Here is a 144,179-nt window from a genome sequence, read left to right on the forward strand (position 1 = left end):
GAATTACATGTAGACGAAATCCAACAGTTACATTCCTACAACATTAGAGCAGTAACTGAGAAAGGTTATGCCCAATGTTCCAGAACTAGCTCACTCAAATGGCGTGAAATTGTCAACGAAAGAACAATCAAGCCGCAATTAAAAGACTTGTGTCACGGGACAATTACACATAAAACATATTGATAATACATAAATAGGTTTTATGATTCTATGATAGTCGAGACTAAAAGGAATAGAATCTCTTTTCAGATTTAAAAGCCTGAAAGTGTCATTATATATATTGGAAAATCACGAAACTTTTATCACGGAATCCATCATAATGGTTATGGTAATTAGTATACGGGTAAGATCAGTATAATAATTTAAAAACCATGAAATTGAATCCAGTATCAATTTCTGTATAAACCATAGTGAACTGTGAAGAAATAATAAGTAACTTGCTGTTGGTATATTCTAAATTTTCAGCATATTTTCGGGATGTTCTTGGATAATTAAAATTTTTATAATATTGGCTCAAGCATAAATCTACCATAGAAACTTCTTAGTTTTGAGGATTTCTGCCGATGATGGATACCTACTGATATGTTGATCAGAGATCTCCAGAACTGTACGGATTTTGAGTTCTGTTTTGTCAGCGATGATTCGGAATATTTCACCTCTCAGATCTCAGTAACGTCACAAGTATTTGCTATTAGTGTTCTTATTCTAACTTGTATTATCGGAAACTGTTTATTGTTTTATGCAATCTTCAAATGTTCCAAAAGATCAAGTGCTTTAGCCATCTTGCTCCTGAATTTAGCGATTGTGGATATTTTGGTTGGTGTTGTTGTTTTACCAATGTGGATTGTGTCGACTGTGAATTTGGGATGGCCTTTCCCACATAACATGTGTGAATTTGTGGGCTTCCTGACGGTTGTTTTGATGTTGTGCTCAATATTATCATTGTGTACCATAGCTGTCGACAGATATTGTTGTATCGCCTTCCCATTCCGTTACCCGGTTTTAGTGACTGTGCCTAGACTAAACATATTAGTAGTTTGCTTATGGGTTTACTGTATCTTGGTGGCTGTTTTTCCATTGTTTGGATGGGGTGATTATCGTTTCCAGCCGCAAACAGTTCCCATATGTAACCCAGTTTGGGTGACAGAAATAGCATTTGCGATATTTTTAGTTCTTTCTGGGATAGTACTTCCGGTTATTTTGATGTTGTTTTCGTACGCGAAAATAGTGGTGATTGCCAGAGATCATATACGACGAATTGACATCGTGCAGAGACATATAGAAATGCCTTCCACTGTAAACAATACATCAAACCAAGACCAAAATCACAACACAAAAGACGAGATTCGAATGCAGCCTTCTAGATTTTCTAAAAGTTTAAAAATGGTTCAGAAGGTGTTTATTGCTGTGGGTAGGTCATCAAACTTTTAGTCACTTTATATAATCACCTCAAGGGCCAGTCTACCATATAAAATACATGGCTTCATGACAAAACCATCATTAAACATTTGTATTTAAGGAGTCTATTGGCTTTGGTGCTTTGCTGGTGGCAATTGCCGTGATGCGATTGTTGTCAAAGTTAGGTGGTCAAACTCTTACTATAGAAGAGTTTCGTCTCAATGCTATCAGAGTTAACGCGAATCGCAGAGATCGCAGAATGTTAAACAAAACCTACTTTATATAACCACACATTCTCGTCATTTTTAACAGTTCCATTCGTAAATCAACCGCACGAAGAATTTTTGAAATGTTCAAAGACAATAACTTCAAAGTAAAATTTTTCAAATTTATATGCTTTATAATCAAAAAAAAACATTTTTATAATTTCTTTGACTTTGAATAACTTAAACATTGTATTGAAGTATCAATTGATTTACTTGGAACAATATAACTTTCAATACTGTCTACATTATTGTGCTTAATAATTCATTAAGATAGTGGAGATCAAAACAAAGTTAAAATTGAGAAGTAGAAATTAATTTAGCTACTTGACAGCACTAATATAATATCTGACAAAACAGTCGATGAACGATCATAATATCATAGCCATTCTCTTTCAGTTAATCAATAATTAGAACAAAACTATAGTAGAATACCTTCACTGCATATAAACTCCAGTATTATATTATATTCTGTAGTATGTCTAAAAGCTTTAATTGTCTAAAGTGAAATGAAATATTGAAACGATCCGCCTGGTTAATAAGGGACTAGATCCCAGCCAGATAAGTCCAATCCAAAGTGCGAGTCATTTTCTGCGAAATCAGTATTTCGGTAAAACCGAAGACATTCTTAGACAAATGACATGCAGTTGAAAAATTTTATTTGAATTTTTGTTAACGAAAGAAAAACTTTCAATTCTGAGCTCACTGTGGTACGCCGTTACCATCATCTTCACAATGTCAATTCTAATACCATGACCGCAATATCCATCTTTCTTATATCACAGAAATTTGTAAATACAACAATTTGATTGGATTGTACGTGAGCGAATACAGTCAATCATAGCCCTCGACAGACAGACTGTAAACTGTCTGATTGACTGTATCCTCTACTGTACAATCAAATCGCTGCATCCCGTGCATCAAGAAAGATGGCTTTTGCGGTATCAGACGAAGTTCGTACTCGCTTGACATTGTGAAGATGTGTTATCTTTGGCATAACTAAATCTACATGTCATTCATGTAACATAAGAATTTCATGTCACGAGTGCATCTTCGATTATTTCTCATGTTATTTTAATCGGTAACCGCATATCTTTGTGTATTTTAATATATAGATTTATTGATAAAAGTCTGTAATCGAATGAGTAACCCAATTATCAAATCTATATCTTCATCTCTCATCAACGTCACACAACAACAAGTTGCACTGGTTTGATGGAGTTGCCAATAGTTACTTATCATAAATCAAATAAAATAAAAAGTTTCAAGGTATTAGTATTGATCCAATCAATAAATCGTAATTGATCACATGATCAACTGACGGTAAATCGTCGGAAGTACGATAAAGGTAAGAAAGGAACTTGAATAAACAAAAAGTTCATAACCGATTTGTCGAAACTTTCTCTGGATTGTTCTCTAGATTGGTAAAAAATTCAGCTCTGTTTAGAGCAGTTCCTTGGGGTGTGTCCACTTGTTTGAAACGTACAAAACCCTTTTTTAAAAAAATAAACTCCAGTAATAAGGTAGCTAATTAGATGTCTTTTCTAAAAATATTTTTATTAATGTCAAAAAACAAAGTAATGATTATAACATGTGAAAAACTGCCTTTTTACAGATGAGGTTTTTTTTTGCATTTTGATTGACAAACACCAAGAATGATTTTAACAAAACATTTGCGTACAAAAGGAAGCGAAATTTAAAATATATTTTATTTAATCGGTGCTGGCGTACACCCCCCTTTAAATAACGACTGAGTTTATATTTAATATTGATAACATGTGTCACAAAAAGATAAAAAAGAAATATGAAAAAAATAATTAAAAGTGGTGAAATCATTGCCAAAATGCTTGGAAAAATCATTGACCAAATGCTTGGAAAATTCATTGCCCAAATGCTTGGAAAAACGATTGCCCAAATGCTTGGAAATAGAATAGCTTGTTTATTAAGCGTTCGTGTAGATATATATTTCTCCACATTTTGGGTTTCAATGAGAGAATTTGTATTGCGACTCTAATGTTCGATTGGTAATACATAATGAGAAAATGATATGCGAATGTTATATATTGTCTGTAATCAAACATTGATTAAACATAAAATTATTACAGTTATTCTGAGATTCCATTAGAAACTGGATAATAATATTCCATTAAAACTGTGAATAATGGCACATTAGGGTGGAAATAGCGTAAATCGAAAACTTAAGGTGTGATGTCAACAATGTTAATGACTAAATAATAAATACATTTATCAAAATAACAGTTTTTCTTGGTCATGGTCTCGGCTTTCAGAATCTGAACAAAGAACTTCGAGTAGCCTTGTCTTCAAACAAAATGATCTAATTTTTGTTCATTAGTTGATGACGTTAAAAGGTTAATGATTTTAATGATGAGAAAATTCTTTATTAAGGATAGTTCTTTAAGTAATTTTAGAAAACGAAGATATCCTTGATTAAAGGGATTGTAAAGAGGTTTTCTTAACCTTTTATATGTATCGTGGACGTTGTTAGCGTTTATTTGCCCCGTTCCAATTTAAGTCAGAGGACTATTGTTCTTGCAATTCCCTTACAAAAAGCATTTTTAGGACGTCGTGCATAAAGTTTCGATAACCGCCTCAAAATCCCTCTAAGATATCCTACATCCGCTTTAAGATTTATAATGGGATTATCGCCAAGAATAAATGAGTTCGCGGTTCAGCTTACATCGAGTCGACAAGCAATGAACAGACCGTTGTACCGACAAACGGACGTAGCCTAGATGAAAGATGGCACATGTTGTCGTATATTAACGGATACGGAAATGATATCAAATCTTATCTGTAATTTATTCATTTTCTTTCATTTCAGGTGTTTTCTTTCTGTGTTGGGGTCCATATGTCATTCTGAACTTTTGGTCTGTCAACAACGAACATAAAGCAGTTCCTTATGTCGCCGATTTACTTGTAACCTTACTCGCCTTTGCAAATAGTTCCATAAATCCGGTTATTTTTATTCTACTCAATAAAGAGTACAGAAAAACTATTCATGACCTAAGAAATGTGCTAATCGGGTTGTGTCAAACTAACAGAGTTATTCCCCTTACACATTCTTCCGGATATGATATCAGTGGTTACAGAGACTATGACTTAGAAAAACGTTCAACGGCGGGAAACGGTGTAGCCCGACGACCAGTTATACAGGAAGTGCCTTTTACCTCAGGTTATGATTCGGACATTGATAACGAAACTCAAAAAGTGTCATGATTCATAAACCGATGAGGGTCATCTATATTATTCAATAGTTATTTATGACAAGATCTTTGAAATGATCTTTCGGAAATGAATGGTAGATTTGGTTGGGTCTCCTTGGGCCAAACTCTGTAATTCCGGCATTTCACTATTATTTGTCAAGTGATGGTAGTGTTGCGACCTGAATGGCCTTAAAATCTTTAGTGGATGATTCTGAAACGTATTTGTATTTAATGTTATATTATGATTATCGGTTCACCAATGATAGCCTACATTTTATTATCATTTTAAATTCATACGTCACTAAGTTTTTTTTTCACTTTGTTTACAAATGCTTGTAGTCCTGAACGACCAGCCTCTAAAATTTGAACTACCAGAATCACGTGATTACAGGTACATGTACTTGACAATCTGGACACAGTTCCGTTAAATAATAGCTGCTGTTCATTATGATATGTTGCAGAGCGCTGACAGAGCTTTCACGGTAGACCGTTTGTACTCGTGCGATAACTTCCCGGTATAGACTCAACATTTTAGTACTTATTCGTACGACATTTTCATAGAAAACATCAATATTGTTCAATATGATAATTGGATGGAAATAGATTAATATGAAGAACCAATTTATGAAGCAAATTTATTATATTTTTAATTGGCTGCGTTAGAAAAAGTTGTCACTAATGCCATTGTTAGAAATGCCAAACTTATTAAACTAAACTAAATAGGCTAATTATATACACGTCTTGGAAAATGTATTGTTGGCACTTATGTCCGTCAATTGCATAGGAAGCGCCAGCCTGCCGAGACTGGGGGTACAAATAGGGGGCAGACTGACTCAATGGGAGAAGGGGGGTTAATTGTCGAGGTGGAATTCAAATAGCGGCGACTTTGTGGTTCTTCCAAGAAAATTGTCGAAAAATTGAATTGATTTGGTGCATTCTGACACATATTTTGGCACAAAAGGCGATATTAAATTTGAATTAAGTTGACAATAATGGAAATAACTTTTTTAGTTATTTTTAGTTAAAAAGGAACGGAGTACATGGCATGCTACAATCATTTTAAGCTTCTTTAGTTTTAAACCGCAATGCAGGTAAATGAGAACTGAGAAATAAAATCTTGACTGGACAACGATAAATAAAAACACTGGTATTTATAATTTTGTGATCAAGTGTGTATCTTTATTTACCTATCAAATATCATTAATGATATATAAGTACAAAATACACAAAGCAATTCATTCCGAACCATATTCTTATTATCTGCATTCGATAACTATTTCAATTTTCTTAACCAGATCATTCAATATACATTAGTTTCTCTATATTTCAACGAGTTTCTCCCGCGAGCAATCTAAGATATACCATCAATATATCACAGAAGTATACGAATGTGTTGTGTAAACCAGGAAAGCTAAGATCTGAATATTTTGTGAAAAATTGTAAATGAGAATCCGAAGAAAAATAACAACAACGACTTCGGAGTGGGTGTACAAATATGCATAGAATCCGGATTACACATGACCTAAATTCTGCCGGCTGAATATAGGTCATCTGGAAACATAATTCGTTATCATGTGTGCTAAGTAAATTCAAATGCCTTTTTCTAAGATTACTACTAAAAGAAACTCGCTATAAAGCAAACTATTCAATGCCATGCCAATGTGTTATATTTCACTCGTGTGAAAATAACACAATTAGGGTGGTGGGGGGGGGGGGATTTATAGCTTGGGTGGTTTTAAAAGGTTTGTTAAATGTATTAAGGAGCCAAGATTATGAAAAGGGGGAGGAGGGGACGTACTATCGTATTATTGAAGTTCCACATACCACAAATCTCGAAACAACGAGAATATTTTGAATCTATTTCCAGTTCGTAGGAAACGTACTTCGTCACCGGTGTAAATTTTAATAATTTGGATTGCTAACATTAACTGCGCACGTAGAACTACAATAATACTCTATGAGATGAATCAAGATAAAGAATATACTCTTAAAACCTCTTTTAAGAGAATGTCTGCACCAAAACGTTTAAATTATAATTTCAAGTAAGGAAGGGCTAGAGCGTGATCCCCGCGTCTGAGCAGGAAATTATGTGCTGAAAATTTAGAGTTTCTTGAAGAAAGTGACAAATAGTCTGTTGTACTGACCAGTGAGAAAGGTATTCGGTAAAGAGAAGGTTTAAAAGAAGTCAATCACAGTAGATGATCAACATATGAAAGGCAGAAGGAAAGGGAATTTTTCTGAAGGATGACGTAGAGGGTCAGAAGTAAGTTATAGCACTAAATATCATGAAAATAATCATTCATGAATAGAAGGTGATATCCATTATATACGTAGGTATACATGATTCATTAGTCATTGAGATGCATCTATGAACACTTGAAGAACATTAAAAAATGAGAACATTTGAAAATAGTTCAAATTTTCGTGAAATTATAGAATGTAATTTAGTGGACATGATTAAGGTTTTAAAATATAGTCTCACATTGTCAGACTCTCCATGGTATAGTCTGGCAGTGTCAGAGCATGATAAACATGTCAATCAAAGGGTGTAGTTTAACATCCGATCATGTGAGTTTAACAGAATGCTCACGAGAAATAAAACGCGTCACCAAAAGGCGCATTACAAGATATCAGCACGCGATAATATATGAAAAGATTTTTTTTGTTATGAAAATGTAAAATGATTTGGACAGTTTCAAAAATGAAAGACTATTTTGGTCGGTTCTTGGTTGTAAATTATTATGATCGTGGTACAAATTTAATTTGAACCGGTCTATCTGGTGTCATGACAGTATTTAAAGTTGGTTCAACAGGTTCGTGATGATATTCCAATTTAAAATTCTGGATAATCTGAAATAAAATAGACACATTTTATTAGTCCATTTCGTTACTGGATAAGGTACTTATTAGACTTTGATTTTCCGGGCGGGTTATGAACAGAAAATTGTCACAGATTGGTAAGCGATGATGACAGCTTGGAAATGTCAGCGGGGCTCTACGTGCTGTATAATCGAAACGTAATTTGAGTAACAAAGAGACATCAATGCGTTAAAATCTGCTTAATAAGTGTGAAGAATTTTCTTTGGTTGATCGAACAATAGTTTAGAAAGAAAAAAGAAAGAAAGAAAGTATCTAACATAGTGGAATTACCTTAGTTAACATGATGTGCATTTCTTGTTCAGCAAATCGACGACCAATACACATTCTAGCACCATGGCCCCATATTAAATTAGATAAGGATTTAGTTTGACTGTCCATTTTACTTTCACGTAACCATCTTTCTGGTTTAAATTTCTCGGGTTCGGGGAAGATTTTGGCATCACTGTACATACCATACAGATTGGCTTGGACATGAGTCTAAAATTAGGAATTGAATTGGCATGGATATATATGATGTTGATAAAATAAAAGAAATATTTCCTCTGTTAAGATAGTGTTCAATACATCAATATAAATACTCCAAATTCGCGGATACAAACGCAACAAAGAAGTCTGCAAGATCAATTCCAAGCGGTTCGGTCAAGGACCGGCTGGTAAAAAGGTCCCCCGTCAACCCAAGTTGTTATCCTTGTAAAAAATAGTTGTTCCTTTCCTGCTAGAAAATCTTACAAACGCTTCATTTTCATGCCAGATCAACCACTTGCATCATTGTCAGAGAAAATCGCTGTAAATTTTTGAAAGCCCAAAGCATAAAATGGTTATGTCGTTCTATTTGGATCTGGGGGTTTAAATTTGCTTATAATTTGTAAACAAAGAGACATATAATTGCTCGAGTCCCCGATTGAACCTATTTTCTAGATATTATTTGATGATAAGCTTTCCGGCAATAAGTAAATTGAAAAAGGTTTAAAACTCACCCCAGCTGGAATATTGTAGCCACCGACTTCTAAATTTTCAGGTAAAAATCGACTAGTAGCATAGGTGATAGGGTATTTTCTACAAGAGAGGGAACATAATGTTAGGAATAAATATTTGTTTTAATCATTAAGGTATGAATGATCAGACCAATATGAATTCATGAAATGATCTAGCATTCAACAACAAAATAATGATGTATGCACCAAAATCAGGAGCTTAAAAAATGATTAACTTTCCATTCAAAATACATTGAAAAGATGACTTTCAGTTTTATACAATAAAATTTCATAGTGTCTGAAGAATTTTCTTAAACGGAAGAACTATTGTAGTTATGGCATAAATCGCCTTCCAGATCTACCCCATCACTCTAACTCACCTAAATGTTTCTTTTAACACAGCTTTAACATAAGGTAATTTTGACAGAGCTTGAGGTGTGACATCTTCTTTATTTGGTAAAACAGTGTTAATTTCGTTAAACATTGTTTGCTGTGCTTCTGGGTTGGTGGCTAGATTATATAAACACCACAAACTGGCATTGGAAGTCTGCAAGTTGTAAAAATGTAAAGAAAACATAATAATAAAATGTTACACATGTATAATGATTATCCAATTTGACGTTTATTTCATGGGGCCATTCAAATAACGTTAAATTACGTAAAGTATAAAGGTAGTTTTTGACAATCCTTGATGGTGCATTTAATAGCTTTTCCGGAATGCTATAAAATAAGTAAGCCATCAAATGGATGAGTAATCGTTCTGAAATTTGACAGGTTAAGACATTTTTTAGGAAAGGGATGGTGAAAGCTCTAAGTTTCCTTGAGTTTGAGGACCAAAAACTCAAAACGATGCATTTGCAGCATTTTGAGGTACTTAAATTAACATACAATAAATTAAATACATTCTTACCGTTTCAACAGCAGCACTCAATAGATCGACAGCATTAGATGTGACGTCAGAGGTTGACAATGATTTCTGGGATATGAGATGAGTGAGGAAAGCTCCTTTTTCTTGGGATGTGGAGGGATCGGCGTTTTGTAATTTTTCAATTTTCTGAAAAGAAAGAAAATTATATTTTATGTTTTAGATTGATGTAAGGTTATAATAAATGCTGTGATGTTGCAGGTGGCTTCTCCACAAATGAAGTTTGGAGATCGAGAAAATAACATAAGTATCTTAAAAGGGCATACTGAATGTCTGATTACAGAATTATGTATCTAGTATACTATTTGTTTTATTCAAACATATTTTGAAAAACTGTAAACAATAAGAAAATATTTACCACTGTCGGCCTATTTCAGTAGTGCTCAATACATCAATTGTAGAGCGATAAAGAAGTATAAGACAGAACCTGAAACATTTTTCATGAAAATCTGACATGTTTCGGGTTCTGTTAATATTTCATCCGGAGAATAAATAATTTGCAGGATATTCAATAAGGACTACACAGTAATATTGTTAAAATACTCTAATGTGCAAGTCAAACTTTCTTCTACAGAAGTTATAAATAAAAAATACCTTATCTACGAATTCTCTGCCTACTTCCATGATTCTGTCTGATAATTTTTCAAATTCCTGCCATTTCTTGGTTCGGAAAACTTTGTACATTGGTAAATTATACATTAGTTGTTGCATCAAACGGAAGTATTTTTGTAAAGTATCAATAAATTCCTGAGCAAGTTCTGTGGGTTTTTCGTTTAAACAACCGATTCGTTCTTCAAAAAGGAATGTACCAATGGCTGAAAATACCGATGACATATTTATAAGATCTACTCTAAACCTTTTCTTTGATAATATCGATCAATACCATTATATTATCCCCGTTCAGTGCATTTATTCTTGCTAAGCTTAAAGGCTGCTGAACATTAACCAAAGTAAATACTTCACAACGGCAATTGTTTCAGAAATAACAACATGTGACAAGTTAATTTAATTTCTTTCACAGGAAATTCAAAGAGAATCTTCGTGACCATTTTATAACTTTCATAACTGAAAAAATGGTCGTGGTCTATGAGAAAAACCATTTAGTAGAAACCCCTTTCAGTGTTTTTTTAACCCTTCAACGGTAAAAAACAATATGTAACAAATAACAGCACGCCACACTCCCAACAATTACATTTGAAAACTTACATTCCATGGCCCATTTAAAGATTTGTTTATCAAGTTGCTGAATTTCTCCTGAAGCATCTCGACTACTAGACAGATGTGTAATAAAATCATTGGCTACAACATTCATTGGCTGAGAAAAGTCTTGAACTTCATTTAACATTAACATTTTCTTAATGACGGCAGATCTTTGACGGTGCCATTCTTCTCCTTGTCTAAAATATATTAATTTAAAAAACAACTTATAACTTGAAATATTCCTATATTTGGACACGAGTGTATGTACGTACATGACCAATTTGTTCGTGTAAATGCCTTACAATTCCAGTTGCATTCTCTTATAAACGTTTGACTTGGATGGTAGTTGTCCCATATGAATGATGAAGGTTATCATATACTTACGAATTAACAAGACCAAGTCCGATTCCTTTCTGTTCTCTGTAAAAGGCCATGGGCTCCATCTCTTTTCTGTTGGGAAATTTACCGTCGGCTCGGATAACTTTGGCATATTCAGCAGGATCACTGATAACTACTGTGTCAATGGGTCCTATACTTTCTTTATAAACTGGACCGAATTCAATAGATCGAACTTTAAAGGCCTGCACAAATTAAAACAAAACCAATATAAATACCTGTACATCCATCTTTATCGAAACTAACAAAATAGAGACATCGCTTATCTGGTAATAACAACTCTGCTTATTTGGTTGTGTTTTGTCCCACTGCTCGTCGCTATTAATTTTTTACACCCGAGAAGTCCTTAAATTCGCGTTTAACTTTGTGTACTTTTGTGAACCAAGATTCTAAGGCCATTGTCAATTGAAGTTTTCTTTTCAGTTCCAGCAAAAAATCCAACTTTAACTTTTAGCAGAAATCAAAAGTATACGGAACAAAACAGAGATTTGATTGGTTGTGTTATTGTTGAAAAGTGGTCTTTAGACTGATTCAAATGCAAATTAACCACCATGTAAATATGTTTAATAGCAAAGAAAGCGACAATATATATGTATAAGAGAAATTTGATTTAGAGACTCTGCCACCAGGGCTCGCGATTATAATAAAGCTAAACATAATAAACTCACTTCAAACATTTTATCAAATCTGAGACCATCTTTTTTGAAATAATCTAATAAACTTCCTAATATTGGTAAACCTTTAGGTCCTGGGACGTGTTCAAATGATTTGATGCCTGTTTCTTTGGTTAATTCTTGTGGCTCAACTTTTGGCTCGATTGGATTCACTATACTTTCTACTTTTTCAAAGGTACTTCGGAAGGGGCACTGAAAAGGAATAATACTAATGATCAATTCAGTGGAGTAATTGATATGGATTCTAGGAAATTTTTTTTAGCCAATTGATAACTTCACGAAACGAAGAACCTCTTATTTCCGAGCTCTTTCGTATTTTTTCTTTTTATGAAATCGCCGCGAATTACCATTAATTCTCAACTCGTGCTCATATAATTTGAAACTGTTGTATTTTTTTTAATCAGAACCCTACCATTCTAAGAAACTAGCCCCACTTGATCTCATTAGAAATTTATGATTTTAATTTAATTAGGATGTGACCGTCAACATTTACCATTTCTTTCAATATTTTTATTGTAACTGTAATAATTATTAATTTAAAAATAAATAGTAATTTTATTCGGTTCACCCGATAAGTCATGTTTGTTAAATAGTTTTCGACTTCCTGAAAGTTCTCAACAGCAACTTGTATAGTTTGATGTCTTTTGTTCTTTCATCAGAACCCCGCCATTCTCCGAAACCAGTCTTACTTGCTACGGGATTATATAATAATGCTTTGAATTCATTTTTCTAATTCCAATTTCTATTATTAAATTTAAAAACGACGTTACTTACGGTTCCAAGTGTTAACGGATCCACCTCGATGACTCTAGCACTTTGTTTATGGGCGACAGACGTGGATACAACTCGTTTGGTAGCTATTTCTGGTAAAGCAGTCACAGCTATTTTGGCGAAGGTTTTTGGTATCAAACTTGACATTTTTATTCTGAAAAGTTTTGAATAAAATTTAAATGAAGTTACTTTATGGAGAATGATTGGTTAAACTTAGCAAAATGCCCTTTTAACATTACCCAGCTATGTCCGTTTTCATACTCAATTTCATACTGAAATTTCGTTCTTCACAAGGATAAGTTGACGTGAACTCAACAAGGAAACAAATATAGATTCCACACATCATTAAATGTATATATATATAGTAAAGAAACGATAGAACAGCTAAATATGAGCTAACATACTGGATGATTAAAATAATTAAAACTTGTTATAAACGACACCGAGACAATGAGACTCAATGGTCGCAAAAAAATGCGAAAGCAATAAAATCCACTTCCGCACTAAAAAAAATCAAAACTAGATACAATTAAAAATTTAAAAAATTAACTATATGATCTAAGTAAACTACTATATCCCCAGTAGCTTTAGCTCTCTGAAAATGTCGTCTCGATGACAAATCCAATTGCATAGTAGCATCAGTTGGTGAGTGGATGCGGATTTTGTGGCTAACGGGGCATATAAAAACAACATTGTCAAAGACAAATATCAAATATTTTCTTACCTTTTTGTTCTTCTTAAGTTTCTTCAAAAGTTCCGTTTTAATTAAATTTTGTTGTTTAAAACCCTTGGCAGTTGTAATAAATGGCCGAATAAATTAATTTAATAAAATCAAAAAATTCTGCCAAGGGTATAAAGAGTATCCAAGCAAGTCTTCAGCCCGAGTGAGCATCGAATTTTGGATGTAGCTGGTATTTATAGTCCCAGACGACACGCAATATGCGCGTGACAGTACCAGAATAGCCACAAGGTGCGATACAATTCCACTGGCCAGCTGATACCAAACGAAGAATCCATATGGAACCTGTTAAAATTATCAATTATCCGCCTACGACTTGTGCCAAGATCCGTCTCACGTCGTGATAATTCCAAATTAATGAATAAATCGGTCCATGGACATCCCGAGAGGTATCAACAGACCATATGCTACTTGAAATCTTATATAATTCTATGGTAAACTAGTTTATAAAACTAATAAAAACTCGGTTTTAAATACTATTTTCAAAGCTAAATTGGCTATGTTTAGAAATTGCACATTATATAAAAATATTTTTTTTAAGATGCTATTTTAGTTTATTCTAAGCTGCAAAACAAATAAATCGATTTTTACTTACAATTTTAACTCGTACACGTACACGGACATTTTAAAAAGAGAAATACAACAACGTTTAGTCACCTGGCTATACCCTTGAATAGATGTATTGATTCATCTTTGCGGGGTTTATATGAAGAAATGTGTCTCTTTATTTTGAGAGTATAGGAGAAGAGTTGTTGCTTATATTTTCCTAGTCTGAATCAGGGTTCAATTCAAGCGGTATCGCTTCATAATTTGTCATTCAAAGTAACTCTTTTCGCTATCCAATATTTTTTATGATGCAAATTAAAATTTTGCACGACGACCTACGAATCAAATTAAATTGTTTATTTTTCATGATAATTTTTGTCGAATCTAGATACACTTGGTGGTCTCTATAAACCTTAAAAAAAATATGGATTGTTTAGTTTAGAAATAAGTAGATCCATTGTATCTTTTAAAAAATTTTGGACTTCGATCTGGAGTTTACAATCGGAACATTTTGAATTGATACCGAACTTTCATGAAAAGTGAATCAAAATTATTGATTTACATAACAACGTTTTATAAGCGTTTCATTTCAAGGGAGGAAACCTACTGCAATTCTCTTTGACCACTGCGGCTACTTATGAAAATATTTCAAATTTAACTTTGTGCGCATTATGGTTAAGCAGGGAATCTTTCAAATTCTTTGACGGAGGTGGCCCATGAAAGGTTATTGAAGTTCTGTGATTGGAAGCCATGCACTGAGGCACAAACGTATCATACAAGGATAGAGAATATCTTACACAGACCCTCTGACTATAGTCAACCTCCCCGTCGCTCAGTATTCCTTCTTCCATTTTTCTATGACTCCACTTCCCTTTGACCCTCGATGTACTTCTCTATACACTCCTCACTAATTACGCAGTCCCTTCCCCCTAACTGTCCTTTTGCTTTTCTGATGAGATTTAGACGCTTGCCAAATCTACTAATATTACGCAACGCTCGATGTCTCTATAAACTTTGACCTTTAGTCAATAGATCTATTTTATTTGATTAAATATGAGAAATTATATTGAAAATACTCTCAAATCAAACTCTAATTTTTTTTTTGGGTCAACATTCCACTTTGACGCTGAATGAAAAAATGGTACTATATTCTATTATTGTCCACACTTTTTGCAATGCAGTTACCACAATGAATACGATTGAAATAATGCTTCTGATGAATGTTACTACATTTCACAATTATGACAACAAAAATAAAACAAAAACGAAAGAAAAACCACAGGTACACGTAGGCTTAATTTCATATTTTGAAATCAGATGTCGCACCAGGGTCTATGGCGTAAGTGACACCTATTAGTTCCTAATTAGTGCGTGACAAGCGAGAAAGGTGAGATTATGCCATAAGAGTTCTACATAGTATAAGCTAGCAGCATTTATATATTAAAATGTCATTGATAATTGGGTAGATATAGATAATCTAATTAGTATGTCGAAATATAAAGGTTACATTTAAAGGGACATAACTGCGTAACGATTTTCTGAAATGAACATAACTGCGCCGCGATTTTCTTCATACTACTGTTAAATCCTTTTCGATTTTCAAATGATGTTATAAAGATCAATTTTGGAATTTTTAAACTGAACGCTAGTGACTACTAAAAAAAGAGCATCTAAGTTATTTATTCCATTAACTCTCTGTGGAAATATTCGTAAGCATTGTAAAATTTCAATCTTTTCTGAATGGATATTAATTGAATTAATAGTGTACATGTTGCCTATATCTTTAACATCCAGTTCAATTTTATTTTAAAAAAGACATATGTAAAGGTTCCATAATAAAAACAATAGATCAAATCCAAGTGATTTGAATTATTTGTTCAAAACACCGTGTCGATGGAGCCAAATGTAGCAGTGATAAGGAAAGATAGTCAATTATCTACCAATTCTTTGTAAGATGTTTTTGTACACAAACATAAGGCAGTGTTGAAGGTCAATTCAACGAAAACCCTGTGGCAAACAATGTGTAAAGGAAAGATCTGGCGTTTTGTTAACTGTATAAAACAACCCCCATAATGATGTAAATATGAGTATATTATAATGTACTATTCCGTTGGCAATATCCGACCTTATTAACCTTGTTGTGGTCTATAAATATTATCCCTGGTAGCATACAGTACAAAATTAAAAAATAAAAGACTGGGAATTATTTTGTATAGGGGCCGCATAGAAACATTTAAGATGAAAAGTCTTTCATTTATTTTACAAATAGCTTGGTTAAGTGATTTGTAATGGTTGGAAACATGAACCTGGTCAAATATCCAATACTCTTTTGGTTGTATATATTTTGGTCCGTATATTGTTCCTTCATTAGGTAAAGGCATTTCGACTTATATCAATAAGGATTCAGAGAAAATTGCGTACGGGCAGTATGATAAGTGTGTTTCATCATGTTTACAGTTGGGAGTAACATTTGGATGGTGCTGACCAATAATTGTTGTCATCTCTTCCTCAAGTAATGTAAGACAGCGATAATGTGATGTAGTGATCTACTTTCTATTATTGTCGGGTGTTGTGCACAGAGATTCATTCTGGGACTAATACATGGATCATTGAAATAAAATTGTAACGGGTCCAATCGAAGGAATGGCTGATGGACTCATGGCCCAAAACATTACAGCCTAAATACACCACTGCGCATGTACCTCTAGTACACTCTCATCGTATCACGAATACTGGTTTTGAATGGGGGGTTGATATGGACACGATCGAACACTCTAATCTTGAAAAATGGTAGCAGAAGTTTGTTAATTCGAAAACTCTTTACTAGGATTAACGCCTTGAAAAGGTATCTTCATAATGCCCAGATTCAATAGTTCTAAAATAAAACTCTTAAAATTTCAATGGTATACTAAATAATCAAATATAATACAGAAACATCTTATTCATTCATTTAAGAAATTACTATAGCTGAGTTTATGCAGTCGCCAAATTTGTGCCACCATACTGTTTAAAATACCTGAAATTTAAAAAGAAATATAATCAAGGACTTTATGCCACATATCTTAAGTTAAGAGTCCAGTGTTCGTGCAAGTTGACATACATAACATATAGCTCTGGTTTTAGATAATTTGCTTTCATATTGGATTTCTAGTGGTAACAAGGCAAAGGTGGTGCCTCTCCATGTCCGTGATCAACGGTCAATTTTTCACTGGCTTTCTGCTTTCTTTCTGAGTGATACTGTTTTTACGAGTAATGGGGAGTAATGGGGAAGTATGAAATACAAGATTTGACCAAATTCTTATTTTTGTACACATTCTTTTCCTAATGCTAAATTATAGTAAGATATGTTCGTCAATGGTGTACATTATGCAAATATAATAGGCCTATACATCGTACAAGTCTGTTTAAAACAAATTAACTTACCTTTGCGACTCGAATATATCAAATGGTATTTTATGAACTTGGTTGGTAAGTTTCTCCAATTTATAAGTTAGAAATTTAACATGGTGGAGAAGATCATAACAAAGGTCTTTTGGTGGCGGTGGTGGTGGAGGTGGTCTCATTGGGGGTGGTGGTCCAAAACAGCTTGTGCGTCTGAAATAAATCATCTATAAGCACATGGATATACTCGTAAACTTGGCAGTTAGTTTCTCCTACATGTGAGACAATTGCATTTTAACCAATCGGCGATCGTAGCAAAATAGCCAAAGCCAGAACTGTGAAATGTTAAATACTGTAAATGACCATTAGTCAAACTATAAAATGACCACCTTAGAACAATATTTTATTTGGATGAATCTAATTTCTAATCTAATCTAAATTAACTAGCACTCTTAATTATCGACTGACTGAATATACGAGGGTCAAGGCGCGAATAGAATACTGTATGTGACAATCGATATAGTAAAAACATGGAAATGTATATCCGTCTATATTACCACTCAAGACACCATCTATGGGGGTATAAGATCGTATATATATATCAATTCAGAAAATGGTACATTTCATATAAGTCATGAAAATTATATCACAAGACTACTCACATACTACTACTATGACTAAAACCAACAAACTTCTTGAGATTTTTGAAAGTGATTAAAATACAAGACCATTCAGACCGATTGCTTAACTATAAGGCACGGAAGTTTCCAGTGGTAATATTAAGAGATAAGCGAAAATATAATATATTCATTAATCTAAAAATAATAAAATGTTCTAAATCAATCATTAAATTAGATAGATCATTTCATTTTATTTAAATAATAACTGGAAAAAAAAAACGGATATCTGGATATATAGAAGAGACTTTTGTGGTCAGTAACGGCTTAATTTAAAATATATTGACACATAACTAACTTCTGATATGCTATTCCGAAACATATGCATCTATTCCGGTCTCTGGTGGATATTTTGACAGTTATCGGCTGGAGTAGGGTCAGAAAAACTAGGCCCTGTTTTATGGGGATTTTCCACAAGATGCGTTTATTCTAACATGATATTAAATTATCTTTACGATAAAAGTCTCCACAAAATAGGGCATATTTTTTCTATCTCTACACCAGCCGAATACTTTAAAATATCTATCAGAGACTAGAATAGAAGCAGATGTTTCGGTTACTGATATATTTGACAATATGCTATGCTGTCTGTTAGTGGAAACATGACCCTAAACTATGGGGTGTTCATGTCCTTAGACTGTTTCGAACACATTTATTCATCCTTGAACATCTTAGAATCATTTAACTTACCTCTATTGGATTTCAAAAACGACAAGCATCTAATGCTTTAAAAAAAATCTTATATAGGTGCTCAATGGTACGATAAAATAATGTTATCATTCTATGTGATCATTGTGGATTATCATCAAAGCCATATCCCCGAGCATGCTCTAAAATACATCTTTTAATTAACATACGTGATAGTTGTATGTAGGTCATCGCGCAAAATGAGGAATGGTTATTAGCATGTGTTTTTTTGGGCTTTTCCTCGGCCTCCTCACATTATTTTTTTTTGTAGGAACGCCACTGATAAGGTGGTACTAAGGATAGTAAACTTTAACTAAATAAATAAACAAATGCAATTTTAAAATTATTTATTCAAAGATTAGAAACATGCATGAAACATTGCAACACGATCATCAACCGCTCCCGTTCTATCTTTCAGATTCAGCAAACGGACCAACTGGCCAATTAGGGCCACGATTATATCTGAAGAATTAGAGATCTATCTATGTTTTACATTAGAAAATGATATGCGATAAAAAAAAAATGTGAAGTAAGGGGACATATTTCTCAGTGCGAAATTCCAATTTGTCGCGAGCAACCAAATTTTTAGACGTTGTGACGTACCAGAAAATCTGAATTATATGTTAAACAAAATTCTGGTGGTTGCAGAAAATACAAAAAAAAAATTCTTAAAATGCAGAATAAATAAAGTGCTAACGATCGGAACCGCAATACGAAACCCGAAATCCAAACAACATATTGGCGAAACATTAGTAACAGCTAATGAACTTTTTACATGAGGAAGTATATTAATCATATTAAGTGAGTAACGTAAGTAGGTCTATTTAAACCCTTTAATTTCCAATTCCCGTCTGACCCCTTAGAATGGATTTGAAAAATATGATGTGGAGCCGCTACTGTAAAATATATATCCAGAATATGTTAACCATTAGCGCAAATAGATGATTTAAATCGATAAATATTTTAAACTTGGTGATTATTCAGAAAATAGGTTTGAAATTAGGGTCGCCTGTTTGTACGAGGTAAGTTCATCCTGTTGAATAGATTACACACCATCTTCTAACGACAATTGTATCAACTGTATGTAAAGCTCTTTTCCTGAGCGATTAGTTCTCTATTAATTTGATTAGTTGTCTATCAGTTCGATTAGTTCTATAAGTTCGATTCGTCGTCTATTAGTTCATTTAGTTGTCTATTAGTTCGATATGTTGTCTTTAAGTTCGATCTTTACGTCCACTCTGAACAAGTATGCTTTATTGCCAAAAAACTATAAAGAAACGACCAGATATAGTTATCAATTGGCGCAAATCTGGAAATCACCTTCTCTTTAATATTTATCAAACTGCGATTTACGAGACGAATGGGTATATTTCAATGGCTTTTGGCAGGGTTTACGCATAGCCCATATCTTTTCAGTATTATACATCAAGGAAATGGTACATGTTTACAATTAGTGTTACGGATCAAATGGAAAATAATAAACGTGTTAAAATAAGGATTTGATTGTTTGGGCTACTGTTTAATATTGTTCTGTAAACAAAACAATTATGTAGTGACATTTGGTCTGTTAACAGACAGTTAATGGATTTGATCGGAAATTCAGCTGATGGTAGTAACCGATGACAATTGACCCGGAACTCATCCGAAATATACACATGCGTGCGACGTATAGTCTGATCAAAACAGTTAACTGTATGGTGTTCTAAACAAGTGGACGGATGTCGACGTCGATATTATAATGTTTGGCGTGTAGGCTACATTTAAATAACATTTTCTATTAAAGATTTGAAGCTATAAGGGTGACTTTTGGTGAACAAATACTAGTTTACGTGACCATATCTTTCTAATACTTGTTATAGGGTGGTTTCCATTACTAAGGATAGTAAACTTTAGCTTTTTGCTTTTAAGTAACGTTTTTTGACTTGGACTTAGTTTGAATGGTTACAGACGTAGCTTATAGTCCGTTTCTGGGTTCCAAGACAAAATTCTCCAAAGTTCGCCTCACCAAATAATTAAACAAATATAAATTTGAAATTATTTATTCACAGATTAGAAATGCTCATACATGAAACATTGTTTAAGCTGCAACACGATCAACAACAGCTCCCGTTCTGTCTTTACAGAGGTCCAGGAGGTCTAGGAGGTCCAGGAGGTCCAGGAGGTCCTCTACGGCCATAATATCTGAAAATTGTATGCGATACCATTATGAAGATAAGGGTCAGATTTCAACGTCCCAAGGTGAAAGAAGAAAGAGGAGGGATGGGAGGTGGTCGGAGGGGGTTGGGGGTTTGTAAGTGGGCAGAATATACAAAAAATGTATGCATTATTTCATTTAAAAATGTAATATTTATAGAAGAATGCTCTTTCAAATTGCATAAAATGCAGGATAAATAAACAAAGTACTAACGCGAAATCCAAACAACATATTGGCAAAAGCAGCTAATGAACTTTTCACATGAGGAAGTATATCAATCATAAGTGTGTAAGGTAAATACTTTTGTATGTACGGATAGCGAAACATTCAGAAACGTTGTGACTTCTTATACTGAACGATTAGTGTCACATCATTAGTCATTGAGGGCAGGACAAAAAGTCTTGGCAATTCTTTCAAAGAGCGAACAATCTTGTCCTGGAGAGGAAAATTGAATTTTGTGATCATACGATCAGTTATATATGTTTCAGGGGATTATAAATATAAATACTTACTTTCTTGCCTCAATTATATCAAATGGTATTTTATGAACTTGGTTGGTAAGTTTCTCCAATTTATAAGTTAAGAATTTAATATGGCTGAGAATTTCAACACATGGTCCCCTCTGCCTTCTAGAAGTCAATTCAATATCTGCTTGAACAGGGACAAAGTCTGCATTATTTGCATCACCTTCTTGAGCCATTCCAGTATTGATATCTACAATATCATAATCAATAACAGAATAACATGTTGCGGACTTTACCGTAATGGCTCAAACTTTGACAGCAATATATTGTTTCTCTCGTGACAAATCCCCCCCCCCCCCCTCCTCCTCACTGGAAACTGCATGACATTGCGAACAACCTCTATTTCATTTCACTTGAAGGGATATTGAGATGACATGATAGCTGATGAATTTAAAAACAAACTCACACAAAACAGCAACAAGTAGCCAAACGGATATCCAGACTGTCTTCATTTTGAACTGTTAACTATTGAAACAGAAAATGATAATTAATATACCGAAACAACCACAAAAGAAACGTCGAATTGTAAAAGTGTATTTTTTTCACACAAGATAAAATGGATTTATTCATATTTTTAGGCACTTTGATATCAAGAGGTTCCTTGAGGTTTGCCGAGAACCAGTCATAAACTAGATTAAATTATCGTATCTATATTTTATCGTAACGCATGATACGACTTTATACCACCGTAACCTGTAACAACACTGTGAAATTAGTTAATGATCGAATCTACTATATTGTTGTTAACTCCCTTGAAAAAGACAACAGAAAATTCAATGAAAAATCCCAGACTATATCCTCGTAGACAGGAATAGTTTGTGTATCAGAGACTAAATACAAAATGCCTCTTACCTTATAAGCTTACAGCAGAAAGTAAACAGCAAGATTCAGATAGTTGTGAACTGCTATCAGTTATGCTGTTGCTTTTATTTCAAACGACGACATTCGAAAAAAAATTGTTCACGAAGATTAAAATCAAATTAAATCAAGCCTTGCAGTATATTTCACAAAAATTCACCATACATGATTTAATTTTGAATGCCCTTGGACATTTTTGTTTTGTGACAATATGATTAAAATTCAGATCTAGATGTTTGGTGTTGGTATTTTTTCTGTTACTCTCCGTGATCTGACAAAATTGTTGAGCAATACATGTTCGAGTCATTTGAATATTCAACCAATCATATTAAGTATTCTCTGTGCATATTTTGATATCGTTTGTTATTTCAAAAAGCCTTTTTTGCTATTCAAGAAGAATGAGTTATTACGTTTGAACGTTTAGTTAACAACATGATTTCCATGATATAAACGAACATGGCCATGTTAGAAGAGAATTGGTAACGTGATCAAAAATGAACATAGTTTTGATATCCATGGTAGCTCCCGTCCCTAACCTTTCTCCATACAAAAACGTTCATATATCTTCAGCAAAGTTGATTTGAAATTGAAATACCAATTAATCTAACAGTGAGACAAATCTTTTAATCTTATTTTTTTTTATCAGAATTAGCAAATCTTGGGTCATATATTAAGTTTGTTATGAGATTAATATTGATGATAACAGTCTTGAAGTTAATATTGTTTCATGTCCTGGCTAAAGGGCAGGTTTATATTGACATCTGAGACAAAATGTTTTTAAATTAGTGGGTCGTGAAAAGATTATTCCCCCAAGAAATGCAAGAAAAGAGTAAGTAGGCCCTTATCTTTGAACTGAAAGTTACTTTATGATAATGAGAATTTGTTTTGCGGCAGTCGGTCATTAAAGAACTATAGTTGTGTGATTATTAACTTTATCAACTGATATAGATCAATTTCAGTATTAAAATCCAACGTTCAATACCCCTACAATTCAATAAGTTAAGACTGATATTACTTATTCACATATAGGCTAGCTATTATTACTGATAAATGTTCAAAATGGAATCCATCGTTCGTTGTTTACATGACGTCATTTGCTTAGTTACGTCAAGCAAATGGTGGTTGTGGGTTCTAATCTCGATCGGTGTGTGAAAGGCCAATGATCTTAAATAATTCATCTTCACGTATAACTCCAGTCGACCCAGCTGTAAATGAGTACGGATAATCCGGGAAAGATAAATGCCAAGAGGTTTGGCCAAGACCACCTGGTAGAAAGGATCCTTTGTGAATCTAAATTGATATCAGATAGTTGTTTCTTTCCTATCTTTCTTTCATTGCACTACGAATAAATTGGCATCCAAAAGGAGAAAGTCCTATTGAAGTCCTACTAATGGAGAGTAACTTTGATTGAAGTTCATAGTTCACCATTTAAGGAGATTGATTTGGGTTTTGAATATGTGAAAAAGTTTTCAGAGGTACTGCTGTATGAAAAATGGATAATTCTTTCAAAAATATTTCAAACTAGGAATTTATTTTCTTTCACTAATTTATTAAGTGCTTGGAAGTTAGGATACGCCTTGTTGATAAGGTCTATGAAAGTAAAATATCGTGTAGGGATACTTGTTCAATATCTAATCCTTATCGGTTCTACAAAATGGCTCAGTTTAGAAATAGACGATACTGCCATTCGAAGCATCACACAGAGATACAATGAGCATCTCTCCATTTAAGAGAATACCTCTATGCCTATAATGTCAGATCCCATCATGATTCCTCCTAGTTGAACCAAGTCGTCTGACTATCCTCTTCTCTTTCTATCATTGTGTTCTTCTCTCTTTCTCACCTTTATACCTTTATATCTGTTTCTCAATTTTCTTCCTTTCTTTCTCTTCCTCTTCCTAAAATATATTCTTCTATATACTCCATATGTCTATCTCTTCTTGTATGGCATAGTTATACCATACTACCCCGGTTTCATCCCTCCTCTCTTCATACTGCCTTTTCTCTACTTCCCTTTCTCTCCCATTACCATGTCCACTAAATCACCCTCTCCGCTTCTGATTTCCGAAACTCTCGTTCTTATACTTTCCTCTGACTCTGTACTTTTATGGTTACATCTTCTCTACTGCCAATTTTTCCCCTTTCTTCCTCAGTTGCTTTTCTCCTTCTCTTCTTTCCCCGCACACCCTTGTCTCTACTTGTTAATCTCTCTATTACTACTCAACCCTAGCCTCTTCTTTCCTCTTGTCTCTACTTCATTACCCCTACTTCAGAGTTCAATTTATGCGGAGTTTGCGAATCCATTTCGACCCAATTAGCCTAAATGATGCACCGTTTAGTCTTTAGTTTAGATCCATTGTATCTTATTTTACCATTAGGTTATTTTTATTATGATGATTATATTATTTTAGACGTCATTATAGTAGTATAGATCTGGATTTTCCAGTCTTTTTTGGTCCTGAATATTGACGTTTTCGGAAAGGAAACAATAACTGCTCCCGTGATCGGACTCGGACCCTTTTAAAACCTCTGGTTTCCAATTGTTAATAGTCAAAACGCAATGTGGGGAACAAAGGCAATAAATTGTAAACAGTTCAGTCAGTGTAAAGAAGTTGGCTTTACTCACCTTTGTCTTAAATTTGGTCAGTAAATATGACTGCTTTATTGCTTTTTATGGAAATTAAAGGTATATTTCAGGTCGTGCTAGGGGATATTACTTTGATGATAATATCTGGGATGATCAAATCGGTTGATCAAATCGGTTGATAACATATTTTATTTAAAAAAAATACATATAAATACAAAGGGGGATCCAGGTACTTACAGCCGATGTGAGACCACCGTTTTGAAGTCTTTTTTTCTTAAAGAGGTTAGTGAAACTGATTTCTCTTTTTAAAGTGATACTACGTCTTAGACTGAACATAAAGTTCTCAAGAATGGTCAATATGAGTATATATTCATCAGTGAACTTACATGGTGGTATAAAGATACCACAGAATCCCTGGAATATCTGGAAACTTATTTAAGGTATATCTACTGATAAATGTATATGCTCTTATTGGCCAAGTTTAAAATTCTTAAATTTTATGTTCATTCTAAGACGTAGTATTCCTAAGTGCGCAGATTACTTAAAAGGTTTTTCTTTCTTTTCAGTAAAATGGCGTTACCAAGGACACTCGTGGTTTGGGTCTTGTTCGTGGCATTTTGTAAGTATAATATCAGTTTAACATGTATTGTAAAGACCATTATAACCATACAGAACAACAACAAAAATTGTAGCTTATTGACCATTACAAAAACAGAAAAAATATTATGTATTTAAACTTTTAATCTTAAAATTTATTTAGGCGCACATGTTGCTTTTGCTCAGGACCCCACAGATGTTGATGTTAGAGATCTAGATGGTGGTGTAGACGATAGACGAATACAACAAACTAATCCTAATTGGAATCAAAAACCTAAAAACCCTTGTGATGATCTTCTCCGCCATATTAAATTTCTAACTTATAAATTGGAGAAACTTACCAACCAAGTTCATAAAATACCATTTGATATATTCGAGTCGAAAAGGTAATTTTATTTTTTTATAAACCTCTGAAACATAACGTACGAACTGAACGTACGATCGCAAAATTCATCATCTTGCCTTGCGTTAAGTTGTTTTGTCCTGTCCTCGATTTCTAATGATATGACACTATTTTCTACCGTGAAACTTTCTACTTCTCATTTAACTTAGAGGTTATGAATACAATATTAATCCTTCCAATCTTCAATTATTCAGGTATTTTGGACCTCCGAGAGGTGGTGGTAGAGGAGGTGGTAGAGGAGGTGGTAGAGGAGGTGATGGTGGTAAAGGAGGTGATGGTGGTAAAGGAGGTGGTAAAGGAGGTGATGGCGGTAAAGGAGGTGGTGGTCCGCCACAGAAAGGAAGATAGTAATGCAAATGAAACAATGTTCCATGTATGAGCACTGCTAATATTTGAATAAATAATTTTTTAAGTTATATGTGTTTATTAATTTGGCGAGGCGAACTTTTAAAAATTGTGTTTTTGAACCTAGAAACAGACTAAAGATTTTTAGACGATACTCTTCGGACATCTTCACGTCAGGCCTGTAGATAACCAAGTACTTCTTGGGGTGGGTAGGGGGACTTCCAATCGAGGGGGGTATGAGTCTGCTTCACGCTCTCGCAAAGAATCGAAATTTGATCTTCTCATCACCCAACCCATTATTCATTGATACTTTCACGAATAAATAAATGACGAATGTCAAATAGCACTGAATTCACAGCTATCATCTCAGAATAACAGAAATGACAGTTATATGTAGGAAATGGCATTTTTGTAAGTTTTTGTAACTTTTGCCAAATCCTTTTACTAAAGTTGTAATAAAATATTTTTTAATAAAAAAAGAATCGAATACAACCTCCTCACCAACAATGATGTGTATTATGTACTACATTGGCGTGTAACTAGCAGATTATGTATTTATCCATCAATCAATGAGCGTGGTTTGCAGATGGATTTTCCATCCTCCGGAATCCCCCGTATAGATGCAGAGAATTTATAGATCATATGATAAAACATTCGGTCCTCCTTCTCAAAGCAATTACACTGTTTTGTACTATACCAAAAATAATATACAGAAGTTAAACGAGTGCTTGCTTATATCATATGAAATTTATGACATGAGTTGCCTGCAAAACTGTCATTTGGCCTCCATAGAAAAATGGATTCTTACAAATTTAGAAATATTATTTTTATACGTTTTTGATCCAAAATTTGTGTCAGAATGAACCTATATCAATTTGATTTTTCAAAATGGTCTAGCATAAGATTAAGTCTATAAACTATGGTCATTACTTTACCAGTTTGAAATTAATTTCGACTTGATATCTCCACCCTGCTGATTAAATAACATATCATTAGCGACAATTGTATCAACGAAATGTTCAGTTAGCAGAGCCTTCCAAACCTTAAAATGTTTAGCGCAAAAATGTGAGTGAATAAAACTTACACATTATGTCAGTTACGCTTGTTGTAGAGGATTATACAAAAATACACTTACTTTTGCGACTCGAATATATCAAATGGTATTTTATGAACTTGGTTGGTATGTTTGTCCAATTTATAAGTTAGAAATTTAATATGGCGGAGAAGATCATAACAAGGGTTTTTAGGTTTTTGATTCCAATTAGGATTAGTTTGTTGTATTCGTCTATCGTCTACACCACCATCTAGATCTCTAACATCAACATCTGTGGGGTCCTGAGCAAAAGCAACATGTGCGCCTATAATAAATTTTAAGATTAAAAGCACAAGTTAAAGTATATAATATATTTTGTTTTTGTAATTGTCAATAAAAATATGCTGTGTATGATTATAATGGTCTTTACAATACATGTTAATTTGATATTATACTTACAAAATGCCACGAACAAGAACCAAACCATGAGTGTCCTGGGTAACGCCATTTTGCTGAAAAGAAAGAGGATCTCTTTAACAGTAAACGTCCGTCCACAATTGCTTGTAAACAACACTCAAGAATGCATATTTTTTGAAAGATTTGACTTAACCTGCTGAAACTTTTCATTATCACCCAATGTTCACCAAATGTGAATTAAAAATAACACTATTTCAAAAAAAGAAATGTATGCCAGTGCAGTATAATAAGATCTAAAAATTGTATATTTACAGTCCCAGTGTATGTCGGATTATACTGTATATGTATATGTATAATTATGTATATGTATATATATATGTATATGTATATGTAAATGTATATATTGAACTGTGGTAGGGGTTCCCCAAGACACCAGTAGCTTAAACAGATTCTTATTTATATTTGTCGAAGTCAACATATATAAAAAAAATTAGAAATATTAAAACAGAACTTGAATCATGAGTTTCATGCTATACGATCTGTTGTTGAAACTCTGAGTAACATCATGATTCAAGTTCTGTTGAAATATTTCTATATCGCTCTACAATGGATGTATTGAGCACTATTTTAACAGTGAGAATATTATATTATTCTACATGTACATATAAAATTAAATAAAACAATTAAAGAGTTAATGATCATGCTTTTAAAAAATAGAAACAGTTTTACTTACCTCTTTTTAAGAAAAAGACTATCGCTACCTCCCTCCTCGTGTTTTATAGACAAATTTTTAATAAAATATATTATCAACCTATTTGATACCAGATATTATCATCAAAGCTATATCCCCGAGCACGTTGTGAAATAAACCTCTTATTTAAAAAAATCAGCAATGAAACAGTCTTAGAGCCCCATCATACACCGGAAAGGCGTCCTTACTGAGCTGGCACAGTGACCGAAAATTATCACTGGGACAAGGTGGTGGACAAGGAGCAGGCGGACAAGGTGGTAGACAAGGAGGAGGCGTACAAGGTGGTAGACAAGGAGAAGGCGGACAAAGTGGTAGACAAGGAGGAGGCGTACAAGGTGCTGGACAAGGAGCAGGCGGACAAGGTGGTAGACAAGGAGGAGGCGTACAAGGTGGTAGACAAGAAGGAGGCGTACAAGGTGGTAGACAAGGAGGAGGCGGACAAAGTGGTAGACAAGGAGGTGGACAAGGAGGTGGCGGACAAGGTGGTGGTAAATCAGTGCCTTCAAACATTCAGGGGTCTGAACAGGTTACTTTAAGCATTAAGATAATTTTATTTTATCATACCATAATTATACTAATCTTATCGTAGAAATTCCACAACATGTCATTACGTGTCTGCAGTTCGTCGTGTAAGCATTGAACACATGATCGTTGGTGAGGAAGTAGAATTCGATTGGATTCTTTACAAGAGTGTGAAGATATTTTGAGACGATAGTCGGTAAAAGTATCTTCACGCTCTAGTAAAGAATCGAATTTGACGGATTGAATGGGCGAGCCGTGGCTTATACGCCACTGTATCTGTGAGCCCTATTGTGACTGGTCAACTGATCACTTTCTATCCAGTACTAATTTGTTGGTAACATGGTAGTCTCCGCTCATCATATAGAAATAAATAGTATAGGTAAATAACTCATAATGTTGTGCCAAATAAAAGCATGTTTAGTCCCTAATGGAAACAATTGAATCCAACTCTCAGATGTTTTTAAAAATATGAATGTACCTTGTGAAAACATCATTTTATTAATCATATACTACAACAGTAAGTACAATTCGGTGGAATTCATCACAATTTATATGGAATGTTGGTTGATTACAAAATGTGGTCTACGTAAGACAGATAAGAGATTTGTTTTACAAATAAGATAAAAAATAGCTTGCCAGGCAATGTATGTAGCATAGACCCACCCCAGCAATTAAGCAGTAACAATGTTTTGATGACTTTTGGAGAAATCTATAAATTATGATTGCCAATTTCTTATTAGTATATAACTTATCAATCCTCGGGACATTTCATCAACATTTATATTAAAACCTCTTTAGCGCTAATTTTGTTTTCAATAAGTCAAGGGAAATAACTCAAATACCGTTCATGGAATGATCTCTTAGAAATTTGAACTCGATCTGATATAGTATCAATTCAGTTTGTTTCAGTCAAATAAGAAGAAAAAACGATCGCACTAAGAAACTAATTTCAATGCATTTTCCATTAGTGAAGGCCAATAATTGAAAAAAAAAAGATGCTTATTGAAACAATGTCGATTAATGTCCAAACTAACTTTCATCAATGTTAAATAAAATCGTATGTTCCAGAAATATTGACGGACGGATGATCAAATGAACTGGGGTGACGGCAACATAAATTAACATTTTCATGGGGATGCAAAAAAATCTTGTCCTAACAATAGCCATAGTTTCAACTTTCCAATAAAATTGTTTTTGATTTGAATTTAATTACTTAATTTGAATTATTTTACAAAGATATTCAAGTAGGGCTACTGAACATTATGTAGAATCACCACTAAACCTAAATATTTATAAGTGTTTGTATCAAATAGTTTTAAAGCTGAATACATTATAAGCTCATGAGACATTAAATTGTTGTGAGATGCAGTCATCAAAGATATTAAACACATTATAAAGTTATATCACAAATATTTCAAAACATAAATAAGGCCAGTCTAGAGGCGTGGGAATAGCAATAGAAAACTCACAAGACAGATTGAGATGCATTACACTTAATATACCACAGTCTAAAGTAGTAGTTTTCACAATGTTTGTGTATTAATAACATTATAAACTATTGCAATAGTTTGACTGATATTTATGCACATGAGGGAAGTCTACTAAAAAAGAAACAGTGTAGTCTGATTTGAGTTTCAGTGAAATTGCAGGAACCATAGACGCCATATTGAAAATTGAAATCAAATTGATGCTATCAGTGTCCCTAATACACATAAAAAAATTAGAAGTTGAAATGATAACAGCCAGACTTATTTAGTATTAAATATTACTGAAAGTATCAACTTCCTAGGATCCCAAACGGACACAAATATATTTGCCCTACTATAAATGGTATGTAAAATGTGTAAGTTGTAAAGGGAAGTAATCCATTAACAAACTTATTCATAACAATATCTAAATATTTTTATCTTCAACAAGAATAGAATATCTATACAAAATACTCTGGAAGTAAATCACAAGCTTAAAATTATAGTTTGAGATAAAGTAAAAATTAAAGATAAAGACCACAATGTATTACATGAAGGACCTAGGTTACAATTGTAGCAATCTACCTGGCAGAATACTTCCATAGAAGATTACAGATGTTGTTAACTTTGATAGGTCGAGATTTATCAGACTAAAAAACATATTAATTTAAGCTTGAAATTTTCTTCCATATAGAAAACATAAACCACAACAAATTAAATAGGTAGGCCACCAATAGATAAATTCATAACAACAAAGTTTCTTAAATTTGACACATAACAAAGTACCAGTTCCAGTACAGTAACTAGTTTTTCTAAAGAAAACAAATGTATAGTATAAAAATTTTGCAATAACAAAGTTGTACTTTGGGTTGTTTTTTTAAAGAACGTAATAAATTGCTTGCTGGCATGATATACTAAACTATAAATAACATTCACTAGAGAAAAATAAATTTCTACAATAACAACTATATAAATTATAATTAATGGAATTAAACGAAGTATCAAATCCACTGTGACTTATAATAACATCTTTGTTATGTTTTCAAAGGCTGAAAAGGAATATTCACTGAACTGTTGTCCCTTGTAAGAAATAGGTGACATTATAGATCTTGTAAAAACAGATTGGTGACATCATAGATATTTCTCAAAAGAGATTGGTGACATCTTAAAAATCTCACAAGAGATTGGTGACATCATAGATATTTCTCAAAAAGAATTGGTGACATCTTAGAAATCTCACAAGAGATTGGTGACATCTTAGATATCTCACAAGAGATTGGTGACATCACTGATATCTCTCACAAGAGATTGGTGGCATCTCAGATATCTCTTACAAGAGATTGGTGACATCATAGATATCTCTTATAAGAATTAAGTGACACCAATCTCTTTTGAGAAAGTCTAAGATGTCACCAATCTCTTGCTAGTAATTGTTAAGATGTCACCAATCTCTTGCTAGTAATTGTTAAGATGTCACCAATCTCTTGTATAAGTAAAACAGTAATCCTTTACAAAAGGCATATAAAATATATAGAAGTAGATCTGATACATCTTAAAGATTTCAGTTTACAATATTAGATTTATTCAATTGATCCTTATTTTATATATATACAGTAACAATACAGTCAGCTTATTACTGGTGAATTTAACTTAACTTGAACAAAATAATCTAATAATAATAACCCTAACCCTTTACTCTGGCAAGTGAAAATTATCTCATAATTGAAGAACAGTGAAAAGTATGCTGATAATTTCCAATTAGTTTGTTCTGTTTGGCTTTATTGGAAACTTTAACAAATTATATGCACTGAAAAGTTAAAGACAGAAATTAGGTGATACTTGAATAACTTTTTTTTTATCTCTGAAATTAGAAAGGATCCTTTATTTAACAGTAGTTCAAGAGACTTCTAATTTCAACTTCAACTATCTAATTTGCACATTATAATACGTTACTGGTTCGATAAATACATATATTTACAAATAGATTTGGTGCAGATGGACAAATAGCAGAAATGGGATGTGCGTAGAAATTCATTTCATTTCAAAAGTTTTGAACTCATAACAAAATGTGGACCTACTTGAAATGCATGAATTAAGATAACTTCAAATTGTTAAGAAGCCATATTGCTTTTTAACACAAAAAAAAACATGATACATTTCAGTCATACGTGTCAAATGTTGAAGGAAATAGTTTTTTGGATCAACCAAATCAACGTAAAGGTAGTTTAAGCTAAATGGACAATTTATAGAATGACCAAATAGGCTATATTATAGATTATATGAATTAATATTAAAGACTAAGGTACAATTGGTCAAACAAACCTATCCCTTTTAAAAAGCAAAGGCCAAAATGAGGTTGATTCTAAAATAGCTGAGACAACCAACCAAGAATTAACATCTAGGACTATTTTATTTTCACAACAGGCCCCAGGTACGGATATTATAATATTTCAATCTTGTGGCTTGAATTCATAAAAATAGCTACATTATTAGCTCACTGGGGCTGAACTTTACTACATTTTTTGGTCATAACTTAACCTATATATACAGACAATGCATCATATAGAAAAGGGTATTTTCTAAAAATTTGCCAAAATTGTGAAAATCACAGCTTTACCTTCTCTAAGCAAAAGTCAGGCCAATGAACAACCAATCGATGCATTTGAAATCGTGCATGGTTATGATGTCTGTTTGATTCATACATATTCACATCAAGTTAAAATAAGTCCATTTCTTACATTATCAATATATTACATATATATAAGGATATTTTAAAATTGTTCATTAAATTCTTGTGTTTTCTTTAAAATACCAGATTTTGCATCAGTTATAGCTCCCCATAAATCAAATATAAAGGTATCGGTGAATCCAAAATCTTTCATATCAGAATCGTCAACACTGCAGGCAAAATCATGAGGATTATCACACTTGTCTCCAATTTCATAAATATTTTGAGCTGAAAGAATTAAAACAAGAATTTACATTTTCATTACTTTCAATATCATTATGCCAAAAACTGTCTTATCAGTCAAAATATTGACACATTTCTATTCAGCAAAATTAAGACTATTTCTGCTAATTCCACCGAATAAAATGAACTATAATTTACTTAAATGAGCAAATCATGTAAGCTAGCATAGGCCAAGTCTATTTGTTACTATTATTTTCAATTAGAATTGAGCTTGCTATCTATTGTTTAAAATATTAATGTTTCTAAATCATTGCTGAGTTCTTTTTTATTCTCATAAATGTATAACTTACCTAACTCTGTATCATTGATACCCATATAGGACTCTAATAGATTATTTATTTTATCAGTAGCTACACTGGCACACTCATTATCCTACAAACATATATAAAGTTCCAAATTAGTAGACTTATTAGCTGTGTTCACACACATGGTACTAATACTTATGTGTGCCAAAATTTTTGAACAATTCAAGACTTGGCACGCACCCCTGGTCTTATAGTATAATCCTCACCCTAGTTCTGAAGAATATGTATATTCATTTCATATATTCAAATTATATTATATTAATCAAACTAACTGCACAAACAATACTCTCTGACTAGAGGTTACGCCAACATATCTGTGCTTTTATAACATTACTTAATCACAATGTAACAACCAAAAAATGTTTAGCTCACAAAGACTTGAATCATTGGCACGCAATCGTGCAAATGTCAATGTGACTTAAGAATCAATAATACTTACCACTGTTTCAACTGTAGCAGGACCAGTTGATCTCAATCTTAAAGTTTGTTTACCACTACCTACTTTATTACCAACATTACCAGATTTCTTACCAGTTGATTGACCAACAAAAGCTGAAATAATATCAAAATGATCAAAATATCAGTTTATACGTTTTTAAGAAGATATAATCTACAAATTAATTGTATGATTGCAAATGGCAGCAAATGCCTACCAATGGATATGTATTAAACAGCATGTTCTTGAAGCTTGAAAGATTTCCTCTCGTAACTAAAGTCAGACCTTTGAGAAAATTATTAATTATATTTTTTTTTTATTTCAAAGTTTGAATTTATTATATCTATAATGACCATTTTTTTTTTTTTGTAAACAATATTTTATTCCTAAGAAAAGGATTGGAGAACAGGCTTACGCCTATGAAACCTCCTCTCCTAATATAATGACCATTAACTGCAGGACTAGGCTATTAGTCTGAAACCAGTTGGTATTGAATCTATCAGGTATAATTAGAATTCTATCAGTCTCTAGTGTACTTGTTAAAGAAAAGATAGAATGTGGTAGTTGTAACTGTTTTTGTGTAAAGGTTTCTGTGTCTGTAAATATTTGAAGTTAATTAACATTGTCTTTAAAAGAAAAGTATTAAAGGCACAGATGCAACATTACAGGGGTTGATTTAGGTCTTGAAAATATTTAATAGTCTTCGGAAGTACTAGAAATGAAAGAAATCTCACAATTCCTTTAAAAATATCTCAAACAAGGAATTTTTCTTCCTATTACTATAGACGTCTTTTCCATATATCGCCTCGTCTTTTTAAATTTCAAAGGCAGATATTTCTTGACATGCATGGATTTGAAGGTTCAAATTTCAATGTTGAGCTGTGAGCTACTAATGATTAGTTTAGCTAGTGTTATGATTTGTAGAAAATGGCGCATCTGTCCCTTTAATGACAGTAAGATAGAGTATCAGAGACTTTACATAGTAACATCTTCTATTTTCAACATATATTCAGTATCAGTCAGACCACAGTAAATTTAGCAGACATACAAACTTAATGGGGAGGGTACATTTATAAGGACCAGTTCATCGATAAGACTAAAAGACTCAAACCAAACTGCTGGTAGATTTTATTTTATTTCTGTCAGATTTCTTCTTCTATGAAAGATACTTCAAATTATAAAATGTGATTTAGACCTACATTAACTGGATGTAAATTTATGATTTCAGATAAGCTATTATTCTATTTATAAATAATATATAACCTACGCCTAAGAAAGGGTTAGAAAATTTATGATATGTTACAGAAGTATCCTTTACAATAAGTTATAATCATACAAAGAAGATATTTTATATAATCTTAGTTAAGTATGTCAACAAGACATCAATGCGATTAGAAAATTCATAAAATGATAGAGAAGAATGCTTCACAATATGTAATAATCATACAAAGAAGATATTTTATATTAAGTAAAAGTTGGAGTAAAATACGTCAACATGCGGTCAATAAGATAGGTCAATAGAGCTAGGCAATGTGTCAATATGGAGAGGTCAAAGTTCATGACAATCAAATACCTGAAAGCTTTCTATACAAGTCGCAACAGTCTATTGTATAATGTAGAGTATAGAAAATAAAGTAAATAAGGTTTTGTTCCTGTACTTTCTAACTGTCTATAGATAAATTTTAAACATTTCAACACAAATATATATAAACTTGTAATAAAAAAAAGAAATATCATATTGACAAGGAGCCCAACCTCAGATAAAATGTATTTGAGCACCAAAATGAACCTTCATAAATATTTTAAATATTTTCTTAGTACAAACTTAGGTCCTATAATTTAATTTAAACTAATTTTTTTGTTAAGGTTAAAAAGCAAGTTGATCTGATGCAAGTTCAACAAATCATGTTCTAAGAAATGTTGAATTGGAACTCAATTTAAATTAGATTCAGAAATGTTACTCATAGCATATTTTGCAAGAATTAAGTTTGAAACATTTTAGTAATGCTAAATAAGTGATGCCAGTTGAGGTATCTAGGACTATTTTATGTTTTTGTCAAAAGTAGGAGAACCAAGAGTTCGATTAAAATCCTTAAAATGCTATGGGTAACTGAAAGAGAGCTCCATCAGCTGGTAAAGCCAATTTTCATACAGTTTTCCTTCTTTCTTTATCTAAAGCTAAATTTTCAAATAAGATTCTTTGCTTCAAATTGTAAAGATCCAGACAAAACCTTACAAATAACACTAACTTACTATGTCTGATCTTACAAAAGTGGTAGACCCATACAACCAGTACAAGTATAAAAACAGTAGTCCTGTTAAGAAATATCTTTAAGTTAAAATATTTACTAAGTCAAATTATTGACACTCACTTCACCTATTTTTATTCTAGAATACTCTCAAACAACTGATACAGTAACATAAGTATTTAAACTAAGAATTGTTGAACTATTATCTTCCTTGTTTGAGTTTTTCAACTTTGGGTTTTGTATAAGTGACCAAGCTGTTTTACACAAAAATCCTACTATTGAATTGGTCTTATATTTAACAAATATGGATAAAAAAGGGCTGGCTTAAATGTTTTGAGCTTCTGATGTGAAATAGGAAAGAAAGTAAAGCATTATCTTATCTCATAGAGGAATACTACCACTCAGAATGGACACAACTCAAATTCAAAGTCTCAAACTTAGTACATATAGTCATCACTTGCACTTAACAGGTGCACAGTGACTAAAGAATAGAATCTCTATATATAATTAAACTTAATAAAATATATTGAAACAGATGTTGCACAATAACTCAGTTTAATGAGTTATTACTTAGTATTCTGGATTTATATAAATATACAGGGATTCTGTTGTATATTTATAACACCAGGTAACTCCACTGATAAACAAAGACTCATTTTATTCAAGTTTAAAAATTTCAGTTTTTTGATCATCCTAAAAGGTAGTATTCATTTAATCAATATTGAAAGTAAAATGCAAGCACAACCCTAAGATTGAATACATGGCTAGAGGGCGAAAAAATTCCTCTCTGGATAGTGTAAGCCACAATTGAGACACATCCATCAACTAGCTAATATATATTGAATGTTGTATTTTACATGTGGGTGGGTACAATACATGAATCAGTTTTAGATGAAGACATTAAGAATATCAATTGTATTTTACCAAACCCTTACTTACAATGCCATTTACTGAACATGAAGTTCTTCCATAAAAAAAAACTTTAAATAAACAACAGCATTGGTTTGTTATTGTCAGTATTGAATAGACACACCCCCTTCAATGACTCAATATTTAACAAACTAGACAAAACCATCATATTCTCATTCTATAGTTAAATTTACGCTTTTTTGTCAAAAATAGCAAAGTTGTGGCAATTATATCAAACAAAAAGAGTTAGAGCAAGCCATTAGAACTAACTTTCTTAATAAATTCCATATATTTCAAAAGAAGAAGCTGGCTAATGTACAATGGAGAAACTGCCTTTCCAACGAATTTCTAAATTTGCATCCATTGGCTACCATAAGAAATAGTACAAAATTCTGAATACATTTTTAATTGATTAAATGACTTTGGCAGAATTTTTCAGAAATTAAGAAATACAAGTTTCAAAATTTTAAAATGCACTTGCTATACTGGTACTTAACAAGTAATATGTGATTGGGTAATACAGATTAAGTTATGTTAAACAACCTCATAGTTTAGTTCGCTGATGTTAAGTTTTGTGTCAACAATTTTCCACTACTTCACACTAACTTCAATTTAGTTTTGAAACTCATAAAGTTTCATTTCACTCTTTCAACAGACACCACGACTCTAAACAACTACAATAGTGAATAAGCTTTTGAATCTGATTAATACGATCATTTGGATCTATACTCCTTAAACTTCGAGACTTTCAAAACTTAGGACTCAATATTAAAGTATTACTCTACTAGCTAATATGGTTTATTCACTTTTATGAATGATCATATCTTATAATCTACATTTCTTTAGAAGTTGTTCATCTGCATTCTTATTTGAATCATCTATATCTATGGTCTGTGCATCTAGAGAATGTGAAACTTTTCTTTATGAGAAATAAAAGAATGTTATCCTATAAATTTTCGTCTCAAAATGATTCAAATAATTTGGATGAGATTTGACAGGCATATTGTCTTCTTAAATATCATATAAACTTGACCTTAAACAGTTTTCAGTGAGGAAATCCAATTATTGGTTTAGCTTTATCAGCTGCAATATGAAGCACACGTTATTTGAACATGAACATTTCAGGATAGAGATTTAGCACCTTACTTGCAATGGATTGCACTTCGAATTTTCACTATTCAGAAACCTGACCCTGCATGATAGCATCATTTAGAAACTATGACCGAAAGGCAATCCAGACAACACCATTGTTTCGTGTTTGTTAAAACCACACTAATCAGCTTATCATTTGATACCAAACACAAGTCAATACCAATACTTATATTACCTGTAATTGTTCTAAATTATTAGTGTTGCCATAGAAACAAGGTGGAATATAAATACAAGCACAATACTTATGATGTTGTCTGCTATACTCCTAAACAGATTACATTACATTACTTAATTATTGATATAGCTTTGAAATTTGACTAAAATTGCTGAAACCCAAATTGCCAGAATACCTATCATAAAGACAATAGTTCAAAAACTGTCACATAAGCTATTTTTCACAGTATTTCATATAAGTAAAAGCTGTTATGAGACTATTTACAGATTCTTCAACCCAGGATTCAGTCTGACTATGCTGTTAAGACTGAGCATATCAAGAGCCTCCTGTGCTAAAGACTGTGAACATCAAGAACCTATTTTGATCAAGACTTTGCAAATTGAGACATCTTTTGCTAAATTTAACCTTAGGACTTCCATACCTAAGTGTATTTCTTTATCTTAAGTCTAGAAGTACACTCAAGCAAGTTAAATCAAAAGTATCTTAATTATACCCTTGTAGCTATTCATGGATGGATGAATGAATGGACACAAAATCAACCCCCCAAAGGTGACTGCAACATAATAAACCAACAGAGGTCATTTTACTGAGAGGTTATCAGTTTATATGAAATGTTACCCTCAATATCCTAATCATTGTTTTAGTAAATCGTGATGAGATAAGATAATTATCTAGGTGTAGGATGTTATTAGAGATATCCCCCTAGTATCTGACATACTCGCCTATAATTACAAGTCTACAATTACAAACTGTATTTGTACTTAATTAAGATGTTTGGTAAATTAATGAGATGAGAATTGACACAAACACACTGAAGTGTGAAAAGGGAAATGAAGTAAATTTGCTTGTTTATAAAACCTTCAATCACATGAGAGTATCAAAAATTTCATTAAAAGTTACATTATATACAAATGACATATCGGCAAAAGATTGAGCATGACACATTAAAAACATGTTAACAAAAATAACCGCGAATTGATTGGAGTTTGACTCATTTTGACACAATAGGAGAGAGGCAATTCACTTTAGATAAACTTTTGTTAAACCATCATTCTACTTGATAAATTCCCATGATTAGTAATACTTTAAAGTAAGACTCTTTAGCTTATAAATTTGTCCTCCATACATATAGTTCGTTCTATTGAATATATATAATCATACCTTAAACAAAGTTATGAGAAAATAGAATCCTTATATAAATGTTTCATCTGAACAAGAAATTTAAAATTTAGACATTTAAAATATCTTAAGAATCTAACCATATCATTTTTCAGATTGAAGAAAGAAATCTGATCTTTATGATAGGGAAAATATGTCAAATTACATTGATGCACCCATTTAAGAAATTAGTCTGCAGATGAATGCAATGTGGGGGTATAAATAAACCAGGTACCAACAATCCAAATCGCAAAACAAAACCCAAAATCCATAACAACATTTTAGCGAAACATTGGTAGCAGCTAATAAACTTTTCACATGAGGAAGTATATCAACCATAAGTGAATAAGTATTTCATGATGAAAAGGGGTATCAGGTGTCTAGAAGAGTAAAAAAAAAACTGTAAAAATACTTACAAAATCCTGATTTCAAGGGTTCAACAACACGTAAAGTAAAGGTGGTTCCTTTTGGAATTTCTTTTAACATTTTTGCAACTTCATAATGTCTGAGTCCTACCACAGGTTCGCCATTTAATTTTTCAATATGATCACCAACATAAACTATGGGCACTTTATCCATTATACTTCCCTCTTTTATACGTTTAATAAAAGCGTATCCATTTCCATTATCTGTTATAGTAAGTCCTAAAGCATCTTCCGATTTCGTCACCTCCACTTCCTTAGGTTGACCTTTTACATGGGCGAATATAAAATCCTCCAAACCAATCTGGCCACCAAGTAATCGCGTCATGTCACATTTGTGTGTATTCAAAGTGCAAAACAGAATCTAAAAAAGGAAACAAATTTCAAGATATTAAGGAAGTTTACTACAGAATATTTAAGCAATAAACAGTTGTTTAGTACTCTTTTCATATTTTACTTCCTTTATAATGTATAATGTTTATAAAGTTTTAATATTCTTTTCATATTGTTCTGTATATGAATATGAAAATATCAACATCATGGAGAGAACACCTCATGGTGATCAACAATGTAATACATCATGGTGATCTACAATGTAATACATCACGGTGATCTACAGTGTAATACACCATGGTGATCTACAATGTAATACACCATGGTGATCTACAATGTAATACACCATGGTGATCTACAATGTAATACACCATGGTGATCTACAATGTAATACATCATGGTGATCTACAATGTAATACATCATGGTGATCTACAATGTAATACATCATGGTGATCTACAATGTAATGCATCATGGTGATCTACAATGTAATGCATCATGGTGATCTACAATATAATACATAATGGTGATCTACAAAGTAATACATCATGGTGATCTACAAAGTAATACATCATGATGATCTACACAGTAACACCAATAGTGGCTTTGGTTAAACATCATGGTGATTTTGGTTCACAGAGAATCACATCATAGTAGCTTTGGTTTACAGAGTAATACAGATGGTCTCTTAAGTAACACATCATGATAATCTATAAAGTTACATATAATGATGGTGAATTTAGTAACAACTTATGTTGGTAAAAGTAACACAATTTTGGAGTCTAGAATCAGATGTACACATAATAGTTTTTTTTATGGTATATTTAATGCATATAATCTTAATTCTCAACAGGCAAATAACTGTTTAAGTTTTGGCTTACTGATTACCATACAACCAAAAAACAATGCTTGATATCCATTTGATAACAAATCAAAATCATTAATATGTGCAATTGTTACAGGCCACCTGTGTCTACCATTAATTAGTCCAATGTACAGGTAATATTGAACCCTCTAACTACTGTAGTTCAATATCACTATTATGCATTAAACATGGTGCTTTGGCTTTCGCCAAAAAATTACTATATATTGGACATTTTTCAAACAATTTGACTTTGATTGACATTGTTTAAATAAAACAAAGTATAAAATTTGGCAACCCTCACCTCAGAAGCTGGGATTTCATAACATTCAGCTATTTTTGAATACAATTCTTTGACGTTTGTGAACCCAGAAATAATTCCAGTAGGACTTCCTTGAGCTTGTTGACAGTGAAAAACTAATCTGGGTCTTGGAGGTTGTGGTGAAGAGTTTGTTTCGTTTTTGACAGAATTTCCGCCATTAGCCTCTGGTGTTGACTGTGTGACATCGGGGCGGGGTGCTTCCCGAGCCGGACTTGTCTGTTTGTCTGTCAAATTTTCTTTACTGCTTTTCTTCTTGTTTTTATTAAGTATATTTTTTAACGGCATTTTGACTGTCTTTTATCTACAAACCCCACTTATTCCAATAATGTCCTTTTTTACTACACCTTTCAACAGGTAAAACTACAGGTAGAAAAATTCACCTCCAATCGTCACCATTAATGAAATATGGCGGATAAACGGGAAGTGACGTGAAAAATGAGTGACGGGTGGGGTTCGTTTATTGCACGCGCTATACAGGTGTGCTGTCAATTGAGAGCTACAACTGTCATCACCTTTAATTAACCTGCGGATATAATCCTTTTATCCTCTTATTCGATTTTTCCTGATGTCAAAACAATGTAACAATTATTTATCCATTTGTTTAAATAAATACATCTATAACAGAACTGTCCGATATTGTAACTTTACTGTTTGTCACACGTTTACTGATTGGCAGTTGTCCATTGACGTAATATCACACAATATATCCCATTGAAGAAAAGTACACCTTTATTATATACCTGTGCTAAAAATATACTGTTTTATCTATATAACCTAATATGAGTCATTTCAAGTATACCTTTTTATTTTGGCTTGAATAGGTGTTGAACCGACAAATATATTTTGATTGAATCATCGTCTCTCATCTATTTGCCCCTTTTTTAAATCAAGTTTTAATGAATTTCTTAACTACCTTATTTCTCCTTAGGTTTGGACGAGGCAATACCTTTTCCCAGGAAAAATGATTATAATTTGAAAATGTGGGGAAGGTGGGATCAAAGTTCATCTTCACAAACATAAATTTTTACGTCATACCTTAATAATTGAAAGATTCCTGCTAATGAAGAATTGACCTCTAAACTCGTGGATCATAGTAAAATGTTTTTTTTTCTATTTCTATGTGAAATGTTTTGAAAAAAGCACCAAATCTATTCTATAAGGATTTCCATCAGTGTCTTAGGCCTTGCTCTCATTAACAGATCAACTGGTATAGGTTTGCATGTTAATAAATTCATCTGTAGACATACATCAAAATCCGTGAACAACAAGTCTTTGTTTTTTGTCATTGATTTAAATGGTCTGGAAATGTATTTTTATGACATACATTTTTGTCTGTATTTGATGGAATTTAAATTACTCAAGAACAAGAGAGCTACTATTGAGATACCAACAAAAGAATACAGAACCATATTGATTTTTTATTATAAAAGTATTTATTTTAAAAATGTCTATGATACAATAAAAAAATTCTATATAATGAAAAAATATTTTTTTTGATATGGAATGATATATGGACAAATTTTGGTGATACTAAGCCTTGTGAACATTTATTGCAAGACTAAGTCTTCAGCTTTCAAGTTCATTACCAAACCTCTATTGGTACTTGCATGTATTAACATGTAATGTCACATAGTTCCTCTAACAAAGCATATGCTTGTAAGAAGATTAATCTTTTTCTTTCCCCAAAACAGCTGATCAGTAACAAATATATACATTTAGTATCAAGTTTGGTATTTGAATCACTGTTAGTAAAGCATTTACAGAAATGTTTCATTTGTTCAGTATTCTTCATAATTGAATTTTGAATTAATTACCAGTAAACTTGATTATATTATATGGAATATGTAAGACTATGTAAAAAAATTAAAATGAAATTTGTTATCAATATTAATTTAAATTTATCAATTAAAAAAAAAAAAAAGTTCTACAGTGTATTTTGTACATTAATAACAATCAAAAAAAAAAAAAATTATGTTTATGAAAATTATGTACACTTGATGTGAAATTAAATTATTTACATTATTTTTAGGATAAAAGGCAAGAGTAAGAAGATGTTATATACAAGTTTCTGTTTGAAATGATGAACATGGAAAATAGACAATAACATGAGAAATTCAGAGCACTTATTCTGGAAAACATAAAATCAAGTTCTTTTCAAATTTCATAAGTGAAAAACAAGATAATGATTCTGAACTAAAACTGATCAAAAAAATTGGAAATAAGCATAATTTCAGGTAAACAACCATTTATTAGCATTATCTAAATATGACTTACTTCAATAATTCCGACCATAGCACCAGTTTTGAGAATGAGAGGACCCAGGAAATTCTATACAAATATACTGTAGTTTTTATATACAATTCATAAGAAATATACTTAATATACTATACTAGAAAATTCCTGTTTTTTGATTCATATATAGCACTTACATACACTATTAAATTCTAAAGTACAAAAACAAAGATTTCAATGAAGAGAATCAAGAACAAGGAATAACATTATGATTGAAATGGCAACTACAGATTTCATACTGATTAACATATCGGATGAACTTAACACATAAATCACAGTTGGTTTTCTGTATGGATCTATTCCAGGATCAAATCTCTGTGGACAATCATCAACTAAAATAGAAAGGAAAATTGTATCAATAACTGCCACTGAATCAGGTAATTTGAGATTCCTCCTTGGGTCAATCATATCCAAAATGGTTTCACAGACATTGTTTCATAGTAGAGTTCATCCATTTTTGTCAATGGTCTTTTAATTCTTAAGTTACATATTCATAATTTATAGAAATACAAAATAATAACTCACAAAGTCTCTCATTTTCAAACAACTCCATTCTCAATCCAGTACCAACCAATTCATAGCTTTGAGCAGATTGTGATCGGGGGCATCGGGCTGTTTGAGCACGTGACATCACTACATCAGTCCAACTGGATCTTTCAAATACCTAGAATTAATCAGATAATAAGATCACCTACTCACTTCTTTTGACCTCTTCACAGCTATAACTGTGATGAAAGACATTGCCCAAAACTTACCAGTATCTATTTACCAGTATTTCAGTATGTTATGTATTTAAGAGTCCCTGGACTCATTACTTGTGCAATGAACTTTTATTTCAAAGCTGAGGTACAAGCATTTTTTAAGTTTCAGAACCAAGGCTTTAAGAGCAATGGAGTAAGTGAATATAATTACCCAGCATCGGAATGATGAGATAGCATCTTCTTCATCATAGGTGATAAGATATGATTTCATATCCTCCATCCAATATCCAACACAGGTCAATACATGATCAGATTCATCTATAAAACAATGGATACTTTTAAATCATCTGCAGATGTTAAAGATAATCTTAATAAAATGTTTAAGATAAATGATATGAAATGTCAAAGATAGTTCCAATTTATTGTTATAGTAATCAAAGTGAATTGAAATTAACCATTACAGGTAAATAAAATGAAATGTTAAAGGTAATTGAAAATGATGTTATGTTAATTGAAATGAAATAAAATGTTATGGTAATTGAAATGAAATAAAATGTTATGGTAATTGAAATGAAATAAAATGTTATGGTAATTGAAATGAAATAAAATGTTATGTTAATTGAAATGAAATAAAATGTTATAGTAATTGAAATGAAAAAAAATGTTATGCTAATTGAAATGAAATAAAATGTTATGGTAATTTAAATGAAATAAAATGTTATGGTAATTTAAATGAAATAAAATGTTATGGTAAATATAAAATGTTATGATAATTGAAATGAAATAAAATGTTAAAGGTAAGTGAAATATAATAATACCATATTCTCCAATAGGTCTTCCTCTATAATCTACAGATTCACAATATTCAGCATCTATTTCAATCTTAGATTTATCTTGACTACATGACTTAAACTCAGAGGCTATAATACGACAATCCACCTGTACTCTCGGTCTATCAGTCACACCTCGAATTCTGGTAGCATACTTCTCATTTTCAAATAGTACTTTCTGATTGAAGCTGTAACGACCTCCAATTGGACATGGTATAGGAGAGGGGGGATTTACTGAAATAAATAATTCACTTCAGTTAAATAGTGCATGAAATTGAGGAAGGACAACATCATACATTGTGCAATGAGGGAGTATCCTACTCCTTTTCAATTTTCATCTATCAAGGGATCTTTAGCATGCACAGCCTGTATCAACTTTTATGAGATTTAGTTCCGAAAAATGACAGATGATGCAAATGAAAAGAAAATTAACTTTATATAGTTGACTGAGATTACATGGACATACTAGACAGTAATTACCTAGACTTATACAATATATATTATGCACTCATAAAATTTTTATAAACTTACAAATAAGAACTTCATATTTCCAATCTGTATCATTCCTGTTAAAACTAAATGAAACCCAACTACAAGCTTCTCTGAATTTCTTCTCAATATAATCAGGTTGTTGGTATTCATCTCTAGTCAATCGAGATGGTTTTCCTAGAATAACACAGAAGAGCATAGATCAAATTTTTGTATAAATTCTTCTTTTCATTATGGTTAAGAACTGCAGTATTTTATCATCCTTTTCTGTTTTACCATCCTATCTCTTGTTTATCATCCTTTCTTTTTGACCGCCCTTTCTTACACGAGAAACCAAAACTACAGGGATTTATACCAATGAGCAGTTGGTTAGTATAAATTTATAATTAACTTACCAACACGATATCTAACAATACCATGATGTCTTGGTAATATATCATAACATACAAAATCTATCTCACTGAAATAGTGAAAATAATTTCCAATTCAAGAACTTCCTGGAAGTCTTACTTCTCTGTTATAAGGAGTGACATTTCAGCAATGGTTTATTCTTCATAAATTTTAGGAAGCCATCTATGTCACCCTGCAACTGACTTTTGTAATCATATATATGTGGAAAAGTCGTGTAAGACCTCTTTAACAATAAGAAATGTACTCACCATCTTCCAACTTGTACTTTAGTCATCAAGTATCTAGTACCCAATGTCTGTTGACATGAGAAAAAGGTTTCTTCAAATTCAAACTGATTTTTCTTGGTATAGTAGTAAATATGGGTTTCATTAATTTTGACACTAGATCTAAATTGAATACCCTGAGTGAACCATTCACCAGAAATATTCCTTGGTAGATTACAAGATGGTGTCATTTGTTTTGTTTGTGGAGCAACTGAAAGAAATGCCATTTAATTACTATTTTTAATATATTTAACCAATTTCATATCATTTCCTATTCTAGAATCTTTACCTTCTTGCAGCTTATAATTGAGAACAATTTTATTAATCACATATCTGATATGAAAAGATAACACGTAAAATTCTGGCTAGATAAAGATTATTGTTGAATCAAAAGCGGATGATTTGCTAAATATCTCAATAGATATCAATCAATGAGCAGATGATCAAATGTCAGTAGATCAAAAAAAAATACCAATAATTGGCCTCATAATTAAGGCTATTGAGCAAAATACAAGGTCATTTACGACTATTACAAAATACTTACTTAGAGTCAGGACCAACCTATAAGGACCATCATATAAACTGTTTAATTTACGACAATCAGCAAATCTTGACATAACCCATCTGATTGTGTTATCAGGTGATTTCTGATTTCTTAATGTCATCTGTAAAGAATCAGTGAGTGTTTTATAAATGATTCAAAATTTTTTTTGTCCATACTTAGCATGCATATGATTCCAATAAGAGACTGCCAAGGGTGTGCAGTATTATATATTGTAGGCTCTATATGTAACCCATTTATAAGGTAAACTTTGTGATACTCCTGGTTCTTCTATACAATCTTGTTCATTAAATTTAATAACCTTGCCATAAGACTTGATATACATGGAAATCAATCTTGTTTGATGAATATTTGTTTTAAGTTTATCTTTGGTAGTTTATAAGGAATAGAGAGCTCCAATAACAATGATAACAGTCAGCTATGACAAATATGTTCTCAATATCTTCTTCAGTACTTACCAAACATTTAAATCTCTCTCGTTTATCTTTCTCTACAGTGTCAGCAACTGCAGCATAGGTATAACCTGTAGTTCCTACCATAGCAAACCAACTTCCCATACATTGATATCTTATAGCTACAATATAATAACATCTATTATTTTATCTATTTCTTTAAGTGTCACTTAACTTGGACTCAGCCTGTTGTAAGGGTGGGGTCCATGTGACTGGGCCCCAGCAAGTGAGAATTAAGCCCAAGCAAACCTTTTTCAGTTCAGCTGAGATTAATTAATTTGCTATGTCTTCGTACATAACCTAAAAGATGAACGTTTTGATAAGGCGTTTGGTACCTCAAAATTGTTAGAAATAAGTTCCCTGAGCCTCTAATTTTCAAATTTTCATGGAAAATTCAGTTTCACACAGAACTTGTGTCGCACCAAGTTGACGGTCACCACCTTGTCACAAAATCCAAGCCCCAGGTTCAATTAATTTCTGGTGATGGAGGTGCTATTACTACCACTATTTTGAAGCTGATATTCCAATTTGCAAAAGCATTTATTGATAAACAGCAAAAAGATAGAAGCTTTGTAATTTGGTCTGTATACTTTCAATCATATTCTATTAAGATAAATGATCAAGACAACCATAGAATCAATGCTCATACTAATGATATACATACTTTGCTCCTTGGATGTTGCTACATCAGGACAACTGGCATAATTCATCAGAAACACATCATTATCAATATAAGAAGAACCAGGATCTTGACAAGCTTCAATTGTACTGTCTTGATTATTACAAATACCTCCTCCACCAAAGTTTACTTCATAAGAAAACTGAAATACTCCTTCAAATGTTGTGATACAGTTGGTGGTTTCAATCTTTTCTCCTGCAAAAGAATCAAACTTAGTTCAAAAGGACCTGTTTTAACTGGGAGTAAATCAAGTTTTCTGTATTTTTAAAATTTCGTTTTTTATTATTCCAAGATTCATTGAACATTATGTCAGACAACATGATGTTAAAGTTACTGGTAAAGCTGAATGCTATATATATACTACCCTCTCTTAAAATAACTTATGCAACTAATTATTGGTCTGCATGTATGAGTATGAGATAATTATATGCTTGGATGGCACTTGATTGGAGAGTTCTGAACAGCCCCCTGGTTTTCAAGATGAATTACCAAATCCTGTTTAGTGTGACGACATCAAATCAAATTAATCAAGTCAACATAATTAATGTGTAATGGTTACTTACGAAACAATGTTGTAACTTGATCAACACTTGGTAGATCCTCAATACCATAGCAACTATCTTTAAATGATGGGTTACCAGGAAGACATTGACCTACAAAAACCAAAGATTCACTTTTCATTTCACTAGGTATAGAACAGAGAAATTGCAAAATGGTGGAATATTGGAACTGCTGCCTTAACTGCCCATTTATCCAAAGAGTTTGAGAAACAATATTTATTCAGTAAAACTATATTTCATATTATCTCACCTCTTCTATACTGTAGAATATTTTTAGTTCTCCATAATACATCTAAACAATGAAAACAGTTAGCATTTCCAGTCCTACAATATACAGAAGCAAATACATGTATTTTATCACCAGGTCGTTTGATCAGAATTCTATCAAAGAGATCACACTGCATGCAACTCAGTCAGAGTATCAACATGTTTCAAGGTCTGTTTTATATTCTAATCAGAGCAGCTGGATATTCATACATATCTAGTGCACTTTTATTACACCTTTTTCTATTTGTGTTAAAGATTTTTTTAAAACAGTATAAGATTGTAAGTGATCAATTAATGTGCTCATGCAAATGTGGGATTCCAACATATCTAACTGCACTTAGTTTTGTAATAAGAATAGCCCAAAATTAGTATATGACTTAATTACCTCCTTAAATCGTATGAGACCTACCCTGGTTTGACTTTGACCAACATAGTGGCATTAACACCATCTACATCATATATATTATCATGAAGAAATATTTCTTTACATTCCAAATTGTGCCAATTTACGACATCTACATTAGTTACAGCATCTTGACCATTCTCCATTGAATACCATTGTCCTCTATATTCTTCTGGTATCTGACATTCTGTAACATAATATTTTTTTAATCATCCAAGGATTTCTTGAAGGGGGTTGGCTTTTTTTTACATCTTATACAATGGTCAGTACACTGGACATTTTTATGTAAAATTTCTGGGAAGGAAGCATATTTATGTAAAATCATAATTGGTGAAATATAAATCTTAAACAGTAGAATATATCCATTTATTCTGATTTTCTATTTTCTAGTTTACAGAGATTACTTTATAATGTTGGTGATTTTTAATTGTACAAAACATAGCCTAAAACTACCAAGCCATAAACAAATGAGTCATCATGCATGTTGCAAAAAATAGTTGTCTTTATTGTTAACTCTCGTATCATTTCTTTTCAATTATATTACTCAAACCATAGGCCTAAAAAACAGGCCAAATTAAATGCCTGTCTATAGGCCTGTACATCTGCAGCTTACATTGGCCTTAAAAGTAGGCATATCGGACTTGTTATAAAAGTTAAAGAATGTTATGATGAGTAATAGTTATGGTAAAAGACGTGAATCACTTCTCAAGTAGACCATTGTAAACCATTTGCACACCTGTAATTAACCTCAATACCAGTTTTCCACCTTAAAACTAAAAGTTATGAAGCCAATACTTACGTGAAGAAATTAGATCACAGCAAAATGATAATATCAAAAACGTGAAAATACTTTTGCGATGTCCTGCTAACACCGCCGCCATTTTAGTTACCTTTTGAAATATGGCGACTTATTAGGTCAAATGATATCGAGGCAGGTAAAAATTCAGGTGGGAGACAGTTGACAATTTTTATAGTTAAAGGGAAGTAACTATAGTTAATGAACATGTAAAATGTACTTACCTCCCCTTAATGGCAATAGGTAAACGAAAATGACTTTGGTCTGGAATAAACACTTCAACTTTCAGACAACCCTTGGATAAAGAGTATACAGTGCTTTATTTTCTGCTGTGTACGTTAAAACGAGATCAGATCCGTCGCAAACCACAAACTCGCAGCGCAATATCTAGAAATTGGCCGAATACTAGCAACTGTGTCAACATGATAATCTGTATGAGTGCAAAATTTCCCATCTTCAATAGGTCAAACTTGAGACAAGAAACTAAAACTTTCATTTTGAATCAGGAGAAATTTAGAACATCACCTCGGGTTCTATCTCTAAAATTTCATCATTCTCTTAATTAAATGGATTTTAAATTTTTGTTTTTTGAACCAATCTTAGATCACCGTATTTTCTCAAATCTGGATTCCATCTAAATTAAGTTTTCCAGAATAAGACCCAAGAATTACAGATTAATTATTCTGTTTAACTAACTTGAATTTACAGGTAATGATATGCGAAATTTTAGAAATTGCTATTTTCCATTTTCTAATGGACACATATTATCAATGATGTTTAAAGTGTGAAAATAATTAAAATACTGGTTAATAGGTGACTCATTGTGTCTCGATTAACAAGCAGATTAAGCATTAAACCGTTAAATTGGTAAAATCGTTTCTTGATTACAGTTTAAAAGATGAAACGGAACTTGAACACTGTTGGAAATTCAATTTGTTCACGTTGATGAAACCACTTAATACCCCGGGGTCCTGATAGCCATATTTAATTAGAGTAACAAATCTTTAAATCGTCTTAATAGTTATTAAGGGAGCTTTCCACCTGTGATAAAATATAGTATATTTCTTAACTGAACAACGCTAAGGACGTTTCTTTGATGGTCAATCGCTAATAAAAGATAACCCCAAGATCAATTGGTCATTGCTTGTATAAAAATTGAAAATGTCTCTTGGTACTCCTACACCCTACACAAGGGATATGAAGAATGAAACGTGGCCAATGAAAGCTATGCAATGAACAAGAGTCAGCATCTCAAAAACAATAAATTTTTGAAAGAGCTCATAGAATCAGAATCAACTGGCAGATATTATACATCAATGTGTTCTCAAATTTGTTTGCGAGGATACTCGGGTATACCGTGTGGTTTTGTGTGAACAAGGGCCTTAAAATGTATGGCATCTAAGGATTCACTGGACGTCTTTTAGCTAAATCAAGGACAATAACTCAGCATCTCTTTTACAAATGCTTCGATGTAAACGAATATAATTGTTCAGCATGATAAAGCGTATCATCTTCACAATGTCCAACTGTTACAAACTTCGTACTTTTACCTTGGCCGCAATGGCCCTTTTTCTTGTATCAAGAAATGCAGCGATTTAGTTGGATTGTACGCCAGCGAATACAGCCAATTGGAGCCCCCGACACACAGGTCTCTGATTGGCTGTATTAGATAGCATACAATCCAATCAAATCGATTCATTTACAAACTTTTATGATACGGGAAAGGTGACTTTTATAGTCAAGGTTTAAGTACGAAATTCGCAATAGCATGACACTGTGAAGAATTAAGTGTATACATACCAATATTTAAAACAAAATGTAAAGTGCGACTTCTGCCAATCTCAAGTCATTCTGGGCTTTCTGTAGCATTAACTAAGACATACCCCAAAGAGATATTCGGAAATCAAACTTCGCCTTCATGCAGCAAAAGATCCCAGCACCAAATAAAAATTTACCTCTTTCAAACGTTTGGGTTTAACTGTGGCATGGAAACTCGAGTTATCCGTGAAATTCAGGACACGGGATATGAATATAATGGATGGACTATCCTATACTCATATTAATGAAGTAATCACCGCCTGAAACAATACCACCCGACTACAAGATGAGCTGCTTATAATGTGAGTCATGAATCTTTCAAATTTTCTGATCGACAGCTAATTAAGATGGGGATTCAAAATGGCGGAGGTCGAGATATTGATAAATGGGTTCTTGATAGTCCACTCTGAATTGAAAGCTCGTGAGAAATGAGTGATTAGTGTAGTAGCAAATAGAAGCAGTGAGGCGGCTTAAAGGCGGAAAACACGACTTGTTACATGACCTGTTGAAGAAATTTACTTCACTGTATTGTCAAGGGGAATAACTCATGAAAGTTATACACGCTATAAATTTTATTTTTTTTCCGGGATATGATCCGGTATTAGTAACTAGACCTTCAGGTCAGAATAAATCTACTGTACTTATTTTTTCAGCTTCAGACTATGCACGTTAAAGACCCCTCGACAGTTGGAAATCGAAAGAGAGCAGGCTAATACAGCTGTCCTACCAAATTTTCCCTCACTGCACCCTGCATGGTGTTGCCCGTCTTAGCCTAAATGGTACAGAAAAATAGGAGTCATTCTTCATTCTTTTCATTTCATTTCAACTTTCATTTGATATTCGAAGTAGAAAAGAAGATAATGTTTTACTGTTCCATTAGCCTATATGTTGACTATTGAACAATTGGTCAATGCTTTTAGGATAAATATTGCTCATATAGCCACATTGTTAGTGCTGAGGCTCAACCAGCATTTAAATCACACCATAGCGATCACCAGTTATGTATGGTTGCGAATAAGAACACAAGTTATAAATTTAAAACGTGACTCTAATGCAACTGTGTTGTGAGTTGTGTTGGGAACTCATGGCCACTGTCATTATTCGCAACCATACACAATTGGTAATGGATATGGTGTGAGGGCATCTTTAGGAGCGTGCATAGTGCGGCATTGTTACATTTGGTTTTACAAGTAATTAATCTGAACTGAAGTATTTAGTATTAAATTATGCATTTTATACCAGCTACGTGGATTACCAATAACTCCAAGTTTTAATGGATCAAAACTTCGAAATAACACACTTTCTAAGAATTACAAAAGCCTAAGGGCAGTTTGTGTTAAGATTATTAAAATAATTCTTCAGGCCAAGTTGGTGATTAACAATATGTTGATGAAAGCTTATTTGTCTACTTCAAGCTATCTTGTTTGGTTATTTAATGATATTCTTACCGCTAGACACACATTTAAGTAGCTTCGTTAAAGATATTTTCGTAACTTAAAAATAGCCACAGGTCCGAAGTTTCTAAGTTCTGCAAGTGCTTGGAGCTGTTATTAGCAGTTATGTCTGTTATATGTGTCTAACTGTAGCCATTGGCAGTGTATATTAAGAGTTAGCAATGAAGACCCTGAACTGACGTGAATGTGAACGATAATGAGGAAAGAGCTAGGGGGTCTTATCTTATTTTAATTATCACAATAGATTTTGTTGGATATCTAACAAGCCACACTATATACTATTTCTGTGTACAATGTGCATTGTATTATATCTATATCGAGATGCATACAATCAAGCACAGTCTTTGTGACCAGCAAAGTCTAACTGGGACGTGGCCAATTTTCTTACATTTTAAACCAATTATATCAAGTCTTCCATTGCAATACTACGGAAGCGTATTAGGGCCATTCAATTTTTTTTTTTTTTAAATTTTCAAGTATGTTGAATTTTCAAGTTAGTAACTTGAATTTTCAAGTTAGTAACTTGAATTTTCAAGTTAGTATCTTGAATTTTCAAGTTAGTAACTTGAATTTTCAAGTTAGTATCTTGAATTTTCAAGCTAGTATGTTGAATTTTCAAGTTAGTATGTTGAATTTTCAAGTTAGTATGTTGAATTTTCAAGTTAGTATGTTGAATTTAGTATGTTGAATTTTCAAGTTAGTATGTTGAATTTTCAAGTTAGTAACTTGAATTTTCAAGTTAGTAACTTGAATTTTCAAGTTAGTATGTTGAATTTTCATGCTAGTATGTTGAATTTTAAAGTTAGTATCTTGAATTTTCAAGTTAGTATCTTGAATTTTCAAGTTAGTACCTTGAATTTAGTAACTTGAATTTTCAAGTTAGTATTTTGAATTTTCAAGTTAGTAACTTGAATTTTCAAGCTAGTATGTTGAATTTTCAAGTTAGTAACTTGAATTTTCAAGTTAGTATGTTGAATTTTCAAGTTAGTATGTTGAATTTTCAAGTTAGTAACTTGAATTTTCAAGCTAGTATGTTGAATTTTCAAGTTAGTAACTTGAATTTTCAAGTTAGTATGTTGAATTTTCAAGTTGGTAACTTGAATTTTCAAGTTGGTAACTTGAATTTTCAAGTTGGTAACTTGAATTTTCAAGCTAGTATGTTGAATTTTCAAGTTAGTATGTTGAATTTTCAAGTTAGTATGTAGAATTTTCAAGTTAGTATGTTGAATTTAGTATGTTGAATTTTCAAGTTACTATGTTGAATTTTCAAGTTAGTAACTTGAATTTTCAAGTTAGTATGTTGAATTTTCAAGCTAGTATGTTGAATTTTCAAGCTAGTATGTTGAATTTTCAAGTTAGTATCTTGAATTTTCAAGTTAGTATCTTGAATTTTCAAGTTAGTATCTTGAATTTAGTAACTTGAATTTTCAAGTTAGTAACTTGAATTTTCAAGTTAGTATGTTGAATTTTCAAGTTTGTACCTTGAATTTTCACGATAGTATCTCGAATTTTCAAGTTACTAACTTGAAAATTCAACATACTAACTTGAAAATTCAAAAAAAAAAAAAAAATGAATGGCCCTAATACGCTTCCGTACAATACTGCATCAATTATACATTTTAAAATTTTAAATAATATATAATATCTCAACAGTTTGAATATTATTTTTGTGTGAAGAGCGGTCAATTTCAAGTTTACGTTATTTGACAGCTTTTATAATCTTTTGAACAACAGTGAACGACCCAAAATTTTCGTTAAACGACAAGGTTTCGTGTGTAGGTTAGAGTTGTGTTTTATAGAGCAGGGTTATGGGAAACAGCACTAACAGAAGCTATAGCCCGGTCTGAGAAAATCTGCAGGCCCCGATAGATGATTTTAATTGACTATTGACAAAATGTTTATTAAATATTTTTATTGGAGAGAATATAATAGGGCAGAGAAATTTCATGATCAGAAATGTGAATATACATAATGTTCAAACAAAAATACATGTACATCATCGAACAGTACTCAATATAAATATCACTGAAATTCTGAGGGCAAAAAAAGACTTAAATTCGATGCTTATCACTAAAATTAAACTTATTTCCCAAGAACAATGTAAAACCAGTCACATGTAAATGTAATTTCTTTATTTAGCAATGTTCCGAACATATCCTTTTCTTGTCATCTTATTTGTTAGCTAAATTTTGATTTGATATGGAAATTCTATCTATTAACGTAACATATTAAAAAAAATAACTGCATGTATTTGTGGTAATATTTTATACATTTATAGTGATAATAAATCCACACTTGTTTGTTTATGATGTCCTGGACAACTATTCATGAGCCTATTTATGAAAGTATCTAGAGATAGATCGAGCTCTCTTAATCAGAGAATTGGGAATGCTTTTAGTCTGCTGTGGTCGATCATCTGTATTAATACCCAACCTCGTATACCTGTTGGAAATTTGCTTTCCTAATGACGCAACTACTCCCAATTTTTGAGAAATCAAATTTGGATTGTCCATGAATTGTGCGTAGTTTCGTTTGAAGGGGTTCGGTTTATTCCAATGTGGTATACCTACAAACTGACTTGTCTTCAGTCTTTGTTGGAACTCGGATACCGACATTGTTCCCGATGCTAGTCTCTTCCGTAGAGTCATGATGGCTTTCATAAGCAGTGCATTTGGTGCCATTGTTGTCATTCCAATTCCCCCTATCCCATAAATCATCACCATATTAGACGCTGGTGCTGCGAATCGGAACACATTTTGTGCAGTAACTCCTCGGGCACAACTTCTAGCTTGAAGAATGTCAAATTCTACTCCTTCATCATTTAGACCAAGGAGTGGTATAGCGTTGGCTTTAATGATATTTAGACCAGTTTCGGCATGAACTTCTTTGGAAGGGAAATATCCCCCACCGGTCGTTTGTAGAACGAAATACTGATAGGTTTTCTCTCCAATATGAACTTGTTTTTCTGATAAACGGACAATATGTTTATTGTGGCCATCGATGTGATCTCGAAACCTTGTCATCTTCGACTCGGGAACAATTGCCTTGTCCACACGAACTATGAACACAATCGACATTCCAGATGCATGCATCATTTTCTTTAGCAAATTTTGAGATTTTATCTTATTTAAACTCTTGCTGATCTTGGAAGGAACCAAAGGGTTTGGACTTGCTATTGAATCTGATGTGTTGAGGATGTCTTTCAGTTGATTTTCGGATGGCTGACACACTTCCAGTCGTTTCATGGATGGACCAAGTGACAGATAGAGTGTATTAACTGGTGTGGTTTTAATTTCCCCGCTTTCGGTATGCTTCCAAACGATTTTTGTCACTGTGACGTCACCATTTTTTTCAAGCTGAACCAAAATTTTCAAAAGCTGTAGTTTTTCGTTCACAAACCCTCCTTCGTCTCGTATCATTTTGAGCATGTCGGTACCAATATAAGGTGGAAGATAACCATCGTTGGAAAATGCAGCTGCTTTGGGGACGAAATTAGGATCGTATCCTCTCTCTTTAATTTCGTCTACATGGAGGAATCTGTATTCGAGTATATTGCCACCAGCATCTCTTTTTATATGGTTAAACACGGAAGCTGTTTCTGCAACCTCCTTTTTCGATCCTAAGAACACACTAAGCGCATAGGCGTCTTTATTGGATTTCAGGAAGAATGGTTTAGAGGCATTAAGTTCATCTAGAATTTCTTGAGTTAAGCTTGCATGATGGCACGATACATGGGCAGTCGTCTTTTCAGGAGGATTTAGAGCAGTTCCTTGAATATGAAGACCAACATCTTGCAATGCCTTAATTTGGTTCTTTGCAAAAATTTTGAGGATGCTTGGTTCTTTTAGAAAGTTAATAAAGTTGAAGCGTAGTTTGTTCCAGTGCGGATCCTCACAAATATCTTTCATGTATTTATCTGGTTGTAAGTAACGCTGTAAAAAATGTTTAACTGTTGCATACGTAAGGTATACTCCGTGGTTATTCGGCCAGTAGTAGACCGGAACTGCATCCCGTATGTGGACATAAGATGCTGAACCCTTCCAATTTGACACTCCCAATTTACCATTGTGACCATACAGCACCTTCTGTGGATTTTGCTTGGATCTCGCTTGTAAGGCTGCACCAGTTAATGCCGCTGGTCCACCAATGTATACATCGAAACCATCACTATCGTCCATGGCGTTGGGATTTGGGTCCAGTTCTATTTTAATATCATTATTTGATTTCTCCCATAGTTTAAAGTCATCTTTATGAAGTTTGCCAACACTGTTTGATTGTACGATATCTGGAAAAAGGTTGGAGAAATGATCGAGAACATAGTCCGGAGCTTGTAGTATCTCAGATAATGGCTCATTCGTCTTTACAAGCTGTGTTAGTTCATTCAGGATCTACAACAAATGAATAAATAGTAAGAGCGGGAAGAAAGCTATCCTTTGGAGAACTTTTGGAATTTTGATAAAAGGAGCTTTTCTAGGCCTTGTATTTGTATTCCTGGTCGCACGTATTTCTCCATTCCGATTCCCCGTCAAACGTCTGTGGTTCAGGTGACCTTCACCGGAATATTGCTTCAAATTCGCATATACTATTCATGTTAATTGGTTTTTGTGATTGTGGCGTTCGATTATGTGTGTATTTGGAAGGAAAAGATGTGCGTCCCCGATGACTAGAGAATTCTCTGTAATCTTATTGTTTCATTCTACGCCAAGATGACTGGCTTCAAAATGTTTTGGATGCTTCCAAGGTATCAAAAAACAAAACCAGCGCAAGTTTAGCTTTCGGGGCTCCGTAATTTCTTAAAATATGGCCATAATCGCTATCTTTTCGAAGGAAAGTTATAATAAAACGAGAAATATTACAAATTTAGTCACAGTTAATCTGAAGCTGGCAATTAGAGGAATATTGGCAAACAGAATTCACATCTACTAGAAAAATTAACATGGTATTTTGGTATAATGTTGATAAACGTCCAATTCAAACATAAACAACAACTCTAATTATGAATGCTTATTTATAAATGATTTACCTTATTTCCAGAGGAAAAATTAACGTTTCGATCTGAGTCAAGGTGAACACTTCCATCATACAATGGATCCATGGTTGGTAAATAATGATTGATATTATTTTCTTTAGTTACTTATATAAGTTTCTAATCCGGATATAGATATTTCGAACATAAAACTATGGAAAACAAGTTAAAACAAGGTCATATGCACAGCCTTTATCTATAAGAGCAATTGACAAAGGGCTTTAAAGCATGTTTAGGTCTATACCATTAAAGCTATCAATCGACATAATTTGTTGAAGAAATGTGGCCGCCACACACAGAGAAAAAAATCCGGGTAAAACATGCCCATCGGTCAGTCTAAATCCATGACTGCTAGTAGTAAATATGGCGGACAAGCAGGTTTATTTTTATTTTTTTAAATATTAATTTATTTTAGTGTAATCAAAGCATGATAGCTTTTATTGGGGCTATTGGCTATCGATCTAGATCCCTGGTTTCCAGTCCAGGATGGTAATATATCAGGAGCAGTGTGTATCTCTATCTTACTGTCCGAACAACTCGAAGAATTCATTCGTTCACATTTCATTTCAAGGAACAAATACAGACAACCAAAGATTTAATATATTCCATTCAGTGTATCGCCACAACTCAGCTATACCCCACAATTATATTGGTGATCCCTTTGGCTTAGTAAAACAATTTGTTTTAAATCGAAGAGATCCAACATTGTCCATACAAAAGTGCAGAAAAGTAAATCATAAAATTCCATGTTGCCTCACCAAATTCACAGATAAAAAGAAGGGTATCCTGCAGAACAAAAGTGTCACTTTAAATTAATTCGTGTGATAAACAACGATAGGTTATCTAATTGTAAGTACCATCCCTTAAACGAAATAAGGGCATCCTTTTTAAAGGGGCAGTATGCAAAATGTCATGATTAGAAATGGCTGTAATTATGCTTTTTACATTTACTTCTTACATTTTCGGAGAATCAAAAAAGTAGTGTATTAATTGTTATTTGGGCATAAACGATTCTTATATTTCTTAGTTGAAACCTTCAGAATACGTAGAAGGCATAATATCTCTACAATTACTTAAACATGTAAATTATTTTTTAAAAACCAATCAAAAACATAAAAGGTTTACGTAAACGTTTTAAGAAGTTTTTGCGGTCCAGGATTTAACGACAAGATACTTAAGTTACAGTTATTTGATATTTAGATCTTGGTATATAGTTTTCATTGATAACTTTCCCAAACATGTATTAAAAATTCGACTGTCCCTATAAATCAATATAATGAAGGTATAAGCCTCGGTATTAACCTGTTTTTCTTTTCGTTGCCTGAAAACAACATAACAGGATTTTACTTGGTAAACATAAACACCCTTCACTGATATATCTATTTTAAATTAGATCACTGTGACATTCTAAGCTAAGGTTTACTTGAGTGTGATTGAGCTATAAATATGCATTTCAGTGCATCATAGATGACATAGAGAGGGGCATAAATAACGACTATAAGTGGCAATTGCGATTTACCTCAAATTTATAATTCAATATAAGTTCTACCTTTATGATCAATGATAGAAATGACACATAATGATTCGCCTTCTGACAACCAATGGAAACTTGCAGCCTGTGTAATTACTGTAGTGACCGCCCTATATTTCATTCTTGACTTAACAAAGTTGGTGAAGCGTAGATATTTTCAGTTATGTCGAGTTTCGCATTTTCAGACTTTATGATTTGGCTAATATTAAATTTATTCAATGGTTAAAAAAACAATCATTTTTATTACATTTATGAAATATAACAATAATATCATAGTCATGAGCATAATACTAAAATAAAAAAGGTTAAAATCTCTTGAGGTCTGTTTGATACTTGACTTCCGTTATTTGATACTGATTGATATTCTAGTAAATACCGGTGTTATCTCCCTTGATAAGGTTAGATGGCGCTACTATACGTCTTTATATCATGAAGGGCCACAACCCTGTCTGCCTAGTAATACTGATTCCATTGATTCAAGAAGGCAACATTTCTATGTTTTAGGCACTTTCTATAGCTTATACAGAAATATATGACATGAAAGGTGTCTAATACCCTTTATCTGGTCAAAAACCTATCTGGTCAAAAATATAATATATGGCCATGAAGATTTAGACTTTAGGGTTATGGTATACTTCCGATTTCGCATGTACAAGAAACAATTATTTTCTTCCGCTTCCAAATCTCCCCATAATTTCAAAAAGCTGATGAAATAACCTGATTATTTCAGACATCAAAATCCGAATCAAGACCAAAATATTCATGTAAAGGTTAAGGCAACATGTGTGGACACTCTCGAACGGAAATTATATTGAGCTCTTGATGAATGGAATTAAAGCATAGAAAATTAGAACTATTCTGATTGGATAATAAATGGGTTACATCCACCTAAATTTCTCCAACGTCTTTCTGTAACCCGTGCTAATTAATCTACATAATTCTTTCGTATTGCCTTGGAGATTTCCGTCTTTCATCTTGGATTAGATTTAAGACAAATTAATTTGCCTTCACCCTCCTACTTTCATTTTAATTCAGGAATTCACAGGGTTCACATTTTTCAAATTAGTGAGCCATCTTTGAATCCATAAATTACAAGATTACATAATATAACCAACCACTTGATGCCATGTGCTAAAGCCTTGTCTGGGTGATATTTCTTAAGAATTAAGTACCCCCTGCCCAGACGGAATTAGTATTTTGATGTGTAAGAAGATTACTTTAGACTGCTTATCGTGGGCTTTACTATTAATACCACAAGTTGCATGTGATCCTATTATGACCCCGGTTCATTCTCCATGTTAAACTTCCGATACTGAAGATTGTACAATACATTGTATTTCACGAACGGAAATTATATTCGAAGTGAAAAGAGCAAACTGAAAGAACTACTGTAACATAAGAGCAATACTAAAGTAGAAATTTCAAAAAATACATTTTGAGTACCTCAATGTTTTGCTTATCAAAAAGATACAACAGACTCAAATATGAATTATGTCCAGTAAAGATTCGCTGACAGAATTTGTGCTTTTCTTGCAAGAAATAATATATTAAATCATCAAAAACATATTTTTTAAAAAAGAAAATACTTAAATTAGAATCAAAGACGGGCATGGTGCCAGCTATGTTAATTTCAATGTCTCAGTCGAGATTGTCATTAGTCATCCATCACATGGTAAAATGATTCCTGACAATACCAGACTCTTCAAGTGACCACTTGATACTTTGTCATCAAGACTACCTGAATAAATTACTATGACAACGTCTCGTGACTTCAATAGTTCGTCTCCTGGAACAATGATTACAACTGTGTCTAGAAGCTCATTGTGTTTAGTATAACATCTTACAAGAACCCTTATCGGCCTTGTCTATTGTCCTTCAAGTAAAGAGAAATCGTAAATAGTTTTGAAATTGACTACCATCTAAAGACAAGATGGCTACCTGAACAACGATTAAGTACTTGTCATTGAGGAATTTACCACAAAATGACAAAAGGTTAGAAAGTGAAGGGGTTTTCAACCATTTGATAGATAAGTAATTTGAACCTAACCAATCGGTTCGGTTCCCATCACATTGATTGCTTTGCTTTTGAAAATCGTAATCTGATAACGTTTGATCTGGACCAAACCGGAAGTTACACACCAATGTGGTATCACCTGCGATATATTTGCATAAGAATTTTCTCAACTTAAATGTCCACAAATAGAACAAAGTATCTATGTACTCTTCACATCAGCCAATGGATTGCTCTAAGTAGCGTTAAGAATTCTTCTTGCTCTCAGTAGGACGGGAATGAAGCTTGCCATCTGTAGTAAGAATGTTTGGTGTTGTTACCGGCTCACTTGCCTAACGAGTTACATATCAAGCGTCTGGGGTTCGATCATGTCATGATTTTCAACCTGACCTTTCTTTGTCACTGGTGCAGGCTTTATAGGTGTGAAAAGAATCCGATACCCTTGTGCTACAGCATATAAAGCCTGTCCTTAAAACACCTCTCTTATTGCACACTTGCATTATTCCTCAAACTTTATCTCAATTCATGTATAAAATAAAGAGGTTGTACCACCTTGAACTGACACATGTCCAGAAGATGATTCAGCTGAAGGAAGAGAAAGTTTGAGTATTCGTCACATGTATTAACTAGTATTATAGTGTCAATAATCACATTACTAACTTGTCATCTTCAATCTTTCTTCTGTCTCTTACTGACTAATTGATTCTCATTCCTTATAACACTGGGTTATACAGTTATTATACAATTATAACATGGTTATTAGGCATCATGTATCTCTTGGTTGTATTCAGTGGTTGTTACATTATGTAGTATTCTTAGATAGCGGACATGTGTTTCGGATTCGGGTCGGTATATGTATTGTACCTTCCAGGGCTTCAGTCGTATATCAAAATGTACAATCTTATGCGAATTCCACTCTACTCTATTGGGTGTAAAGGTTGCAACTTTGTACTAATGATAAAGTTACGAAAGCATAGGCACAGGTCTGATAAGTTTTAAGTTCTTTATTTGACTAAACAAAATGTGTATTGGGTGTCGATAGCATTCAAGCGTTCGGGAAAGCTAGTTCTTTCGAGACAACCGATGTCATTACATAAGTGGGTTAATAACCTGACAAAACGACCATACTGCAAATAGTGTTTATTTGGTATATTATTATATGATAATGCATTATCATCAGATTTTTTTTTAGATGCACCGTAGTTTCCAGGGAATATATGATGAATGGGGTAATTTGTGTAGCGGATTATTGGAGGATTATAAAAAAATTAATCCATCCATTATACAAGGGATTAGCCACACGTCTTTAAGGTAATCAATTACAAGTCAAGTTAATATTCTACACCATGTATTTTATTACTCATCTCTAACTTTTCTCACCATAACTACTACAAAGTTTCATTCCTTTAATAAAGTCTTATTCAACTCAAACAAGAGATTGCAAAAGATCTACCTGGTTTTGTTGCATGAGAGATCGAGAGCTCCCATACTTGCATAATGGTGGTGACAGAATGTTTAATACCATATTAATACCGAATCTGTACTCCTATATTTCGAAATAGGGACAGTGGTACTGTTGGTACGGAAACAGGCTTGTATACATGCGCTCAAGAATCTAGAATTTAAAACTTGGAAGGCAATGCAACAGAGAGTCTAACACAGTTCAGCAGACTTACCATGCCATTGTATCATTCTGCTCAGCCGCAATGGTATCAAGTCGATTAGTTGGTAAATGACAAGTTAACGTTCACTTCCAGCGGATGTTGAGATCGCAAACTAGGTGGTTGTTGGTTGTCGTAGTAGTTGGCAGATAGATTTGTTCACTTTGATGATTCTGTGTTGGTCTGGTAGTTGATAGTTCGTAAGATCTGGTCGGGTCGAATGACATGTCTCGGCCCTAAAGGGTGTGAGTTACTCGGTCTTTTGCATTCGTATCAAGTCAACAACAATGCCTATGTATACCAGAAAACACCGTGTAGTCTGTCGCAAAGAGCTTTCGATATCTTCTCGTCGTATTTTTCGAGCAGAGCATAACCTAGATGAAGAAATCCGAGAATTTAATATCTATAGGAATGTCTCTCTAATTGGTTCAAGAATGGCTTTAATAATGAGAGTTCAAACATTACGTAGATTATATGACTGGGAAACGGTACCCTTGGTTCGAATAAAATCATTTAATAGTCTCAATCAAATAGTGAATATTAAACATCTCAGATTAAAGAAGAGGGTTATTCTCTAATATCCAGTCACATAGATTGAGAAAATTAAAAGACCTTTGGAACTAAATGCAAGTTGGTAACAGAGATTTTGAAAGTGCAAGCGCAACAGGAATATTCGGATGTCGGAGACATGTGTGCCATCCGAAAAACAGTTTCTATTTCCCACACATCTCATATCGTCTTGAAAATATCGGGAGAGGCATTGGTGAGAATTGAAGATCGTTGGAATTCTAAAGGAATAATAATTATAATGAGGAAGACACAAATACTTAAAACAATATCAAAGTTGGTAGAGGTGATAAAATTTCCAGTGAATTGCTACGATTCTATTGATGGTTGGAATTTAATTTTGTCATAAATTGGAGGGTTAATTAGGTGGTAGAAGGGATATTGACGTTACGACCAACCGGTATTGTCCAGTAATTAGAGTAGAATCTAACTGTCTCAGAGTAACTTGACGTCTCGATCACCCAGGTCTTTTGGATGCGCAAAAACGATTTTGGAGATATTATCATTGCGTATACATGCTCAAATTCCAGGGAACATGCTATTCGTCATTGGCTAGTGAAAAGACAATGAATTCTCTCTGGTATGACAAGGGCTTTTAAAAATTGCTTGGATTTCAATTTCTGAAAATGTAATTGGAAGAAAAGATGTCTTATATTATGGTAAATATATTATGGTATTGCTAATCCTGAAATGAAATGTGTTATCGTTTTTTCTGGACCAACCGATAAAATGAAATACCTCATCAAAGTGAATATAAAAGAAATATAGTTAAAGATCGATAGATTGTTCTTGTTTTGAAAAGATTATTTTATCGATTTTAGATGTAGAAGAAAATACAATAAGATAAAACAGATAATGCATTTTTCTTTCAAATTTCTTATGAATTGATTTATTGTTAATCTTTCACTAAAAAAAGTTTATTGGAAATTGGGTATATTGACAGAACCAAATATACAGATTTTAATACTTTTTAAGTTTTTGATTGTCTGGCATGAATGGATATCTTCAATATATCATATAATTTTCTTTTTTATAAACTGTCTATATTTATGATTATAATCATTAGTATTTCCCAAACTAATAATTATATACGACATCCCCTTCTACATTACCCCTTCCTCGATTTGGAACGCCCCGTTATGTCCAGATTTGGATTTTAAAGTCTGAAATAATAGTGAAAACAATTATGTGTACAGGCGGATCTGGCAATGGCCTACTTTCGATTTGCTCAACTGAAGAATCTCATGGTCATCATTGAAATATTTGACCATATATTAATTGCGCTTTGTTTTATCATGAATCTTTACTTTGTGACTTATGCCAGTGCTTTTGAGACTATGTTCTAATCACAATCTAACACTTATTATTGGTCAGGCTTTCGTGTGACTTAAAGGAAATTTTCCAGTGAAACATTTCAGCGCTGAAGAAATATTTAGACAAGAGTTACCTCCCTTTACATTGAAAAATCAATATTGACTTTGGTGACTTGCTGCAAGATAGTCAAGGAAAAGTTTAGCACGATGTACAATTAGCTGGTCTGAAGATAAAACGATATATTGTATCTTTTATCTCAACTGAGGATGAAAAAGAATTTTCTACTGTTAAAAATTTAGTTGATTTTTATTTAACATAAGCTTATGCTTATGACATTTGAATTCAAGACTAGGTTAAAGAACTTACTTGTAAAAAGAGTTCACTATTTGAGCAAAACAGTGTTGAAGGTTTGGGGAGATAATCGTGTCAAAAGTTTTTGCAATATAAACTATTTTATATGGAATAAAGTAGATATTCATAATATGTAATAGACAATCACATAAGGTGTTGTACTAGATCCCCACTTCTTTTGGGGGATTTAAAGCCTATTGAAATGCCGGGAATTAGTTCGTCTCAACAGTTAGTCCTGTTTAGATTTTTGGTCGTTATGACTATTTCCCGTTGATGATACACTCTCATTGAGGAATCAAAATTATGGATTTATTAAAAGTATGCTACAAGATGTTCTTTCCAACAGAGATGCCAATAATGCACCGCCTTTTTTTTTTATTGTAATAGGTGTACTCTCCGTCGAAATCCGTCAGACAATTCATAAGATGGTCATTTTAGATGCCAATACGCACGTGCAGACACACGTCATGTTTACCCAGCAGATGGATAACCACTTCCACTTTACATTTATCACGTTCGTTTTGATCCGTTATAGACAGTTGATTGATTGATGACGTAGTAATGGACACTTCGTACCTGGTAACCGATCTGAAGCACGTGTTCTAATGACCGTTCCACGTGGCAGTGTATACCCAAGTCAGGTAAATAAAAGAGTGAACTATTGTCTATAACAATAGTATTTCTTTTTTTATCCTATTTCTTTACCTTTAAAGAGAATCTGAGGTCTATGGAATTAATGAGCACTAGATATTTTCTCAAGATTCGCTCACTATCGATTGTTCTGTACTTTGCATATAGTTAATTTTAGAAATGTGCCACTGCGGTTTAAGATTAATCATAGGGCTGTTGAAAAAGTGTCGATCTCCAAATCAGCAATATTTTCCTCTATGTTGCTCCTGGAGATCTTGTCGTTAGAAAGACGTTTACCATCCTTGACGTTGAATTTTAAAAAAGTTTGTTGCCACTACCCTAGAGGTGTCATTCTTTTGTAAGGTTACATTTTATATTCGTAAGAACAGCATAAATTTGAAACTAAATTCTACTTTCTGTTTGTTCTACGCTGATATTTGTGAAAGTAAAAGCCTGCACCCATCCCTTTCAATTTTGTTTTAGATGGATTTACTAAAAACTTACCCTATCTCGAATTTCAACTTTCTATCATACAACTGGCAACATTACAGTAATAATGATATTGGCACTTATGACTTTACCACCAAAACAGATATAAGAAGGTTGCCAACCTAGAGTTTTTAAACTATTGAAAACGACGAGAGAGAAGGTGAAATGATGATGTAAGAAATAGAAGATAATTAAAGAAAGAATTTAAGTAATTACCAAGCTGTCAGTGTAGATGAGTATTAAGGTGTAAACAATAGGTAATGTTAGATATAGACCTGGTAGATATATTAACATCTCATTTACATACTTCTTTACATAATTAAACTTCTTATATCATTACATTCATTGCGTTATTCACATACTGCAATCATGTCATGACAGAAATATGTTCCGTCATAAAAACAACAATTTTAAATGGATATATATATATATATATATTATGGCCCTAAAAAACAATTGAAATTTTTTAACTTATAAAATGTCAAAGCAAAAACAACAATATTTTGATCATTATAAAGACATTATAAGACATCTTTAAAGAAAAAATAGCTTCATACGTTAAAACAATTTGAAATACCAAATATATCCATACAATTGTAATTTTGTATAAACAAGTTATACTAGCATGTCATTTTATAGTCTATATTATAAATATCTTAGTAATTGTAGAGGCGCATTAAGATAGTTACCTTTTGACTCATTTCCCTTGTTTCCAGATGAACGATTACCTGATTAATGTTTAATGACATTTCAATTTATAATAAAACCTTACAATAATATTGGTGTATAAGATATACCAGGAGGGGAAGGGCTCATAAACATAATCGCTTACAAAAATGAACTATTGGTCACCCGATTAGGCTATAGGTAATTGTCATGAGTGTGGTGTGTCATGGTACGGGTTCAAAAATGCTTACGACACCATGCTGGAGAAATGTTAGCAGGGGATGATCCAACACGATGTTAGCGAAATACTGGCAGGTCGTTGTCGAAATGATGGCAAGTGAAGATTCAACACGATGTTGGGGAAATGTTCACAGGTGAAGATCAAACACGATGTTGGCAGGTGAAGATCACACACGATGTTGGCAGGTGAAGATCAAACACGATGTTGGTGAAATGTTGACAGGTGAAGATCAAACACGATGTTGGAGAAATGTTGACAAGTGAAGATCAAACACGATGTTGGAGAAATGTTGACAAGTGAAGATCCAACACGATGTTGGACAAATGTTGACAGTGAAGATCCAACACGATGTTGAACAAATGTTGACAAGTGAAAATCCAACACGATGTTGGAGAAAAATGTTTACAGGTGAAGATTCAATACAATGTTACTTTCAAAATCATGGCCCAACCTAACTGTTCATGTATTTAAATTAGTTCGAACGAAATAAGACCCGATATACGAGTCATTATCGGGTACAACTCGGATCCTATTACAGTAGTTTCATAAATTTCAGTCATTCTACACTTCTTTATCAGGTAAACAAAACTATTATTCACCCCATAAGTAGTTTGACTGTATATTCTAGAACTTGTGACTCAAATTTCATCGTCAAACAGTGTACCATCCGTAATTTGTCTTTTTTCTTTAAAGCGTTCGATAAATACAACTTTTCTACTGTCCCAAATTAATATGAATCGAAATGAGTTTTAAAAGGGGTAGTATTATTGATAAGATATAATGTGATGTAAATGAAAGAATTTTATTGCGGCCTGGTCCAGATCAAGAACTGATCGTTCTTGTGTAAAATTGGCGTTGGTCTTGTTAACGAACTGGCCTGTATAATAATTAAGACGATAATTAAGCTCGAAGGGTGTCAGTTTGTAGTTATGTATAGAACTAAATACCTTCAATAAGATAACTAAATCTTGATAGACAACACCTCGTGTTAATATGTCACTTTAAATATTACAAATACACGAAATGTACGTGCAATCGATCTGACATGATGTGTAATGGTACCTACTATAAGATCATCTTCAATATGTCAAGCTATTACCAACTTCTCATTTATACCTTGCAATAGTCACCTTTCTTGTATAATGGAAGTTATTTGATTGGATTGTACACTCGCAAACACGGCCGATCAGAAGCCGCAACTGAAAGTCTGTAAAGACAAAGCCATAGAGTTTACAACATTTCTGTTGACGGCTCTGACTGACTGTATTTGCTGGCGTATAATCCAACAAGAATAGTGGATTTTATAGTCAAGGTATAAGACGAAGTTCGTTATACCGTGAACATTGTGAAGATGCTGTATAATGTGTTATTAATTTACTGGCGAGTGTTAACTAGAGTATGATGACTACCAGAGATCAGTCTAAAGTACCTCCATCATTCTTTGATTTCTGTTAAACTAAAACGATAAGAGGGTGGATAGTCAAGGTAAGCAAGTGCAGTTCCCGGAACACTCTAAAACTTGCACGATTAAAATGGTACTGACCTGGGTCAGTTTAAACCATCTAATATAGATCTTAATTTCTACCAGGTTTTAATTAATTTTACAATGTACAATACTGGAACTTCTATTAGTAATAGAAATACATGAAACACCTGGTATTCTATAATCATCACTTTCACATCATACTTAATTACTGCAATGATCTTCCTCTCGATGCTGTAAAATTAGGAATTTTAGTAACTTTAGGGATATAATGTTGTATCCAAATTCAACTTACAATTTTACTTTGTTTTCCTTACCCCAATTACCTGGAACTGAATATAATCTTTACTGCTCAGATCGATGCTACACAACCAGAATTTAAAGAGTCAGCATGCATAGCCGATGTGGTGGCAAAGCTTTTATCACGCCACTCACTAGTTTTTGGCATTGGTGCAAATTCTGCGCATGCGTGTTAATAGAAATATTAAAACAGAACCTAAAAAATACGTTGTTGGAGTTATATGCTGGAAATTAATTCCATTTTCTTCACTGTACTAAAAGGGAGGTGAATCAATAAATGGTAAATTACAAGTGATGTCGGACATTGGAACAGCTGATACGACTAACTAGTTACTAATTACTACCTTACTATATTGGTATAATTACTAATAATTCATAATAATTATCAACATGAAAGTTTCGAACCAATGAAATTACAATGGTTATCAACTAGTAAATTGATACGTATAATAATATATTATTTGATCATTATATTGCTGGTGTTCTGTCTTTAATTAGCTGACCATTGTTCTTCAATGATTTTTTCACTTCCGGAACTGCCCCCTTCCTCAATTATTATCGTCTGCTCCTCGGTAAATATATATCTTATCTAAATCTGGAACTACATAGTTTATCAAACATGTTTTCGCCACGAGTAGGGCCAGACATAAAATGCCGCTTTTTATGGGAGATCACCGATCCATTTTTGGGTCGCTTGCTTTTGAGAATTGTCTCCATGTCACAATGGACTAAGATTTGTAGACCTGATCTTACCCTAACCTGGAAAACTAATGAGAAACTTTAGTTCGTAATATTGAATAACCATAATTTTCGATGACATGATCAGCGGGTATTAAAGACTCTATTTCATTTACAACATCAAGATTCGCTTAATGTAGGCCAATTTGCGGCGTCCACTGCTCAGTGGGGATACAAACCATTTTTCTAGCGGAGAAACTGCCCGCTGTATCCCAACTGGCGCCACTACTGTGTAAGCTTTTTTTGAAAATATCTGTGAAATGGTCAGTATTAAAAGATCTGATTACACCATAAGAAGCTATTTCTTACATTAGTGAACAGATGTTATATAGTCTGCAGTCTTGGCAGAGTATTCTTTAAAATGTACAATACTGTTCTAAAAAGTTGCATTGGAATTAAAATGCAAAAGTAAATAAAAAAGACAGGCAGAAATGGCGTACTTATAAACTAATTTTGAAGAAAGCCTCCCGTGATCATCAAACCAGTTATTTCAATAAGCTATGATCTGAAGGAACTTATTTCACCATCTGTTCTATGATGTTAAAACAAGGTTCTGGTTCGTTTTTTGATGTAAAGTAGTCCTTCATGTATGTTGCACGCACTTGCCTTTTTAAAATAGTAAACAACTCACGGTATGAAAGGATTTCCTTTTAATTTCTAGAAAACCTCAGCTTTTGTTTTTTATCATCAAAGTAGCATCAATGAACTCATGATGTTCGGATAAAAATGGCGAAAACTTGAATTTTCTACTTCCACGATTTTAGACATTTAACAAGAGACTATTTCTTATTCGGATGAAATCAGGCATGGAATGAAATTCTTATTACAATAACTTCTCGAGTGTTTTTCTATGTTTCGTGTTGCAACTTCAAACTTTATTTCCTTGAGTAATTTTTTTGAGAGTATTTCAATTACCAGTCATCTTGGTAATGAAATGACATTTTCCGAAATTACAATGGTCTGCACTGTTGAGGCCAAGAAGGCAGGGTTTATCACTTTCCAGGAATATGCTCTGCCTTACAGGGATTTTATAATTGTTGTCTTTGATAGGGTTTGGTGACGTCATTATTATGCTTCATTTCCATAAAACAACACAAATGAGTTAAGCTACGATTACATGTGTACGTAATCGTAACTCAAATTCAAACTCAAACTGTGATTACATGTGTGCGTACGATGATTCCACAAAACTGTCATTGTATAAAGAAAACCGATATGGTATCGAAACAGTAAACAAAGTAGGAGAGGAAAGTCTCCTACAGTACTAATGTCATAAAGGGATAAAGCTGTCCGTAGTTATCAGCAAACGCAACAAAATGACTCACCGAGTAATCCGTTGCGCTTATGGAGGTGTTGAGTTTGAGTTTTAGGACACATGTAAGGAGAAAATTGGATTTATTAAGGATTTGGATAAGATTTGCTCAGGTCCGTTTTTTGATTGAGAATGTTTAAGTTTGAATTTGCGTACACATGTAATCGCAGCCTTAGAGTGGTGTTTTATAATAAAAATAGGAAATATAATCGAAAATAATGTTATAATTTCTCAATGTTTTGATGTTAGTTTGAAAGGAAAATAAAACTGATATCAAAGATCGTGTTAAAAATTTACGCCTCTGATCTTCTTGTAAATAAATTCTCTCAATCTAATAACATGATTCTAGATCTATTTATCCCCTTGTTAACTCCATAAAACCACCAGAAACATGGAAACAATGCATAAAAACCAGGTAGCGATTGTCATATTTGAAGTTATTGAGAACACTAAGGCTTTAAAAGGGGCGAACAACCAAAATAAAACGTCTCAAGTAAGAGTTAAAAGTGTTGAATCGTCGTGAATAGTTTTCACCATGAAGAACAATTTCTCGTTTCTTTTTAAAATTATTGTACAATTACTTAGAACATGGTAAAAACTAAAGGAAGCAATGAGCTCACTTCGCAAAGGGATGCAAACCATCAAAAGCATGTAATCGCCAACCAACATACCAAAGTTTTGGACTGTTACTACAAACATCTAAAAATATTTTGTGAAAACTCATTGACACATGTATTCTTGATCCACGATGGTACCTTGTTGATGTTACCGGCTAATGGACTGCATGAATTCAATATTCTCCATAGTTTTGACATACTCTGAAAAGTTTACTCTTGAAATTTTCCGTCGACAGGTGTAGTATGTTACGAAAGGTTTATATTCAAATTATCTTCTTATAAAAATTTATACTGAAAAATAAATTCTTGATTTAACATCTCTTTCAAAAGACCTTATAGCTTATCTTCCTTTAACATCTGTTGTTTGAAAAACCGTGTACTCTAGATTGCATGATATATTCAGTAGGATGGCTGGAAACTAGAGGCATATTAAAAGTTTTTTGAAACCACACAGAGAAAACCAACATACGCAGTACACTGATCAAGCTTTCAACAGTTGGCTATACCGTAGGCACTAAGAAGCATGGTTTATTCAAAAGGATTGCTGGAGGACATTCCAATGCCATAGTAGAATCCGTATGTAATCACATGGACACAACTAACATATTATGCAGTAAACCGATCAAGCCTTGCATTAAGGCTAAAAGCTTACTTTGATAAGTAACTTTTTTGAATATGACCCATCTGATGCCGAATGATAAATTTATATTATATACTACCTTTGAATATGTAAATTACTAATGCTGCTATAACTTTTCAAAAATTGATTATGCAAATAAGGGTGATGCCAGTCCTTTTTTATTCATATTTTTTTATAATAGTATTTCAATTTGTTATAGACTGTATATTTTCAGGTACTATTTATGGTAAGCGCCACTGAGCAGTCATACTGACTGGATGTTTCAGCGCCTTTCAGCGCAATATGAAATGATTATTTTTGTTATTATTATTTTATTATTATTTATTACAGTAATTGGACTTATTAATACTTACAGCAAATATGACAAGGTCAAGGAATAAGCTCGTGCATTCCCTCAAGAGCTTTGATATATGTATTACCCGACATATATATTTTAAAAATGTAGGACCCCCACACAGTATCAGCTGAGAGCAGAAAATCTCTCCAGACAAGCATCTTTGATCAATCTGAAGACCTGCTGATATATCCTTTATGTTACAATAATGAGGAGATATTAAGATAATGTTCTATGATTAGCTCTGTCTCTCAATATCACATATTATAAAATTATTCCATTATCACCTAATGGAACATCTTATCCTTGGATATATGCACCGCTGTTTTTGTAATTCTCTATGCTTAACTCTGGCTAGCTAGTGGCATTACTTAGAATTAACTTACATACACATTAGTAACCTTTAACCAAAATTAATTTGCGATATTATAGAACATATGGCAATGTTCCTTTTTTCTGACAACGTGCAATCTTCGAGTTGATCCTTTCACCGTTTTCCTACGGAATTCATCGGAATACAATTCTTTTATTGCAAGTAAGGTGAAAACATGGAAGGGATATTTTTTGGGTGCAAAAAATCTTTCAGTTCAACTTTTTGGCACAACTACTTTTACTGTTGACCCCTATCGAAAAGTCATCTCGTTACTGTACTCTATGGGAAATGCCAAGAATTGCACCCACCATTTGTTCAATAAATTGTGTGGAACCGAACACGTGTTGATTAATTCACAGAAAAAAATATTGCCGTGAAATGATCTGATCGTGGAGTGTGGAATCCCAACTCCAATATTTGACGGTGTGTGGGCAACGCGTCTATAATATAGTTTAAACGAGGTGTGGAATTTTTCCGATTTTATAGATTTTCGTGCTAAAGGACATTGATATCTGTTTCTAAAGTACATTATTTTATTTTTGTCGTGTAACAAACATGATGGGTATTTCAAAAGTTCCTTTGGTCTGAATCTGTACGATTTGCAACTGTGTACATGTAAATCCAATTCGATTGAATCTATGAATATGTTAGACACCAAGTTATTATGTACGCATATTCAGATCACAAACTTGTGTTGATGGCTGCTTGAAGAACTGTTTGACTTCCAGTTTGTAGCCAACTCCAAACTATTAACAGTATAAATAAACAATCGCGAGCTATCTCAACTTTTAGTTTGTTATTTTAGTAAACGAGTAGCATCGCCATTATTGTTACCATAAATAACTTGACCTTTGACATAAAGCTTGTTACTGAAAGCGGTATTACGCATGAACGGAAGTACTAATGAAGCATGGGTAATTAAGAGAGTGCCATACCGAGGTTTAATTATTGATATAGTTAGTTTGGTGCAAAATAAACAGATTTCATGACAGTTGTGTCAAATATTGTCTGGGACTTCAATGTCCGTTGAAGCAGAAATCAACAGGTGCCCGTGAGAAAAGTTTAGATTATTGGGTTGATTAAATCCAGAAATACCATATCCTTGACACGATTCCAAAGATTCTGAAGGCCTCGAGGTGCAAATAGACGAGGTATGGTCGCTGGTGTGGTGTACGGTAAGGATTATCAATATAGAAGCAAATCGTGTCCCGATCCATACCTCGTATTTTCATTTCGGGGTCTATTGGTGGGTTAGGGAAGTAACAGATCAAAACTGATTCTTAATTCGGAGACTTATGTAATATGCATGCACCAAAATATAGCTATATTTAGTCAGTTACAGTTTTATTTCAGTTACTCCCTAAATATGTTGAAAGTTTATTCTACTGAATGTATTCGATATACACTGAACCCTAGTGTGCTATTGTATGTATTGAAACATGGTAAAATAATTTATATTGATAGGAGAAAAGGAGCCAGAAATCAAAAGTTCAAAAAATTAGAATATGAGACAATGCACTATAAAAATGAACACATATTTTAATCATTGACATCAGCATAATTTGTCTATTACTAAAAAAAAAGAATCGAAATCTTAATAGTTTTTGATGTTTGCTAAAAGTTCTCAGCTCATTTTTTAAACCATCATTCTGATGTGAAGATAATCACATTTTTAGCCGGGGTGATTAATTTGAATATCGCCTGCAGTTGACATTCTCGTCTCAAAGATCACGGACAAATCACCTTATAATCATTACTTTAATTCCATTTTCACCCCAAAATAATGATTTCCATCTATTCCAAGATGTCGACAACAGACGGAAAACTCGGGGTCAGATTGTGAAATGTCGCCACCAATTTAAACTCAGAAGATAAATGATGCAAAATTCTTGTTAAAATATATCCTTAGGGCTCTTCTTACAAATGTGCATCGACACATAGTTTTATACTCAAATTGTAGCCTGTAGTAATAATGGTCCGTAATAGGTTTCATGGACAATATTAGCTGACAGTTAAACAGCATTACATGAGATTCAGCGCATGTTAACCTTTTTGTTCAATCATATGCCTGGAGTCTTCCAATTTTTATGTTGGCTTCACACTTACTTTTGTGCACTTTTGAAGTTTAGTGGAAACAGTTTCGACAAGTTGTCGATAATCAATAAAAATACTTTTGCTGTTTTCAACAGTTCTTAAAAACTTGCAGAATGTCTTGTGGAATTCTTCCCTCGCAAATGGTTGGTTGCATGGTAGATGACAAATTAACGTCCGCATCAAGTAAATATGCGGATATAGCAGCCATCGCAAATTCGAGATTCCTACTTATATATTTGCAGGCTTTTTAAGGAGTATGATGATATTTTGATAAGGGACTATATAAAGCTGGTTATATAAATAAGGAAAAGGATCATCTATAGAATAAACATGTCAATTAGACTGGGATATTTATAATCTTTGTGATAGACAGAACTGTTGCTTATATTATGTGTATATCAATATTATAGACAGTATTAACAATGCTTATTGACTGAATTTGAATATAGATTAGAAAATAATCCATATAGACAGCTAAACAAATATTTCAAGATTATCATTTGCACTATACAAGGTGCGTCTTAACACCGGGATTTGGTGGCAGATTCCTGGATAAGTCCTACACAATGCCAGACTGTATGAAGACTTCGGATTGTTATTGACACATCACCCTTTAATTCTGTTTAACTGAACTTGCGAAATATTTTGAATACTTTGCTTTTCAAATTAGATTATACAGTTGTCTTTTTTATAATATTTGACCAAAATCATCATATTATTATATTCTCTACCAAAACTATGAACCAGTAATATAAGAAAAGTTCTCTCGCCATACACAGCAAAACAAATTTCCGATACCTAATGATATTTCTCTTTGAAGGAGTCTACTACTATACAATCATTCCATTGAAGATCTTCTGCCCATAGATTATCTACAACGACTAAACCAAAAACCAAGCGATTGCAAAGGGAGGGTTTCTGGATAGACCAATTACAAACAGTCATACCTAACAGTCTAAATATCTAGCATGGCAATCAAATTATACCTTTCGTTGCCACCTACAATTCTACAGCTAAAATGCCTCTGTGATAGCCACACGATTTTATACAGAACTTCAGGAGGAATTCCCTAACATCTATACTAAACGTTTGGTGACTGCTTAGAATAAAAATCTTGAGTAATGTTCTTGTCCATGGTAGATAAGATCCCCTTTCATTAACTCCCTAAAACAATCGCTTTACATTTCTGAATTATTTGTTTATCTTGTAAATCTCTCCAGAAGTAAGTATAATTTCCTATCAAATTGATGTATTCCAATGCTATAATTCACAGTCCCTACTTGTGATCTAGACCAGTGCTTCTATAAGAGAGTATCTCTTATAAAACCTTATACTATACTACCTTTACTACTCCTTTTTTCCATTCTTTGGACGAGATATTTGGTTGACGGAATTGACTTGCTTGTACGGATTTTTATTCCAGTTAATCAAAAATGACAACGAAATTTTGCAAATTGTAAACACCTGAATGGCCGTTGGTGCCAACTATGAAAGCAGTATCTTTACCTAAAGCCCAATGAACCAGTAATATAGAAGAAATCTTCTTATTTGCGTTGTACACAGCAAAGCATTGAACAATGTTTTTAGGTGAAATTTCATCTGAAGAATTGTATGGACTTATTTTATCTATCACGTAAAAACTACTTCCAATTTCAGACAAATCTTTCAAACAACATTGAATTTTAATTCTAGGGACAACCATTCCTTCCTGATCCCAAAGATTGTTCAAACTAATTCACTCTTCAGCTTTAATTAAAGGAATTCTCTTTGATTCCGATAGCTGTTGAGCATTCTCATTATTTCCGGTTTCATCACCACGACGAATTAGACTAGAACGAGGCTCCGGGGAATTCAAATAGCTGGTAATTCGAGACTATTTCAGTCAAATATCTAAATGCTTAAATTAGTTTCTTTAATTTGGTTAGATGTTATGAATACGAAATGAAGGTAAAAGGAATGTTTTGTGGGTAATACATGGACCAGGTTTTGTGAATAGTGTGAGTTTAATGTGACATCTTTCAAACTATTGCCTATTAGCATTGACGACTTTAATAGTCAATTTGTCTTAACTGCTTTATGCCAAGTTATTGGTACTTCAGATGCCTTTATTCTATCTACTTGTAAGGCTAGTATGAGAGTTTTCACTGCACCATTCGTATGAAAATTGTCAGTTAGTAAATTAATGAAAAAATGTGTCTCCTTTCTACTTGGTAATTAAGAGTTAATTAATTTCTAGTGAATATCTTAAGAGGTTATAATTCATCACCCTTGATGTACATTAATTTGGATTTGGCTATAAAAATTAGTTTGTTATAAGTTTCATACGTCCTGTATCACAGTCAGGGCGTTGATTCTTTACACCGTGTCGTATGTTAGATTACGTCAAAAACAAATGGTGATTGTGGGTTACAATCTCGGACAGTGATAGAATGTAGATGAAATACATATGACGTTCACGTTATACTTTATATATATATATACTTTATATACTATATTTTACCGAATTCTAAAATCCGAGAGTTTCTGTCATAATATTTGTTTTAAAATTTTAAATAAGTGTAGAAACCCACACGAGTTATAGAATCTACTTGTTATAATTCCCAGGATTGATTAAATACAAGGCGAGTTGAATAATCTGACACGACTGACGAGACATATGTTTGACACATCCTCACCCTACGGGTCAAATCTCCTTCACCCCACCGTCAACTGAGTATCAAAATATATTAATTATACAACACCAATCCGTGATTTCTCCAAATTTCTCCAATTTCTTCTGACAGTTTTCTGACGTGACGTCATGTACAATATTTCAACCTTCGTGCTTGAAGATATTTTTACAGGTTTAGAAAAATAAGTATGTAGACATTTTGGTGTGGAAAATGGCAGGAACACAGCCAAAGACAACACGATTCTCTTTCTTACTGGCGGATCAAATGGGTAAATTCATCAAGTTGGGTATTTTGAGAAGTATTTTTAACGACTACGTTTGACATCCAGTTATTGATGACTGTTTATTCGTCGTTATATCATATGTTTTCACAACAATAGGCTTGGTTCTTATAGAAATTCTTAAGATTGAAGTTGAGAGACGCTGTAAAGCTTGGGAATGGTATACAATGCCTGAAACAAAGTTCAGTCAAGATCATCTGAGAACGTACGAACCCATTCACATAACAATAGATATTTTCTATAAAAAGATTCCCTTACAGCAGATGCATTTAATTGCCTCTTGATGTTCTGTTTTATTAAAGTGCTATATATTTATGTACTTTTCCTTGGACTTTTAGTAATATAACATTAAAACGAAGCAATATTTTTGTATCATTTGGCTTCAATTGCTTCTGCCATAGATAATTTGTAACTCTGACTTCATACCACAGAAAGTGATAAAAGTTGTACAGCTAGCAATATATATTTTAAGGTGTGGGACAGCGTCTAAATCTTTCAGCGTTTCAGCATTTGACAATACCGTATTCAACTTGCATGGGTTCTTACCATACAAAATAGCTTTGATAAGCCCATTACCATATAGATATATTCTTTAGTCGGAGGTTTTCAGTTATTTCTGTATAATTAAAAATCCTTTACATCTTATTTCTGACAAGAACAGAGAAGAAACAATTAGAAAGGCTGCGATTTGGGCAGCGATTAGAGACTTTGACCAGATTTCGCGTCAATTGAAGTGTATTGTTTCTTTTCCCTAATGTCATACGGTCATCTCTAGTGAACCATTCACTGTAGTTGACACTTTTCAAGATGGCCGACAAGTAACTAGATAACATTGTTTTCAACATCAAATAGAAAAACAGACTTGTCATTAACCGTGATCAACACTTCCGGTAATTAAGACATGCGCCATCAATAGGTTTGTTATCTGCTGGGATTTCAATTCAGAATCACGTGACCTCTTTGACCTGTCACCTTTTTCTCCAGAGTGAGGATTTGACATGTTTGGAATTGTCAGAACTATTTCCGGTTTGTGGGATGGTTATGCAAATTAGATAACTCAATACCATAAAATAAAACTTGTTTAAGTGAAACGTCATTTTAATTGGAAATTAAAGAATTCATATCCTGGCACTGAAAAATTGGGACACTTAGATTGCATGTTTGATTTTTGTTCCTTTTAATCTGCGCGAAACAGGAAAAAGGTTTGGAAAATCTCGATCTAACTCTTCATTGACATTGCTGTGAGTGAATATTCTGTTAAAATTCAACATGGAACCGAAATCAAATTGTTTGTAATGTTCTGTGAGCTGAAAGGGATACTAGAAATACATACTACCCATTTAGATTATTAAGTTTCGGAGATCGATTCTTTTACAGTTTTACAGATTGATTTGGTGACAACTTATATTGGACACATTGGTTTGGGGGTGGGTGGGGGGGGGGGGGGGGGTTGGGGTAGTAATATATATATTTGAAAAATTAATCAAAAGTAGGAGGTACAATTATCATTACTGTACTATAACAAGACGTGGATCCATAGGTATTACTCTCCCCCTCTCCGGCTATTATTACCTCGGATGCCCTTTTCGATATGCAATATTGCACATATTTTCGTCAATACCTGTGATTTTCACACCTCATTGATATATATATATATATATTCACACCACGTAATAGGCTTATGATAAATTTACATTTAAGCACGTTCCTCAAATAAAATTGTTAAAATTATGAAACAATTTAAATCAAAGGCAACAAGTGCACCAAATGTTACCAACTTAAATAATTGAAGTCTTTATGAATAGGTTTGATAAATCCACATTGATTTTAAGATGACGGTTAGCTCGGGTCGCCTGCAATCAATACATGATTGATGTTGAAAGAATTTGAGAAAATTGTTTGGTACACAGATGTTTGTGTAAACACGTTTTTAAATTATTGAAATTCAAGTTGTTCAATAATTGTTTACTTATTAGACCTCACAGATCAACGGTCTGGTTGTGCTCGAATGATCTTATTTTCGATTATTTAGTCTTCAAGCTCTCTTGCCATCCAAAATCCGCACCCCAAATTTAAAATGCTGCACATATTTTAACGTGTTATCAATGATGCATTATGCATCATATATATATTAATCAGGATTATAACACTGTAATACATAATTTTATCATGTTAACCTGATCTCATACCCCTTTTTCAGAATTATCTCACAACAACTCTTCTATGCAGTATACATTTTTCATCTTACTTCAATCCAGAATTAAGTTTTATGAAGCAGATTTTAATATTTGTGACTGGTCAATGCTTTACTGGATTACGCCAAATTCAATTGGCATCTATAGCTTTTCTTTTTGGTGCAAGGACATATGACTTTTCTTTGCTAAATTGTTAAGAGAAGAAAAATGTTTTTTTTTATTAAAAAAAACTTTCAGCAATAACAATTTAACCCAAATACCATTTATACATCTTAGACATAAGCATGAGCATGACATTTCAACCTCATAACTTTCCAGTGAATGCACCTGAATGTACACTATACCAACTGTTACAGTAGCCTTTCTTTCTGCTTTCGACTTGAATAATGGCGGCATCGATTACTAACTATTAAAGGAAAGATAGTTCAAAAGAAAACAAAGAATAAAGGTAACTTTGATAAAATATTTTCCGGCAAACTACATATTTCAATAGAAAAGTTAATTACAATTCATTTAAATAATAAAGGAAATATTTTATGGCATTTTCAAGATTTTAATTACCAAAGTTTCTATAAAACCTTAGATATTTTTCGCTTTCACTGAAAACCATTAATTTTAGAAGTTAGAAACTCAATTAATCTTTAAGATTAATCATAAGGTTAATGGGTTTACTGTAGAACTTTTTAACTTCAGAATCAAAGATGGCGATGTCTTGAATAGAGAAACACATCAAACAGCTGTGACGTAACCTCCTGTTACGTGAACAAGAAAATTCGAATACAAATGCAAATGCTGAACCCTGATAACCTCGAGATCAGCTTCCTACAGAAATGATCTGGAGAAATTACCGATTCCCAATTAATGGCATTCCGGAAATTTAATTTTGTATAGAATGAAGAGATATCTTGTGGTATTTAGTATGCACTACAAGCGTGAAATGTACGCGCGATTATTCCTGAATTTGCATAATTAGACATGACTGTCAGTCAAGCTATGTCGAGCATGTCAAAGAATTCAATAGACTCTTTAATGTACGTCAGATAGACACTTGAACATGGAAATAGTCTTTTTTCTGCGGTTTTAGAGCATGTTGTGCATTAATACAATTTATAACATGCTTGTCGACTTGACGTTTCAACAAAATATCACCAATCGGATTATGTTTTTTATCGATATACAGAATTAATGTGGTCATATATGGTGCTCCAAGGCAATGAACAGATTATTGAGAACTGTCGTAGCCTACACGTATAAGAATTCCAAAACACTAACCATGCTCGTCTTTAATGCTATATCTATTCCCATATATCTATTCCATGGAATAAGCTGCTTACAGTATTTCACAAAATGATATAAGTTTATGTTTTGAAATTACCACAACAATCTGAAAGATTGTAAAGCACAGTCGTAAAGTGACGTAGTTAAATTTTTTTTTGTGCACCGTGTCGTGTTTTAGATCTTTTATCGAAGGAGAAGCTGATGGCAATAGTGTATGTCCGCTCTACAATTTGAATAACTAAGAGTAACATAGTTACATTTTCTGTACGTTCAGTGTCGCTTTTGGGGTAGCTAAATCCGTTTTAACGTCTTTTGTTGAAAAAGTTGTATAGCAATGATGTAAGTGTTGCTTAGATCTGCAATTAGATGAAGCAAGAGTGACAGGTATGATCTCGGGTAAAGTGTTGTATGACCTATTTGATTGGGTATTAGTATTCTAAATGCTATCCTGATTGTCAGAACACGTTAACTATACTGTCAGTAGTTTAACACCAGCAATAAGTCGAGTAGACATTTACTATAATTATAACACGAATCATGCAAATCACAGTATTCAAATTCACATTCTTGCTAAAAAAAAGACCTATCTACTTTTTTACCGATGATTCATTTAGCACCTTTCTTCCTTGAATAAAAATTAGAATTCATTTTCATTTTCTAGATTAAGCTGACATTCGTAGTATTTAAACTCAGACTCGAGGCCTGATCATCATCCTTGGATTTCAAATATGCAATCTTCGGTAGCTAAGAATAATGCCTTGAATCTTGTACTAGCTATAAAGTTTATTGGTATGACGATGAAGAAAAGTAAGATTAGCCGGCACCCCGCCCCGAAAGAATGTATTGCCTCCCTGAAAAATTCCGACACCCGACCACTTCCATTACTGCAACAAATACCAAGCTCCATTACCCTTCCGGATATATTACTTGCTCTTCCGAACAACCAAGTCTGACCGAACCAGTGAATGAATCTTAGGAGGCGTCAACTGTGGGTTTCTTAATGTCCAGTCTTGAACCTAACGTTGGGACAATTCCCACACTGTATCAAGAAAATACATAAGTGTATGATGAAGCTGTCAGCAATATACAATCTTTATATCCGTTCTGAGCTTGTAGGATGCTCGACCGTACACACCAGATCATGGGAGTCCTGAGGGTGTTCTTCCTTGAAAGATTTTGTAGACTCTATGCAAATATAAGGACACGAAAAAACAATAGCGATAGAAAATTATCAAGTACTATACTTAATGTACCAGAAAATAAAATAACCCTTAACCTAAATAATCTACCAAATAGCAACTGACAATCCCAATCTCCATAGATGACGAAAACAGTTGCATACAGGCTGTATCAGTAGTAACATGGACCACGGTAACTAATACAGGGGCTTCAAAAACACAAAATATATGAAGTATGTCAAATAGAAAGAGTTTTTAGCTTGACAATAAAACACCTTGACTTCAGGTGTATAAAGAATGTAATGAATGTAACTAAATGATTAATTTTGGTGTAAGACAATAAAATTACTTGTAAACATAAAACCTATAACTGTTTCTACAGCTACTACTAGATGTAGTCAAATATTTATGAGACATGGCGATAAAAACAAGGGTATTTCTCTTTAAATAATGTCTAAAAAATACAGCTATAACCGTTAATCTCTCAAACAGTTACTTAAAATAGTCAACACTTGTATAATTGGTTAAAGATGGTATTCATTGCATATCCGACCACCATCCTATAGTAAAAAGATCTACCGAAGTTTGTCAACTCTGTTTTCAATCGAATGGAATTTTCGTGATTTTGATTTTATATGCTCTACAGAGTAAAAAAGCAACCTGGAAAGTTAGATAGTATGAACTGACATAAGATATATCTGAACTAAGGGTTAATAGGAGCTGTGGTAGCACAGAATTTCAAATCAAGTTAAGCTCCACATCCACGCTCTTTCCATATTCAGTACTTATTTGATAAAAGTATCATCTAAAATTTCATATAAAATGCATAAATGAATTTAAAGCAAATTCTATGCTTTTATAGGAATGTTATTCTCGCGAACATGGCCAGTGCTTTCACAAATAACAACAGATAGACATGAAGGTTAACTACGGTATAGGTGTTGAGTTTTCTGGAAGGATAAGCACAATCGGTTCTTTAAATGACAAGCTGGTAAAGACATCATGCAAATGAGAATTACGTTTGTTCATATTTGAAACTCAAGCCATATAAATTAGCCGCCTATGACGGTTTGTGAAACGTTCAGCATTTGTTTCACTCCATTTCTATTATTTAATGATTACAACACGTGCCTAACATTCATTCGAGAAGTACAAACTAATTATATTTACATGTAATACAACATACTGAGTCTTAGCTGCTGGTCTCTCACACAAATCACACACAAAGAATGAAAAGTAATATTTTCCCTTATTCTATGTGTGTATAGCTTTCTCCACAAAGAAAGAAATGGCCAACTGCAGTCGTTGAATTTTGTATCTTTAATTTAGAACTGCGGTCATCATTTGGTGTATTCGGCGGCACAAAAGATACAAGATTCCAAAGGCAGAAAATTTTGGATCGTCCATGGAATACTAACATAATAGTAAAATAAAACTAAGGTAGTTCCGCTGGGGATTCCAAATAAACGTTATATTTCAGATAATAAAAACTAAAGAAAAGAGTTCCAATCTTCTAGACCGGAAAACATTAAAACACCTAATCCCGAGTGTAATACCAATTTAATATGTCAAGCTCTATTTGTTCAACAAAATAATAAAACTGAAATAAATATATCAGGCCTAATAACTATTCCATATCAAACTTTATTTCATCACAAACTTGAAACAATTTTAAGTTAGCAGTAAGCCGACCATAGCGATGCGATTGATTTCAAAAGGGCAGAATATGGAATGTTTGCTTGATATCAGTCGCTTCGTAATATCTTCTTACAGAAACCCTAGAAAAGGCTACTCCAGATCTCAGATACCGGTCTGTGAGGAAGCTTACGGTAGTGTCCATAATGAATGAAATGTGGTCGCTATGAGATTTAAGTAAATAGTCTAGGTCAAGACTCTGTATCTGTATTTCAAAGTTTATTTTAGTTTTGTTGGTTATCAAAACAAAACAATTTAAAATTTCTCGTATATAAAAAACCATTTGACAGAACCCTATACAAGAATTTCAAACAGAGTTGTAAACGATGAGTTTCCCAGTTTGATATCATTAACGTACGTACTTTCAGCAGAACGCACTTAACTTATCGTTCCTCTCATGCAAATAACTTTTATATAGCCAATGACGAAGTGTAAGATATTCGCTTCCTTTGTAAGCTCAATATGCACCAGAACATTGAGGTGTTCCATTCATTTCACGTCTTCAAGAGAGTAAAGTCTAATAAAGACATGAATTAAGAGAATTTGTATTATTCTAATGTATTACGTGTGTACCAGTGAACTAATTAATAATCCATCTCCCCATAGACTGGTCTATAATTGGTGGTCATCTAGAATACATTAAAACTAACAGAACTTTCATGCCATTCACTTTACTTTACTAAACTAATTTATTTCATACCATCTTGAATGGTTCAAGTGTAAACCAACTTGATTTGTAATGTAAGCTTTCTAACTTTCATTTCAGCTACATGCGAATGTAAAATGGAAACCTAAGTGGACAATGAAATCTGTAAACAGTCAATTAAATATTAGATAATCTTGAACTTGATGGGATGTTGATTTGATTATAGGCAATTGCACATGGGATTGCATGCGGCATCATTCTGAATGTTCAGAATTAAGTCTTTTACTTTTATTTCACAGTTTTTGCGACGTTCCAACAAATTGCCAAGGTGAAGGACACAACGGCAGCATATGACCAAAATGACAACCAAATAACCCAGTGGAATTATCGTCGTAACGTAAATATCCCAGTATTTCTGGGTGTACTTAGGACCCACTATTATAGCCGGTCGCAGTGAACAAACACGTGCGACTAGGAAAGTCACCTTTCATTATAAAAATACAGAAATATTGATTATAAGTTAAAAACGTAGTTATATATTTAGTATAATAATACAGATTTAGGTATATAGGTAATGATAATGGAATAATTAGTGTTCATATTTTAATATAAACAACCATTAAAGCCCAATATAAACATTGGTGTAACATCAAAAGTTACCAGGATACAACATGCCAAATATTAACGTTCATGAAGATAGGTGATCTGGTACAATCTACTACGTTAAAGCACTCATGATAACTTTGCATTTGAAGCGAAGGCTTTTCCCTTGCCTTTTGGTTTCGGTGAACATATTTCCAATTGGCAAAAAATAGCTCGACAACTATCATGCCTGTGCTTAGGACAAATGCATCAAGATAGTGTAGGACTGTGAGTGTTAGTCTCGAGATATTTGGAGTAATATGGCAACGATATTTCGCTGTTCATCGAAGCAGTCTCTTCTTAAAAAAGCGTGAAAAAGTATGCTGATCGTTTTTCATTTCCCTATCGTATAAATTACCCCCCTTTTATTAACCCTAAACCGGAAGCAATGCAAAGGATAACGTTATAACGTTCTGAATTTTCAATATAAATAATAGGCATTTATTGAAAAATTACCATTTTTGTTTAACGCCCACCATAAGGATGTATTTTTATGAAAAAGATATAAATACCAGACATTGTTTATCATTTCTGTACAAAACTCATAATATCAATAGATTGTGAATATTATATCAAATAAAAAGAAAGCAATGAAATAAAGTTTATGGTGTTCAATATTTTCATCCTCGGTTTTTCCTTTGTTATCTTTCATCTTATATTGTTCTATTCAAACAGTTTGTACCTGATGTCGGCATATTGCATTTCTCTTTGATCTGTTTCATACGCATCAATAAGACATAGGATAAAAGACTAAAACATATTTTATAAAAACTATTTTCTTCCACGTTTAACGATTCATGCTGGTTATATTTCATAAAAATCGTTGAAACTTTTGTTTTTGAAACCAAAGGACAATGAGAAAGGAACAATTAGCAGTCATTAAATTCGAGACTACAAGCTGAGGTATTCGTATTATCCAGACTAATCGAAGAAAAGCCTCAAGGTAAATTATTTTACATCATGTCTTTTTTCTCCATTTCATATAATGTTTATTTTATTAACAAGTTCTTACATTTCACAACATTAAACAATCCGTTCGCAAACAATCTAGATCTGGTTCCATGTACATCTACAACGGTTGGTCGGAATGAATATATCAACCAATCATATTCTGCTATTTTCATTCTGTTATAAAAATGATTGATGGTGCATACACGACACTTCTAGATCGCGTGGAATTTTCTTCATTGTCTGTTTCAACTGTAATAAAAGAGCGATATGAGTTTTTATATAAAAAAAATATATTCAAAGTAATTAGTATCTAATGAATATTCATGACTTATATATTTTCTTTTGTTACGATTGTCGATTATACCATATCACCATGGCAATTCTAATATTATTAATAAGTTTAGACATGTATGTTTAAAAGATTCAACGACTGCAAATATATCATATGTGTCTATTGTAAGAGAATATTGAAATACGGCTTATACATTATCACCACATTGTACACCCTATGGCTTCGATAGGGGGCAGTCATACATTACTCCTAGTTTTTGGACTAAATTAAGGTGCAGGTACCCTTGAAAGTCTGTATGAAGAATGTTAATCTGTAAAGTATTTGCCGTTAGCAATTATACATTTACAAACTTTATAACGATCTGAAACATGGTGTTAAATACTAAGTAAACTAAAAGGGCCTTGGTAGAATCGACAAACCATTATAATATAGTTATCTAAATAGACAGCATAATTACTCTCCAAATATTATCTTTGATCCATGAAGACCTACAAATCCTCCCTCAGATACGGGATACTATGTGATGCTCAAAACAAAGAGATTATTCTTTGCGGTAACCCATCGTTATTTGCTTGCTCTTGAACACTGCTTGGAAGCAAGTTTGAAATACACATGGAATTATATTATGCTTTACTGTTGAATGTCTAGTGTATGGAAGCGATTAAAGAGGATACCCAAGTATTATTTATGAACAACTACGTGTGTATCGTTTTATTGAATAGTTATCTTGACACGAATATAAAAACAGACTAATAAACAATTTGTGTCCATCAAAATGTCGGACCTGGTCAATTGGTTAACAATGCCTTTAGAAATAATTAGAGAGACTAGACATTTGCTTATTAGACAGCTTATCCTTAGGTTCATTTGACAAACGATGACTTATTTCGCTTCCAGGCTTAGTACAGTGTCAGGATTCCGTGACCATCTTCTTTTACAAGAAAATAATGAAGAACGTTGATGAGCTTGGAATTTCACTGGGATTTGTAGGTTTCATATCCCAAGAACATGATCTCTTTATGGGAAAATGAAGCCAGAAAATGATTTTCATTAATTAATAAGTAGAATATAAGCTGCAGTCCCTGACATGGTCATTATGTGAAATATATTAAATATCAGACTGCTTTCTTTTCAGATAGATCTGATGGCAGACAGAAGTTTCGATAGAAAGGGGGGAAATTGTAAAATTGCAAAAACCATTTTTGCTTCCAAATGTTCCTGAAGTTAGTTTTGATCAGATTGGCCCAATCTTCACAAATGATTTCTTGAGAGTATATCGTGTTTTGAAATCCATTCCAATATGGCAAACAGACTATCCAAGAGAAAAGCTATATCTTTTAGACCCGATGGCAAGATGGCTTTGATATTTATTATCTTTATTGTAAATTACCGGTACAGTTTTTATGTTCAAAACTAAACATACTAACTCTGTAGAGTCCGTTCTAGTTTGTATTTAGCAGATCTCTTTATTTGCGACCATGGCCAGTGCTTTACGTAGGAGTTTTTAGGAACTTCTTTCCTCCTTAATACTACCTACCAGAAGAGTTAGACGTCAATCTGAACTTTCTGATTCATATTTCGTTTTGCATTATCTTTAATGTCTTGAAATTGGAGTTTACACTTCATTCATCTTTCTAATTTACAAATACAAAATTTGAACCCGATGTTTGGTATCCCCATTATCTTATTTAGATGTTTGATTATCATGACACATCGGTTGTCCTCGGGCCAATCACGAGCTGTAATCGTATGACCAGTGTCCAACAAACCAACGGTATCATAATTACTGATTACTACTTTCAGGTTTCCAGAAGATGAATCATTGGATCAGGGTCTTCTTTGGCCTTTGCCTTGTTCATGAGTCATTCTTGTGCTCTCGAATATCTTTCAACAACTCTACGTAATGTCATGATATAATATGCAACTAATAATGGCTTTTAGCGCACGCAACGTTTCGCCAATTTACAATTTGGCATTCCGAACAATTTTGTGACGACACCTTCGGTACAACTTCATATAGTCATATTATATTTTTAAGAGAAAAGATTCTTAAAAACATACGGCCATCCCTACCTACCCTAACAAAATCTTTTAATATGATTTTTGACAATCAAAATGGCTTCAAGCTTTAAAAAAACCAACAACTAGCGCGCCCATTATGTCTCAACTTATCCGTACCGTTGTTAGCAGAAAAAGAGATCACACATCATAACGGTGCAAATAGCCAGTGCGATGCATTAATTTGAATCGACCACAAGTTAACTTGTTCTCTCAAGAACGGGTTTCCTGTTATTTTCTACATAATTCCAATATGTAAGATGGTGAACAATACTTTACTCCTACACTGATGACTGCATTCAATAAAATGTTTATAAGATAGATAATTAACAGGGTTATCTTCTCCTTGTTGTACGAATTGTCTCCCTTTTCATGTAAACAGGTGTTGTGGGTTCTATTACAATTCATTATGATAAACCTGATTTACTCTAACCTACTTACCAACATATCTGATGCAAAGATGTAAAATATGTGCAATCTTGACATCGCGAGAAAAATGCCAATAAGTTTAAGATGTTTAGTGGTTCACTGTAGTGGTATTGATTGTTCTAAACTGATACATATGTCCTACGATAGAGTCGGATGTTAGTGCGCAGCACCCTTCTGCGTTTTAAAGATGTAGGTGGAGATCTACGCCGTCGCCTCTGATAATGAAGTAATGGCCCCACCTTCTTGAATACAGTTTCTGTGGATCTGAGCGCTGTTTACATGAATTGGAACCTCAAATGTATTAAAATTAAGTAACATTAGAAAACATTGTCGTCGTGTAGCAAAGAAATAAGTGGAAATAATTTATTTAAAGACTGTGATAAAAGAACAAGCTATTTGTAGCTTTTTTCCATCAATCCAATGCTTTTGTCTTCTCTTTGAGTGTTCACCAAGTCAAAAGATTAATTTGACCAGTCACAACTCCGGTGTTACTAGACTGCCAAGTTCTTTAAGAAGTGAACAAAGGTCTTAAATGTGGAGATGCTCAACAAAGGATTAAAATTTTAAAAAATATCTTAAACAGATTAAAGCTCTGATTAACATGTGGACGATAATCGAATCAACAATTCAGGTTAACAAAAGTTTCAATCTTGATGTTTCATTTGACATTAATTTAACTTTTGTCCAGTAAACAATACCAGAGCCCCACAATGGTTGACAGTAATTAACATCTTGTTGACAAATTATAGGTCACGTGATAGAAATGGGTGTGGTAGTGGACTAGAGGCGTGGTTAATTATTCAAGCTTCATGCTTTAGTGAATTTCTAATAGATATTTAATAATGATTTAAAGTAGATCATTATTTTACACAATATATAATCAAAATCTATTCATATCCTGTTTAAAATGATTTATAGCTCTATTCCTTTACCACCTATTCCCAAAGATCATAATATATCAAGTGACATGGGGATAATTCACTGCTGTAATAAAATACACATGCAGAAGTCCGTAGGAATTATAGAGTGTAAAATTGCGATAAAGCATAACCTAAGTTAAAGAGTATTGTATATGCAGTTAGTTAAACAATTTAATATATTAAAATTAAAGTAAAGCAGTGATCCATAATCATGAGAATTTGAAATGTATAGAAAAGAATACTGATTCCTGCAGGAACATTACTATCAATAGGAATATTTAAGAAAAATTATCTTCACAATGACAAGCTTTGACTAACGACGTCTAATACCTTGACTGCAATTGCCTTCATGTATCACGGAAGTTTGTAAATGCATCGATTTGGTTGGATTGAATCACCACGGCCACCCTTTGTGAAGAATAGTGGGGGATGTAAACTATTAACGTTCATGCAAAGCTAAATCTATACATGCACACACAACCTATTGGATTTCCATTAATCTTTTTAATCCTCAGCATCTGCTGAAAAACAGCTATAACTTAGGATTACCCCTCTTAGAAGATACTTGATTTGTCACCTGCGACGTGGTTCCACACCTCTATTGTATATTGCTTGTCCCTGTAGAGAAAAGGAGATTGATTCTGAAGAATTATTAAAGATTTCATGTTTTAAGCTAAAAAGCCTCGAGGATTAGCAATTTCGTTCTCGGTATATGTTTTCAGGTTTTTCAGAATTAATCCTACTTGATGAATGTATCACCATTAACAGCTTATCTCTTACAAGACTTTTTACATCGTGCATTCTTTCTTGAGCCTATCTTAATTAATTTACTAGAAAACTGAAATATGGACTTTTTATCTGTGAATATTGATCGTTATACTAGAACACAGTGTACATGAATTTCTTACTAAAACATCAATACTATCTTGTCACTTCATGTCTTCAAGAAAACGACATTTAGATAAACAAGGGCCTGTCAATCATTTTCGACACGTGTCATAAACTCCTCCCATTGTCACCCGATCCTCTGTAATTGTAGCGTTTTATTGGCTACAAGTAAACAGTGGTACGGTGACTTGTTGTCTTTTGGTAATAAAATTCAGTATTTAATTTGCCTGTGGTAGTATTTAGGTTGATGTATGTGTCTTGTGATAAGATAACATCCCCATCTCATCTTAAGGTGTTGAGATCGGAACATAACTGTTAAATTTTATTATTTTATGATTGGCACTTGTCAATCAAAATAATAATTTTTATTATAAGGACTATTATTAAAATAATTCATGTGATTAATTGTTTGAATCTATGATCTATTTGAAATTTAAAAGGTTGTGAACTTATTGGATTGTCATCTGTGACGGAATTATATTCCGTGTTAACCCATTGCTGTTTGTCGACATTTTGAAAATTCAATGGCAGACGATCTGAAAACAATTTAAAGAGTTTAATTAACAAAGAACTAGTTTGGTGATATTTACACTTGAAATGTATTGGAAATGGAATTGTGAATTGTGAGGTTAACTGTATTTAAACAGTGAGAATTGTGATAATTAAGACAAGACGTGAAAAGCGAGACGACAATCAACCTGACATTAAATTAAAATAATAAAGCAATCAAAATCCCCAATCAGAATTGGAAAAATTCCTTTAATACAATTGTGCAACGAACGATCAAAAATCAAAGAGTGCTTATTGTCCAGAAAGAAATTCAGATAATAAAAGGGAAAGGACTGAAGAGATAACATCGTCTCAGAGCTTTTATCAATTTCTGTTTCATAAAAATCAAAGAATTTTTTCTTCCTTCAATTTGAACGTCGAATTCCAAGCATCGACTTTTCAAGCGCAGTAACTTGTGAGGGATAACTATTGCTAAGCGCGCGCGACTTCATTTGAGTACGTTGGTCGATGAAACGAACGAACGTGCTAGTCAGCTGCTTGGTTACTGCTTGGCTCTTGTAATCAGTGTATGTTGAACTGTCGTTAGCTATACAACACGAGTATTCAAAGGTTTAGTTCTGTTCGTTTACTGTGTTAACACTGTGTTCTTCGTGTATTCATAATAATACTGATATCATAACATACAATTATCACTATCTATTATGACTTGTAATTAAATATGAGGATTTGAATATTTTAATTGTGGACTGTAGTCAGTGTAATCTTCTGTAAACCGTTATAATATCTGCTATATAACAAGTATGACAAGACTGTGAGGTGAAATAAGACAGATAGGATATTCAGACCTCGTGTAAATTATTATTATTATTAATCATGGATATATTGCCGTGGATTATTCTCCTCGTCCAACTCATTTCATTCACTCTAGCTAGTTTAGGTAAGAAATCTTTTGTAATTTCTTTCTTGTCACCGCCTTACATGCAGGTGCCAAGTAGTTACGGTGAATCAATCATTCATTGCTGACATCCAGTGTAATAGAGACAGATAATCTGAATATATAACATAGTTACACCAGGTTCTAGAAAACATTATCTGTTTAGCGTATATCCGTATACAAATTTACATCATAAACTTTCTTGTCCGCTAACAAATCTTACGTCAAAAAGTAAATTTCGATTAGAAATCTTAGAAGCATTATTTTAATACTTCAAGACCGAACTTCCCCAATGGATTCGTTCAAACACTACTGTATACTGTCACTAAATCAAAGCATTCAAACAGTCACACAAAACCAATTTCTAACGCAATGTGACTTATTCGGTCATATCACAAGCTTATAGGTGCTTGGACATCAGCTTGAAATAGATGCCACGATCATCGAAATCAATCAAAGAACTTCATTCTTTCATTTGATTATCCAGATATTTGCTCAGATCATTACAATCTTCCTTGATATAGATATGAAACTTCTTGCGCCAGATGAATACCACAATTCTTATATCGGACAACTAAAAAAATGAAATACAGCTTTTTACAAAATCAGAACATAATACCAAGAGTAAAGGAATATGAAAATATTTTTGTAGAGAGAAGCGCGAGATAATTAAGAAATATTTAATCACTTAAACAGATGTTGTGATAATTTGTTAATTTTAGTTGGTTATAACATTGAAACCTTTGCTAATTCGTACATTATAACCTTCCCGTTATGCGTATTGCTTCACTGTTATCCTACGCATGTAAAAATTGTGTATATTTAGGCCTGAAGAAGCATTAAATATATGCTCAATTTTGTCTCATGAAATTAAAAGTGAAAGCAGAAGAGAGATTTTGACTTTATACCCTTTTCTAGTATACAAAAGTTGTTATTCATATTATATATCTACTGCCCCTTGACAATTTGTGTCGAAGTTGAAAAAAGAAATTATCTGTGTTCACGTTAAAGAGCAAATAAAAATAGGCAGTGTTTGTCCATCAATCTCTAGGCTAATATAAGAGTTTATGTTATCAATGGAATACGTTTATAAGCATCTATTGTCAAAGGACAATTCTATAAAAGTCACAGACTTATGGAAAAGACAGTAATCAAAAGCAATATTCGTCTATGAATACGGACTAGATCTGGTTGTAATGCTATAATATAATTCAAGTCGGTCTGTACAGTCTCATTGTGACAGTTGTCAGTGATACAGTGTCACTCAATAGACATGCAGTTCTTCCTGTAGCCTGATTAGGTCGTTTCTTCTCTTATTTCGTAGCTTTTCTTTAGTTCTATAGAAGAAAGCGACGATTGAACCTTTAACTGTTTTATATGATTTTTGTATATCGGCGAAGGTGTATGTTTTGTCGTCGAGAAGGTTTTTTGAGGAACGGATAAGGATTGAACCTTTTACAGTTTTGTTCGGAACGTCTAAAGCAGTACTGACTTAATAATATTTTCCTAGGAAACGAATTCAACACTACTCTTTTGGTCCCAACGATTAATCTGAGACATCAAAACATTAATTGACCAGTTAGCCTACTAGGTACTCAACCGTTTCTAAAAGATGCAATAAATTTATGGCGACATTAACATTGCATAAGTTATTCAACGGTGACAATGGGCAATAATTCTATGACTCGAATAAATTGTCATTTCATTTTATGACTGAGGCTTGTAAAGGAAAGATCCTCTCACCTAGAAAAGCCTGGTTTAATAATTTATGTTTTTACGATAAGGATTGGTGATTGTAATTTACAAATGAACACTCGACATATTTTCACTGAAGAAATAGAATGAAATGTATGACTGTACTTGTAATAAATGAAGTATTACATTTGACAATTTTATACTTGAATAGTAATAAAAAATGCGATGTTTTATGATAGCATGAAGTATAAAATATTCATACTGTTTGAATGGACGTATCAATCGCAATATAATACTTTTAATAACTGATAAAATATCTTATTTATTACTTCAAACTCGCTGCCTTATTAATTCAAGAAATGAGATCCTGTTTTAATGAAAGTTTAAAATATTTGTGACGGGGTGATTAATCTGAATGTCTTTAGGATGAATTGAAATGGAAAAGGCGATGCATTGATAGAAAATATTTCAATGGATAAGATTACATTGTAATAAAGGGATTACAGAATTTTAAAAATTCAAATTTTTTCAAGTGTTTTAAACAATATCTATAGCAAAATGTCTAAAATTATAATAAATCTTTACATAAGTTTATATATATCATATAGTTGACATATGTATATATTATTCATGCATGGTTTAACATAACTTTGATTCTATAATATTCATTATTCTATAATGTGAATTATTCAAGCATAGAGTTTCACTTTGAAATATTTAATTTGAAATAAAAAATGCTCAAACGGTATGTTGCACTATTACTTACTATACACTTACATGAAGGTATGTTCAATTGTGGAATAAAATGGTACGATACAGTTGGTATTCATAGAGTGTTCCATAATATAATGTTCTTGATCAAGTAAGATTTCAGTATTATGATATTTCACTTTGAAATAATAATGTGTAATGGAAGATATTGAAACGTTATGTTGCTATATTTGAAGTGAAATAAATTGCAAGGGAATGTTTTTTATAAAGGGTTCCATGTTCTTTATCAAATGAGTATGACAAAATGCTATAAAATAATTGATAACCCAGAAATTCATCCAAATAGACCATAAATCAAACGAGTAATAGATAGAAGTTGGAAAGTGTTAACAAATATTTTCTTTTCATACCTAATATCTTTAATAGACTACACGCAATTCTTACAACTGTGAACATAAATCTTAACATCGTCTTTAACCCCCAAGTGGCTTTTAAACTTGTCAGGATTGAAAACTTTCAACCATATATCACTGATTGTCTAATGTTAACTTTTATCACTTACACAGATAGGAGTTAAACAGACTGGACCACATTCGCAGTGACTAACAGACTTTGTTTTGTAACACGTTACAATGCAATTCCCACCTTTTCGAGTTTCCTTTTGAAGAGTCTTCCGCTTAAAACTTACTATTTACAAAGCTCTTGGATAAGTCATGATTTTTTAATTCTTTTCCTTTGCAATCTGAATTAATTGGCATACTTTGCTTGATCACATGAATAAAATAAGGTTTATTTTAACAATTAGCATTTTTGAACTTAGCATGTACGCTGCTTGAGTCACAAAAGTAGGACTAATAAGTTCAGAATTAACAAGCAGCATTTGGTTGGAATTTTAATCTAGCAAAAGCACAATGCCCGTGACATAATTCAGATCATGAACATATTGAAATTCGAATTAAATTTGTCAGTATTAAATCCCAAGGGTGGGCCTTCTATTAAAGGAGATTGTAACTTCTTAATTTCGACAACGTATCGTACATTATCACTATCGGCAAACTATGCATAATATTACTATGTGAAATAATAATACAATGATATTCGAGTCATTAATATAAGTATATAAAAATAATGATAAGAAATAGGCACAAGAAAAACAATGTAACCCATCTGGGTAATAATAATAATTAGCTGATATAAGTATATTATAATATTTATATGGCTTGCTAATAATTATATAATATATCAATATAACAGGAAAGTAATATCAGAGACAGGTGTCGATTAGAAATGTCAATGATATGTATCCACATTAAATTTCCTCAAAGCATTTGATTGATTGTGAAACATATTACATGTTCTCATAATTTATGTTTTATTTGGGAGCATACGGTACAAATCGATGGAGCAGCTGGAAAATCCCAATCAAAAAGTCAACCACTGCCTTAAGATGTCATACTTTATAACTTGTCGTCATTAATTTCATAGCAGTTTTCTTTTTCCTGTGCCTAGTGTTAAAACGTAACTAGCCTAACTTTTCAAACCTTCAAGATATCAACATACGAATTTGTTTAATCATAAATTCCATCATAAAAAAAATAATTACCTTACTAATTGCCGTTCAAGAATTAACAACCTTACTGTTTATAGTTTGTTCCATGAAACGCTGTTGTCTTTTCTTGAAATTTGTTAGTGCTCGTCGATCTTGATTTGAAATTGGAAATTTGAACTGAACTTATACATGCTTAAATTTTAAATTATAGCAATTAGATACTGATAGCATGATATAAAACCCTTAGATAGTATCTTTGAAACTGAAATATTGTCAACACAGGGGATTATTATTGAAATATATAACAAGATTAAATTTCAGTACTTTAAATCTAGGATAATCATCTTATTTGATTTCAGTACGTCGTAATAATTTGATATCTTCAAGGTTGCTTCATGTTTCCTTTTTATTATATAAGAAACTGATCAAATACTATACTTCTTAGGCATATCGGATGAATATTCTAATGTTGCCACACCGCACTCTTGACAACATGGCATATATGGACATGTTACAGTGTTACATATAGCCTTCTTCAATGCTGAAAATACGACGTAAAAACATTATATCCTGTCAGTATCGATGATAAAGGTCCATAATCATCATCATTAATGCAACATCATTGTGTTTATCTTCATCATTATCATTATACAAAGACGCTAACCGACAAACTCTTTGATATAAAACCATATTTTTATGAAATAATAAACCTATTTGTTTTTCTATTTAAAGTCTCAAATTTCTTCACAAAGACACCGCCATCTTTATTGACAAAGCATAAATATAGCAAACAACAATCGATTAACTCCGGCATTATGTTTTATTGTATCTTGCTTCAAATTTCAGTCTGTGGCTGTCAGACGATAATAGTTCAATACAGCTGTATAGTAGGTTTATATTGTACATGGAAACCAAATATTATCTCGAGAATGGTTTGAGAAGAAATAAACAACCATTTAGGCTGTCGGATGCCGACTCTTTTGGTGCTAATATTTATTACATTGCCAAATCGGACGAACAGATATGCATTGCCGGTTGAACATTTAAAATAATAATATGGTGTATAAAATAAATTGACTCGAGTCAATAATCTGAATGGGGAAAAAGTAGATGTTTCTTTTGATTTCTGGCTGCATTATAAATCCAGGCAACAATAGTGTCAAACAATTTGAAAAATGCAATTTTAATCAAGAAACATTAGAAAATTTGCTTGAGTGCGCAGGTGCCCTTATAATAGTGATAGAGAATAATTGATATTCTGTAGCTAGAGGGAAGTTGGGTTTACTACTACTTACTAATTTATAGTGTCAACACCGCCCTATACATTCCAGCTTATCACTACATCAATATTATTTTAGGTATGAGGGAGGAACAAAAAGGGGTTTATAATCTCATCAATGACAAGTACGTTATATCAAAGCAAATATTTGTTTAGCAAGAGTTGGTCAACTTGTTAAGAAGAAAAAGTAACAATAGAAAAGCTTTAAAAACCCCTGAAGCTAGCGACAGCAGTTTGGATCGACTCCCTTTATATTTACGCGTGCGCAATGAAGCATAGAGCGCCACCTTACCTGAATAGCTGGTGTGTAATTGAACTGAAAGTGGCTTTAATTAATGGCCTTTTTATTTATTTATTAACCGTTAATGCCCAATAATGATTTCATTAACCATGTTATGATTCAGGTTTCAAGTATTAGAAGCATTATCACATTGTCGTACAGTGATCTCTTCAACAAATTATCAATGTAAACTTTTTTCAAACACGAAGTTCAACTATGTTTATGGTCAGTGGCGTTTCTGTGGGTCATGACCGAAGAAAAGAGACTCACCCTGATTCGCCCAACACACTTTCAAATTTTACACAGTGAAAAACTTGCCCGTGGCCTCTGGGAAATTTGTAGCCCCTGCTCGCCCCACTGACCTCATGTTTCCAAAAAGCCACTGCATATGCCTCCTCAATGTTATCCACACGACTAAGTCTGTATCTAAAATATATATATATCTGTTTTGCCATGCACACTCCAAAATTATTTGAATTTTCGTTTTAAAATGTAAAATGATAGTGTTTTATATCACTTCTGTAATGTAGAGTTGTATAAATATTTATAGTTTTTAACTTGGAAGATGGACTTTGATGGATTTTTTACCTCTTTATTATGAACGACTGAATAAACACTTTAATCGGAACTTCTAAACAACTTATTTTATGTTGGTCTGGTAAAAAAGGAAATTAAAGGAAACTGAGTATTTTTGTAATAAATTTACTGAATGGTACCGCTAATAAAAGTTCCAATCCTAGACCACCAAATATCTTGACGTCATAAATCACAGCTGGTTGTATATTTGGCTTGTTGGCCTCTCTTTGCTTCTTTACCATTATAATTAGGGTTGAATGTCCGGTATTTGGTAACTGTATTTAGCCTTTACGAAGTTGAAAATTCAGCTGCAAAATTCCTTACTCACATCAGTATTGCTGAATTTTGAGTGCAAGTAATGAATGTGTTACGAAACATATTAAGCTTTGATATGCAAAAGAACTGCACACAAGAAGCACAAGTGAATGAAGGTCATCAAGTTTTTGTAATCAAATATTCAGCTGTTGTAAGACGGTTGTAGTCGCGGTTATAGCCACACTCGTCAAGTGTTTATTTGATTGTTAAAGGTCGGAGCGAGTTGAAGTCACTAATAGATACAACTTATTAATTATTTATTCAATGTAATAACAATGAGGCGAAATTATCACACATTATCTCACAATCAAATAGAGCCATTGTTGATGAGGTTCTATCAAGAGTTCCTTGGTGAGACGAGAAGGTAAACACCCCAGAACCATCTTTATGTGTGTACTGGATTTAGACACGTTGGAGTTCTTGCAAACTTTCATACTTATTTCACTAGTGACGTATACGAGAGGACGTTAATCTAGCAGAAATTGTATTCAAAATATTCATGTGCCATACAAACGGTAAAATGAAAAACGGAATATGAAGAAGAGTAGATTTATAAACGTATATCTCTGACTCTAAAGGCTTTAAGTCTGATGTAATTAAGGATAACCGTAATCAAAAGACATGCAATGCCAACACCTGTGATGTTATAGGCGTATGTTAATTTGATATTACGATTTCAATTCATCCAAGATTTTTTATCCCATAAGAAATACACCATCTGTTAAGTACATATCACTATAATACACGCACCTCGTTCTGTTTACAGGTGGCTAATGATCCGTTGTAAAAAATCCTCCATGTTGTAAATGTTACTGATCTAATTTATCAGAATTAACGACCTTGATGACATTTTAAACTAGACTCCATATTAGGACTCTATCACCTTTTCTTTTTCTTGTACAATGTTGAAATCTAATTAGCTTCTCAGTAATTTCAGATTTTTTAAAGAAGAATGCTTGAGAAATTAATTTAAAATTATTGACTACTCTCATATCTGATGCAATATCTCATTGAAATTTTTCTTCATTCGTACCTGACCTTTGTAATGAAATCATAAATTTTTCTTAAAAGGAAGATGCACTTTTCAAAATTAGATATCGGAAAGTCTCCGAGTCTGATGCCTCTGATATGTAAGAACGATCTTTAGTAGTTGCTCCTCATCATTTTGGAAATTTGGTTATTCTAACAGTTGCTGCCCTTGTCAAATGTGGTCATGTATGCCAACATATTATTGTATATAAAACCATGTTGCAGCAATTAAATTTTGGACACTCGGTTATTCAACGTTGTCGATTTGACTCACCCGCAAGGCATTGTCGATGATCGAATCGATGAGCAAAACAAAGTGCAAAAGTAGTCATCTCGTCACATGTAACTGATATCACAAACAAAGAACACGAGTAAAGTTCGAAGTTGAAAGTTTCAGCCAGCTATAATGTTAGTAGAAAGTGATATTTTGGTGTGGATTTCAATGATGGTATTTGAATGATGATTAAAAGCAATAATAATACTGATATCATATCTAAATTAGTACTGTCATCATCCTAATTACCTCCCCTTATTAATACCAATATGGCGACTCGTCATTATGATTGTCGTTGATGAAAGGATTACGTTTTAAGGGAACCGAATCCCTCGATTATTACCAATAATTATACATTCCTGAACCCGAGAGAGACATTTCTCAAATAATGGCACAAACACAAATTATCATGTTTTTGATGGACGATCGTCTGTCTACTTCCAATTTAAAAAGCTACTTGACCTTTTAATGGTGGCAATTGAGGTCAAGCCTTCCGTCGTCTTGGCAGCTGGACCGTGCTAGAGTTCCATTAGTGAAACAGCATTTTGTATGAGCCATACTTAAAGATGAAATAATGACTAATGATTTTAACCTATAGTTTGTAGTTAATACATGGTTAGGTGACAGCTGACTCGACTTCAAACTGTGACATTTCAATGAATACGATTTTATAGATATTAATGATGGTTGACAATCTTATATTGCATAATTTTTCCATAATCAGTAATGCACAGACTGTCGCATATGTGTTCTTGTAATGGAGTGCATAAATAATACGTAAACAGACGAATTCCTGACAAAATAAAAATCCGCTAGCCAAAAATCTAGTCCAAGATATGACAAAAGTCTAGCAATAATTGTGTAGTAGTTGACTCCTAGGACGAGAAGTACCATTTGGTGTTTCGATATTGGTCATGGAATATGTTAAAATGTCTTAGTCGACCACGGCACCTGCTTCCAACCTGAAACAAATGACTGTACAAGATATTGTTTTGATCTATTGTTAAAAAAATTCCGGCTTCAATTGACCGACGACTTTCTTCATCACGTATTCCTTCACGATCCAGTAACTTTCTACAAGATATGATGATTGTAAACCAGTGTATTAATAATAGATGAAAAATACTACCAACAAACAATAGCAGTAAAATCTGGGTTTGAAGATTAAACACGAAGGTTTTTAATATCAAGTCGATATTTTTTATTATTTTATTGTCGGTTGAATGTTTGATTGAATGGATTAAGTTTCCACTCTCTTTCTTCGTCTCTTTTGTCATGAATATTAACTAAGAGCTTAAAAGATTAGCTGTTTGTTCCGAGATTTCTGATTTCCTTGCAAAGAAATTTAAAGACGAATAAAAATATTCGGATCAATTTTATCTGCGTCTTGCATTTCAAATAATACAATAATTTACAGCAACTATTTTCAAATTATGTCACAATCAGTAGTCAGTCATATCTCATCGCCTCTGAACCATTGCTGTGTCATGGTGCGAAACCCAGGGAAACCCTGTGAGGTGCATTATGACTTACATTGACAGTTGGAAATAAACACCATGCCCAGGTTATCATGCCATGCACTTTTGCAAGATGTGCTTTGATTCATGGACGAAAGTTTTCCAAATAGTGTTTGTTCCAATTAACCATATTGACGTACGTCATCGTATCTAGCATCATTTCAAAGTTCAGTTTAAATTAATTCATTTGACAAATTGTATTTGATGTATATTGGTTCCACACATTCCTGCAAATAACTACAAGATTGAATCTTCAAATCAATTCCATATTGATAAGAATCAGTTATAATTAGTTGTATTTTCCAGGCCAATCAGCAGGTAATTTGATACGGTCTGATATTCTAACAAACAATAGAATGTTATAGTGATACCATCAGTTAATTTTGTTTTAATCTTGATCAACCTGGAATTAGTCGTGCTTCTGATAATACTGTCTCCATTTTGAATTCCAAGTGTCATAATGCGCTTCATTGCACACAGCCTGCTGCTGCTTGTCTTCATTACCCCAATAGGATGCATATCAGTTGGAAATAAAGCTCATTTCAGTTCAATATTTAATTTCTGTTGTCGCCATTGTGTAATTTTACCTGCTGGTTAGGCGACTAGAATCGACATGCCATTAGTGAGAATCCGCATGTTAATTACAGCTCTGTAAAACTGTATAACATGTTGGAAACAATAGCAATTTTAGAATGAAATATTCCAAGGTTCAAGGTTGTGGTTGTTGCATCAGATCTGTGTTCCGGTGAACAGGGGACATTATCCGTGTTCCGCATTCTTTATTACAGAAGATAAGGTTCATAGAGAATGGAAAAACTATATAGTGTAATTAGCTAAATGTAGCCTATTCTTAAATGGATTATGATATTTGATGTTACATCAATCGCACCATAAAATGAATCTTGCATTGTACACGATTTGCACCCGTTCTAGCAGGTTGTAAAACAAATAGCGACATAAATTGAACTATCATTTGGTGTGATCGGTAGTTTATAGTCTGTCACTTGTTATACTCAAGGACAATACCAATCGATGACTAAAATGGACACATTAGCCCCATTCATCAGAATCAAAATGGTTATTGTCACACCACTCGCCGTCTTTATAAAAGACTAAAATATAAAATAAATTGTCAAGAAATAACAAATCAATAGTGATATTTTAGTTAATGTTCTGGCTTGTTTACTTTGGTATTAGTTTACATATGTTTATTATTACACTGAGTGATAGTGAAGTATTGATAATGCTTTAAATTACCCCAGGACATGTTAGGAGTGAGGAAACATGGTGTTACTATTCACCGCTTATCGCTACATAAAACTGCAAAAAATCGCAATAAAATTTTTCTTTCATGATTCACTTTTTTGTAGATTTTCTTTGTGCTTTTTGAATTTGCATAAACATACTTTGAAATCCCAGACGTTATTATAATAATGTACAAAACAACGCGTCAGCCAATTAAATTCAATCAAAGAGCTAACATTAGATGCATTGAATTTGAAATTTAATAACAAGTAACATATGTTGTACAATTATGATTTTAATAACCTCTGAATGATTCGTCTGAAAATAACCGTATATTATTACAATTCCATATTTTTCAATTATCTTATTCATGCATACCTAGAAATGTATTCACATATTTCATCTGAAACTTTTATGTTGGTAGGTTAAGTGTTCTAGTTTAATTATTCAAATATAGAAATAGAAAATGTAATAAAAAGTACCATATAATGATATATAATTGTATGAACAATATGATATGCAGTTTGACATTGTACAGTGGCGTAACTTGATTTGAAATACCGTATAATATTATGTGCCAGTCTAATTCCTATAATTAGTTGTCAATGACGTCATCAAACAGCTACCTGGCTGCCTGATTAGCTGATGTCTATTATTTTATTTCATTAAAAACAAAGAATATGAGACAGAGCCAGACAACTGACTCATGTAAATCAATTAATTAAAACCGATTTTTGTAGAAATTTCATCAAAATAATGTTCTTTGTCTTGAGAAATTTCTTTCAGAAAAAATATGTTGTATTTTACGACAAGATGTTTTGTTAATGGAAAATGTTTGAAACAGACATTATGCTTGTATTAATAGCATGTTAAAACATTGATTAGCTGTGGCTAATTACTGAATGAGGGCACCGATAGTTTCAAAAACAGTCGACTGTTTTACGGGGATAATGATCATTGATTGTGGGGAAAGGTTATTTTGAACCTCCACATTTCATTTTTATATAATATAAATCACAATAGGCAATGTGTGAAACGAAAACGTCATGAAAAACCCTCTATTATTGTTCCATTTACTACCAAGGACGGGAGTTTCATTCCCAACGATATATTTATAAAAGAGGTTCAAGAAATTTGTCTGTTGGCAAACATTTTCTTTCTTCTTCATTAACATGGCCTCTTTCCAAAAGGTTAACTATGAATGATATTTTACCCCAATTAAAATCAATTAGGTAATCAAATTAACGAATAGAAACCTCCTGACCTATTCTTAGCTGACAAATGAAGACTAGGCTACATCCGACCTACAAGTCTACCTAATACCGATTTTGACTAATTTGACTATTTTACAATTCGATACGAGACTACTCCAGTCATTAGCAAGAAGAAAGAATCAATGGAGGAACATTTCAATTTGCCTGCCTAATTCTCCTCTAAATTCATTACTTTAATACAACTAATGTATTTTCGCTACGTCTAGGTCATTTCCAGCGACTCAAAAGAGCGGAATGATTTCTAAAAGCGTCAAAATATTGGTGTTATTGGCAATGTTTTGAGAGGTTCATTGAGTTATAATGAGCGTATTGATATAAACTGGAGTGTAGTTCCGGTTTGGTCTCCAGTTTCCTAATGGTCTAGATTTCTTCTCCTACATACCATATTTTTATCTTCCAATTCCCTAGACCAGAACTATGTCTCTTAAATGACTGGAATGAAATAAAAATAAAAATATGCCATTAAGCTTGGAAATAAACGAGCCACCATAATGTCGGTTACGCCTCTTCCGGTTTGCGAATAAAGAAAACGCAACCACTGTAACAGCGAAACGACCATGTTGGTTTGATGGAGTGAAAACCCAAGGAAATTATTTTGATGAATCAACGTTGCCTTTGAAGATAGTCTTTGTTCTGTTCTATTAGTTTCCGGAAGTCGAAATGGACTGGAAAATCAAAAGTCGTTTATGGTATCTATGGACAATACGAGTTTATTAAACGAGTCGTTCAGTACTCTTTTCATGTGGGCGCCAGTAACGTAGTGGCGGAACAGAACTACGAATATCCATCTTCACGGATATCTTTTGAATACTTTTGCACAGTGGAATATGCATCCTGGTCATTTGTCCCGTTCAACAAAAAGTCTTATGTTATAAGTGTGAATTGTTACATTGAGAAATAAAATACTTACGGGAATATCAATCTTGAAATCTTTTAACGAACGTGCATCTTAAAGGTTCAAGCCAAAGCAGTATTTACTGAACTATTATTGGATATTGTCGTTACCGAATACTTATCTATACGGATATTTAAAAAATCGAGAATAATTGTGTTAAAACAACCCTCTCGAAAAAAAACATTTCCTGGAACATGGACTCTTGAGACCAGAACATAGAAGCAAACTACCGTTTAGGTTGAGTGATTTTACGAGACCGCATCTTCGTCTAATTATTTCCCCCAGACACGTGATGCTAATAAACCATCCTCGTAAATCCTCGGACCACAATAGAAATCTGACCCAGAGTACTGAGTTGACACAAAACACTAGGGAACAATAGAACTAGAGTTACCAATCGATTCCTGCAAATTAATCCCTGCTATAACGTGATTTAATGTTTTCAATATTTGCTGGTCGGACTGGAACACTCCAGCTACCACTGTGCATACATGTGCATCTCAGTTATAATGGACATTATTGAGAGTATAATGTAACTTAATAACTGCTTAAACTAATGTTAATCCTTTTAACTATTGAACTAATTGAAGTGGCTATTGTTTTACCATGTTGAAGATAGAATGAAATGTAGCAGACAATTCAATAATTTCCAATGTTTATAGGTCAACTGACATGGAAACCGAACTTAGTGTATTTAATAACCCATCCACCTACACCATATTATCAATTAAGATGTCTCTAATAGTTCTTTGGGAGTACATCAGACCAAACTCTTAACCTTCGTCATCTAGTCAAACAACATCACTAACGAGGACTATCAATAACATCATTCAAAACTGGTCAATCCATTCTAGCTATAAAGTACACTTACAGAAGACTGCGAGTCGTCGTCATTCAAAAGCATGCTTATTAGATCCCTGACTCTTAAGAAAGTACGTTTAGGTGTAGACTGATATTTTTGGAATCTTTGTTATACATTGAATTTTTCTTATAACAAGTAAGTTGTAGACATGTTTGATCTTCAATCTATAATCTCAAAGAGGATTTTTTATTCGAGGTAGTTTCATCAGGCTAATAAGTCGGTAGTGTAATTGTTGATAAAAATCGATAGACAGACAGTAAATGTAAGATGTACAATGCTAATATACCATTCCGTCTAATTAAGAATTCCTTGACATTTCACTTGGCTTCAATTCACTGCATATAAATCTGTTCTTACTCGACATAAAGCTATTAATGGTAATTTTACAGGATTATTCCAAGATGAACTTTTGTCTGCACTGGCTTCATTTATTTGTGGAATGACAGAACCTTGTCGACTGTTGTATTTAAAAAAAAAACAGAAACACATAATCCACATACCCATAATTACGTGAGTGAAGGTTTACGGCCAATATATGGATTACGTTGGGTTGGTGACGATGATGGCACATTTGAAACTATAAAACATAACATACAAAGTCGAACCGTTTGTTTAAGTTTCGATTGTTGACTAATACATTCGTCTGGACAAATGGTGGCACAATAACGCAATCTCGGAAACATAAAATGCAAAGATCGATTGATGACCAGTACATTCGAAACTCTACGTAAAGGTTTAGACGGAACTCAATGTTATCATATTCGTGGTAAAATTGTACTGTCAATGGGCTAAATTCATTGTTCGATATGACAATATATCATCCTCGACTAGAAATCATGTCATAAGTTTTAACTGTACCAAGCTTGAGTAATGTAATAGATAGATATATAAATTGATTCCTGTAATTCCCACGTCAATACCAATATCGTGTTAGAAGACATTTATTGGAATTACTTTCTTTTTGAACTACGAGGATTGCTGTTGATGGAATCTCTTCATGGCTAATAAAGCTAGGATTAACCTGTTAGTCTATGTACGTGATCCTTGCTATTAGATCATCCTTCCACTCAGACATGGCTGACCTCTACAACATGTTGCTAGTGAAAACAAATTTTCTACCAAGTTTAATGTTTAAAATGGCGTCAGTAATGTGTTGATGTATGGAGAAATCTACGTGATATTCACCATTAAGTTCATAGACTCAATAACATTGTCTTCAATAATTGAAATGATTGGCTAATGAAAGATCCCACTGTTTATATACATACCTGTAATACAATAGAACATGATTTTAAACGTGTAGATTTATGTATATTTCATACTTTCTGGTATTGATTTTGATGTCAATGGAAGTGTGCACCTGGAGTCTTTAATGCACGTGCACTTTCGAGAACAGAAATCAATTTATTTGTAATTCTCATTAAGAAACACTCAAAATCGACTGACCACACCCACATTTGAAATGCTTCAAGTATGTCTATAATGGGTAAATATGGGTAAATATTTCTTTCGTGAAAAGCAGTATGTTGGCCAACAGAAACACTGCTACAACCTTCTGTTAACTGTTAATTGGAATTTCAACGATTCTAATGTAATGCAATAATGAATACAGATAGGATTGTTTATTTGTTAGGTTGTTCTTGAATAACGGCGTAGGAAATGTTATGTATACAATATATATGTGATATTACAGGGAGAATGTCGACCATCTTACTATATTTACACTATTTACACCTTATCTGATCAAACACAGTCACAATCTGGGTATAATGAGTCAATTATTCTTCCATAAATAAACAAGATGGCGGTCTGTATTGTTAGAGATGTTTCGTAGAACCGAAGTCTATAGTTTCGATGCTCAGACATACAGGGCTGGTTCTGGCTTATTAAAATTTGGGAGTAAAAAGCTCTCGGCCACTAGACCAGGGAATCTTCAACTGACATTGCTAAAGAGGAGCCCATGTTTATCCCCATATCCACGTCACTACGAAGAATTTTAATCTAGAAGTTTCAGGTTTGGAACAAAATTCCAATCATGGCATCATTTGACCTACTTACCAGTAATGATCTGTTTATTTTGAAATTCCAGTTAATACTAAGACTAATTATTGGACTATTAGAATTCTATCAGTAATCTTTTGACATTTGATTAGTAAAACTAGTACATAACAGGTGTTGGGTGTACATCATTCGTTTTCAGTCAGATATATAGAAGTTGGATGATATCAATCAAAATGTAGTTTTCCAAACAGGGCACAAGACAAAAATGTTTCGTTTTCCAAACAGGACAGAAAATGAAAAGATGTTTGATATATGTAAAATTTGGCATTAACGGTCTAGGAATATCGTCCAGAATCATTTATACATAGAATGTGTATACTGTTGTTGAAACTGACGTTTTGGATTTTGCTTGGATATCTTATCGTTGTACAAATATAAACCATAAATTTTACTAGTTTCTGTTATTCTAGGATTCTTAACTTATTATTCAAATACTGCTTATTGAAGCTATGCAATGGTGCTTCGTTACACTATTTCAGATTGCACAGTTGTTTATCAAGAACACGACAAATGATATATGAATCGGGTTGAATTTTATTCCTGTTTATTAATGAATGTCAGTGGAATTCAAACATTTCTAACATAATAATATTCTCCAGTATTCAGTTGTAGTGGACTGTAAGAATCACATAAAATAATAAATCCCTCGAGAAAAAAGAATAGTTCTCATTATCGACTTTAAGCCTTGTTCTCATTTCCAATTTCTACTCACTTCGCTTTCATCCTCTTCTCAGTTTATGATGCAGTTATGGCCATATTGCTCATTCTACCGTTATATTTATGGTTGGAGAGTGAGTGTGAATTATTAATCATATTATTGAGGATGAATATTAGGTGTTCATCAAGGCGAAACTGTTTCACCACTGATTTTTACCAATGCAGATTCATGACCTAGATTTTAAATTAAAAATTTCCTGTTATGGATTGGATAATTTATAAAGGCATTAACGGGTCTGTCATTCTGCAAGGATTAATTCATCCGCTTTTCGAGAAGCTGATGAATCGATTGACACGTTCACTTAAAAAAAGTTGACGTATTCTAGAAATAGAACTTTCATTGAGAAAGGACACATGGGAAATATTCAGACCAGCTTTTTAATGTGCTATTGTTTTGACTTTACATAATATAAATATGTTATAATGTATTATATTATATGTATGTAACCTTAGTGGAGGTTAAAGTCATTGTTTTGATTGAACATAACCCCGTCATTGTTTCAATGTACCTCTAACATTTCCTGTTAACGTGTCAACTGGTTGTAATTTACATAACCCCAGGCTTCAGTTCTGGTTATCATTAATATATACTGAAACTACAGGTGCATATTTCAGAGAATTGTTCATTGTTTTCGGCGTTCAGAGACACTTGGAACATACAAATTGTTTCATATGCCTAATGATTTACAATTGTTTTACCTGTCTACGCAGTGTAACAGTGTTAGATACTTGTCATGGCCTCTTGATTTGGGACGGGCAATGGAATTGGTAGTCGCAGTAGTAATCTATTAAGTAAAATGTCATTGGGATATTCTGAGACATGTCTATTATAATTAAGCGTAAATGCAAACGCTTAATAATAACCTCTTAGCATATTTTTCTCATTGACACAGTGACACTTTGTCCTCAAACAAGTTCATATGTCTGTGTATTTCCATAAAGAATGGAACTTGGACGATCACATTTCAGAAGGTTGTTGATGACAAAGTAGAAACGTCATATAATATATATACTTATACATATCATGGAAATGTTAGCAATTTCATTATACATTTCCAAAGTTTCCAAGGAAATGGTAGATGCTAAGTTTTGAAGCATGTAGTATATTAATTGGTAATGTAGAAGTTACAAGTGACAGATCTGGTATACTATCTTCGAAAAGCAAATTGAACATGATACCAATTTGATAAATTCAGGAATTTCAATTGGTGCTATCTGTGCTCAGATAAGAAGTAGATACACTGATACGTTCCCGACCTCCCTCGAGTGAGTTTAGCTGGAGGAGAATCAGGGGATGAATCAAGATATATGATCTTATATCAACATTAACCGGAGTCTAGTGTAAACACATGGTTCCTATAGTCGACTTTATACTATTTATATTACTGGTTAGAACTAGGCTTTTCTTCAATTATATTAAAATTCTTCAAATATCTCTGCCATTCTTTTAATTGTTTTTAAAGAATATGAGAGAAATCTAATTAAACTGTTTGTTTGTGCAGGATTTTGATTGCTGATACATTTGGAATCTATCAGCGGTGGGTATGTAAATGTTGATTAATTGTTGATGTAGCAAGATATTGTCTCCAGTTCAATTTAGTAATAATGTGATAATTTACATATATATTGAAAATATTCTGAATAAGACGAAATTCATAAAACGTCGTTTGATATAGTGCATAGCATTAGCCATCGTTACGCCGTACTCAATGGCATATATATTTATTTAAGATTCCTGTATTGAAAGTGTTCATACATTCATGCATTCATTCATTTTCCAAACTCTTGCATTACTCATGTACCGTTTTAGATTAAAAGAAAAGATATGATTATATTTTAAAGCTAAGCTATCATGTACCATAGCTCGTTCATTCATCCTTTTCTCCAGCAATTCATTCATCCTCAATTTATGCAATTATAAATATATTCCCTCATTGAATTTCAAGATACACACAGGCTTTATAGTGAGAAAATTGTCTAAATAACAAAGACCATTGATTAATTTCATTGGTGTATTGATCGTCCTCTCGTGTCATTTATTCATTCATTCATTCATTCATTCATTCAAATCGCCTAAAGATTTGAAGAGAAATTTATAATAGTGACAGTTAGACAGTAAATGTTGGAGTGATCATAATAGACTGGTATTGTCATGAATTTTTAAACTTAATTGTCTTGAGCTGGGACTTCATACGATATATAATTATTCTAGTACGTTTTTTACCTTTCTTTCAAATGCTATTCTTTCTTTAATCACGTTGGTATTAAAAAACGTCAGAATGTAACACACAACTCATACTAACTTAGTATTGATGTTGAATTGGCTACACACATCTTATTTACATATTAGGCTAATCACCACAAAATATCCTGGTAATGTATAGATTGTAAGCACACTCGACACTTTTTTTAAGCCAAAGTGTATGAATAGTTAATGATATTTGGGGTGATTTAAAGACCATCCAATCTAAGATCCAAATTAAACCTAATAACAGAGAGCGTTGCCAAATATTTGAAGCCTTTGTCATAGAATCTGATCAACGTCATCAACAAGACTTAATGATGCCACTATAATTCAAATACTTATCTATCTTTTATATTCATGATCTCATCATTGTTCTAGTGGGAATTACAATTGACTATGACAGGAATTAACATTGCTTTGGAATTAATTCCTATCTTTAAAATGGACAAACGCCATTGACCGGCGGTCAGCTAGCTTGTCAGTATCAGGATGAAAGGAACTAATATTCAAATTAAACAGAACAAGAAGATTTGACCCTCGGGGCATCTTAAGTTGTTCGATTTGGTAGTTCATTTCCTCAAATCTGCATAATCAAACATCAGAAATGAGAATTGGGAGAACTGGAATTGTTTAGGGGATATTTGCTGGTATATCGGGAGATGGTTGAAGTATGTATTTAATATCACCGAGATTGTATCATGTTTGAGTAAACTGGAATCATTAGAGAAACAGTTAGATATTGCTTAATCGAATATTATTAAAATTGGTCAAGGTTCCTTGGGATAACTCATATTTCAATATAAATTTCTAACTATATTATTTAAGAAAACTGCGTTGGAAAGCAACATTTGACATATAATTTTTCAAGGAAACTGATCTTTTGGCCATGTGGACTCCCTACAACAAGAAAACCACTTTAAAAAAAGTTGAATGTCATTGTCTATCGATGCCCTTAATCAGTATACTAGTCCTTTGATGTACAATATTACACAATACTGATCAAAATCTTGTAAGCTTCGTCACCTTGTTGGTTAAATACACAGCAGGTTTTCACAGTACAGAGCATTGTAGCCTCATCTCATATTTACAAAATGCTTTGTCATCCAATATGGCTTAAGTTTGTTAACCTTATTCTCGAGTTTCCCAAATCTTGTATAATATTTGCTCATTAATTATCACAAATTTAAAAAGTTAGGCTCCCCTACCAGTTTCATTAGCAAGTACAGCCTCTAAATATTCAGGGTGTAAAGAATTTTAATAAGACACTAAGGATCCCCCGTGCTGTTCTTTAATTGAACCACTGGACTTTGTTACTTAAGATATCCCACTTATTTTTATAGAGGGCGTGATGCACCGTGACCAAATTATGATGTAATGTATTTGACCACATGTTCACGGAAATTTAAGATTCAAGATGGCGTAAAATCAGATTGTGTCAAGTCTTTATTTTAGCAACAGAAGACTAAATGGAGACATTATTTGAGGACGTACTTGAATCCAGGACATATGGTGTAAAATTCGTCCTCGAGGGATTGTCAGGTCGCAATGTTGAAGAGGTAATAGTCCATAATACTCCTTGTCAACGTCATCATTTTCATCTTAGAACTGTATTCTCGTGAAATCACGTGTAAATATAATAATTAAATCTGTTGTAGTGTGAAATAACGTGGTGTTAAGGGACACAATGGTTGCACTTCCGTCTTTCTATAGCGGGTCATCTTCTGTAAAGACATTCAATAAGAACACATAATCAGTCTTTTCTTTATATTTGGGGAGTTAATTTCCTTGACATTTTATTTGTCCTGTCATTCATCCCAACAACTTTTCATCCATTGTTTGTTCGTTAAGGCATCCCTGATTCTACTGTTTGCATGTTTGGACAATCTGCACAATCTCTGTCACGCTATCTCAGTCTGTATGAAAATAAGTGGACTACTTTTCTCCTGATTTCAGTCAGTATGTAACAATGTCCTATCGCAGAACATGTCATATTTTCTGTTCCATTATCATTATTTTCAGAGACGTTGAACTGCTTGTTAAGATCTAGTATATTTCTGGTTGCAACATCTCTTGCGATCAGCACTTCCATCATCTCTTTTACCTCCATTTGTATCAACAACAACATTTTTATTCTCAACTTAGAGCCACCTCCGAGCTATGTTTTCGACAGAATTGGAATTCTTATTTCACCTTTAAAATGTCCTCCCATTTCATTTAGAACAGACATTCGACAAGTTAGTGTGAAACGTTAAATATTTTACATTAATTGGCTGGAGGTAGCATGTGGGTACTATATATAGTAACAATCTAATGATGCAATTGAAAAGAAGAGTAAATGAAGGAAATCTAATTTGAAGACAAGAAAATTTCTTTTGTCAATCGGTGAGTAGATCGTCAAATTAGATTGTAGACAAGCTAATAGGTACTAGAATCTAAGACTTTTTCATGCTTCATAAATACACAATTGGCATAATGACACAATTTCACAGAAAAAAAGAAGTTCCAGACTAGTTTTCGTACATCAAGAAATATGTCTCCAAATGCTAATTAGTATGAAATGCGGACTTGAACAGTTGAATAACCGGGTTGCTCAAGCATCACATCATTCCAGACCTATTCCGAACTTGACTTGGTCTAAAAAAAAATTGGATTCCTCATGATAGAAGAATCAATCAATTGTCCACATATCTTGTCGAGCTTCAGAAACTAGCTTCCAGAGTACCACGAAAGGAATACTGTGTTCCTCTTTAAACCTTTCGATTAGGATTTATTACGTCTTTGAGATGCCTTACCATTCTAAGTCAAACTTACATCATTTCAAAGCGAACCTCCTTGATTCCAATTGATATTATTCCTCGAGGTTGTAATTTTAAGTAAGTCACATACGATAACGCAAGTGACTTTTGAATAAGATCGAGATATTACAGTTTGGTTACAGGAAATTATTAAAAGTCCAATATAAGTTCCTATTGATATTTAATAGGCTTCATTATAATTATTAATTATTAATTGAGAGATCTTACCAATTAGTCATCCATACATCAACTCTTTCTTTCGTCTATTTATTTTCCTTTTAAAAAAGTCTTTTATTATTCAAGCAAAGGCGTGTTTTGATGTTCTCTATTCATTACGACATTTCTACAAACAAGCGTTGGTAGATGAAAACCTGAAGTTATCAAAAATCGAGATGAAATATACAACGTAGTAACCTACAGGTTTTGTAGGTAGTATTCATACACAGGCAAGAAACCTGTCCCATGATCTTACCTTTTTGCCATACAATCTTCTCATTTTGGATTAATCTCGATTGCAGTATCTATTCCCTGATCTCATCTGTAAGTTGACCAAAATTAGAGATAGAACAATGATTAGGTATGAGGTACCTTTGAAAGTAGGACTAGTTGGAAGGAAAACGTTTACTGAAGACAATGAAAAGGAACATCAATGTAAAATCATTGACAAAGCGAATCTCAGGTGTTCTGTTCTATATAATTTTTATTAATTATTTCACATTTCTCAACAAGTCATTTGTCATATTGATTTTACATTGTCTCTTCTTTCTAAACTTGTTACCAGTGATTGTTATGCTGGTTTTGAATTATATATTCGGCAACGTTCTCTATTACTGATTTGATTTGTCATCGAATGAATTGTTCAGTGTAGATGAATTTCGTTTTAATATATATTTGACGGTTTTCGGTACCTACTAGAACTCGGACACAGAGTTAAGGCCAACTTGTTCTGTTAATAAGAAATTGTAATGATGACTTTGGTGATAAAAATCGATAGTAACAGTCTGAAAGAAGCATAGATGGAACCACAAGTTGAATACATGTATTTTAATTGTGGCGCCTGTGACGTTCATAATAAGAAATGTGTGATATGTTTGGAGGTTCTTTTGGATTATTTGCAACTCTTGAGAGACCACTCAAAGAGACCCTTATCTGGTCGACTGTATTAGTAGACAGGATCTAGATATCTAATAAGGGTGTAAGACTTCATTTCATTTCGTTTTAGATATCTGATATCTGTTTATTAGCCAAATTTAATATCTAGTCCATGTACAGATCGGCGAAGATAATTGCTCTTAACCTACATCAATGATCAATGAAAAAATCAGAAATATTTCTTTGGTCCAGCTGTTATATATTGCGTCTGTTAAAACGTCTCCAGAGACCTCCTTAACTTTATAACCCAGCTTATTCGTTGTCTTAAGTTACTCTAATAAAATATTAAGTGTAGATCTAACCTTCAGTGTATAGCAGATCAATACAGAAGAAAATCTGATGAAAACTGACCGACTATCACTTGGGATTCATCACCAAGATAGCTTTCTTCAACTTGCTACTCGCGACAGTCATGAATATGCATGCTCGCTACAACAGTTATTAACAGGAAGTGAACTTGATTACCATCATAGTCTCGTTTCCTCAAGTCTCAAAGGATTATAGCTAGTTTAAGACTATGTCCCAGTAATCGTACGTACTATTAACTGTATTTGGATCTTATTTCGTAGTGTCTTGATATAAGAGTCTATTATTAACTATCGCCAATCGACCAAGTCATGACATGCCAAATTGTTTTCCGTTGTTTGAAAGTAATAAAACTCACAGGGACTATTGTAGTGGTACTATTTTATTACCAATAACGACTGGTGAAACCTCATTTCTCCAGACTAGTCATTCTCCTAATGGTATTTTGACAAGAATTATTATATAGCTCAGTAATTTGGTCGTGTTCCATTGTGATACCACGCTTAATTAGTAAACACACACAAAAGGTTACTTTTACCTACAGAATATCCTATAGAAATTGAAAGAAACATTTTTAATAACTTTTCGTCGAGTACAAAATACTCAATAACTGATTGTACATTGTGAATACAAAAACTATATTCAATGGAGTTTTTGATAGAAAGTTAATTACACATTTCTGAAAGAATCGCCTGAATTTGAATTCAAAGAGATGCGAATTCAATGTTTTTCTTGTTTCAAGCTATAAGAATAATAAAACATTTAGATGGAGAACAGAAGAACAAATATGCCTTAGAATTAGTTATTGTATGCTGGTTTAGAAAAAAATACTGTTATTACAATTGGGTTTCCTTTAATATTAATAAAACAATGTGTCTTGTGTTTAATTTACAATATGCAGGCTTATTAATGAATTTTCAATGAACAATCTATTTTTTTTTATCAATTTTTATAAGATGATGTCTTTATTCTAAACAAAGGCCATTTTAAAGTCCCAGATTAAAAAAAAAAGATTGAAAAAATTCGTTTACTTGTTCATTAAAGGTGATAGAGGTTAGCATTATAGAGAAAGGACCTGGCTTCAAGGCTTGTCAACCTTAGATTCAATTGCAACAGTATACATGTTGATATTTTATTAAGTACTTAATACATCAAGCATAATCGAAATGTAATGTGACATAAAAAAATCAGTAAAATTAATAGAATCAAGCATCTGTGACAATTAAATGTCCATCGACATATTTTGGGTGGTTCCTTTGTGCCTCTGAACGATTAGCATGTGTGTTAAACCAAAAAGCTGGTCTTTCACAATTGATCATATACCAGAAATTACCATTGTTTTACATCTATAATCTAGGACAGTTGGATTTGAGTGAGGCACATTGTTCTCATCTCTTGCTTGTTGGTCGGCTCTCTGGTGACTTCATGATATCTGCACACATCCCCTATTTGGTGGTTGTATAACTGTTCTCCTATCTTTTATATTGAATTCGGGACTAATAAATCATGTTCCATAATATGCGTTGTGATTTGTAAGTCAAGTTTCTTTAAAAATCCATCAAATAATGCACGGTATATTCAGTAAATACGGTGTATACTAGGTTGGTTTAAATCTGTTGTAATTCACTATTACATCGTCCAGTAGTATATGGATTGATCAACTTTATTTCTTCACTGACAGTTTTATGTCTGTTTTCCCATTCACACTTCAAGATTTATTGCCATTTGTTTGAAGTAAAACGTGCTATAGGATGGGAAAGAGTAATATAGGAAGCTGCCTATAAATATAATGTCTTGATGATACAGTCTAACAGATGTAACTCTCAGAACATCATCTGTGGATTGAATTACATCAAATGGTCGGTTTGACCTGCTCTGTCACACAATCATTGATTGCTATATATTCTTCCAGCTGATGTTGTGACGCATCGCATGTCGCAGAACGAGAACGTGTTTCCGATCGAAAGTAAGTTATTTCGAAGGAATGAGTTGTCAATGTTAAACTGCAATTAATTCTCTACATTCAAACAGGTATAAATAGTCGACCATGCAGTTATGTTTTTGTTTTTTCTAATTTGCGATATCAGCATCCACTGGAAGCGAACGTTAACTTGTCTTCTACCTACCAACCAACCTGTTTTTGTTTTACAATATTTACGGATCTTTTAATCCAGTGCAATTGAGGTTCATGTAGATGGAGGAAGATGTTGGCGCAAAATTCTGGGATGGATATAATAGTCACTGCTGAAACGGACAAGACGTTATTCTACATTTGTATAGTATTTGATACTTAAAGAAGCTTTGGTATTATTAGAGTATAAGGATATATAATATAAGTGATATGGGAGACTACCTTAAGACCCTAAAAAAACTTTCATTTGTCCCTCATACGCCCGTGTGAACCATAAAGAACTGTTTGAAGCAATCGCAACTTTCCGACTTTAATACACGATTTTTTGTAAGAGATAATGAAGTACATGCACAATGTCATAAAATTTAATTGAATTTATAAAATACAAGAAAATATAGAGAATAAAATGTGATTTATCAAAAATCCTTTCACCTCCTTAGAAAGTTAGGAATATTAATCAACTTGGTGGTTATAAGACATTCTAAGATAGTATATCTCAAGTAGCTGAAGAGAAGTAGTTTGAGAGAGAATATAGAACATTGTGTTTTGTCTGATATTCTCTCAGCTATAAAGCAATATAAATTTTGTTGTTTTATCGGAAGGTTTCGGTCGTCGTGCCTTCAGACCTCAAGCGATTTTATAGCATTTTGGCTAAGAAACAGCTTCGTTGTGGTAAAATATATCGTATAGGCGTTTGAGAACACTCACTAAGACCCCTCCCACCCCCTCCGCTCTGCCTGTTTTGTGATGCAGTAACATGTGAATAAGGAGAACGATTCCGAATATAAATTTGAAATTCGTTTAAACCACCAGACTAAAGATCATCTATTGAATCAGTAATCTTGTATTGTAATAATATTTCAATATATTACTTGTTATTGATGGAATATTTCAAATTTTCAAGTCTGAAAATAAGAGGTTCGGTAAATGATGATGTTTTTGCTTTTGCATGACAGCTTTAATCTAATATTTCAATTGTTACGTCTGGATGTAAGAAGCATGATGAATGATAAACTCATGCCGCTCTTCAACAACAAAGGCGAGATTTTTATTGCAGTCAACACTTCATATGAAAAATGAATTTCTTGACTTCATGTCCTTTATGTAAGAAATACTTCTGGGTAAATATGTAGTAGGAATGTAGGCGGTATGCCGTTGTTGCCTATTAACGTCTCTTAACTCTCCAAACTGTTCATCAATTTGATGTTGCAGTTAATTAAGTCTGGTTTACATTACATTTATATTTTGAAACTTGGTATAATTGCATTAACCATTCTGTTTTGTACATCAATATTCTTGCATAAGGAAATAAATATCAATATCCTTTGTTTAGCTGATTTTAGCTTAACTATCAGCGAGGACTTGTAGCACTAGCAGTATCACCTTGTATGAAACGCCGAGCAAAAGTTGTCCAATTGGTTTTGGTGCTTATCGGTGGCTGATCTGGATGAATGGGGGTCCATTTTTTTTAAATGGGTTGAGGCTCCTCCCCCGGAAATTTGTGCTTTCCTACATTTTTTTTTCTGGGGTGGGGACTCCTCTGGGAGCTTGGTTCAACCAGTCCCTATTGTTGTTGAGCCACTGGTGTTAATCAAATGCATAAAAAAAGTGTGAACATATTCTTCATCAATTTATCGTCTGTTGTAATTTTTGTCGAGAAGTTTAACAAGGAATAAATCGCCTATAGAGATAATGATGTTTTATTTGGAAGACTTTGTCAGACTGAATAAAGAAATAATAGCCAGGAAACGTTCTAAATGATTCAATTTCTAACATTTGTCGTGCCAGTCATGTGATGTTTGATTTCGTTTTTAACTTAAAACACATGGTATGACTGTAATTGCATAAAACACTCAGACAACCAATCTTAGTCTGAAAACAAAAAGTGGAAATGAAATAAAATTCAATTTATGTTTGTCCACAAAATAAAATGTAATTTTCTGTGTGTTTTCTAAATGAAATGGAATTGTATGCTTGTCCAAGAAATGAAATGGAATTGTATGCTTGTCCAAGAAATGAAATGGAATTGTATGCTTGTCCAAGAAATGAAATGGAATTGTATGCTTGTCCAAGAAATGAAATGGAATTGTATGCTTGTCCAAGAAATGAAATGAAATTTTAAATTCGTTCAAAGCATGAAACTGTACTTTTAAGCTCGTCCAAGAAATAAAGTAGCTTTTCCTACTTGTGCTTTTTATGTGGCATACAGAGTATATTCAGGCACATTTGCCAAAACAATAGTGTCTGCTCTTTTCAATGACCAAAGTTCGCAAGACTTGTACTTTATTTGGTTGATGATGTGGTTGTGAAAATCAACCTGCGGGTTGTCTTTGCTTCCAGCGTTAAAAGAGACAGCATATCGTGAAAGCACAGAATAAGAAGATTAACAGTGATTAAGTGTTAATCCTCCAAGATAAATCAGCATTAAATCGGAGTAATTCTGGTCTAACACGCACCTTGAAATCTCTTTCAACACGCACTAACATCTTTTAAATATCGCTAAATATGGATCCAAATTGCACAATTTGCGCCTCTAAATTAGAATTAATGCTCTCTAAAAAAAGATCGTTAACACGCACGTGTGCGTTCCTTATATTGACATTGGCCTACGCTTTTACATCTATCTGATGTTCCCCCACACTGTAGTGATTACCAGTTGCGAATAATGAAAGAGGTCATGAACTCAATTGCATGAGATTTGCATTCGCCTTATGACCACTATTCGTATTCGCAACCATACACAACCGGTGATGTTGTGAGTGCACCTTAATACACGTATATGGATTGTTGCAAATGAATAAACTTCCAAACAAGCAAATCCCTGAGCTAATTCTCTACAATGCAGTCTCCATTAAAACACATATTTTGCAACAAACGTATGCTGCATTTAATAGCATTTCTCACATGTTATGCACCCACTTATACCGTTTGAAAAAATAATGTTACCATTTTCCCAGTACATTATACCTGCTAACATGCATTGTGGAAACATCATAACATACGAAAGTGTGTCTGATATTGAATTATGTGCTTTTGTCTCCTATTGATTTTTCTAATATATTTAATTCATGTTTTTTGTCTTTCAGGTAAGTGTGCTTCATGATAAATATTAATTGCTTGTTAACTTGTAAGTAAGTCTTCATATTTCTCTCTATCTCATTAGTTGTAAAAAAAGAAACTTTCATTATTGATTTTAGAGTAATATGCTTCACTAAAAGCCGCGCTTCCAAAATCATTTTCATTAATTTTAACGTGTTAGTTTAAAAAGAAAACGGCATTTTTTTTTTATAAATGATGCCATTTCAATATCTTAATAGAGACTATTTGACACTAGCGGATGCTCTATGTCAACGTTGTGCAATTAGGTTCTGTCGTTTGATTCAAATTATCTGAACTAGTTTCACTACGATGATAATCCTTGATGACAGAAGTAAAAGATGGCGGACTAATGTGCTAAATTGCGTTTCCTGACTAAACAAAATAGTTTTTGACATATCGGAAGTATCGAGTTATTATATTAATGGCGGATTGGTATTTTTCACGTTCTCTTTTCATGGCGGATTAATATTACCGACTTCTGACACGCTCGGGGAAATCAAATACCTTGAGAAACCATTTTTCTTGGAAACTCGTTTTTCATCGCGCCTTTTTTGTGTTTTTCTCGAAAATACAGTTTTTTCCCTGAAAAGCAAACATGATGTCAGAAGTTGAACTTCCGTTTGAATGTAGCATAGAAACTCAAGTTGATTTGATAAATGTTAGAAATTGACTCAAACAAATTATGTTTACTTTTTCAATCCAACTTTTATCCACTTCAACAAATATTAGTTTTTCTATCAGTTGAATAGTGACTTGATGAACACATAGAATCATTCGAACAGGATCAAATGTTTTGAAGTTTTGAAAGGTTGAAGTAAAAGATGATTGTTGAAATCTAGATGTTCCGATTTAAAGTGTATTCGATCTAAAGTGTTATTGTGTAAGCAACAAAAGTATATACAGTTATATTTTATAACTTCATGTAATAACCCACATGAACAAGATTGCCACCAGTTGTTTTCACAAATTTAGAAACTAGTTCCATTGTTATTAAGACGTCTGTCTAGAAATGGATTTAGAGTATATTACATTTAGTAAGTTTATTATTTCTATACAAGAGTTAAACTATATTATTATAGACGTATTAAGATTGTTGATAAAGCCTATTAAAGAAATATAACAGTAAATGTTTATTGAAATGAAGTCTGGAAGATGGGACATTGCCGACCATTAACTAGCAATAATTCCCTTCTCGTATAGTCTCGTTAACGACGATAACAATTCGAGATTTCTATTTTTTATTATATTGAGTGTCTGGAAATCAATCCCGATCTTCCAGTTCGATTTTAATTCCTTTATACTGCAACCGTTCTTAATTTCAAGACCTATAGCCGGTGCCTACGGACGTAGTGGCTCAATTGTGAAATAAACCTGTCTGTTTTAGATAACATTACTCGCGTCTCACACTACATTACTCGCGTCTTACACGGTTGAATTGACGCTACCCTGGATAAATCCAGTAATCAGTTTTTACCATCTGTAAGCCACTATGTGATAATTTATTTATTGAATACTTTAATGAAACGTGGAGAATTTCACTGCCACTAAATCCCCCTATCTTTTTTTTTCATCATCATTTAAGTCGCTGATTTGAAAAGTTATGGCCACTTTGAGACTTGACCAATTTCAAAGATGCTTCGTCATCGTTTCGTAATCAGTTTTCTTGCAACTGGTTATATTAGGCTACTTTGTGATGTGTTGGTATGCAATGTCCATTTTAAACGGGTCATAATTTTGAGCATGAGGGCGTTGTCTTCAATGATAACAGAAAGACTGTTCATTTAAAAAAAATGGTTTTACATTATCTTATCGCCAGGCGACCGAGTAAATCTCACGCAGAGAAAATTACAGACTTTTTTCCCCAGAAATACCACCTAATTACAATAGAAACGTGTTTTAGTTAGTATCAATACAGTGATCTAATAGGTCACTAGTTAAATCAATAAATAGTCCCATTGGTAGATCACTAGTTATCGTAAATTATCGCGAGAAGAATGAAGTCTGTGTTATTAAAGATGGCTGAATCAAGTTTTCAGCGGGAAAGTTCACCTGTTAACGTTCCATTATCAAGTAATAAGCAGAAACAATAGGAATACACCCATAACTACACTTCAGCTACAAGGTTGATTAGTCACTAGGCAACCGTAACGTCTGCTCACATAAAGCTTCTTATTTTGTCGCCATTTTTAATTCCATCTGATTCACCAATATTCCTCAAGAACCAAACGTCAATATCGTTATTATACATTGTAGGGCTCTTTTAATGTAGAAACCATTTAAATACCCAATCCTTTTATGTAGAGCTAAAGATAATACTGCCGAAATAAGTAGAAACAAGAAGTAAAAGCTGAGTTTTGAACATGATAATATTTAATATAAATTGACATCATACCACTTGCCTTCGCTAGGTTTATAAGGATACATTGTTGGATTTATAAGGATACATTGTTAGGTTTGTGAGAATATATTCGCGGTGATCGGGAGAAAATATTTTCGTGTTAAAAACTCATTTAGCTAAATTTCATCGTTCGGTTTTCCACGTTATATTGCCTTGTATTGTTTCTGCAAGGTTGTAAGGGTATTTTGTTTCTGCTAGGTTTGTAACGCCACTTTGCAATCGATGGGGTCGTGTTTTCTGGTTTGTAATTGTATTGAGACAGATATCTACAACCTCCACTCCGCTTAATGAAGAATTCTATGTAATGAAATATTACAAAAAGAACTATTTCAGGGATATATGACATAATACAAGGGGAAAAACGGCGTCTAAAAGAATGACGCCACTAATGAGGGGGTGTTAAAACGAAATTTAAACCTTTTTTCAATGACCCTCTCTCTTCCTTTATTGTCATTTATATTCTCTGAGAGATTTTTTATGCTATAATGAGGCTCCTGGGCTATTCCTGCATCGCCTGCACGTGCATCATGTCATACACATTATTCCAGATCCGGAGTCAGTCGTGTGCACTGTAATCTTTTTATTAATTTCCATTAAAATCGTCCTAATTTTAGGTATTTGAGTCGTGTTATGTTCAGTAATAATGTTGAACGTCGTTCTTGGGAAACTGGCCTTCGTTTTAACGAATGATTTTATGACTTCATGCGACTATTAACGTCATTAATTAGCTATGAAAAGACGCGTTGAAGAGACAACTAATTGTAAGATTGGAATGGTTTTGAGCCACGAATCTCCAGAAATTGAATAAAGAGGGGTGACGTAATCTTTGACGTTTTGAAATCTAATCTGCATATCGTGACTGATGAGTTCACAAAACCCCTTTTATTCCTCTCTGGTTTAAGTCTTGTTCTTTTGTTTGTGGAATATGTACTTTCCGGATCGTGTGCAATTCTACCACATTCAACCGAATAATAGCATCTGAAAGGTCGACTAATCTCCCAAGCCCCCTTTCGACTGGCACAATATGGATTACAATTCTTCGGAGATAGATATTATGCGAGTTTCCAATATATAGGTCAGACAAAACACGATTTGGTAATTTTGTTGATGTAAGCGACGAGATGTTTAATGTCAGTTTGTAGAATATTATGTCCCTTATGTTATAACTAAATTGTTGTTGCATACTTTTTCATGTAATGTTGGTTTATGTAATTCTCATTGCGACCATCAACCTTTCAGACTAACAAAAACATAATATGTTAGAAAAAAAAATGGTTCCATTCAGAATGACAACAATGTTTATCTGTAGACGTTCTTATTTCATGCCTCGATCCGAGAGTAAAGGCATGCATTCGAAACATGGTATCGGCTTTTTGTAGTGATCCTAACTTAGTACCCTTTCTGTAACATAGTCCGAATAGAAACAAGTGCAAATGAACTTTATATCTGATTTGGTCAACGTTAAGTGGTTCACGGACGAAGATCTGCCAAATTCTATTTTTGGATATCCCATTTAAAATTGGATTACATTTCGAAATATAGCAGCTATTGACTCTTTACAGACTACAAGATTGATTCTATTCAGAGCCAGAAAGCGACCAGTTTTATAAGGGATATGAAATGACTTTTATCGACTTCTTTATAGAAAACTGCTAATACACAATTATCGTATTTCCAATTTAAAATAATTTTCTGACGTTTATTAGTAATATATACTCGCTATGATACACTGAAAATATATTAAACTACCAGCGCTGGGACTATAGATTATTAAACGACCTTTTACACAAGGCTATAGTCGAGATTTATCAAGGGAATTTAAATTGTTTATACATAAATCCCATTAGTTTTATCTTGGAATATTGACTATTGACTTTAACCATATTGTATTCCATATAACACATTTAACACGACCTAAACTCATACCACGATCCTCTCCGGGGCCAGTTTGTATTGAAATATGTTGATATATAATATATATCTAACCTCTTCATTCAGTTGAATAAACTCAGCTAAATGACAACTGATTTTCTGTTAAACACTGTTTGATTAAACTCGAATCTACGCCGCTAATAAAATAAGCTTTTAAACAATTTAGTAATGTTGACAATTATTGGTGGAGTTGTATTTGTTTAATCGATCTGGTTGTTTGGTTGAATAGATGATAAAAGTAAAGTCGTATCAAGTTGACAATGTTAATGATGATTTTATTTAATATATATATCAATGAATATTGTCATATATTGAGGTAATGGAACATCTCTTTGACCACTTCAAACACTGGCTACACAGCTGTTGGTCAATCCCTGATATCGGTTAATGTATTTCTCGAGATGGCTTTAGCAAACTAAACCTGGGATTTTCAAGTCATCCATTCCCTTCACCTACACACCATTTCAATATTTCCGCACTGTTTATGACCTTTGAATATGTGTTATCGTGGCTTTGCCGTTTTTCCTTTTCTTTCATTTCATTTTAATAGAATTATAAAACGATAAAGACACCTACCGTGCAGTGTTATTTTCTATAATTACTACAAAAATGTAAAAAAAAATATCCTAATGATATTTGATGGTTACAAAGATAATATCATATCATTTCATATCTGACAGCTGTAAGCCTGTATGTTTTTAAAGATATAAAGATAAACTGTGAGTTGTTGTGTTTATTTCAAAGTATAACAAATGTATTCTGACAACTGGAATAGTTTAGTAATTAGAAGAAAAAGCGATCTTATATTCTATAATAGATGTTGTCAGCACGATATTTTACATTGATATTCACAAGTTTACACCTTGATAACTAAGTCTACATATTCATCAGCACTTTACTTCCGTCGTTTACTCTAGTCCCGCAGCGAATGAATCTATCCCGCAGTGAATGAAATAATGATAACAATTGGTTATAAATAACTGGAACGCCAATATATCATTTGTTTACATTTAAACAAAAAGGAGTATTGTGTAGTTTTATTGTTCTTTAACATGAAAAATAAAAATAAACGATTGCCTCCATCACTTGACATATAATGGTATTTTCCTACTGTGTTCTCAATAGGGGTGGGTGATCTATAAATGCCAATAAGTAGATGAGTATAATTTTGTTAACAATACATTTAATTCAAAATACATTGATTTTAATAAATGACATGTTTGTGTTTTGTTTAAACTAGGTTACGGTAAATATTTGCAAGTCTGGCAATTTTCTAACATCGATATTAAGTAATATATGTTATTGATTTGCAGTTTCATCCGCCTAGGAATCGTTTCGTTAAAGGTCCATCATCCCCAACGCAATTATCCCTTAAAGTCCTCATTGCTCGGTAACTTTGAGGTTGCTTGTCTAAATTCTATTGCATTTATTGTTGTCTTAAGGCCTGTTGTCACTAGTTTTCATGGAAATAGTGATAACCAGCGTTTATGAAACCGTCTTTTCTCAGAAAGACAAAATGATGACCACCCTATGAACGATCATCGTTTATAAGCGCCAATATATCGGAATGAAATACACTCAATACTAAACCTGGAACTCTTTTTAATCATGTTCAAATATGAATGTACTTTTAACTATCTTGTCAATCACTAATCGAAACCTAAACCTTTTTATAAGCTAAGCCATTGAGGTATGCTCATTAGAACACATACCACGGAATCAACACATAGAAATCGTTCAGTATTCCGATAGGGGAATTCCTAACATGATTAATACATGATAGGTAAATACGCCTATTGATTTTCTATATACAGTTATAATTTATATGGGATTAATTAGACACGTGTAATTAGATATAATATCAGGATTCTGTCTGAAGTCTCAATCAGGTAGAAACAATACATTATCATATATTTATCACTGATTATTTGTTGTTATCGAATGAAATAAAGTAGTTGCTGTACCTGTGAGTGACGCCATGATACCGAAGCGGAAGTATATAGAACTATTATACTTAGGCTGCGTTGCATATTCGTAAACATTTTAAACTTTGACCGAGTAACACTTATTAACTGTTCATTAATGAAACCTAATTTTCTTCGTTGAGTCTCCGAAAGGATCAATAAATTTTACGGATATTCAGATATGCATAAAACTGTTTTATATTTTCCAGTTATTTTTCATAACATTCGTGGAGAAGTTCATGATCTCCCAACGGAAGTTTTCATTTTCAACAAATGTATGATGATAATAAAAGTTAGACTAAACAGTAGAGGCAAAAGAACCTCGCCCTGTCTTATCCCCATCCCAATAGATTCAATTTATAATTGTTGAACTGTTTGACGAGAAGAACATACATCAGCAATATATCAACGTCTTTATTTTATAAACACTAACTTTCTAAATGTCTAAAAATATTGATATTATACCAGAAATACAACCATGTTTTGTGTTCAACAAATGACTCGAAACCGTTAAAATGTGGTAAAGATGAGAATTAGTGAATTTAAGTAAAAAGTGGAGAAATTGTTCTAACAGAAGTTGGAGTTGTCAGTGTTATTTATGGTTTCTGTCTTATTCAATTCCTCGCTTTTTTACTTCCATTAATTGTTTCATTAATCAAATCCCCATTTCATTAATTAAACTTCCATTCTAGCAGAATGAGGCGTGATAGTCTGGACTACAATGCATCATTAACCAGTTTACTTTATCAAAAAAATTAACTGTTTAAATCTTTTAACAAATCTGGAAATCAAAAAGCAATGCACTTATGGGTTTTAGTGGCCCAGTGTGTCTCGTTTGTTAGGCGATTGGATTCCATAATTTTCGATGCTCTGTGTTTTTCTTCTTGAGTCTATTTGAAATCAGTTACCCACCATTATCGACTGATCCTGTCTATTAAACTGATCATTATGCTCAAGATGACGTTTTTATTTTGATTTTACTCTTGACGAAGCTATTTACCAGATACGGAATAAATCGAGAATCTGAAATGCTAAGCAATAAGACGTAGATTTGCAGAAGGACGATATTGACAATTTCTGAAACTAGCTTGCTTAGAAGTTATATTTTTTGTTGTAAAGCTCTACGTGAGCTATAATATATATTATTACCAGGACTAATGAAGATTAATGGGTATTTATATTTTAATATTAACTTCATCAAGAATACTTGATCTTTACCATTTCTTTATGAATAATAGATATAGGGTTGGCTTATAACCATAAAAACATCCATCATTAAGTTATAATTTAATGGCCGAGAAAAGGCTACTGGAAATCATTCTCGATTTTTTATTCCTCATTTATAAGAATTATACAAACGAGGGCAATATTCGATTTTCTCCTTTAAATGCAATACGTATTGCTGTCTGACGATTCTGCTGAAACAAAACGTAGTTAATTGTAGGAACTAGCGGAGAGGTCTGTCAGAATTAATAGGCAGCGGTAGTTTGGCAATTATTCCAGTTTGGACTGATCATGCCTTCATCTTGGATCGAACCAAATGTATGAGAGTGGGTGATTGTGATTTTGTCTTTGAGATATTTTGCAACGGATTGTACTAGATGTATTGTGGTAATATGAAAAAAAGAAAACGGACAAAAAAAACCTAGATAAGTCCAGTGTTATTTATTTTATCAACGTCATCTGTATAATACTACATTTTTAACAAATGTCAACATACAAATATAATATGCCATTGTACGACTTTATAAAGAACATCATTTGAAAGTCATTAACAAAATTTTTTTTTTTATCTCGATCGACCTGATTCATAAATATACATATATAGTTCATATGATACCAATATTGAACGATGTCTACATGTTGAATATTCTGACACTGTCCATTAACAAACTCTGCTTAGGTATTTAGGGGGTGAAAGCAGACACTGGAAGCTCTGACACAGGCACCGAAATTATCTTGAGGAGGATTCGAAACTACGACTCTTGGTGGCCCTGCAGAGGTCATTCCAACTCGCAACCGACTGAGCTATTCCACAGCCACAACAAAACTGTGTTCCAATCCGGCGTTAGAGGGAAGTTAAGGGTAGTTAGAGGTCTCTACCATCTTTAGTGGCAGTTAACGCATATTTGCCTCGCAGTCTGTTATGTTTTTGCCTAACGACAAATAGGTATGTATAAATGTTTTTCTGCTATTATGAGCTGACAGAAGTGTAAAACTTAGTAATGAAAACATATCTGGAAGTATCTGCTATAGAAACATCTTAACTGCAACTTGACCTTAAAAGTTTGTTAAGTTTCATTACCGGCCAGTATTGTTGCAGTCAGTTAGATTTCTCAACAGAAACCAGGAGTAAAGCAGCAATATAAATAAAGAATATTGGATCTGGTTGTGAGATAATTCTGTTTATGTTCTGCACTTCCCTCTAACTTCCTTCCTTATCGAAATCTCTACTAGACGTTTATTTTAAATCTCTTCTTCAATATGACTGTTTATCAACCTGGTCGTAGAAAAAAAAGACATGTTTCCAAAACAACCTGTTCATTTCGTCTTTGATAAAACATCTCGCTATTTATCATTAACATCTCATATGTTCTCGTTTTGATCATCCGATAGCAATGAAATGTTGAGAAAATATTTACAGGAAACGGAAGTACAAGCAATTTTTTCGTCATTTGATACGATAATTTCGCAAGATTTATCGTGCAGTTTTAGTGGTCGAATACGGAAGGTAATCGTTGATATCAACTCTCTATACCTTAACAAAATACATGAAGATGATGAAGGTCTCGTGGAAAGTTAGATGCTTTTCAAGCTTAATCTTTAAAGTTATCCCAGCTGCTCATATAGACTTCAGTTTAATAACAATATACATGTCATCAAGAATATTTGTTTCCTTTCTCGATGTTACCAAACGTCTGTTGCTCCTTTAGTTGTGCACCTTCATAATAAAGTGGATTTGATCCCGAAGGTGTATATAAAACATAAGTTATATCTGTCAGTATCTGTGAGTATGGAACGTCTTATCTAGACGGTTATTTGAACTAGAACATATGTCTATTCATCAGCTAGTTTCCAGTATGATGGGTAGTCGGACATGTAAGACAGTCGGTATGATAAACTGTGGTTCCCAAAGGACTGATCATGTGTCAACAAGAGCTGTCTTAATCAGAAACCAACATCTATATCAATACAACAACCGTCAGTTCCTTCACGTCTTTCTTGTCACACATCTTTAATTTCACCAGACTAAAATAAACACTAGAAAAACTCTTTCATCTAGATATGACTAAACTGATTTATTTTTCTAAGATAAAATGTAAAAGTTTTTCTTACTTCTTTTAACGAATTGCACTGAATACCAAATGTTACGTTTTGTTGTAAATCTATTTATATTAAGATTGAAACAGTTTGACTTGCTTCAGACTGGACTGAAACTGTAGGTAGCAATATCTATGCACGACGCACACGGCCGAAAATAAATCCAAATAGATCCAATATGAAAATCGATTGATAGGCACTGTTATTGTTCTGAATATATTTCCAAGAACTTTCAATTCCCTGAAATAACGTGTTAAACTAAAAGCGTAAATCGTGCGACGGAAGCAACTTACTTTGAGTGTTTGCTAGTTATTGAAAGTTGATTGAATGCACCATCCTTACCTTCCGACCTCATGCCGATTTTGGAAAGGAAAAGTTCCGATTATTCAAAAGCTAAGATAAACAATCCGATTAATTCTATCTCTGGGCACTTCATCCTAAAATAACTGGAGAGGGCGAACGGTTCATGTTGTGAACCTGTCGATTTGACTTTGTGATAGAAAATCTGACTGACAGTTATTCCCATGACTCTGTTATTTTTTGTTTAGTAATTATTATTCTGTTCTAAAAGTGAGCTTTGATGTGGGAATTGTTTGTTGATGTATTCACAGTTAATTAAGTTGAATATTGATAAATAGTCGATCACAACAGATGGACAGAGCAAATCTGCAGCCATCTTTTTTGGTCAGAATGTGAGGCCCAGATTCTAGAGATTTCCTCAATCAAAAGTTAGATGATGTAAAGGGATACTGCGGGTAACAATGAACAAATGAAAATGGGGAGACAGTCTCCCACAAGTCGAAGAGTGTTAACCAAGGCGGATGTGTATAGCTGAAAGTATTGTTATCAACGGATTTCAACTGCATCCCTATTATAAAACGAAGAACTTGAATATAATGACAGTATATCGTTAGCGTTCTGTTTATTTCCACACTAATAGATCTCACTGAACTCCAATGGTTTTCATGCCTCCCAATTTGATAATTTCCAATTTTTTCTACAACTCTGCCTTTATATATAAATTGCCAATTGAAGCTTGAAAAGTAAATTTAGCAAGTGACGTGATTCGGACGGTCAACCGAGTTAACCTTGGCTAATTCAAACGTCGATATATTCCTGACCTAGCCGTCAGAATCGCGACCTAGGAGACGGGATTCGTCGGCTTGGAACAGTCAAGTCGATGAATGTAAAATAATATTAGTGGTATTTGTATACGTGTGGTTGTTGGGTGAATAACTCTCAATCGATAATTGTTAAATAGTTTTACAGTCTTATGATAGTAAAAATTCTACAGTATTATCGGTGAACTCAAATATTAAAACACATTAACAATCGTTAGACACATTTAAACTAAAGGTACGTGTATATATAAATAGCTCTTCGGTCCTTTTAGCATTCTATAAATAGCTAATAATTCCTTTTGCCATTGATCCACAGAGATTGTGTAATTCACCTTCAATTCGATTCAACTATTTACAGGTTTGAGGTGGCGTCACTAAAAACGCTTAAAGGCAGAATTCCTCTATTCTGTCCATGGTCTATAAAAACAGAAAACGAAATCCCGATCTTTCCCAATGCATTTATAATCCGATGATTTCAATTGAGTGGACCAGACTACATTTTCATAGTTAGTCTATTAGTTATCACAGCATGGGTTTTTTCTCAATATACATATGTACCTTTCAATTAATTCTTAAATTTGTATTCCATTAGGATCGTTTTTTTTTCGATTAGCTTTTCCCTTCTGAGATTCTTTGGTCTTCAAAGTGTTATCTTGCAGTGATCAAAAAGGAATCAGTATGTTATAGCTATTAACCTCTGCCAAAACTTATTTTCTATAAAATATATCATTCCTTTGAAATCTAACGATCGTATTGCAATAGGTGGCCTAGCAATGAACCGTAGTCTTCAGTAGACTTGAATCTTTGTGAACTACTGGTATGTGAAATGGATTAAAAGATGCAGTATATTAACGTTAAGTAGCCAAGGTGTCTCTGGGTGGTCAGATTAAGATGAAAATGATGAGTACGTTGATGAAGATAAGTTATCAGTATTAAAGGTGTTAGAGATGATATTCTAATAAAGATACAGTCTGTACATACCATCTTATTACTTATGATATATGAGTTGTACACCTGTACTTTACCTTTCAACTTTCTTCAATTCATCAGGAATTGAGTTGTTCAGATGGCGTGTCAATTGCATTTGAGAATAGCATCCTTATTAAAAACGCAACCACTCAATGGGATATGCATCTTCACTACGTCAAACTATTACGAACGTCGTCTTATACGTTGACTGCAATAGTCACATTTTTCTTATATCTCGGATTGTAGCGATTTGGTTGGTTTGTACACTAGCAAATAAAACCAATCAGAGACTTCGACAGAAATAATGTCACTAGTATGGCATAATGTTTACAGGCTATGATGTGAAGATGGGTGCTATGGTGTTAATTGGTTTGGAGTTATATTTAGCGAATGTTACATACAGGTCATTCGGTACTGAATAATTGAAACTTGTGTCGTATTAATGACGCTCTAGGTTTATTCCGGTGCTATAGTATGCTGAGAATTAAGCAATCATAACGATAACGCAAGAATTACAAAGATAGTAATAAAACTATACACATTTATATTCAACACAGATAAGCCAAATGAACGAAATATGTCGTTCACGTACATATTTTACGGGTTTCCGGTTTCGTGTGTTGGGCTTCCGGAAGTTACTGCATATCGTAATAATTGGAACGCTGTTATCTTCAGTTTCAAATGTCATATTTCTGGTCGAAATGTCAGACGAAAAAAAAATTATACTTTCTAGTCTTAAATAACACTATGATGTCGACTGATTTGTAATTCGGTAACTTTTCTGTCATATTTTTCACATCTAGGACATATCAACAAAGATAGATTTCTATCCTTCATACTTCTCCTTTCATACTTTCGAATAGATTAGAATATTTTAGTTTTTAACAGGCTATGTTTTGTGCATGATCTTCATTGGACGATATTAATGCAATTGCTGCAAACAAGCACAGATAAGCCCATATCTTATTAAAGTTAAGACCAAGAATTATCCCGGAATTAACTGGTGATATTTGGTACTATTTGACTATAGTACTCTATGTTAACAACTAATTACGGGAGACTTGCAGGCTATTTCCATTAATCAGCTCACAACCTCTTATTCTACTGAAGGCTGAACAAATCGATAAATAACAAGAACATGTAAACGAAATCGACTCATCGTTTAATTTAGCTCCCTAAAGTACCACGTATCATATTGGGAATGTGGGTCATAACTTAAACAGTTTTTACAACAAATCTCATATAAAAATGAGCAGCTGGAGAGTACCTGTTACGTAATTATATAGAATGGATTATCTTCGTCTACTGCAAACTTCTACTAAAACAACAATTTATGCTGAAAATGGGTAACAATTCCTGGCAAATTACAGAGGTAGCATACAAACTATCGATATTTTATTGAAATAGTGTGTTATGCAATATTCAATATCCTAACTAAGAAATAATATTTATTTTTATGATTTCGTGGAAGACATTCTATTGCGTGATCAATGATCTTAAAGTTACTTTAATGATGTTTTCTGGTTCACTAAGTTTTAATTTGCTGAGTTGTTCTTTATTACACAAACTTTGATCAGTTCACTTACACTAGTTGGAAAATCATATTTTGAAATATGAAAAGGATCAAGGCAATTAGACAGAAGAGCAACTACACTTTGACAAATATGGCTTGAATTTGATGAGTTAATTGGATGTGTAACGTCATTTAACCAAGCTTGCCAATGTCGTAAAAATTGAATATTTAATTGAAAGGAGGAGAAATTGAAACGTTAAATTATAAAATTGATCAGACAACTGACAATTTTTCCTTTCAAATTTATTTTGGCAATCATCTAGACTGAATATTTTATCGGTTCTCAGAAGAGAAAAACTCTGACACTCATTTTGAAGAAAAGCTGTCAGTTTTTCTAAATTAAAAACCAATCATTTCTATCTCTATTCGACGTGTTTCATTCCTTAAACGGCTCTGTTCAAATACTAACTTGGAATTTTGACGTCAGAAAATTACTATCTGTTTGAAACATGAAAAAAGAACAATCACTGGAATCAAACACAAGCTGTCTTTTTGTCATTCGTTTTAAGCTGGAAGGCAAACTCACACTATTTTTCCCTCGATTGAATAGTGATGAAAAAAAGTTGCAAGTATTAGTATTTCCGCTGTAGATGAAGATTAAGGATTGGTGGAGGTTTAAGTCGGGTTTACACAGGAAATTAAGTCAGTGTGATAAAAGCTGTTTAATCCTACTTAACTTTATATCTTAATAGTATATTTATTATGAATGATTGAGATTGCGTCCATAACATTCAGAACTTTATTACAAATAACATCATTTCTAATTAATAGTTGAATACGTCTTAACTTTGCCTTACTTCATCCATATATATATCCCAATAAGACCATTACGTCTTCTAACTGTGATATTTGATGCTACATTGTAAACTGATAACATTATGATATCCCATGTTCTGGTATTCAAACATTCTCGGAGTGACTCCACCATCCAAAACCATACTCTATTGGAGTCAGTACCAAACATAATACATTTTTTCTTTTTAAAAACCATTTCAACGAATAAAGTAATGACTGTAAAACAGTAGCCGGTGAATTTTGAAGTTCATAGCTCATTGCAATGCTTGTCTATCCGAATAGTTGACAATGTAGCGTCTTATTCCTGTATTTTATATTTATTATTCACAATATGTTGATTAGTACTTTTATTTTATTTTAGGTAAGTTTATGTTTGACTTAAAGAATGAATGTGGCAAAGGTTATTGTGAGTAATAATTTTATTCATTTAATATTACTATTGATTAGGGTGATTGAAAGTAACAAGTTACTGTTCAATATAAGGCGCTGGCTCAGGGTTAAAGTATTGTTTTTAACTATAAATAGTGAGAAAATGTAAACAAGCTTTTAGAACTGACACTGGCGAGATGTTACTATTGAGTATGTCTTCTGAGGCAGTAGAGAGCAGTTCCCTGGAATACAAGAAGAAGCCTAAGAACATGATTGCAACACACAAATAACAAGTACAAGTATCTGATATAAAAATTGAAGTCTCTGTTCTTGGGGTATTTTCAAGTTATAAGAAAGTCGAAACATTTGGTTACTGCATAATATAACATATGTATACAATCATAAGTTGTTCGCTTGAAAAAAAAACAACACTCGACATAGTTCTAAATTATTTATTAATTTCATAAAACTATGGTCTGTTGAATACTTTCATCTTATAATGCTTCGAAACGGCATTTGAACATAACAATAATTTGTAGATGAAACAATAGTCTTTGAATTTGGCCAGAGGCCTTCTTCAAATAAATAATTTTCTTCGAACAAAGTGCTTAACGTTGATATTGAGTTTTTCATAGTCCATTCTATTTGGACGTATTCATTGTTACCTTTTCGCATGTTAAATCAATCAGTCCAAATTCTATAGAAACCACGCCTTTTAGTTCAAGACACAATGATTGTACGTAATATCTTCCAATAGGGTGACTTATACGAATACATACACGTAGCCAAAATCAACACATCAACTAGTTGCCAAAATTCTACAACAAAACCCACTACTTTAGTATACAAACAGTACAATTATATATAGAGAATAAATGGACCGAAAAATTGTTCGGTTTGAACGCTAAAGTAATTTGCAAGGAAATGACGATATTTTGTCGTGTCGCAGCGATCAGTATATTCCAGTTAGTTCTGACCACACACTCATTTCCACGATGATAACAATGTGATTGCCTGAATAGATTCACAAAACGAACCCAATTATTGTACAAGTGTGAAAAGTTATGCCACCCTTCAGTTTACTTTTCGTGTCACATGTTTACAAGAAATTATACAGATGTGAAGGATATTAATCCGCTCTAATACCAAATCACACACAATAACATGCTAATAACAATACGCTGTTGAGAATAAGGGATTATATTGCTTCATGATTTGACAATGTTTCATTTTGTTTAAATCCTCGACATATGTTACAGGAATAAAAACATTACAACTCTTTGATCTGACATCACAAAACAGAAAGTCAGAAGGGGCTTATTAATCAGAGGTTTGTTCCAGAAACAATTTATTAGATAAAAGACTAAAAATATTATTGCATGAATTGATCGCCATTGCTTGCTTGTAGTGACGATAGCTTACTGAATGGGTATTCGAAGGTACAACACCCGCCCATGGCGGAAACGAACCCTGACCTTCGGTTTTACTGAAAATAGTCGTGAAACAATATAAACTTGCTATTTTCTTTCATGACAAATTTTGTGGAACTCTCTGTGTTTACTCAATAGTAAATTGACAGTAAAAATCACGAGTTTGTGAGAATCTTCGAGTATAACAACTTTTTCTACCAAAATCAATGTTATTTGCATAATCTTGATGGGTTGTTTTTAAGATTTGGTATAAAAAGTCAACTTAATTCTGACAGTAAAAGTTATTCGTGTCCAGAATACGAGAGGAATATTAATAACTTTATGCAAGTGATGTATTCTAATTAATAATGTTTATATCGCAACATGACAGTTTCTGGAAAACCACGAATTAATCTGTAACACCAATCTATCGGGAAAAGTTAACTTTTTCACCTATTTTCACCTTTGACCCCTCACTTGTCTTCTCGAATCGGTAGAGAAGAATATTAATATGATGTGCTAGCTATGTCAGTAATGTTCCTATATTACTGAAGAATTTATTAATAATTTGCTACAAAAACACTACCAACTTCTTTAATGAGTCATAAACCAGCTAACAAAGTTCTTCTCTCAAGTCTTTTGACAGTAAAAATAATCAGAATCCTTCATACTTGGTTGCAGGGAATCCGTGAATATCAACTGAACAATTAATCATTTCGGATCAATATCTATTAAAACTAGCACATACATCATGAATAGTAACTTAGTTAGTTTAGCTCTCGATTAGAAACTTACATACAAATTGCCATTGTAAACCTGTAAACGTGAAGACCTTCGGGTCGTTTCGTCTTATAGTTTCTCACCTCGGGTCAGTTCGTAACGTATTTTCCCGCCTTATGATAGATGTTAGACAACAAGGCGCGATTGAAAGAACCTCGGGGTCAGTCCAATCATTCATTCCAACTTTCATATTTACATCAGAAGGTCCGTTGATAAATTCTTCCATCAATTATCTAATGGTATTGTGCACGTACTTGCTCTGTTAATGTAGATAATGAAGAACGGATGAGGTTTGGTGTCCGATGAGGTGTATGGATTAGCGAAACAAACATGGTACGAGTCTGCAACCACGCACCGCAAACCGTACCTTGCTCTTTCCCACCTTCAGATACAGATCCTTCTCTGTAGCTGATGTCGCTACTCGTGTTTGATTTGCATGTTTCAAGGAATACCCAGAAAACAGAATCGATTCTGATGCTTTGCTATTACTCAACAACGGGGCTATTAAATGATTTAAAGATACTAAGAGCAGGTTAAGAAGTTTAATGAGTAAGTAAAAGACTGCACTACAACTTTATTTGTCTGTATTCCGAGTGTTTCCAATGCAACATTATTCTCTTTAATAGATTCAAAGCCGAGTTAGTGTAAAATTATCTACTTATACAAGCTCATAATATCATTTTTACGAGGAAATGTGCAAGTTTGATCTATTTACGAGAGAAATTTGTCTGTGAACGAGGGAATAAGGCAAATAGAGTTGTTGAATATGATGCTTTGATCCAGTCTGCCAGACTGCTCTAAATAAATTATCTCTTATTATTTGATGTAATTGAAATGTTAAATCATCGCTAACTTCATTTCTAGTGTAAATTCAAAACATTTTATGTTAAAACATAAGCCCTAAGAGTGTGATGTTCTTACTGTTTGTTCCTTGTTTACCAAATTCTCTTGAGACACCCGAGGCAATTGAAAGTATTCTGGTGGACTGGTCTCGTGTCTGATTGGGCTCTGTATAGAGCTTGCAAAACAGATCAAAGTTAACTCACACTAGAGATAACTAACACTACAATTATTAGCATGGCCAATTTTTTAATGTAGGTTATGTTTTAATATAATATCTGTGATGTGTCAGCTTCGTTATTAATTATATGAGTATAAATTTCATATACCGATTAAATACGCTTGATGTCACAATTTATGCAAATGGATAATATTTGAATAATATGTGACAACAGGAAGCCATATATGTCTTGACCCCCGTTAGAGCTCTATTGAAACTCGAGATATAAACTGTTCATAAATTGTTAATATTTGACACCTTGTATATCCTTTAATGAATTATCTGTCTTCAACCTAGTCTTTAGACCCATTTCAATATCCTGGTTTATTTCTTTAAACGGGAAGCAATTTCACGCCCCATAAAGATCGGCACTACCGATTTAAATGCAAATAGAGTAAATAAGCTTAATAAACTATTGGCTGAAACTGGGGAAGACAGGGGGTCAATGACATAAAGATCGACTGTTTGAAGTCTATTAAACGGTACATTGATAATAAAGGAGTTCTAGTGCAATAAAAGGGGTTCATGGTATAATACGGGGTCCACTGGGGATTAATCACTTCTTTATACTCGGGTCATATCGTCCTTATGACCTTCTTACGACCTTGAAAATAAAAGGTAACTATATGTGCATGTGTCTGATGTGGTTGATAAATTGGGACCATACACGTGAATTTATATCAGAACTATTACAGCTGTGACAATATACCTTGCCCCATCAGATTGTCTTCAACAAACACTGGGAATAGAATACAGGACTTGGTGTTATTTGGACAAGTGCATCAGAACACTGACAAAATGGCTTTTACATCAACTTTGTTAGCTCACACATTAAGCTATGACAATTTCATTTAAATGTTAAATTGAAACAAGAGACCATGTCTAATCAAATTGACGTAGTGTGTTATGTGTTGGTGGTGTTCAAGAGAACGTCTGACAAGACAGGACAAAAGAATGATTGTCAAGCTGCCGTTGTCTTCAGTTAAGCAATGTGTTTTAATAATAATTGTTCCTGTCCTTCTGTCTTGTTTGCTTTATATGGGTCAACAAGTTGAACAAAACCAATGCACCAGTTATAACCCTCAGAATGTATTATAAAATGAAAATCGACGCGAAGGCAATTTTAAAAGACACTGCAGATATGGTTTACGGACGAAATTCAAATTCATTTATATTATGAAAGCTGAAATGTTCAAAGCAACTTCAAATGAATGTCGTTCGTTCTAAACAAAATCTTATTTAGTACGATATCAGCGAAATGCAGCCATCAAAGAGAAGCATTCTGTAACTTGGTCTAATTGAATCAGCTCTGTACTTTATATTTTACCAATCTGTAATGAGTGATAGAAAGACTGTTTCTAACCTTTGACTCTTTACTTTTAGAAGTAAAATAATCGTAGAAGCTTGCTAATGAAGTAAAATAGCAAGTTGAGTAAGAGTAATAATATTATATGAGAAAAAGGATTTCCCTGTCCGCTCTAACGATTCCTATTTGATGTGATTAATATAAGTTCTGTATGTAATGAGGCGGGTATAATATACAGTAATATTTGTTATTTAAAAATAATTCTATTTAATTTGATAGAATAAGATTTGTGGGAGAAGATACCGTTATGATATTCTATAGTAATGAATAGTTGGCTTAATTTGATGAGCAGGGGGTTCTGATTACCAGCCTCATACTGCTTGTCTAATCAGGTTGCTTATGGTTTTTCTTTTCAAAGGATTAATGAATTTTCTAAGCTTTCCGTCTCCGGATTAATGCCTTTTAACTCTTGTAAGAATTAATTTACTTATCAGAACACCACAGATAGACACGCTAATGGAAATTATAAATTCAATTTTAAAAGATTTGAATTCTTAATGGATCCGTGGGAAGAATCTATTGTTGCTTTTTGATGGTTTATAATCTAATATATGTGATATCTATGGTGCACAGCGTGATACGGTATCTAGTATATAAAAACCACATTCAGTTTAGGTTCTTGGCTTCTGAAAGATATGAAATTATCAAATTTTGACTTCTTTGAACAATACATTTTCTCTGGAATTATCTGATATACACGTAGACTATCCTCTTAGCTTATCTACGTGATTAAAAGGTTTCCTGATGCTCCTCAATATCTCTTGCAGAAATCCATATGAAAACTGATAGTGAATCAGAAAGTTTAATACCATGCTGTGGATTATCTGCTCTATTTGATGCGTGGGTTCAAAAAGTAGAGGAAGGACAATGGTGTCCAGTTGAAAATCATCATCTTTATCCAGATAAAAACGATTTGAATTATGTCTAATGTGTTTGAAAAAAGCATTTGTATCTGAAACATTATTGAATTTATCTGTAAAGCTCAATGCGCCTCAAGATGACACCTGGACAGAGCGACCGAGAGAAATCGACTCAGTTTGTTGTATCAACAACTTGAAAATTTATATATTCTGAAGCGCCATCTTTCAAAACTCTATACCACCAAGTTGCAAATTTGTTTGAATGTTTTGTTCAGGTTTTTGTGGAAGATTTTAAAAAAAGAGAAGCAATTGAAAATGTGTGTATATCCGCCTTACCATTTGGTGCTTAGACCTTAAAGTTAAAGCAGTGTCCATGTATGACATGTATTGTACATGATAGATAATGGTAGTATAATAATATCAATGATTATAAAACACAGTTTGAGATGTACAAGATTAATTATATATCTCAATTATAACTATAGTACTATAATCACCCGATCATTATCCACTATATTATTATCTATATCTGACCATTCATACCTATATTAGTTTAATAAACTAAACATTATTGTAACAGCGGGATCTCAGACATTACTAGTAAAGCTGAAAGGCTGTAATTTAATCAATTGTGTTTTCAAAGTTAAATGTAATGACACAGTCTATGGTGACTTTTAGAAAAAAAGTGGTATCATGTGAAATTAGAATTTCATGGCGTCTAGTCGTTTGGGTGGGACAATAAACCAAGGCCACATCTGCTACAGACTGTACACGTGAAAGATCACTCGTCAATTTGAAATCGCAAAATAGTAGGCTAATGCCACTGTCCTCATTGCCCTCATTGCGTTGCCCGAGTAGGTAAAAAAAGACATAAATCTTCATTCATCTCCTTTCATTTACTAGCCGAAGTTCACTCTGATTTTGTTTAAGGTGTTATTTAAATGATATCTTATTCGTGGCTTTGATCTTCTGTGATTCTGTGCTAGCAGAAACTGCATCGATTCGGGCGGTAGATTACCAGATTTCCAAAACTAAGAATCACTGCGGACCTCACCATTCATGCAGTATTGACCCGCGTAAATAATAAAGAATCAGTAATATTACCGCAATTTGAATACCATCAGATAAGCAAACTTAATGGTCATTGGTAGCATGGAATGTAAACTGATTTCCGCTTCTCATAAATTTAGGGTTCAAATAGAATCCTCGAGATCCCAATTATTGTTAGAAGTTAACTATGGTCAGATGTCTGTTGATAACAGTGAATGATTAGATTGAATTGTCTTCAAAATAATAAATATACAGTAGATAGATGATAAATAATGATGCTAACAGATGTTAAAAATCATTATAGATCATACCTTCAACAAGGCATAGTGGTCATTCTGATTAAAACACACCATATAAACAACATTTATCTACGATATTATCATTAGAAACATATTTTGAAGCCATGATTTATGATATTTTGTTTTTTGTGACAAGATAAATATGATTTTGTCTCGAACAGATGGACTGAAAATTGCCGAGAAATATTTCTAGTAGAGTGGTGATGGACGTTTTAATTTTCAGCATAATGAAAGCTCATTATGTTCACTGTTATACTGAAATATGAATAGTTATTTTAAACTTAATTAAATTAATTTAACACCAGTCATTATTAAATTTTGCTTTAAGATAAACATACATTGACTATAAAAGCTTCTTTTTTAACCTCTCGTGATATCAGCATCCGCTGGAAGCGAACGTTAACTTGTCATCTACCTACCTACCACCTCCGAACGGCCAAAAAAGTCAGAACAGTTTGTGACACAAAAAATGCCAATCATTATTTAGAGAACGATTGTAGATTGCCAGATACTGTGCGTAATTCGGGAGACCATAAATTGTTCCTACTACTACAGGATCGGAGCACAATTCCCCGCCTAGAAAGAAAGAATCGAAACAGCTGTTTTTTTTACAAACATAACAACTTATGTTCCTGAGGATCACTTACTTCTAGCTATTCTGTGGCCAAACCTCATTTATCTTTCTTGGAACATCCCTACCCATTTGCAGCTAAGTCGACAGGAATTAAACTCATAAGGTGGATGACTTGTAGTTCGTGAAAACGTAAATCTATTTTCTACAAAATACTATCCTGCCGAGTCTACAGACCTAGAAATAGAGTGAGTAAATCAATCGTGATGGAGAGGTGATAAACCATCATTTCCAATGATTTGTCTGACCTGTCATATTCAATTATAAAACATTCAATTTGAATCAGAAAAACTCTAGTCTTTGATTTCCTTCAGTCTGTAGTAAACTGTCTTTAGTTCAATCATTCCATGATAGATTTACTTTCAAATGTCTTGATGGCTTTGGAACAACTTTCTTTTCATCAATTACATTTGTTCAATACAAAGGTCAGAAACGAAATACCATGCTTCAACAAATATGCACGTTGATAGTGCAAAGCTGTTAGTAAATTTATAAACAAAAAATATCCACCTCGTTTAACGTGATTCATTCATGAGATGCATCAGAATTCGTTGCGTATTCGGTACGGTTTGCGTTGGGTCAATTGCATTCGAAAAAAACAATTAGTGAATAAAGTCATAACAAATT

The 144,179-nt window shown here is 33.1% G+C and overlaps 9 protein-coding genes across 9 annotated transcripts; 4 read left to right on the forward strand and 5 right to left on the reverse strand.

Annotated features, from left to right (window-relative positions):
* Nucleotides 1-582: 582 nt before the first annotated feature.
* On the forward strand, nucleotides 583-4,898 carry LOTGIDRAFT_162560 (hypothetical protein; the record flags this gene model as incomplete). Its single annotated transcript, XM_009058533.1, has 2 exons — nucleotides 583-1,411; nucleotides 4,504-4,898. The coding sequence occupies 2 exons, from the start codon at nucleotides 583-585 to the stop codon at nucleotides 4,896-4,898; spliced, it is 1,224 nt and encodes a 407-aa protein (XP_009056781.1).
* A 1,142-nt stretch (nucleotides 4,899-6,040) lies between these two features.
* LOTGIDRAFT_233081 (hypothetical protein) lies at nucleotides 6,041-12,852 on the reverse strand (the record flags this gene model as incomplete). The annotated part of the gene is made up of 10 exons (XM_009058534.1): nucleotides 6,041-7,735; nucleotides 8,036-8,242; nucleotides 8,743-8,821; nucleotides 9,120-9,286; nucleotides 9,650-9,793; nucleotides 10,259-10,479; nucleotides 10,871-11,061; nucleotides 11,249-11,445; nucleotides 11,929-12,126; nucleotides 12,709-12,852. The coding sequence occupies 10 exons, from the start codon at nucleotides 12,850-12,852 to the stop codon at nucleotides 7,625-7,627; spliced, it is 1,659 nt and encodes a 552-aa protein (XP_009056782.1). The 3' UTR covers nucleotides 6,041-7,624.
* An 8,000-nt stretch (nucleotides 12,853-20,852) lies between these two features.
* LOTGIDRAFT_162562 (hypothetical protein) lies at nucleotides 20,853-21,905 on the reverse strand (the record flags this gene model as incomplete). Its single annotated transcript, XM_009058535.1, has 3 exons — nucleotides 20,853-20,916; nucleotides 21,442-21,643; nucleotides 21,860-21,905. The coding sequence occupies 3 exons, from the start codon at nucleotides 21,903-21,905 to the stop codon at nucleotides 20,853-20,855; spliced, it is 312 nt and encodes a 103-aa protein (XP_009056783.1).
* A 3,563-nt stretch (nucleotides 21,906-25,468) lies between these two features.
* LOTGIDRAFT_162563 (hypothetical protein) lies at nucleotides 25,469-26,246 on the forward strand (the record flags this gene model as incomplete). Its single annotated transcript, XM_009058536.1, has 3 exons — nucleotides 25,469-25,517; nucleotides 25,659-25,881; nucleotides 26,093-26,246. 3 exons carry the CDS (start codon nucleotides 25,469-25,471, stop codon nucleotides 26,244-26,246), a joined length of 426 nt encoding a protein of 141 aa, XP_009056784.1.
* Nucleotides 26,247-26,798: 552 nt separating this feature from the next.
* Nucleotides 26,799-27,784, reverse strand: LOTGIDRAFT_162564 (hypothetical protein; the record flags this gene model as incomplete). The annotated part of the gene is made up of 3 exons (XM_009058537.1): nucleotides 26,799-26,934; nucleotides 27,379-27,601; nucleotides 27,736-27,784. The coding sequence occupies 3 exons, from the start codon at nucleotides 27,782-27,784 to the stop codon at nucleotides 26,799-26,801; spliced, it is 408 nt and encodes a 135-aa protein (XP_009056785.1).
* Nucleotides 27,785-28,299: 515 nt separating this feature from the next.
* LOTGIDRAFT_162565 (hypothetical protein) lies at nucleotides 28,300-29,084 on the forward strand (the record flags this gene model as incomplete). The annotated part of the gene is made up of 3 exons (XM_009058538.1): nucleotides 28,300-28,351; nucleotides 28,672-28,970; nucleotides 29,034-29,084. The coding sequence occupies 3 exons, from the start codon at nucleotides 28,300-28,302 to the stop codon at nucleotides 29,082-29,084; spliced, it is 402 nt and encodes a 133-aa protein (XP_009056786.1).
* A 4,119-nt stretch (nucleotides 29,085-33,203) lies between these two features.
* On the reverse strand, nucleotides 33,204-42,010 carry LOTGIDRAFT_120670 (hypothetical protein; the record flags this gene model as incomplete). Its single annotated transcript, XM_009058539.1, has 5 exons — nucleotides 33,204-33,388; nucleotides 33,694-33,775; nucleotides 34,148-34,260; nucleotides 40,204-40,573; nucleotides 41,708-42,010. The coding sequence occupies 5 exons, from the start codon at nucleotides 42,008-42,010 to the stop codon at nucleotides 33,204-33,206; spliced, it is 1,053 nt and encodes a 350-aa protein (XP_009056787.1).
* A 12,552-nt stretch (nucleotides 42,011-54,562) lies between these two features.
* Nucleotides 54,563-55,125, forward strand: LOTGIDRAFT_120496 (hypothetical protein; the record flags this gene model as incomplete). The annotated part of the gene is made up of 2 exons (XM_009058540.1): nucleotides 54,563-54,903; nucleotides 54,936-55,125. Coding segments are annotated over 2 exons (531 nt in total), but the record flags the coding sequence as incomplete, so codon positions are not given.
* Nucleotides 55,126-55,598: 473 nt separating this feature from the next.
* On the reverse strand, nucleotides 55,599-58,797 carry LOTGIDRAFT_233083 (hypothetical protein; the record flags this gene model as incomplete). Its single annotated transcript, XM_009058541.1, has 2 exons — nucleotides 55,599-58,090; nucleotides 58,726-58,797. The coding sequence occupies 2 exons, from the start codon at nucleotides 58,795-58,797 to the stop codon at nucleotides 56,036-56,038; spliced, it is 2,127 nt and encodes a 708-aa protein (XP_009056789.1). The 3' UTR covers nucleotides 55,599-56,035.
* Between the last annotated feature and the right edge of the window lie 85,382 nt (nucleotides 58,798-144,179).

The sequence above is a fragment of the Lottia gigantea genome (genome assembly GCF_000327385.1).
Source record: "Lottia gigantea unplaced genomic scaffold LOTGIsca_34, whole genome shotgun sequence".
NCBI classification, from domain to species: domain Eukaryota; kingdom Metazoa; phylum Mollusca; class Gastropoda; family Lottiidae; genus Lottia; species Lottia gigantea.